The following is a 143,173-nucleotide window of genomic DNA, read 5'->3' as shown; positions in this document are numbered from 1 at the left end:
TAGTATCTATAAAATCTATAAAGAACTTATCAAACTCAACATCCAAAGAACAAATAATCCAATCAAGAAATGGGCAGAAGACATGAACAGACATTTCTGCAAAGAAGACATTCAGATGGCCAATGGACACATGAAAAAGTGCTCCACATCACTCAGCAACAGGGAACTCCAAATCAAAACCACAGTGAGACACCACCTCATATCAATCAGATGGCTAAAATTAACAACTCAGGAAATGACAGATGTTGGCAAGGATGTGGAGAAAGGAGAACTCTCCTACACTGTTAGTGGGTATGCAAGCTAGTGCAGCCACTCTGGAAAACAGCATGGAGGTTCCTCAAAAAGTTGAAAATAGAGCTACCTTATGACCCAGCAATTGCACTACTGCGTATTTACCCTAAAGATACAAATGTAATGATCCAAAGGTGCATGTGTACCCAAATGTTTATAGCAGCAATGTCCACAATAGCCAAACTATGGAAAGAACCTAGGTGTCCATCAACAGATGAATGAATAAAGAAGATGTGATACACACACACACACACACAATGGAATACTATGCAGCCATCAAAGAAAATGAAATCTTGCCATTTGCAATGATGTGGATGGCGCTAGAGGATATTATGCTGAGCAAAATAAGTCAATCAGAGAAAGACAATTATCATATGATCTCCCTAATATGAGGAATTTGAGAGGCAGGGTGGGGGATTTGGAGGGTAGGGAAGGAAAAAATGAAACAAGATGGGATGAGGAGGGAGACAAAACATAAGAGACTCAATCTCACAAAACAAACTGAGGGTTGCTGGGGGGTGGGGGGTGGGGAGAAAGTGGTTGGGTTATGGACATTGGGGAAGGTATGTGAAATACTGAGCGCTGTGAAGTGTGTAAGTCTGATGATTCACAGAACTGTACTCCTGGGGCAAATAATACATTATATGTTAATAAAAATAATTAATTAAAAAAAAAAAGAAAAATGAGCCTCAGTATCTTTTGATTCTTCTACTATTTTGACAACTCCTCTAAATAGGTATCTCTGATTTATCTTGGCTTGCCACACTTCTCACCCACATGATCCTAATTGGGACTCAGTCCTTCATGCCCTCTGAAGACTCTGAGGCAGGCAAAGACTGTGACTGGGGAAGAATCTTGAACCTCTGTAGTGGGGCGTGTCCTCCACCATGACACACAACTTCCATCACGGGCCTCTGGCTCACCTACTAAAGCTCTCACTCGCCTGTCATCCGAAGGAGTGCACCAGGAAGGCAATGCTGGGAGGTAATATGTTTCTAATACCACCAGAGTCTTCTACACTCCTCCCCACTTCTCCTCCCTCCACTCCCCCCCACCCCCGCCCCAGGTTAAAATGGTGAAATGAACCCACACATCTACTTTTGCTCCTTCCTGAAAACTGCTAAGACATTCTAAGGGATTGTTTTTTAATTTTTTTAAAGATTTTATTTATTTATTTGACAGAGAGAGATCACAAGTAGGCAGAGAGGCAGGCAGAGAGAGACAGGAGGAAGCAGGCTCCCTGCTGAGCAGAAAGCCCGATGCGGGACTCGATCCCAGGACCCTGAGATCATGACCTGAGCCGAAGGCAGTGGCTTAACCCACTGAACTACCCAGGTGCCCTAAAAGGATTGTTTTTTTAAAAAGAAACAAACTCCCAAGGACAGAGAGAATAGAAAGGGAGACAATGGCAAAAATAATTTTGTAAGCTGGAAAAAAGATGGATGAATACTGATTGACTTAGCAGACTCAAGAAAGCGAAAAACCCAGGTAAAGCTAAGAACAGCCCTCTTTTATTGGCAAAATCCTAAAATCAAAACAAAAACAAAAACTCCAACAAACAAACAAAAAAGGAATCGGCAGTCCTAGCTCAACTCTGGAACTGAGCAAGCCACAATCAGGAGAACCAGAAGCAGTTAAAGTCTCCCTTCTATCACCCTCCATGCTGCAGAGCCCCATCTCCCGACAGGCATATGGCTGGAGAGGTAGCTTCTAGAAGGGGGTAAAACAGAAGGTGTCTCAATTGGGTGCACCAGGGATGGCTGTGAACAAAGGTTTCATGTGAAGAACAGGGGCATTAAGTGAATATTTACTCATTGCACATAGATCCTCAGCTCTCTTTTCTGCTTCTTTTTTTTTTTTTTTAAGATTTTATTTATTTATTTGAGAGAGAGACAGTGAGAGAGAGCATGAGCAAGGAGAAGGTCAGAGGGAGAAGCAGACTCCTCGTGGAGCTGGGAGCCCGATGCGGGACTCGATCCCGGGACTCCAGGATCATGACCTGAGCCGAAGGCAGTTGTCCAACCAACTGAGCCACTCAGGCGTCCCTCTTTTCTGCTTCTTTACCAGATCCCTGAAAGCCACACTCCACCCCTCCTCTCTGGAATTCTGACCAGCCCCAAAGGAAAGAACTAAAGATACTGACATTAGAATTTCCAATAAATGAGAGCCCTTGTCTTCCTACTGTGAATCTCTGAGTTGACAGGTCTGACTCCCACATTTTCAATTAGCTTTTCAGGCCTTTAGTCTTAATCAAGAGCAGACAGCCAAATATCATGTCTTCTGTTCCCTAAAAGCAAATGCTTTTAGGTGCACATGATTTATTGAGGGTAGGGTCTCAGGAGAAGCCTTCCCCACACCTCTCTCACCTCCCCCAAGAAGCAGCTGGGGGAAGAGCTGGGCAAGGGTGTGGTCTTGGCTGGAGTCTAGCCTCAGTCTGATCCCCCAGGGAGTCCTGGAGTGTGAATTACACCACAGGATTGATTTCACCTGGAAGTAAGCGGGCTGTTTTATGCCCACACATTAATCAGTCATTGATTGTGGGCTGCCAGAGAGGAGGCTGTACTCTCCCAGGCAAGGCAGCTCTTGACTGTGGTCAATTCTCTAGAGAAAGGGGTAGCTCTGATCCATTAATAACCAGCACCCACATCAGCTGGGGTATGGGTAGGACACCAATAACATCTGCTACAGGTTACCAGATAGCTGAGGAAAACTGCTATCGGCAAGAGAAGGAAGAAGTAATAACAAAAACAAATAAAGCAAACTAATAACCAAAATAAACATTTAGAAAAGCCACTTGGAAGAACCCAGGACTTACTCTGAAGAATAAGAGATGATATTGCTCCCATGAAACAAGAACAAGATTTTTTTTTTATTTTTTAAAAGATTGTATTTATTTATGTATGAAAGAGAGAGATAATAAGAAAATGAACACAAGCACAAGGGAGCTGGAGAGGGAGAAGCAGTCTTCCCGATATAGGGCTTGATCCCAAGACTGGGATCATGACCTGAGCCGAAGGCAGAGGCTTAACCACTGAGCCACCCAGGGTCCCTAAGATGTTATTTTAGAAGGCAGGAAACAAAAATAAGCTTTTAAAACAAACAAACGAACATGATAGGAGAAATGAAAAACTCAGTATTTCCCAGAAATAGACCCAAAATACAAAACAATGAAAAATAGGAAAGAAAAGAGGAATACAGGAGGAATAGCCCAGAAGGTTTAACATCGAATAACAGTCATTACAGAAAGAGAGGGGAGGAAATCATTAAGGAGGTAATTCAAGAAGAATTTCCCAAACTGAAAAAACAAATTTCCAGGTTGAAAGGGCCCATCATATGCCTAGATCAATGGGTAAAAGTGGTCCAACAAGTACACATACTTGTGAGATTTCAGAAACCTGGGGACAAAGAAGATTCCACATGCTTGAATAAGAGAAAAGAGTCATATACCAACCAAATCTCAAGAATCAGAATAGTTTCAGACTTCCTTTGCTGGAACTGTTCCAGAAACACTGAAAGGTAGAATACTAGGGTAATATCCTTATAATTCTAAAGGAAGTTTGTTTCCAATCTAGAATTCTATACCCAGCCAACCTATTAATCAAGAACTAAGTAGAATAGAGACTTTCAGATGTGTACAATCTTATGCATCCTTTACTTGGAAGTAACTGAAGGATGTTCTCTACCAAAATGAGGGAGTAAACCAAACAGAATGACACAGAATACAGAAAGAAGGAGACCTAACACAATGTGGGGTATGGGAATTCCTGTGAGGCTGATATAGTGTGAACCTAGAAGGATTAGAGCCAAGAGACTCAAGACACAAATATGTAAAGGATTGTTATGAGCAGGATGACCACTGACATTGTACCATTTCATAACCAGTTTTTCTTCAAGATACGGATGTCTGAGGTAAATTGGCTAGATGACAGAGACCCCACTTATTGTTGGAAAGAGCTCTCAGTAATACTCTTGAGATTTGGTATTCAGTCCTGGCTTTGTTTTGAGATAGCTGTGCTGAGAAAGTCTCTTTCCTTTCCTAGACTTCTAAATCATCCTCTGTTCAATGTCAAGAATGGGCATGTATCTTGAATTGACAAGAAGTCCATGTGTCTTTAAGGCTCTCTCTGCCTCTGTGAAATTCATTCTTCATGACACACAATTCTATGAGTTTTGAAAAATGCATAGTTATGTAACCACCTCCGCAGTCATCACCTAAAAAAAATGCTCTCATGCTACTCCTTTGTAGTCAACCCCTTTCTCCTCCCTCAACTCTTGGAAACCACCAATCTGTTCTCCATCCTTACGTTTCCTATAATATATACATGGAATCATACAATAAAAAGCATTTTGAATCGGGCTTCTTTCATCCAACACAATGCATTTTGTTTGACACCCTAGCCAGCAATTACCACTAATCTTGTTTTCAGTTCTCCCTCAAAGCAGATTCTGAGGCATGAATTCAAATGCAAGTAGTTGATGTGGGAGGTGATCTCAGGAAGTGCTAGTTAAGGGAATGAAGAAGTGAGATAGGGAAGGGAAGGAAGCCAATAGAAGGTATCTTCTTTTTCAAGTAGGATATCACTGTGGGTACAAGGCTCCACCCTCTGGGGACTCTGGGATCCACTGCAGAACCCCCACCTCAGAGCAGTCCAGCCTAATAGGTGAAGAAGCTGGGATATTTATCCACCAAATTCCTGTTCCTCATTGATTGAGGGCTGCAAGCACTTCTGGCTTTCCTGGTATGTGGACCAAACATGTTTCTGCCACCAAGGGGAAGAAAAAGCCCTCAGGCAGAAAGTTACAGGTGTTCACAGTAAGCAGCTTTTGGTGTGCAGTGGTGAGTGCCAAGAGAGACGTGTGAGGCCTTGACAGCATCAACTACACCCTGCCCCTCCAGGTGAGAGGATGAAATCCTCATATACCACCAAACAGCTGCAGAGAAGAACCTTGAGGGCATCTGTGGTTAGGGCCTGAGAAGAAAGCCAGTACAATGAACCCGGGGTCCCACTGGAAGAATTCTAAGGATGGGGACTTTTCACCTTGAGAATAGGAGGGGACCTCTGAGAGATAAGACTGCCTTACCTGAGGACTGATGGGGACCACCCCAAAACAAGTCTATGTCCCCACCACTGAATCCCACCCTTGCACCTTCCACCTTCCTCCGTGAGAATCAACCCCCTGATGTGAACAGTAGAGCTTTTTCTCTACACAGTTGGTAAAACAACCTTGTGTTACTTGTTTAGAACCCTCAGCTCTCTTAGCAAATTATTGGTTCAGTAGATGTGCCTCTCAGCAGAAAAAGGTTGGTGTGCAAGAAATACCTTTCAATTTTCACAACCTAAACTGAACTCAGTTTCTTTCTTTCTTTTTTTTTTTTTAAAGATTTTTTAATTTATTTGACAGAGAGAGAGAGGTCACAAGTAGGCAGAGAGGCAGGCAGAGAGAGAGAAGGAACCGGGCTCCCTGCTGAGCCGAGAGCTCGATGCGGGGCTCGATCCCAGGACCCTGGGATCATGACCTGAGCCGAAAGTAGAGGCTTTAACTCACTGGGCCACCCAGGTGCCCCTCTTTCTTCCTTTTTAAAAATATTTTTATTTATTTGTCAGAGAGAGAGAGAGAGAGAGAGAGAGACAGTACAAGCAGGGGGAGCAGCAGGTAGAGGGAGAAGCAGTCTCCCCACTGAGCAAGGAGCATGATGCGGGATTCAGGCCCAGGACGCTGAGATCATGACCTGAGCCAAAGGCAGATGCTTCATTAACTGAGCCACCCAGCCATCTCCTGAACTCCTTTTTTATTGTGAGCTTCCTTCTGTGTTGTGTCACCTTAATCTCAGTCAGTTGTTGCCTGTTTCTGGGAGGCTCTCAGAAATCCAAAGCACTGGCAGGTGGCATCTGGTCTATGTTATCGTCCACATCAGCATCACACGAGATGCCCTCTTTTGATGTTGTCTTTGGTGGTCAGTTCACCTAAGTCCTTGCTGGCCCCACCCCCATCGTTTCCTCCTTGATTCCTTGGAGGCCTGCTGTCTCTCAGCCAATTCCTGTGCCTTTCTTGATTCATGGGGTATTCTAAAGTTCTGAGATGGGCCAAGGGAACTTGGTGGGTTATTCAGGACTCTTTGGATTCTCTGGGTTATTCACAGATGTACACAACTCATTCTGTTATTTCTACACTTTCCTGACTCTCGGGAGTCCTGACTGTATGTAATGTAACACATTCACACAGTCATTTCTTTGGGAAAGTCTTATGGCTGCCCTGAGCTCTACCCAGGGTTCTCTCTGCACTTGGGTTTTCCAAACCGATATGGGTTTCATTGAGGAAAAAAAGGCGAGATGTAGAGCTTCCTTTTTCAGGTATCTACTATCTCTTTAGCACCCAGTTTGGGGATTTATTCTAATGGAGATGTGGATATGTAATTTCTTTCAAATCAAATGCATTTTCTCAAACATGTTATACAATTTGCATATACATTCCTCTAAGTTTCTAGTAAGATACCTTTTAAATTAACTTTAAATTAACTAATTGTAGATCCACATGAAATTGTGATTAATAACACAGAAAGATCCTTGCACCCCTCATTCAGTTTCCTCCAGTGGTAACATCTTGTATACCTGTAGCACAAGAGCAGAGCTTGGAAATTGACATTGACACAATATACCAATCTTACTCTGTTTTCTCCAGTTCTACAGACAGGAATATGTATGTATTTCATTTTATGAAATTTATCACAAATGTAGATTCATGTAATTATCATCACAGTTGAGATACAGAACAGTTTAACCACCACAAGGATCTCTTGTGCTGCTGCCCTTTTTAAATCATAGCCATATTCTTGCCACTGAACTCCACCCCATGCTGTCCCTAAATCCTGACAACTACTAATAATTATCCATCTATATAATTTTGTTTTCTCAAGAATGTTATATAAATGACATTATACAGCATGTAGCCTTTGGGGATTTTTTTTTAAAGATTTTATTTATTTATTTGACAACAGAGATCACAAGTAGGCAGAGAGGCAGGCAGAGAAAGAAGGGGAGCAGGCTCCCCGCTGAGCAGAAAGCCTGATGCGGGGTTCAATCTCGGGACCCTGGGATCATGACTTGAGCCTAAGGCAGAGGCTTTAACCCACTGAGCCACCCAGGCGCCCCATTGGGGATTGGTCTTATTTACACATCATAATTCCCTGGAGATTATCCAAATTGTTGTGTGTATCAGTAGCTCATTCCTTTTTATTGTTGAGCAGTATTCCACAGTTTCTTTAACCATTCCCTCATTGAAAGATATCTCGATTGTTTCTAATTTGGACTATTACGAACAGTCAAGACAATACAATAGTGATGAACATTCATGTACAGGCTTTTGTATGAACATAACTTCTCTGGGATAAATGCCCAGGAGTGCCATTGCTGAGTCATATGGAACTGTGTGTTTAATTTTGTAAGAAACTACCACATTGTTTTCTGGAGTGGCTGTACCCTTTGATATTCCCACCAGCACTGTATAAGTGATCCAAATTCTCTGCATTCTCACCAGCATTTTGTGTGTCACGGCCTTTTAATCTAGCCATTCTGATAGATGTGTAGTGATATCTCATTGTGGCTAATGAGATTTTTGAACTTTTTTCCCCCTCCATTTCCCCAGTGGCTAATGATATTGAACACATTTCCCTGGTGGCTAATGATGTTGAATATATATATTTTTTTCATGTGCTTATTAACCATCTGTAGAACTTCTTGGTAAAATGTTTGGTTAATCTTTTGCTCATTTTCTAACTGGATTGTTTGTGCAGTTTTGTTTGGTTTTGCTTTTTTACTGTTGACTTTTCAGAGTTCTTTACATATTCTAGGTACTAGTCTTTCGCTGGATATGTGATTTTAAAATATTTTCTCCCAGTCTGTGGCTTTTATTTTCATCCCCTTAAAGATCCTTCACAGAGCCAAAATTTTTAATTCTGATGAAACCCAATTTACCAAGTATTCCTTTCATGGATTTTGCTTTCCATGTCAAATTATGAACTCTTTAAAAATTTTTTTTAAAAATGATTTTATTTACTTATTTGAGAGAGAGAGAAAAGAGAAAGAGCACATGAGCAGGGATGGGGCAGAGGTACAAGCAGATTCCCTGCAGAGCAAGGAGCCTGATGCAGGACTGGATTCTAGGATGCTGGGATCATGATCTGAGCTGAAAGCAGATGCTTAACCAACTGAGCCACCCAGGTGCCCCAGGTTGTGAACTCTTTACCTGGCTTTGATTGTAAAGATTCTCTCCTAAGATTTTCCCAAAATTTTACATTTTACATTTAAGTCTCTGATTCATTTTGAGTTAATTTTTGTTTAAGGTGTGATGTTTACGTTGAAGTGTTTTTGTTACTGTTGTTATTGCTTGCTTTTGGATGTTGAATTGTTTTAGCACCACTTCTTGAAAGGCTATCCTTCTTCTGTTGAATTGTTTTTGTACCTTTGTAAAAAATCAGTTGGGCGTATTTGTGTGGATCTATTTCTGGTTTTGTATTCTGTTCCTTTGATCTATATATCTATCCCTCTCCCAGTACTACAAAGTTTTGATTACTGTAGCTATATAATAACTCTCTAATTTGGGTAGACTGATTCCTCTTTATTTTTCTTCTTTTCTGTACTTGTTTTATCTATTCTATTGCCTATCCCTTTCCATATACATTTTATTTTTGCTTAGGTTCGCTGAGATATAATTGACATATAACACTGTTATATGTAAGTTTAAGGTGTAAACATAGTGATTTCATATATGTATACAGTGCAAAATGATTACTTCAGGAAGATTAGTTAACACATCCATAGCCTCACATAGTTGTAATACTTTTTAAAAAAGATTTTATTGATTTACTTGAGAGAGAGAGAGAGAGTATGAGAGGGGGGAGGGTCAGAGGGAGAAGCAGACTCCCCTCCAAGCAGGGAGCCTGATTTGGGACTTGATCCTGAGAGTCCGGGATCATGACCTGAGCTGAAGGCAATTGCTTAGCCAACTGAGCCACCCAGCCTCCCAGTTATAATACTTTTCTTAAAGATTTTTAAAATTTATTTTAGAGTGAAAGAGAGTGCTTGCAGGGGCAGGGGTAGGGGAGGGGAGAGAGAGGGAGAGAGAATCTTGGGCAGAATCCGTGCTGATCTCAAGCATGACGCGCGGGGGTGGGGGGGCGCCTGCGTGGCTCAGTGGGTTAAAGCCTCTGCCTTCAGCTCAGGTCATGATCCCAGGGTCCTGGGATCGAGCTACGCATGGGGCTCTCTGCTCAGTGGGGAGCCTGCTTCCTCCTCTCTCTCTGCCTGCCTCTCTGCCTGCTTGTGATCTCTGTCTGTCAAGTTAAAAAAAATATATATCAAGCATGACGTGGGGCTCAATCTTAGAACACTGAGATCATGACCTGAGTAGAAATCTTGGGAGCTTAACTGACTGAGCCATCCAGGTGCTCCTATAATATTTTGTATGTGTGGTGAGAACTTTTAAAGTCCACTGTCTTAGAAGCTTCTAAGTATATAATACAGTATTGTTAACTATAGTCACCATACTATATATTACGTCTCCAGAACTTAGTCATCTCATAACTCTCATTTTCTATTCCTTCTCCTCCTTGCCCTCTCCTTCTTTTTCTTTTTCCAGTTTTTGTCTGGTTTGGGTATCAGAATAACACTGGCCTCATAAAAGTTGGAAAATGTTCCCATGTCTGTTTTCTGGAAGAGATTGTATAAATTGGTATTAATTCTTTAAATGTTAGAATTCCCATATGGACCTGGAGATTTCTTTTGCAGGAGTTTTTAGATTATGGATTCAATTTATCTAATGGTTATAGGATTACTCTGATTATCTACTTCATCTTTGTTGAAATTTGGTAGTTAGGTAGGTTGAAATTGGTCTATTTCTTTTTTTTAATAATATTTAAAAAAATACTTTTATTTATTTGACAAAGATCACAAGTAGGCAGAGAGGCAGGAAGAGAGAGAGGAAGACAGAGAGCAGACAGCCCAATGCAGGGCTCGATCCCAGGACCCTGGGGTCACGACCTGAGTCAAAGGCAGAGGCTTTAACCCACTGAGCCACCCAGGTGCCCCTGGTCTATTTCTTTTAAATTGTTGAATTCATGAACATAAATCTTTTACTAGCATTCCCCTCATTATCCTCTTAATGGATTCAAGAATGAAGTGATATCCTGGTTTGCTCCTGATATTGGTTATATTTATCTTCTCTCTTTTTATCTTCATCAGTTTTGCTTAAAGTTTTTAAACTTTATTAAAATTTTCAAAGAACTAGCTTTTTAAAGTAATTCTCTCTATTGTTTTCTTCTTTTCAGTTTCATTGATTTTAGCTGTTTATTATTTTATTTACTCAGCCTGGTTTGGGTTTATTCTTCTGTCCTCTTTTCCAATTTTTCCAAGTAGGAGCTTAGATTATTGATTTAAAGCTTCTTCTCTTTTTTAATATAAGACTTTAGTGCTTTAAATGTCCCATTTAGCACTGCTTTAGTTGGATCCCACAAATTTTGATACTTTGTGTTTTCATTTTAATTTAGTTCCACTTTTAAAACAATGTCCCTTGAGACTTTTGACCCATAGATTATTTAGATGAGGGTTTATCTTCTAAAGTTTGGAGCTCTTCATGTTGTCATTCCATTATTGACTTTTTTTTTTTTTCACTTTGATCGCATTATGGTCAGAGGTCCTACTTTGTACGGATGTTTTCAATTATTTTAAATTAGTTGAGGTTTGTTTTATGGTCCCGGATATGGTTTATCTTGGTGAATATCATATGAATTCTTGAAAAGAACATGTGTTCTGTTATCCCTGGATTCCTAAGATGTCAGCAATATCCTGCTACCTGGTAGTGTTGAGTTTTTCTCTATCTTTAGTGATTTCCTAACAGTTTTACCACTTGCTGAGAATGGGATTAAAGTCTCCGCTTGGCATTGTGGACTTGTCTATTTCTTCCTACAACACTACTAGTTTCTGCATCATATATTTTGAAGGTCTTTGTAGCGTGTACACATTTAGGATCCTTGTGCTTTCCTAGTGGATGGATGAATCTTTTAATTTTTATGTCACGTTGCTCTTTGTGTCTAGCAGGAAAACGTATAATCCCTATTTACAGATGAGGAAACTAAGGTGCAGAAGAATTTAAAACTAAGTCTAAAAATGCAGGAGATCAAAAATCTCCACAAGGAAAACCCTACAGTAAGAACAGTTTCAGGCAAGTTCCATTGATGGTTGCAAAATTTAGTAGGTGAAAATTTGATAGGTAACAAAATCTTGAAGTATCTCCTCAGCTTACCTATTAATTATGAAGGGAAAATACTGGAGTGCAGAAACCCTGCAGACACCTGTATAACCAAGGGATCAAGGTCAAGATTACTAGTAATAGCCATATTGACATTACATAACCTTGACATGATGAACTAGGAAGGACACAGTATTGCTTCTTGCCTCAATCTAATCGTGACAAACCCAAAGGGAAAAACAGTCTACAGAATCCCACAGAGGTGCCTGGATTAGAAACCGGAGCTCCTACTCTTTCCACTTTAGTCAAGAAAGATGTGGAAGCCAAGGATATGGGGGTGCCTCCTTTCTGAGGGAGGCTGTCCTGCTGGCTGGATGGTTGCCTACCTCACTGCTTGGGACTCAGTAGCTTAGTGTGTTCTGCGGCTAAAATCCACATCTCTCTGCTGGAGCACTTTCTTCAAAGCATGAAAGTAGTTCCGTGTGTGTCATCCAGAGATTAAAATACTCCCCCATCACTCCTGTTTAGCCTTCCACCAGCAACTGATGGGAGCATGTGCATAAGCACTCCAGCTCCCTTTCCCATCTGGAGCTTGGGGGGAGGTAACCCTGGGGCGTGTTTTCCATTGGCTCCCAGAATTCCTCCATGGCATTGAACTCTAGTTGTTTGTACTGGCAATTTATTGATAAGGTACCTTTACTGGCTGCCTCCACCCACCCACCCCACCCCCCACCATCCCGTCTCACTTCCCCACTCTGCTACAAATGTTTCTTAGCATCACCTCTCAAACTACTTGCATCCAGTTCCTTGTCTGAGAGTTGGCTTCTGGAGGAACCTAAATGAAGGCATCTGCTGATGGGTGCCATTATCTTAGTCACATACAGATTGCAGCCAGCAAAGGCATCATGCAGGGGCAGCACCGAACAATAGCTACTGTGAACAGCTACTCAGGCAGTGCAGGATACAACTACCCAGAGCTTTACAAATTGGTGCCTGTATTAGTTTCCTACTGCTGTGTAACAAAGTATCTTAAAATGACACACATTTGTTATCTTGTAGTAGGGGAGGTCAGAAGTCCAAAATGGGTTTCACTGCACTCCAATCAAGATTTGGGCAGCTCTGTGTTCGCTCTGGAGATTCTGTCTAGGAACATATCTGTTTCCTTGCCTTTTTCAACTTCTTGAGGCTTCCTGCTTTCCTTGACTGTGGCCCCCCCTCCTCCATTTTCAAAGTCAGCAGTGTAATAGCTTAAAGTTTCTCTTTCTTTCCTCTGTTTTTTTTTTTTTTCTTTTCTAAAGATTATTTATTTTGAGAGAGAGCTCATGGGAGTAGAGAGGGAGAGGGAGGGAGAGAATCTCAAGCAGACTGTGCTGAGCATGGAGCCCAATGTGGGGCTAGATTTCATGACCCTGAGATCACAACCTGAGCCGAAACCAAGAGTCTGACCCTCAGCTGATGGAGCCACCCAAGTGCCCCTCTTTCTTTTCTTTCTTTTTTTTCTCTTTTTCTATCATCACATCTCTGACTCACCTGTCTCCCTCTTTCCTTTATAAGGACCCTTGTGATTACATTGGACCAACCTGGGTAATCCAGAATAATCTCCCCATCTCCCCAGGATAATCTCTCCATCTTCAAGATCCTTTATTTAATCACCACAAAGACCCTTATGCCATAGACGGTAACACATTCACAGGTTCTGAGGAGTAGGACAGAAACATCTTGGAGGGCCATTATTCTGCCCACCACAGTGCCCATGATCAAGGGTCTAGATTAAAGGGACTGAGCTGGCAATACCTCCCCAGAGGAAGTCAGCACTGTAAGGGAGGGGAAGGTGGAAAAAGAGGCTCTTACATAAAATGGAGACAGAAAAGAAGACATTTCAATGGCTTTATATACAGTATATATTTTGCACACACACGCATATGCACATGTGATTATGGGGAGGAAGCAGAATGAACATAACAATGACAGGAGCCTGCTAGGAGCAGGAGGAACAGTAAGGATGAGACAGGCAGGGTGGATCTACTGAGGAAGTGGTCCTGTCTTAGGTGGGGCAGTAGACAGACCGAGGAGGGTGGAGCCCATGGACTTTACAGAGAGAAGTTTTCAAGGCTGCCAAGAATGCGCACATGAGTGAAAACAGAGGAAGGGAGTGTGGTCTGGAGTGCCAGGCTGAGTGGAGGGTGGGCAGAACCTTGTCACTGCAGAGAGGGAGGAGGCTGGGCTCTGGGACCAGAGAGGGGAAAAAGAAAGAGAAACCAGTTTTGTTATGGGAAATAGGACTGTGGTTTCATATTTGGAAGTGCCTGTGTGTGGTGAGTTTAAGTATAGAATTTAGTGACCGGTTGGGGAAGAATGATAAATTTGCAACTTTTATAAAGCATTTTGTCCCCTATTAAAAGTCCTTTGTGCATGTCGAATGAGATTCATCTGTGAATTCATGTAATAAACACTGACCGGCTGCCAGGCCCCCTGCAATGGGGGTACAGTGAGCAAATGAGGTGAGTGAGTGAGAGGGTCAGGAAATCAGGGTGAAAGAAAGAGAAAGACAGGGGTATGGAGGAGGGAATGGAAGTGGGTGACAGAGACCAAATAGGGGATGAGGTGTAGTTTCTAGGATCCTTGTCACCTGTGGAGGGAAGCTTGTCCAGCTTCTACCCTCCATCCCTCCTCATGTGGGAAGCAGCTTTGAGGAAGCAGCTTTCTTCTTCCTTGGAGACTTTCCCTTTTTTCTTCCTCCTCTCTCTGCGCCTTTCTTTGTCTAGAGCTTAGGAGGGACAGTGACCGTGGCTTCCTTCTCTTGCTTCCATTTTTAATTCCTACTCTTTGGACCCAATTCAAAAAACAAAAATGAATAGAGACTTACTCTGGGCCTGGAATATACAAGATGGGAGACTCCCATGGCCAAGGGCAATGCTCCAGCAAGGAGGCATCTGGGAGCCATTAGCAGCAACATGCACAGCAGCTGGGCCAGAGGTGTACCAGCCAGCAAAGGGGATCTGTGTGAGGCACCAACAGCATCCACAAACATGAGGGTGTGGAGTAACAGATGGTCTCACACCCTGCTCAAGGGAGTGCAAATTGCTATAGGACTTTGGAGAGCCATTTGGTAATGTAGAGTAGGAGACTCATGTGTCCTATGACCCAGCAATTCCACTCTCAGCCACATACCTGAAAGAAATGTTTGCATATGTAGGAGAAAATGAATACAAGAATGTTTGTTGCTGCATAGTCTGAAATAGCAAAAATTGGAAATAAATAAAATGTTCATCTCCTATGAAATTGGATACATTCACACAATGGAATGCAGCAGGTGAAATGAACAAGAGTTACAAGTATCATCAGTGAAAGAAGCACACTGCCTAACAATTTGCATAATGTCGCAGTTTATAGTTTAAAAGCATGCAAATATTTGTGTGTGTGTGTGTGTGTGTGTGTGTGTGATGTAAATGTGCTCAGGAATCCTAATACTCAATGTGAGAGTCAGAATAGAGTAACAGGACTTGCAGCCTGATTGCTTGGGTTTGCGTTCCAGTTCTATCTCTTACTAGTTCTGTAACTTGGAAAGCTTAATTAACCTCTCCAGGCTTTACTTTCCTTATATGTAAGATGGGAAATGATGATTGTGTTAGTCCACGGTTGCTGCACTAATGCTGTGTAACAAACAACCCTGAAGTTCCGTGGCTTACAACCAGAAGCATTTGTTTTTCATTCATGTCTGTGAGTTGTCTGTGGTTCTGCTGGGCTTGGCTCCAGACTGTGGGTTGGTAAGGGTTTGTTCCATGTGTCTTTATCAGCAACTATCCAGGGTGTGTTCTTTTCACCGCAGAGGTCACAAGTGTAAGAGAGGGAAGCGGAAACACATGATGCCTTCCTAAATCTTTGGCTCAGAACAGCATGTTGCTTCCATCCCCATTTCACTGGCCAAAGCAAGTCACCAGGGTGAAATCAGTGGAGTAGAGGAAGCACACCCCACTCAGAGAGAACCAGAGCAAGGACAGGGGAAGAAGTAACTACCAGCCAATAATAGCACAATAGTGCCTACCTCCTGCGGGTTATTTGGAAGGTTAAACAAGTTAATGTACGTACAGGCCTTAGGGCAGGGCCTGGCATATAGTAGGTCCTTTATTCTTATTAATCAGGAGAATGATGAACTCTGGGAGAAAAAGGGGCTTTAACTCTGTTGAATCCACCCCCCCCCCCCCGCCGATTTTATTTTATTTTTTAAGATCATAAACTAAAGGAGAATGAGGAAAAATATTTGTTTTCAGGAGGCAGAGGCTATGCGGTCTTGCTCATCTCAGTGTTCCGGCATCATGACTGGCATGTGCTATAAACACTCCCAAGGTACATAGGGAGGGAGAGGAAGAAGCTGTGAAGGACACAGAGGTCAGAGGGAATCAGAGAAAAATGAGGAGCCCTGTCCCTGAACGTTGGAGGAGTAGATGGTTGAAGGGGACGGGCAGCTCCCATTGGCCACTGTCCCGTTCTGGACCCAGCCTTGCTGTGTGGGTCTGCTGTTCTTCAGAGAGGGCAGAATTCTGTTTCATTTGGTAGGCTTTGTCTCAGCCCCAGCTTCTGAGCCACAAGAGCTGGAAGGCCCCATTCCCTTCTGTCTGTCTGTCCATCTCTTTTTTCCGCCACCCCCTTCTCTCCCTTTTCCCCTTTGCTTCCTTCAACCACCCCCAGCATGTCTCCTCTTCAGCTTCCTGACCCCTGGGGTCCCCACGGCAAAGAGGCCCAGACTGGAAGGAGGCTTGGGGCAGTTGAGGCTCTCTGGGATTGGGAGCTGAGCGAAAGGTGGAATGGAGCCCCTCTTTGCTGCTCCTTTTAGCTTGAAAAGCTCACGGAGCCTTCATAAAGGGCTGGCAGCCAAACGCCTTAGGAAAAGGTAGACTCATTTCCTTATAAATTATGTGGTTATGAGGGCGGGAGTCTCACATGTGGCTTTTTGCATAATCAAGTTATCAGGTAGTTAGCCCATTAGAGGGCTCATAAAGTCTCCAGCGGCTCTGACTCATGGCACGAAACACCTGTGAGATGAGCCAACAGGGATGGAGCTCCGAGGATGGGCCTGCCTAGACGGTGTCAGGTGGGGATACTCTCTGGGGCTCATGTCACCAAAACCTAGGCTTTAGTATCGGTCTGGATTAAAGTCTCAGCCTCACCCCTTGCCAGCTGTGTGACTTTGGGTAAATAGCTAACCCTCTCTGAGCCTCTATTTCCACATGAGGTCAATGATGGTTCCAAGTTAGAAAGTTGGCCTGGGCGAGTGCAGCTGGCTGCTCTGACAGATCCCTAAGGAGGGCAGTACCTGGATGCGGCCACCAATTTCTGGAATCTAATCCTCAGGCTTCCCTCAGAAATTTAGAGGTTGACACTTCAGCAATTAGACTCACTGTGTCAGGTTCCTAGGACCACCATAACACGGGGCCACAAACTGGGCAGCTTGAAAAAACAGAAATTTATACTCTCACAGTTCTGGAAGCTGTAAGTCCGAAATCAAGGTCATGCAAGGTCAGCAAGGTCATGCTCCAAGGCTCTATGATGTCCTCCTATTGGGGATGGGGGTCACCTTTGCTCCCTTGTCCAGGGTGCTAATGTCTCTGTGGCGGTCAGGGACAGGGCACCATGATGGATTTTGTCAATCCTAAGGATATATGGAAGGTTTGGAAGCCCTCACTGCTAGAAGAAAGGAAGGAATACTATAGAGCCCAAGTTAATTAAGGAGGATATTTGGGCATCCTCACACTCCCTCTTGTCCCCTTGAGATGACCTCAGTCCTCAGCATGCTGGAGAGAACACCAGGAGGGAGTGGGAGCAATGTACTCTGGCAAGTGCTGCCCCTTTTGGATCTCTTTCTCCCTGCTCTGGGGATTCAGCCCTCTGCTCAAGTCTCTACCACCTTAGGCTAAGGAGGGATGGGGCGCAGAGAAGCTGGAGGCAGGGCTGGTGGGGACTGGTGGGGACTGGTGGGAGGCGCCTCAGGACCGGAGTGCCTGCCTGAGGGGGCTGCTTGGGGAGCTGGTTCAGTGGACACCAGGCAGGTTGGGAGAGTGGAGCTCTGTCTTGATTCCCAAGAGTTAAACCTCAGAACAACTGGGGATTTGGAGCGTCGCAAGCTACCTACAAGCGTGGTTAGGTGGTATATAGGACCATGCCCTTGGACGATGCTGTTGAGCCATGAGCTGCCCACTTACTGCTCTCCTTTCTATGTGTAGTAATCCAGGTTCTCCAGAGAAATGGACCAATCCAATATGCATAGAGAGGGGGAATGGAACAGGGGCAGGGGAAGGGGAAGGGATTGGTTTATGTGATTATGGAAGCTGATAAGGCCAAAATCTGAAGGGTGGGCCGCCAGGCTGGAGACGCAGGGAAGAGATGTTACAGTGACAGTCCAAAGGCCATCTGCTGGCACAATTTCCTTTTGTTCAGGGTAGGTCAGACCTTTTCTCTATTTAGGTCTTCAACTGATTGAATGAGGCCCACCCACATTATGGAAGGCAATCTGCTTTACTCAAAGCCCACTGATTTGAATATTCATATCATTTAGATACGATAGACACTCTCACAGAAATACCCAGAATAATGTTTGGCCAAATATCTGGATGCCCCCTGGTAAGCCAAGTTAATACATAAAACTAATCTCCATACTAAAACGACTTCACCAAGCAATAGAATTGGTAGATTTAAGTCACTGAGGTGTTACCTTGTATTAGGGGCCTTGTTCTTACTTCCCAACACCTCACACACGTATGGTAAGTTTTATGTGCCTTTCACAGAGGAGTCAACTGAATCTTGCCCAGTGTTATAGCCAATGTTGATGACACGTTTTGATCTCTTTCCCCCACCAACAACCACTCTCCCAGTTGCTGTCAGGGAGGTGGTTAAAAGCTTACATCTGAGAATCCCTCTGGAGGATGGCCTGTGGCTGCTGGGCTTGCTTTTTTCTAGAACTTTCTGGGAGCTTACACCTTCCTCTCCCATTACCACTGCCCCCATCCTCCAGGGATGGACAATGACTGATTGACACAGGGGTACAAAAGTGTGGCCTGCTTACCTCAAGGGGGAGAGCGCTAGACCATTTACTCCCCAGAGCTCTCTGTGGGATCAGGCAGAGGTTAGGCACCAACTGAGACCCCATTCTTGCTGAGTATCTTCTCCTACTTTGTCCTGCTTCCCTCTCTCCCTCCTTTTCTCTTGAGATCACTTCCTCAGTAAATCATGTGCCCAAGAATTCCCATCTCAGGTTCTGACTCTGGAGAGTGGGATCGAAGGCCCCTGTTAATAAGGAATTTAAAGCTAGGTGTACTTGACTTCAAAGTTGGCCCACTGAACCCCTGTATTGTTTATAGCTGGGGATAGTAGGCTGGCAGGTGTGAATGCATCCTTGAGGGACCCTGGTCTCAGCTGCAAAGAGGAGAAGAGTCCTAGCCTTGAGGAAGGTCTTAGTGACTGTGTTACACCCTCTTCCTCACTTTCTTGTCTCTTATTCTGCAAAGTACAGCACCAGCAACAAGCTGGTCAATTAGGTACCGCCACAGGGTCAGGGAGGGGCAAGTTGAAAGCTGGGCTTGTGAGCAAAGAGACCAGGGGTCCATAAGTCTCATGCCTAAGGCTTCTCAGAGCAGAGAGTCACAGCTTTCAATAGCAGGAGATCAGATGCACAGTAATAGGAAGGTACTGGAAGTCCTGAGCTGTAACTTGGGAGAGGGTGCGAGCCAGACCCGGGTGGGCAGGCTGCCTAGTCAGCAGGCTCCAGGCCTCGGCTGTGGTCGGAGGACCCGTTTGCAGCCCCCTGCCTGTGGGAGTGCTGAGTCACCACCCTGGGAAGGTCTCTGCTGGATTTTTCCATAACTTAGAGGTTTGGACGTGCTCCAGTCATGCCTGTTCCAGTTAGAATGTTGCCTTCAGATTTCCCAGGAGGCTTCCAGCCCTGTCTGAGAGTCAGCTGCTCAAGGACAGCAAATAAGTGAGAACAAGCTGTCCCAGGTGGAGATGAGAGAGTCTGGACCCAGGAAGGTAGGGAGCCAGAGCCTGGCAGAGAAATTACTGAGGGGGGCTATCCAGTTGGGGAAGGGTTCCTCACTGCCCCCCAAAGAGCCTTCTCTCCGCCTGGCTGGAGAAGACAACAAAGGATGGGGTGCCCATTACTGGAAGACTTCTCTCTCTTTTTCTTTCTTAAGAGAGAGCGTGTGTGCACATGGAGAGTTGGGGAGAGGGAGAGATCCCAGGAAGACTCCACTGATTGCAGAGCCCGGTGCGGGGTTTGATCTCACCATCCAGAGACCCTAACCTGAGCCAAAATCAAGAGTTGGATACGTCACCGCTTCACCGCTTAACCGACTGAGCCACCCAGATGTCCCTGCTGGAAGGCTTCTCTTAATGAAAAGAGACATTGTTGGGCTGTTCTCTTTGGTTAAAGACCTTTATTACTGCCTCCTCTATGAAAGAATACAGCGTGCCTCCTCTATGAAAGAATACAGCGTGGGGGCTCTGGTATTAGGTAGACCCAAATTAAAAGCTCTGTTCTAGCCTTATAACTTCTGTGATGCTGGGAGGGTCACTTAATGTTTCAGAGCCTCAGTTTCCTCATCCAGTAAATGGGTGGCCATGGTCAGCAGACAGGTTCATTGTCTGGGATGGGGCAAGTCAGAGAAAGGAAGTAGACTGTTAAGAGGCACAGATAGCCTAGATGGACTAAGAATGCTAAGGAAAAATTCATCCAACTTTACTATGAAGGAGACAATTTGCTTCCCGAGCCAGGGTGGTAGACATAAGGCCCCCACTCACCCAGTCCAGTGCTCGAGGCAGACATCACTAGGTGTGTCTGTGAAGTGTAACTCTGGAGAGAGCCTCTGGGTAGCTTCTCTTGTTGGATCAGACATGGCACTTGGGATAGAACCTATGTGTCATCCTCGCTCTAGATTCAAGATAGCTTGATAGCCATCACTAGGAGTCTACGTGAGTATGTAAGAAGGAATTTAAAGGAGAGAAAATTGGTCTTTAAAGTATCTTCAGCTGGAATGCCTGGGTATGGAGATGGCTCTGACTGAGTGACCCAAAGGGTCTGTTATTTTCTGGCCGCTTGAGTTATGTGGCAGAGATCAGGCATGGTGTGGACCTTCCAGATGACCACTAGCTTGGCAGCCCTGGTCTCATCAAAAATGGACTCTTTTTTTTTTTTAAGATTTTATTTTTATTTACTTATTTGACAGACAGAGATTACAAGCAGGCAGAGAGGCTGGCAGAGAGAGGGGGGGGAAGCAGGCTCCCCGCTGAGCAGAGAGCCCAATGTGGGGCTCGATCCCAGGACCCTGAGTCATGACCTGAGCCAAAGGCAGAGGCTTTATCCCGCTGAGCCACCCAGGTGCTCCCAAAAATAGACTCTTAAGCCACACCACCCTCAGCAGCAGGCCCTGAGACAAGGATTACGCAAACAGTACAAGAATGCAAGTGGCTTATTTGCAATATGATCCTAGGACCACCCATGGGAGATTCAAGAAGTGAGATGGAGTGGAGGGAGCAGAGAAAGAAGCCAGTGCAAGTTGGATTTTGAAGTAGGTTGTCATTGTAGGTGTTTAGAGCTGAATCCTGCAGAGCAAAGGCTGGGAGATAGTGCAGAGCACACATTGGTGCTATGGTATCAAGGGGTGAAGGAGCTGGTGGGTATTTGTATATGCCAACTCCCACCAGTCATTAGTTGAGGGCTGCTGGAGTGGTAGACATAAGGCCCCCACTCACCGAGTCCAGTGCTCGAGGCAGACATCACTAGGTGTGTCTGTGAAGTGTGTGAAGTCCCTGGTTACAGATGAACAGGATGGGGTCAAGCAATCAGAGAAAGCTCTCAGGAAAAAAAAAAAAAAGAAAGAAAGAAAAAAAATATCACAGGTACCGGCAGCCAGAAGTGGTAAGAGTCAAAAGTAGTTATCTGTTATTCATATGGTCCCCAGATCCCGAGGAGCTCAAGCGAGTCTGCGCATTGAAAATCAGATCAGCCTAACCTTTTTCTAGCACATAGTTCTCTTTAAAATGCCAGCCTCACCCTGCCCCACTTTGTTCCACTTCTAGGGTATAGAATGCACTGTCCCTGGACTAAATGACCAGAACCCTAATGATTAAAATAGCAAATATTTATTTTGTGTTTACCATAGACCAGGTGTTCTGGTAATTGCTTTATAAGAATGACCTCATTCTTATTGAGGTTGTCATTTTCATGACAACCCTGTGAAACAGGTGCGATCACTTTTTAATTCAATTTTATTTTTTAGAGAAGGAGTAGGGAGAGGCAGAGGGAGAGGGAGAGAGAGACTCCCAAGCAGGCTCCATACTCAGTGCAGAGCTCAATGTGAAGCCCAACAAGGGGCTTGATCTCACAACCCTGAGGTCATGACCTGGGCCAGAATGAAGAGTCGGACGCTTAACTGACTTATAGACTGAATGTTTGTTTTCCTCCAAAATTCATCTGTTGAAATCCAACCCCCCCATTCGTATCTCCCCTAAGTGACACTATCCCAGAGAGCCCATGCTGTCCTCTCTGCCTGGCCAAACTTCACCCACCCACCAGCCTGCACCTCACCTCGCCATTTCCCAAAGCCTCGTCAAATCCCGGAGCCTGTGTTGGATTCCCACGGGCTGTGAGACTGGGGGCTTGGGCCAAAGTGAGCTAGATCTCTGGGGTGGGGAGCAGAGGGAGCCCAAACAATGCTCTTAGTAGTCTTTTCCAGACTCCAACACCCAAATAATGAGTTCAAGGGAGAAGACACCAGACTTGATTCTCATTTTCATGTACCCTATGCCCATAGCACCGTAGGCCCTTCCGTGTTTCCTGTTTGGTGCCTAGGACAAGGCTGATGCTGTGGGGCACTGGGAACGTGTGCAAATTACCAAAGCCCTACCCTTACAGAGCTGACATGTTGACTGATGACAGACAGACAGACAACAAACACATCAATCAGTAAACAGACTGTGTCAGACAGTGGGAAGTGCTCTAGAGAAAAACAGGTGGTAAAGTCTACAGGGCTGAAGGAAAGTAAAGGAAGGAGTGGGCACTAGAGGAAGAGCTTTGCTTTCAGGGGACCAGCCAGTGCTAAAGTCCAGAGGCAGGAGCATCCTTAGCCTATGAAAGGACCACGTACAGTGTGACGGAAGAGAAGGAAGGGAAGGGGGAATGATCGGAGAGTAGTAGCAAGGAGGGGATCACATAGGGCTTCACAGACATTATAAGGACTGTTTCTTTTGTTTAGAGTGGGGTGGGAGCCATGGGAGAGTTTCCAGCAAAGGCAGAACAGGGTCCTGCTTGGTCTCTGTGGGGTTACTCTGCGGTGAGAATCACCCAGGGCTGGGGAGTCCTGGAGGGAGAGAGAAACAAGGAGGAAGCCGAGGAGAGGGTTTCTGCAGAGAACCTGTTAACAGGTGATGGTGGTCCAGACCCCTGGTAGCCGTGGAGGTAAGCAGTTAGGTGTTTTAAAGGCACAATGATGGGACAGCTCATGGCTTGGTTGAAGGATGTATGATTCTTTTTTTGTTTGCTTAACTGACTGAGCCACCCAGGTGTCCCTGTATGATTCTTTCTATATGAAGTTCAAGAACAGGCTAAACTAAGCTAAAATCAGAACAGTCATTCCCCCTGGAGAGGATGTTGGGATTGATGAGGAGCGACACACGAGACCTTTCTGGGGTGATGGAAATGTTCTCTATTTTTATCTGGGCGGTGGTCTCACAATATATAGACAGGTTTTTTAAATCTACTGAGTGGAATCCTTAAGGTGTATGCATTTTACTGTGTGTAAATTAAACTTCAATTTTTAAAAATGGCACAATCAAAAAAGCAAATGACCTTTGCAATGAGGGTCTATTTGGAATACCCAGGTCCTTATTAACAGGGTGTAAAAGGATAGAGTGGTGTGAGGGAATTTATCACCTTCTTTCAGTTGCACAATATCAACCCCCCTACACTTGGGGCACCCAACACTGTGGACTTACTTTCTCCAGCCACGAGAGTGCAGGTCCAGAACCAAGCTCAGCCTCTCTGGAAGGCTTCCCAGAGCGCTGAGTCTGAGATGAGGCCACAGAAAGCAGACGGCGCCAAGAACACAGCCACGGTCAGAGGTGCCAATGCCCGGCCACATTCCTCCAGTGATCAGTTCTTCTGCTCAATCCTGTAAGTCACCCTGTAATCTTCTAATAAATCCCTCTTCTGCTTGGGCCACTCCAAGCCATTTTTGTGGTTTGAGACCAAGCGCCCTGCCTGGTCAGTGCTGTGTGGAAAGAGCCCAGGGCTGAGTCAGAGAGACCTGGACGGTGTCCTAAGTCACTCTGGTTCATCAGGTCCTGCCACACTGGTGATCAGACAGCCAGAGGGAGCTTATCCCATGACCAGCCCAATCCACAAGGGAAAGCCAGAGGGCAGGGAGAGCCCCCTGCGAGGGCAGGGAGAGCTGCAGAGGGCAGCTGCAGGGCAAGCCAGCCCAGCCAGGGAGCCTAGTTTCATCTCTGAAGGTGCAGACTGTGGCCTACCAGTCCTGCTGGACTTAGGGGCCGGACCTAACCCTTATAATCTAGCCTGAACATTAGACAGAAACAGCTTTCAAGGAAGGAGGGGCCCACATTCCTGCCTGTGGAATGTCTCCCAGCATGAAACAGAGCCTGGGCCTCAGCAAGAGAAGGAGATCAAGGGGTGCCTGGGTGGCTCAGTCATTAAGTGTCTGCCTTAGGCTCAGGTCATGAACCCAGGATTCTGGGATTGGGCCCCGCATCGGGCTCCCTGCTAGGTGGGAAACCTGCTTCTCCCTCTCCCACTCCCCCAGCTTGTGTTCCCTCTCTCGCTGTGTATCTCTCTGTCAAATAAATAAATAAATAAATAAATTTTTTAAAAAGAGAGAGAGAGAAGGAGACGAAACCCACGATGTGAAATGGGCCTTGGAGCCCACAGGCGTCTGAGTGTGTGTGCGCACACCCTAGCCTCCTCACACCCTAGCCTCCTCCAAGAGGGGTCTCCCTGCTCAGTTTCGCTCTGATTACAACCACAGCTGACATTGCTAATTTAGCACCAAACTTAGCATAGCCACTCATGGAGTTGGGGGTGCCAGCGGGTAACTGCTGGAGAAAGACCTGTGTGGCTTGGAGTCCTGCTCGGGGAAGGCCCTGGAGGCCTGGGAGACTGCAGTGTGCCTGTGGATTTGAGCCCTGGGGTCCCTGCTGGGCTCCAGGCCGGGAGACCTTGTCCAGTCCTCTGACATTTCCTGGGCTCGGTGCCACAAACCAAGGCCCCAGTGTGTGGAAGCATTTTGTAAACTCGTCTGGGCTGTTCACTTCTGAGTGGTTTTAAGGCTTGGTTTTTGTTTTTCATTTGAGAGACACTAGCCCCTTGGGGATGGTGGCCATGAGGGACCTAGGGAAGAATCTAGGGAGGCACATGAAGGGAGAAGATGAGGACTTAGGGTTCTGTTTGAGGGGAAGGGTTTGCCTAGGAGGTGGGAGGAGTAGAAGGATCCAGAAAGAGAGAGCACTTGGCCTTCTGGAGTAACCCCCCACCCCCAGCCTGGGGAGGGGAAGGCTTGGGACAGTTGCTGCAGAGGACTTCTGCTCACAGCAGTTCTGTATTCCCTCAGCTGCTGGGCTCAGAGAGTTGGAGTTGGGGGTGGTGGTGGGAGTGGGGTGGGAGAGGTTAGCCTCCCTGCCTTCCAATGGCAGACTCCTGGGTGGTCTGGACCTACGTCAACACAATTCCCCCCTCCTCTCTTCATCCTCCTCCCTGCTGCTCTGAAAGTCCAGTGGCGTCACTGCTTCCAGATGTGGTGTCCAGATGTGGCTTGGAGCGGGTCAGGCGGATCAGGGAGGCAGAGGCAGCCACCCAGCTCCTGGCTTTTCCTCCCCCCTCCTTCTCCAACGGGGCCTGCCCAGTGCACTCCCTCCCCTGCCTTCCTTTCACCACTGGGTCAGGGTACCAGGGACCTAGAGGCACGGGTGGATGGATAAATAAATACCAGTTAGGAATAAACCTGAGCCAGACAGATGCATCTTTATTCATGTTGGAAAGAGCTTATAACTGGGGGAGTGGAGAACTCTCAGATATTTCCGTTCTGAGCAGTCCCAGTGGCTCCAGGAGGAGGAAGTGAGCTGTCTCCTTGGCTGGGGACCTGCCAGGGCACTGGGCTCTGGGCCAGCCAAGGCCTGAGAGAAGCTGCTGAAAACCTCCCCCTTAATGGGAACAGCCTGGCCCCTTGTGTCTCACTGGGACGGAGCCCCAGTTAGGGGGGAAAGGCAGCTGTTTTATTAGTGACAGGCTGTGCAAACCAGGTGGTGCTGTGGGGAGCGAGTTCTCTTGTTGCCTGGACAAGCCTGTATCCAAGAGCACCATGCGCGAAATCCCCAGGGCTCACGTGCAAATGCAGGTTCTGACTCAGTCCATCTGGGATGGGGCTTGGAATCTCTTAGTTCTAACTCGCCCTCAGGTGATTCTGATGCTTGCTGGTCTGTGGGTCACATTTTGAGTAGCAAGGCACTGGACCAGACATCTAAAACGTGTCAATATTTTTTGACACTTCTCTATTTTTTCCTGCAGGCTCTCCTCGACTCTTCTTTTTATTTTATTTTATTTTCTCTTTTTTCTTTCTTCCTTCTGTGTTTCCTTCCTTCCTTTCACTTTCTTTCTCCTCTCCCTTCCTTCCCTCCCTCCTTTCCTTCCTTCCTTCTTTCCTTTAATTAAAAAAGTACCATAGACGGTGAAAAAATCTCCTAACCCCGCCCCCTGCAAGGCCATGATCCCTTCCCATGGCCAACGAGTGCTGTTGACGTTTGTGTACATCTCTCCTGGGATATTTGATGAATATACAATATCCTCCGTGTCCTGTCCGAGCACCTGCGGTGGTGCTGTTTTGTATTTTGCCTTTTTCACTTAACAACATGCCTTGGAAGTAGCTCCAGTTCTTTATTTCTCTTTTGAAGTTGCATACTTCTGTTAGATACCATAAATTAATGAGCAAATCTCTTTCCGATGGACACTTGGTTGTGTCCAGTCTTTCGTCCTTGCATACAGGAGTGCAATGGATACCTTGGAGTCCTGTCACTTCCTGCAGGTGCACGTCTATCAGGCAGACAGAGGCCTGCAAGTGGAAATGCAAGGTCAAAGTCTACATGCTTTTGTAATTTTGATAAATATTGTCAAATCGACCTCCCCAGGGAGGTTGTGCTGACAAGGGAGAGACGGCCTGTTGCCCTTATCCTCCCAATGCCAGGTGTGAACAAATTCCTCATCTCTGCCAACTGGAGATGGAAAACATGGTAACTGTACTTTTTGAAACTCTCCTCCTGGGATCACCTGTCTGGTTCAGTAGACTGAGTGTTTGACTCTTGATCTCAGGGTGGTGAGTTTGAGCCCCAGGCTGGGTGTAGAGATTACTTAAAAAATAAAATCAAATCAAAAGAAAGAAGAAAGAAAGAAAGAAAGAAACTCTCTCCTTCTTTAGCGTCCATGGCTCTCTTCAACTATTTATTTATCGGTGAGTCACTGCTTTGATCATTTCTGGGCCAATGACCCAGCAGGAAACTGGTAGAGGAAGACAAGCCAGTAGATGGTCAATAATTCCTGATGAGCACAGAGAGTGCTGTGAGAAGGGGGTGAATTCTCCAGACAGCGCTTCTCAAACTTCATCGGCGACAGTTGCCTCAACCAGAAGATCTGATTTAAAGGCAAATTATTACTCAGCAGGTCTGGCGTGGAGGCCAGGATTCTAGAGTTCTAACAAGCTCCTAGGCGAAGCTGGGCTGTTGGGCCCCAGGTGACATGTTAGTAGTAAGGGCCTACCTGAAACAAGGTTGGCAAACTGTTTCTGTAAAGGACGAGATAGTAAATCTTTTCAGCCTTGTGGGCCACATGGGGTCCATTGCAGCTCTTGAACTTCGTCTTTGAAAGCAGCCTTGGACAACACAGGCATGAGTGGGTGTGGCTGTGTCCCAGTAAAAATCTATTTACAAAATAAGCAGTGGGCTGGGTTTGGCCAGCAGGCTGGCATTGGTTGCCCCTTGCCCTAGAACATCAGAAACATCCCAGGCCTGCTTGTTGCCCTGATGAGTAAAGGGTGCTATTGGAGCAGTCGCAGGGGCCTGAGCTTGTCCAGGGGTCAGTGGTTCTGGAGGAATGGCTTATTAGTCAGAGTCCTACCAGGAAGACCGAAACCAGCGTTTAATAGAGGTAATTAAATGCTGGGAATTGGTTACATAGGTCATGGAAGAGCTGAGAAGTCATCCAGGGGCAGCCCAGAGATTAGCAACAGCAGGAAGCTGCTACCACCCTGGGGAGGAGGAGGAGGAGGGAGGAGGAGGTGTTGCTGAGCTCAGATTACCCAGTGGGAGTGGGAACCATGGTAGGTATACCCACTGGGAGCAGGAACCATAGACGAGGTCCAGCTGTGGTTGGAGACCCTGGAATATCCTGGCTTCTTTCTTTTTCTTGCCCTCCCTTCTCCCATCCATTGGCCAAACCTAGCTGTTATCCAGCCTACACAGGAGACTACAGGGGCCAGCCACCCTCCCACAGAGCTGAGCAGGGGAAGTCAAGGCATGGGCTGAGACCAATAGGACAATGCCTGGTCATAGAGATACTTAGAATGAGACTTGAAGTGTAGGTAATTGACCCAGCACAGGAGAGAGGAAGGATGGGTATTTCAGGCACAGAGAGCAGGCCTAGCTAGGGTGTGTAGGGGTGAGTGTGTGGGAGGAGGTCAGCAGGGAGGCCACTCCCTTAAGCAGGCTGAGATTTATGATTTAGAGCAGGGTTTGGCAAACATCTGTGTCACATAGTTTTCCTTGTTTTGTTTAAAAACAAAATGTAAATACATAAAAACCATTCTTAGCTCACAGGCCACAGACAGCTTTTGGCCCATGATTGTTTGCTAGCCCGTTTTAGAAAAATCTACTTTAGAAGGATGGATAGGGGTGGATAGGAGGCTGAGAGCAGACAGAGAGGTGAGAAAGGAGGTGGCTGAAGATGGCCAGGTAGGTGATGGTAGCCGTCCACCTGGGGGGCCATCATGCTGGAGAGAAGGGATGAGGTAGAGATTCAGAATGGATAGGATGTAGAATGAAATTCTGGGCCAGGCTTGGAGGGGTTTTCAAACTGACACATTGCTTAGCTCAGAACTCCTGGCTTCCTTGCTTCAAGGAGCTAGAGGGACACCTGTCATCCCAGCAGTGTGCTTCCCTACCCCACCCCCAACTCCTCCCCAGTCCTCTGTTTAAGAGGAATGAGTTGTACTGCCTCTAAGTAAGTCGGGATTCAGGGCTGCCCAACTGATGGTGACTCACTGACTGCTCATTCTAGAATACTGGTGCTGAGCATCTGTTGTCCTCAGTTTCAGGGCTTGGTGGCCATTCCAAGATGACTATGGGTAAGAACTGGGAGGCCCCTTGCCCAGTTGTGGGTCCAGACACCTGCTGGTAGCCCCTTCCAGGTGTGAACAAATATGCCGCAGGATAATTGTGGCATAGATAGGGCTGGAAGGATGTCTTAGTTTGGGGTCCCCAGAAGGGAGAGACAAAGATTTGAGCATAAGTAGTTCAATGCACCATGGGGGAGTGGGGAAGTGAGACAGGAGGGCAGTAGTCCATATGGGACATATTATGGAGGTAGCTCCACTGTGGGCAGCTGGCACTTAGTCCTCCTAGAGAACTCTGGACTCAGAGTAGAATATGGTCCTATCAGAGGGGCAAGGCAGCCAGGGTATTTCTCCATCATTTCCTGTGAGGGACAGATGAAGGGCTCTCCAAGGCATGCTTATTCCCTGGCATTTGAAGTCCACTTCTTGGCTTTCTGCAGCTCAGGAAAGAGAACCGTCAAGTGTAGACATGCAGTAGGAAGATAGCTGGAGCTTTCTGATACGGCAAAGCCCCAAGGAGATGAGCAGGAAGCCTGTAGAAATACACTACAGATAATTATCCTCTGATTTTGATGGTTGGGGAAACTGAGAAGCAAAGCGACAGCTCAAATCACACAGCAGCTTTATGACAGTTGAGGGGCCAGAGCTCAGAGCCTGTGAGTCCAGCCCCTGCTGTCATGGGTCTCTGGGGCATGAAAGGGCCTGCCCTTTGTGTCTTATAGGTTGACTCCAGTTATCCCATCCTCCTGCCTGCTATATTCTCTGCCCAGAGCCCAGAGCCATATCTAGGGGAAGGGTGAGTTGCAGGACATGTATATGTGGCAAGGCTTGGCTTCCTTACCAAGTATCTATATGGGGCATCCAGAGACTAGGAGGAGGGTAAGCAGAAGACATAATGGGGCCAGGAGTTGGGAGGTGGCCAACTGGTGAAGCTGTGGGGGCACGGTGTGCTGAGCAGAGGCAGAGATAGAATGGGATGGAGTTAGTGTGGAGGTCTCTCAAGGGGACTATGAAGTGGGCTGGGCAAGTCTGAACTCCTTACCCCTTGTCCTGGTTACTTGGGACTGGGACCCTTTGCAAAACAGGGAGCAGAGGACCCAGACCTCAACACTGAAGTCTGTGTGTGTTCAGAATTGAACACGAGCCAACCACTTGGTCATATGTTCATTCAAGGATCATTTATGGGGGCTCAGGGTATCCCAGTCATGTGCTAACCACTTGGGGAAAACTTGGAGGAATCAGGCTATTGGCTGTTCTCAGAACCTGTTCTATCCTGTAGGGGGAGTAGATCAGCTTTCTTTCACCTGAATTTTCCATTCCGTATTGAGTCCAGAGTTGAACGGTGGAAGACAGCACAGCCCTCAGGAAGTCCTTAGTCTGAGAGGGAGACAAACTTTCAAATCCAGGTGTGGAGTTGCTCCTTGCTCAGGGAGGCTTAGAAATAGTTTTGTTTCTGAAGTCTTTGATACCCAGCAGGGGATAGGAGTGACTGGAAGCTCCACCTGAGTGGCCCAGCAGAACCCGCAGGAAATCCCATCCTATTCCCAAACCTAGCCTGTGACCAATGATTATCAAAGATGGTGTACCCTTTCTCTCCTTATGCACTCACACTTTGCAGTGTGACTTTGCCACTTATCCCATCAGGAATCTCTTCTTTATCCCTTGAATTTGGACTGGTGTATTAGGGTTCTTTAGAGAAACAGAACCAACAGGATTTATCAATTTATTGATTAGTTAATCTAGATCTAGATAGAAGTATCTCAAATAAGATAATTAATCTAAAATTAACGACCAGGGTTGACCAGTCACTTGCTTTGGGTCATAGAATGTGGTAAAAGTGATGGTGTCTGAGTCCTGAGCCTAGTTCTTAAGAGGCCTTGCTCAGTTCCACTCACTGTCTTGGAATTCTGCCCAGTCACCATGTGAACAGTCAGGCTGACCCTTGGCAGATGAGAGACCATCTGGAACAGAGATGATTTGTGTCAATTGATGCCAGGTCTCACTCAACCTGGCAGCTGATAGTGTATGCATAAGAGAGTCCAACCAAGATAAAATTGCCCAGCAGAGCCCAGACCAAATTGTTGACCCACAGAACTATGAACTAAATAAAGACTTGTTTTCCCACTTAGTTTTTGGAGTGGTTTGTTACACAGCAAAACTAACTGATACACAGTCCAACTTCTGTGGTACCTTATCAGCCTGCCATCTTGGCTGATGGAGAAGACACAGGCAAACAAAGGGCCTGTTTCAGGTTATAATGAGGCTCTGTGGGTGTCTATATTCGTTGGGGGCATGCATGCAGACATTCTTCCACCCTGATATTTAAATATAGCTCGGCCCAAGCCCACTCTGGCCTGGCAGACCCCCACAATAATATGCCATAGCAGAGGGAAGGGTGGTAACTGACAGCTGGCAGCCAAAAAAGTTCATGTTGGGGGTTGAGGGAGACCAAGGGCTGGTCTTGGCCCTGTAGACTGTGAGAAGCTTCAAGGATGCATCATAGGATCAAGCACAGGAAAAGGCCTGGAGCCAAACCTGGGCCAAGTTCTCTTTTTGTTGCTTGGCAAGTGTGTGTCCTGGGACAAGCTGCCTTACCTTTCAGAGCCTCAGGTTCTCCAAGGGGAGAGTTAGGTTTTGGGGGGCCCAAAGCTGATGGCAGTTGGGAGCCTGCTTTAAGCAGAAGGATACAAGACTATGTTGATAAAGTTGAAGGAAGGTGCCCAGGCAAGCAATCTTAAGCTTCACGAGCTATGCAGTAAATTGCTTCTGGCTTCCTCACTACTAAAATAGGAAAGTTAATAATAGCCATTGAACAGGAATGTTTTGAAGGTTAAACAAATACACTATAGATTCATAGATCATCTATGCATATTATAGTGGGTATCCTAGTGGGTCTGGCAGGAAGACCAGCTGTGCATGGGGGAAAGGGCCCATGTGGCAGCTGGTGGGTGGGCTAGCAGGAGGAGCGCTGGGCAGGGAGGAGGAGGAGTGGAGTGAGAGGAATGGTGTGGAATTTCTACTACCACCTGGCCCACAGACTGCCCTGAGGTTTGTAGGAGGGAATTCAGGCAGATGCAGGTGCTCATTTCATGAGGGTCTTGGGGAGGTCCTGGGACCTAAGTAAGGTTATAGCAGGTTTCTGGATGCAAAAGTTTCTTCTCTGGCATAAGAGGTTGAAATGGGGATTCTTGAGCAAGTGATATATTGAGGGCCTGCTCTCGGAGAAGCATAAAAAAGAGGGAGGGCAGCAGGACAGTGCAGGGGAAGATGCTTAGTAAGGATGGGGTCTCAGATGGCATCTTGCCTCTCTCTGATCCCACAGGGAGCTCTGGGGTGTGAACAGACCGGAGAGTTGTCCCACCTTGAAGTAAGGAGGGCAGGCTTTTGTCAATCAGTTGTTGGGAGGATGGTGGGAAGTATCATTTTCCAGGTTATCTATCAGCCAAAGGCAATTCTCAGGAGAAGGGGGCAGCCTTGTAGCAGCTGGTGGATGAGTACAGTGGCCTGGGAAAGGGGATCTGCTCAGGGCACCAACAGAATGTACTACAAGGATCCTCCCCACATTTCTCTATGATATTCAAACTTATCATGGCATGGCATTGGCAACTTGGGGAGTGCAAAGGGATGAATGGATGGAATTTAGGAGGGACCAGAGTGCTGATCTTTAGGGCACTCTGGCAGGGCAAGTGGTGAGGTATTGCCCCTCCAGTGGCTTCTAAGGACTTGGTTTTCTAGGAGGGATCACTGTGCTAAGTTCATTGGAAATGGGTGGGACTTTCAGAAATAACTGGGCAAGTTGAGGGACTCCGAGGCCTCCATGGTCTGCAGATGGGGGGGGGGGCGGTAAAAGCCCACAAGATGTGTATTTTTCCTGTTAATGCAACCTAATTTGTGTCCATGTATTGATCAGACTTGTAGGAACTTGAGGCACATACAGGAAAGGGCTTTGGCAACTATAAAGTAGAGGATGATTTCCAAGGTCATGTATATCATGAGATGGTAGGTGGTTTCCAACCCTGTGGAAGGACCAAAGATTCACTCCAATTCTGACAGTGGTGCATTGGTTGATTCCTAAAGAAGAGGAGCTAGAGAGGAAGGTGTGGTGGTTTGGTGCAACTGTGGTCCTGCATCTTGCCATGTCCTGTGATCAAATGCAATGTTCTTTGTCTTTGGTGAGATGGGTCTTAGAGAAAAACAGCTGGATTGGTGTGTGGTGTAGGCTGGGATGTAAAATGGGAGAGCAACTTTGGAAGACTGGCAGCTTTTTGTGAAGTTAAACATATATCATAGGACCTAGCAATTCTACTTGTATCTACCCAGGAGAAATGAAAACGTACACTGTAGTTTATTTGCTGCTGTGTACTAAATTATGTCCCAACTTAGAAACTTAAAAGAACAAAAAAACACTTATCTTCCCAGTGTCTGTAGATTGGGAATCCAGGAGCAGCTTGGCTGGGTGGTTCTGGCTGGAGGTCTTTCATAAAATTATAGCTAGTTTGGTGGCCAGCCAACAGGAAGGTTTAATGGAGTTGGAAGATCTGTTCCTAAGATAGGGCTCACTCATACACTGGGCAAGTTAGTGCTGTCAGTGAGAGGCTTCAGTTCTTCTCCACGTGGACCTCCCTATATAGAGCTGCTTGAGTTTCCTTATGACGTGGTGGCTTGCTTCCCCCAGAACAAAGGATCCTAGAAAGTGAGGCCATGCTGCAAGCCTTTCATGACCTAGATTTGAAACATACATGCTGACACTTCTGTATATCCTATCATCTACTTGTCTGCTCTATTCAGTGTTGCAGGGATCTGCATGAGCTCATGAAGGGTAGGAAGGGAGGATCATTGGGGGCCATTTTGGAGGCTGGTGACCTCAGAGGTTCATGCAGTCACACCTCCTCTGTTCTGCTAGAGCAACACATGCACACCTGTGGCATCTTGAGATGAATGCATTGAGTCTTGAGTATCATTCATTCCCAGTGGAGCTGTAAGAGCAGAAGAAGGAGGAGGAAGTGAAGGAGGAGGAGAGAAGGCTGTGGTTCTTGGCAAGAGGCTGTGCAAAGGTCCCATGGCCTGGCTGGAGTGTGTGAGTTCTTGAGTGAACAAAACCTTGACCCATGAGCCAGCCACAGTGTGCAGTGTGGCTTGGTGTGGGTTAGGCAGGCCCAATGGGAGGGACTGGAGGAGTCAACCTGGTCTCTACTTTTATAGACCCTGAAACAAGGGTGCAGGACCCCTAAGATAACCTCTCAGCTGGTGTGTCAAGTTCAAGCAAAGTGGCTATAAAATCACTTCCATGAGGAGGGATTTCCAAGCCCAAGGGCTTAACTTTTCCTCATCCTGGAGTTTCCATGGCAGGGTAGGGAGTATGTGAGGGGTCTGCTCTGTGCCATGAAGCCAAGGAAGAGCAGTCTCCAGACTATGCTCCCATGATACCTCTCCTGCTTTCCAAGACAGAAAACAGGACTTACCCTTAAAGACCTTTATTACCTGGCCTTGTGCTTTATGAATAGGTCACTTCAACTGAATTGCAAGGAGTTCTGATTGGTGGGCTCTTCCCCAGGAGTTGAGTCCTTGACAGAATGTAAGATCCTCAGTGCCCAATCCTTCTCCACAAACCCTATCAGCTCAGTTTCCCATCTGGGAGCCTGGGGGTAAGGTGAGTTGGTGCCCATCATATGGGCTGTGTTAGAAGATGGAGGTAGGAGATCAAGACATGGCCTCTTTCTTGAGGGCAGCCTATGTTCCCATAATGGATTTTGGAGTCTCAATAATGGATTTTGAATGAATACAGAAACTTAGGGACCCCACAAACAGGTCGAATTCTTCTTTTTCATCACCAAAGCCCACATGACCTAGGAGTATGGGTGAAGAGATGAGAATGGAATGGGAAAGAGAGGCACTAGCCCTTTAAAGAGAAATCCAGGGTTTGCAGAGAAGTGCAAATTAACATGCAAATGGTCTGCAAAAGGACACTTGGGACACAGGGTAGTGGACTTGGATGAACCAAAGGGTACCCATGCCAGTTAGCCCAGCCCTGAATTGTGGTTCCCTGCTGGATGTGAAAAGAAGCACTACAGCTCCAGAATTTCTATAAAGGAGGCAGTGGGGTAGGGAGCGCAATTTGGCTGGGGAGGTGGGAGGCCAGAGAGTCATTGAATTGACCTGGGAGCCACTTACTTTAAAAAAAAAAAAAACTGATTATACATTTATTAGAGGGTGGCTCTAATTCTCAGTTTCTATCTCTAATCTGTCAATGTGACTGCAGGAATCAATGCCACTTAAATAACTCCCGTACCCAGTTCTTGGGCTACCTCTTTCCAACTCGATGGTCTATTTTGGAATTTTGTAAACCACTCCTCCATGTTCCTTTACCACCTGGATTCAGCCATTCTTTTCATGACTGATGGAATTCAACATTCTTTTCATGTACTTGCCTGGTGCTAAGGTTGTTCCATGGACCTATGCAGACTCCTTCCTGGAGCCCTGGACTCAAGCAGCACAGTGTTTCCTAAACAACTCTCTCTGGATGCTTGTATCCCAGGGACCCCAAGCTGTTCAGATTTGAGATAGCACTCAGAGTCCTCCAAAATCCAGTTCTTGGGAATATTTGACAGCTTACTCCATGTCCTGGTAAAATGGCAGCCCCATCCAACTAGTGTACAAGCCAGAAGGCTGAGGTCAGCTGGGGATACCTTTCTTACTCTCATGTCTTTCTCCTCCCCTCTGCCATGAAGTCTCTAAGTCCTGAGTCCTCTTGTCTGATACCTCTACCATTTCGATGGCTCTTAGCTGGTCTCTCCACACCCTCTCTTACTACCCTCCTACCTTACTACCAGACTCCTTCAATCTCAGATGTCAGAATTATTCTTGTCCCCACTCTGATGCAAGAATCTATCTGTGTGATACTTGGAAAGTTGCTACACTTCTCTGAGCCTTAGCTCCCCATTGGTCAAAGAAGCTTGCCAAGGACCAGAACAGACCAGTTTCTGAGGTGTCATGGCTCTGAGATGTGGGCTGCTTTCTGGATAGAGGGTACCCCATGGTGAGGTGAAAGACCCCCATGGGTCCAGGAACTGCCATGTAAGCAGTCCTCAGAGACTTTGCTTTCTAGGTCTTTACAGCCCACCTGCCACATTTTGCCACCAAGATGGAAGAAGTGTAACCACAGCTGAAACTCACGTGTCTCTTCTGTTCCTCTCCCCCTCTCCCACATGCCAAAAGTACGGGCTTGCTTCTCTACCATTCCACAACTTCAAAGCCAACACAATCCGAGCCAGGCTGTCATCCTGCAAACTATCATATAGTTTGACTATATGGAAAATTGACATCTATACAATGTATGCATAGTTCTGAGTTATTTTGTTACTTTTATAGGTTTGCATAACCACCACTCTTGTCGAGATGCAGAGCAATGGCATCACTGCAAAGATCTCCCTCCCACTACTCCTTTGTAGTCATGTTTGCTCCTCTCTCTACCATCCCTCATCCCTGGCAACCATGGATGTGTCCTCTATCTCTATATTTTTGTCATTTTAAAAATGTTACACAAGTGGAAGTACACAATATGTGATCTTTTGCATTCCCCCCTGCCAAGTCCCAGAGATCCACCCAGGTTGTTGAATATACCATTTGCTGTGACTGTACCAGTTTGTGTAACCATTCACTTGTAGGATGTTTTGTTTGTTTCCAGTTTTTGTTACTATAATTGAAACTGTGATGAACAGTTTTTGACAGGCTTTTGTGTGGGTTTAACTCTTTATTTCTCTGGGACAAATGTCCAGGGGAACCATTGCTGGGTTGTATGGTAAGAGTATCCTTCGTTTTTTAAAAGAACTTGCCAAACTATTTTCTGAGTGACTTTACAATTTTCCATTCCCACCAGCAATGTATGAGAGATCTTGATTCTCTGCATCCTCTCAATTATTTGGTATTGTGACTATTTGTTTTTTAATTTTAGCTGTTTTAACAGGTATGTGATGATATTGTATATAGTCTTAATTTGTACTTCCCTAAGGGCCAATGATGTTAAGCATCTTTCCATGGGCTTATTTACCGTAATGTACCTCTTCTTTGGTGAAACATCTCTTCATGTCTTTAGCTCATTTTTAAGAAGAGGTTTTACCTATTGACTTGAGAAAGAGAGAGAGCGAGAGAGCGAGAGAGCAAGTGTACGTGAATGGGGGGAGGGGCAGAAAGGGGGGGGAGAGAGCGAATCTTGAGCAGATTTCTACTGAGTGTGAGGCCCGATGGGAACTGGATCTCATGACCTGAGATCATGACCTGAGCCAAAACCAAAAGTTAGTTGTTTAACCAACTGAGTCACTCAGGTGCCCCCTTTGCCCATTTTCTAATTGGATTATTTTGTTTTTTTAAATGTTAAATTTTAGGAGTTCCTTATATATTCTGATATGCATTCTCTGTCACATACATGGTCTGCAAATATTCTTTTTATAGTGTAGCTTGTATTTTCTTCTTCTTTTTTAAAAGACTTTATTCATTTATTTGAGAGAGAGAGAGAGACAGAGAGCATAAGAAGAGAGAGGGTCAGAGGGAGAAGCAGACTCCCTACTGAGCAGGGAGCCTGATGTGGGCCTCGATAATGGGACTCTGGGATCATGACCTGAGCCGAAGGCAGTCACCAACAAACTGAGCCATCCAGGTTTTCTGTAGCTTGTATTGTCATCCTTTTAACAGTATCTTTTGCAGAGCAAAAGTTGTTAAATTTGACAATGTCCAGTTTATTGATTTTATGAATTATGATGTTGGTGTCATATCTAAGAACTCTTAGGTCATCTGCTCAGATGATTTTCTTCTCTAAAACTTTTATAGTTCCATGTCTAAATCTGTGACCCATTTTGAGGGACTCTTTTGTATAAGGTGTGAGGTTTAGGACTAGTTTCATGTTTTTGCCCATGGATATCCAATTGCTTTAATGCCATTTGCTAAAAATTTCTCTACTGTATCGCTTTTCTATCTTAATCAAATGTCAGTTGGCCAGGGGCACCTGGGTGGCTCAGTCAGTTAAGTGTCTAACTCTTGATTTCAGGTCAGATCATGATCTCATGGTAGGGAGATTGAGTCCCATGTAGGGCTCTGAGCTCAGCATGGAGTCTGCTTTGTCTCTCTTCCTCTGCTCCTCTGTTCAATCTCTATCTCTGAAATAAATAAATAAAACTAAAGTTTTAAAAGAAAAAATGGTCAGTTGACTGTGTCTGTGTAGGGCTATTTCTGCATTCTCTAGTCCATTACATCAATCTGTTTGTCTATCTCTCTGCTGATAACATACTGTCTTGATGATTATTGCTATATATTAGACCTTAACATTGAATAGAATGAACTCTTCCCACCTTATTATTCTTTCTCAAATTCTTAGTTCCTTTCTGTACAAATTGGAGAGTAATCTTGTCTATATAAAAATTTTCTGGGATTTTGATAGGAATTGTATTAAACTATGTCAGTTTGAGAAGAATTGACTTCTTTACTATAGTGAACACAATCCATGAACACATTATCTCTCTTCATTTAATTAGATTTTAAAAATTTCTGCAGCACCTGACTGGCTTAGTCAGGACAGCATGTGAGTGATCTGATCTTGATCTGGGGGCTGTAAGTTCAAGCCCCACATTGGGGATAGAGATCACTTAAAAATAAAATCTAAAAAAAAATGTCTTTATGTTTTGTAGTTTTCAGTATACAAGTTCTATACATGTTTTGTTAAATTTATATGTAAATATATCATTTATTTATAAATAAATAAATTATACCAACTATAAATGATATTGCATTTTTTCCAGTTTTATTGAGGTGTGTGCTTATGATTACCTATAAATTTGTATATGTTTAGATTGTACAATACCTTTTAAAGGTGTGCAACATGATGTTTTAATATGTTTACCTTGTGAAATAATGACCACAGTCAAGTTAATGAATACATCCATTATGTCACATGGTTAGTGTTTTTATGTGTGTTAGAACACTTATGATCTCCCTTGAATTTTAACAGATTTCAAGTGTGCAATATAGATTTCAAGTATTTCAAGTATACAGTATATATATATATAGTATTTCAAGTATACAATATAGTACTATCATCACCATGCTATAAATTAGATCTCCAGAACTTATTCATCTTATAATTGAAAGTTTGTAGCCTTTGGCCAATATCTCCCCATATTGTCTCTGTCCCCTTTCCCCAGTCCTTGGCAAACACTGTTCTATTTTCTGGTTCCATGAGTTAGATTTTTTTTAGACTCCACATGTAAGTTAAGATTGAACAGTATTTTGTCTTTCTGTGTATGGCTTTTTCCACTTATCATAAAGTCCTCTAGGTTTATCCAGGCTGCGAATGAATAAATACCACATTAAAAAAATATTTATTTGAGAGAGAGAGAAAAAAAGAAAGAGAGAGAGTGTGACCAGGGGAGGGGCAGAGGGAGAGGGAGAGCAAGAGAATCCTCAAGCAAACTCCCCACTCAGTGTGGAGCCAAATGCAGGGCTCGGTCCCAGGAGCCGGAGATCATGACCTCAGTTGAAATCAAGAGTCATAGACTTAAAGGTCTGAGCCTCCAGGTGTTCCTATACCACATTTTCTGTATCCATTCCTCTGTAGATTGATAGGTTGTTTCCATATCTTGACTATTGTAAACAATGCTACAATGAGCACAGTAGGGTACATATCTCCTTGAGATACTGATTTCACTTCCTTTGGATACATACACAGAAGTGATATTGGCATGTCCTACAGTGGTTTTATATTTAACTTTTTGAGGAAACTTCATACTATTTTCCATAGTGGCTGTCCTAATTTACATTTCTATTGACAGTGCATAAAGATTCCCTTTTCTTTACTCTGGCCAACACTAGTTATTTTCAGGTCTTTTGATAACCATCTTAATAGAAGTGAGGTGATCTCTCATTGTGATTTTGATATACATTTCCCTGATAATTAGTGAGGTTGAGCATCTTTTCATAGGTCATTTGCATGACTTCTTCGGAATAATGTCCCTTCATTCTTCAGGTCTTTTGTCTGTTTTTTAAATCAGGTCATTTGTTTTTGTTTTTTTGCCATTGGGTTGCATGCATTCCTTATATATTTTGGATATTAACCAATATTTGGATATATCAGATATATGATTTGTAATTACTTTCTCCCATTGGGTAGGTTGTTTTTTCATTCTGTTGATTGGTTCTTTTGGTGTGTAGTCCCACTGTTTATTTTTGCTTTTGTTGCCTGTGCTTTTGGTGTCATACCCATAAAATCCAGCTCTCTAGCTCCCTTGCTCTCTAAGGACATTTTCTTCCGTTCACGATAGGTTTCATGAATATCAGGTCATGGAATTACCTTCCTTAGGCCCTCCTGGTCTGCCCTAACCTTCATTCTTTTGCTTCTTCCACTATGCATGTTCTTTGCTAGCCTGTGCATATTCTCTCATGGGGACTCCAACCAGACTCCTGCTGGTGTGTTGTTTTCCAATACATTCTGAGTGCATGGAGACAGAAAAAAAATACAACTGATTTTTATATGTTGATCTTTTATGTTGTGGCTTTGCTGAGCTTATTACTTCCAGAAGGTTTTATTTTTTTGTTTGTTTTTTGTTTTGTAAATCACTAGGTATTTTCTAGATAGGCGATCATGTAATCTGCAAACAGAGGAGTTTTACTTTCTTTTTAATCTGTATGTTTACTTCCTTGTCTTGCCTTTTTGCATGGGTTAGAGCACTATGTCGAATGGCACTGTTGAGAGTGGACATCCTTGCTGTATTCTTCTTCATAGTGGAAAAGCATTCAGTATTTCACCATCAGATGTGATGTTAGTTGTAGCTTTCTGTAGATATGCTTTATCAAGTTGGGGAAATTTCTCTTTATTCTGAGTTTTCTGAGAGGTTTTTTCTTAAAAGATTAATTAATTAATTTTTTTTGAGAAGGAGAAAATGAGCACGAACAGGGGGAGGGGCAAGGGGAGAGGGAGATAGAGAATCTCAAGCAGACTCCCCATGGGGCTTGATTCCATGACCCTGAGATCATGACCTGAGCCAAAGAGTTGGATGTTTAACTGGCTGAACCATCCAGGCACCCCTGAGAGTTTTTATTATGAACAGACATTAGGTTTAGTCAAATGCCTTTCTGCATCAATTGATATCATTTTTAAAAAATGATTTTTAAGAAATATTTATTTCAGAGAGAGTGCGTGAGCATGAGTGGGAGAGGCAGAGGGAGAGATTCTCAAGCAGACTCCTTGCTGAGTGTAGAGCCTGATGTGGGGCCCAATCCCATGACCATGAGATTGCTACCTGAGCCAAAACCAAGAGTCTGATACTCAACCAGCTGTGTCACCATGGCATCTGATATAATTTTTCTTCTTCATAATGTGGTGGATTACATTGGTTTGCTGATACAGAAGCAGGCTTTCCTATCTGGATTAAGCCCCACTTGTTTTTGGTACACATATATATGTCTTTTAAAATATATTTTAAGGGGTGCCTGGATGGCTCAGTGGGTTAAGCTTCTGCCTTCAGCTCAGGTCATAATCCCAGGGTCCTGGGATAGAGCCCTGCATCGGGCTCTCTGCTCAGCAGGAAGCCTGTTTCTCCCTCTCTCTCTGCCTGCCTCTCTGCCTACTTGTGATCTCTCTATCTGTCAAATAAATAAAATCTTAAAAAAAAAAAGAAAACAAACAAGCAAAAAAAATCGTTACCTACATATCTTTATATATATATATATATATATAAAATCCTATTTGTTAATATTTAGTTAAGGACATTAGCATCTATATTCATGAGTGATATTGGTCTATAGTTTTCTTTTTTTGTCCTGTCTTTGCCTGTTTTTGATATTAGGGTACTACTAGATCCAGAAAATGAATTGGTTAATGTTCCTTCCTCTTCTATTTTCTGGAAGAGAGTGTATAGAATTGATGTTAATTCTTCTTTAAACATTGGATAGAATTCTCCAGTGAAATAATCTGGGTCTAGATTTTTTTTTTTTTTTGAGAGTCTTAAAATTATGAATTCAACGTCCTTGCTAGTTAAAGTTCTGCTTAAATTATCTGTTTCATATTGGGATGGGATTTGTGATAGCTTGTGGTTTTCGAGGATGTGGCTCATTTTGTTTCAGTTGTTAAATTTCTGTGTGTAGAGTTCATCGTGTTTCCTTATTATCATTTCAATGTCTGCAGAGTCTATAATGAGATCACCTTTTTCTTTCCTAATATTGATAATTTCTGTTTTCCCCTCTTTCTTCTTTTGTCTGTCTTGTTGGAGGTTTCTCTATCTTATCAATTTTTTTTTAAGGAAAACCTTTTTGTTTTATTGCTTAAAAGAAGATTTTGTTTATTTATTTGAAAGAGAGAAGGGGAGAGAGAAAGCACAAGCTGGGGGGAGGCAGAGGGAGAGGAAGAAGCAGACTCCATAGTGAGCAGGGAGTCCAACATGGGGCTCAATTCCAGGACCCCAAGATCATGACATGAGCCAAAGGCAGTCACTTAATTGACTGAGCCACCCAGGTGCCCCTGTCTATTGCTTTTATCTATAATTTTCTTGTTTTCAGTTTTATTGATATCTGCTCTTATCTTTATTATTTCCTTCTTTCTCCTGGATTTGTTTGTGTTTTTTTGCTCTTCTTTTTCTCATTTCTCTTTTCTAATGTAAGCATTTAGTACTACAAATTCCCTCCCAGCAGTATTGCTTGGTCAAAGAACACAACTGGTGTGATTTTATTTTTACTTATTTTTTTATGGTGAAAACAATTTATATGTAGATTTAGGCAGCTGGACTCAGTTTAGATGGTCCCAATTTTGTTGGCAAGATCCAAAGCACCATAGTCAGGAGCCAGTTGGACATATGCCTTCTTCTCCCTTTCAGGCCTGATCAGGGTGTTGACCTTGGACACATCAATGTCACAGAGCTTCTTCGCAGCCTGTTTGATCTGGTGCTTGCTGACCTTGACATCCACAGTGTACACAAATGTGTTGTTGTCTTCCACTTTCTTCATGGCTGACTCAGTGACTGGGGGAACTTGGTGATGGCATAGTGGTCAAGCTTGTTTCTCCTGGGGAGCTCTTTCTAGAATATTTAGGCCGACTTCAGAGACTATCTTAGGCTGTCAGAAGGTAGGTGATATGTGGATTTTTTTTCTGCCATGGCTGGGGAAGCTCTTCAGGGCTACTTTCTTGGCCTTCAAAGGCTTTGCTTTGGTTTTGGCTTTGGGAAGGGAGCTTTTGTCACCATCTTTGCAGAAGGGCTAGTGAATAAATGAAGTCTGAGGCCAAGGTTGGAAGTCCCACTGAGGCCAGGTTATTACAGCATTGGCTCCCATTTTTGGTCCTGAAACCTAGCTGGGTTAGTTAGGGGGTCTGCCTGTTGGGACGAAGGTTTCTTGAAGGGCATCTCACCCCTTCCCACCTGAGGATCCCTCATTGGGTCAGTAAGCAGCTACTGGCTGGGATTTTTTTTTTTTTAACATTATTTATTTTGAGGAAGAAAGCCAGAGAGGAAGCACAAATGTGGGGGAGAGGTAGAGGGAGAAGCAGACTCCCCACTGAGCAGGAAGCCAGGAAGCCCCATGAAGCCCCATGAAGCCCCATGCAGGACTCAATTCCAGGATGCTGGGATCATGACCTGAGCCAAAGGCAGACGCTTAACAGACTGAGTTACCTAATTACCATGTCCCACCCCCGCCGCAGGGATTTTTATTTTATATTTATTTATTTTGAAACAATTTTATTTATTTGACAGAGATCACAAGTAGGCAGAGAGGCAAGCAGAAAGGGGGGGGCAGGTTCTCCTCTGCGCAGAGAACCCAATGTGGGGCTCGATCCCAAGACCCTTAGATCATGACCTGAGTTGAAGGCAGAGGCTTAACCCACTGAGCCACCCAGGTGCCCCAGGGATTTTTAATGCAAAATCTCAGCCAGCCAGGGCCTGGCTTTCTGTCGGTGAGGAGCTCCGCGTGTTGGCAAGGCTGTGGGGCTGACAGCTGCCCCCTGGTGGCCAGCCTCGGCCTTATCCCTCTTCCCCCCATTCTACCTGGTGTCCTCCCAGTCTCAGGCAGCAACCACACATCCCAGGGATGGACCCTCTAGTTCCCAGATGTAAGGGAACAAGAATGAGGGCTCACCAGCCCTCCTCCTTTCCCCTCCTTTCTGCTGCATCTTCATCAGGGAAGACCTCAGGGAAAGACTTGGGCCATGTCTCCCTTCAGCATTCATGACAATACTGCCAGCGTCCCAGCCCTTGCTGCTCTCCAAGGCCACATTAGCATGATAAGGACAGATTCCAAGAATATCAAGTCATGGAAGGACCTCCCTCAGCTCTCTCTTCATCTGGGCTGACCCTCCCTCTCTTGCCTCCTCCTCTTGGCATGTTCTTTGCCAGATTGTAGATTCTATCAATGAGGGAGGCCCAGAAGACCCCTGCTACTGCAAGCCCTGGCCTGAGGGGCAGATGGGATGCCCAAGAAAGAGCATTAAAAAAATCAGAGCAAGTTCAAGTGTACCGAAGACAGACCTGGGAAAGGGAAGTCCAAACTGGTAGGTAGAGGAGATCACCAGCAAGTCCAAGTAACTGGGGTACTTGAAAGACCACACAGTGGTGAGCTCAGTCAGAATGGATCTATCTTGATCTTGATGTCAATTTCTATCTATCTCTATCCTCTCTCTCTTTCTATATATCAGTTAGCTCTTGTTGTGGAACAAACCATCCCAAAATAAAGTGGCTTAAAGCATTAACTATTATTTCTCATGCATCTATAGGTTGGCTGGGCTCAGCTAATCTTGGCTGGGCACACTCATGCTTTTGTGATCAGTTGCTGACTGGCTGGGAGTTGGCTGGTGTCAAATGGCCCTCCAGCAGACCAGTCCAGGCTTGTTCACAGAACAATTGCAGGGGTTCGGGAAAGCAAGTGAAAATATGCAAGGCCTCATGGAGTCATGACTTGGAACTAACACACTGTCACTTCCACCATCCTCTTTTGGCCAAACAAGTCTCAAGGCTAAGCCCTGCTTGAAGGGGTTTGGAAATAGGCTCTGCCCCTTCACGGGAGGCGCTACAAAGTCACATTAAAGGGAGGGAAGAGAAATGGGACCATTTTTGCCATCAGTCTACCACATTGCCCATTTACAAAAGAAAGAAACCTGTGTGACATTGTGATGGCTCCTTTTCTCCAACATCCACTGTATCACCCAGGCAAATTGATTTCGCCTCTAAAGCTCCGTTCAACTTCTCCCACCCCGTTCAACTTCTCCCACCGTCACCACCCCAGCCCGAGCAGCCCTAACTGTCGGTCTAACTGGTTTACTCACATTTCGTCCTCACTGTGGTTGGATTTCTTTAAAGTGCAAGTCAGATCCAATCAAGATCCTATCACCTCTCCTTGCCCCAGCCTTCCAAAGACCCTGCATCCATCCGAGTCTGAGTGGCAAGCAGCAGATACAGCCTATGACTAGAGCAGAAAAGAAACCTCATCAAAGGGTATTGATGAGCTCACAGGACCACTGGACAACTAGACCCAGAGATCACACAGGCACAAAGGGTGGGGGTTGGGTAGACAGCACCATGGTCAAAACCACACTGCTGGAGCATGGGCAGGGTGAAGGGGCACTCCACAGCCACCACCACTACCAGAGTTCCTCCTTCCTTGCATCATTTGCTGCAGAACTCAAAGACCTGAGTGGAAACACCTTATTGGCTAACGCCCCCAGTTTTGGAAATGAAAGTGAAAAACATCTCATGTAATTTCTGTGCTGACCGGTCAGTAGGGATATCCTCAGTCACAGGAAGGAGATTCAGATGCTGGGCTTTCCTTTTCTCTAACTTTATGGTGCTTAGTGGGCTCCAGAAGCCAGCAGAGGCTGGGTGGGTGGGTATCTTAGCTGGTATGGGGTATTCCTGCTGCAATAAGCATTCTTTTTGTTCAGAGTCACAAACCCCCTTTGGTTTAAGTGATAGAGTGCTGAGAATGGGGATGCCCCCCACCGCCCCCTCCTCCCAGGCATAAAGTGGAAAAAGTTAGCCTAGTCCTCTGGAGAAAAAGAAATAGGTCAAAAGCTAAAAGTATGACCTAATCCTTCTTAAGTCAGGCAGGAAATAGGAGACAGGCAAATGTTGTGCAAGAGAGATTCCCCTGGGCTTGGCAAGAGGATCCAGGGCGGGAGGCCGGGCCTCAGGACCCATTAGACTCACAGACTTTGTCCAGATGCTCTGAAAACTCTCTCCCAGGGTCGGGGTCCGGGGTCCGTCTTAGGATAGGCTCCCCTGTTCCCACCCTGGAAAGAGTGAGAGAGACTGGAAGGGGGCAGGAATAAACAGGAGAGGAGACTTAAACGGCTGCTTGTTGGTAACTCTCCGAGATCCCTTTACAGGCTAGGGCACCACCCCGCAGCTGGGGTGCTTAGTGCCTGCGGCTGGGTCACCTATAAGCTTTCTTCCCCTGAGAATTATCTCAAACCGTGCTCGGAGCTTGGTTAGGCTAGGTGTCCCCAACCCCAGCAGCCCGCAGCCAATGGCTGACTGAGATGTAAAAGCCCCGCCCCCTCCCCAGGTGAGTCTCCGGTCAAACCGCGCTGTGCCTAGCACCTTGGTTATGACGGCAAAGGGAGCCGTTGACGTGCTCCTGGGGTTTCCCTTTCCCTCGGCCCCTGCTTCCCCATCCCAGCCCAAACCTGGGCCTCCTCTTTCTCAATTCCACTTCCTCCCCGGGTTGGGAGCCAGAGAAAGGATGGCAGCCGGTCCGTTGGCTCTCTTTTGCCCCCTCGTGGATCTGGTGAGAACTATGGTGACTCCCAGATCTTTTGCCGCCACCACTCCCCACCCCGCCCCCAGCCCCCAGCCTACTTGTTTTTCCAGAAGTGGACCACTGGGACTGAGGAGAGCTGGGATTGGGGTCAGGTGAACACTTGTAGCTGGCAAAGTTGAGGGTAGTTTTCCCAGCAAAGGTCATGGTAGGCTTATTGTGGGGAAACGTATGGTAATTTGGCTCAGAAAACCTTGAGGTTCGTGAGGACCAGGCACGGAAGGTGGGGTAAGGAGCTGGTTGATTCCGTGAGTGATTTCTGTGGCCTTGAGCCAAATATCCCCTATTTGGATCACAAATTCTTCTTATGACAAGTGGAGAGAATAAGACCAAATCCTGTAATCTGCGGTCATTGGTGGATTTGGTGTACTTGCAGATAAAAACAAAACAACAGGGACGCCTGGGTGGCTCAGTTGGTTGAGCAGCTGCCTTCGGCTCAGGTCATGGTCCCAGCGTCCTGGGATCGAGTCCCACATCGGGCTCCTTGCTCAGCGAGGAGCCTGTTTCTCCCTCTGCCTCTGCCTGCCCTTCTGTCTGCCTGTGCTCTCTCTCTCTGATAAATAAATAAAATCTTTAAAACAAACAAACAAAACAACAACAACAAAAAAGATTTATTTTAGAGAGAAAGAATATGAATGAGTGGGGGGAAGGGGCAGGAGAGAATCCTCAGGCAGACTCCCCGCCGAGTGCGGAGCTCCTGAGGCTGGATCTCACCACCCTGAGATCATGACCTGAGCCAAAACCAAGAGTCTGAACTTCACAGACTGAGCCACTAAGGTGTCCCAATGTAATTACAGATCTGAGAGCTTTGGTGTCTCAAGCTCTACTGATCTTGTTGCTGTGAATTTCCATCATATGTTCCATCTTAGCTATGCAACTTTATGTGTGATTATCTATTTTATTTCTACCGCGTAATGCAACCTCTTCCTGCTGGTCTTCCAGTGTCCACATTGCACACGGCAACTAGAAGTCTCTTACTTAACACCATGTGGGTATGACACAAAACCCTTCAAGACTTCCCTGTTGCACCTAAACACCCAGTTACGTCCTGTGGCCCCCTCAAACCCTTCATGATCTGGAGCTTGCCTCTTTCCTCAGCTTCACCCTTACACTCTCTTCATGCTTCCTCTGGTTCCACGCCTTTCTTCAGTCCTGTCACCAGCTCTTTTCCATCCCAGAATGTTTTCACTTGCTATTCCCTCTGCCTGGAAAATCCTTTTCTTGTGTGTGTGTGTGTGTGTCCAGCTCCTTTTCAATTCTTTACAGCTTAGTTTAACTATCATATCACAAAGCAGCTGTACCCAGTTCCCTCTATTTATTTTTCTTCATAGTAATTACCACAGTCTTACATTATCTTGTTTACATGTTATACCATCATCCCTTACCCCTTTAAAATGAGTCTTCCCGGGCTGCCTGGGTGGCTCAGTTGGTTTAGTGTCTGCCTTTGGCTCAAGTCATGATCTCAGGGTCCTGGGATCAGCAGGGAGTCTGCTTTTCCCTTTGCCCCTCCCCCTGCTCACACTCTCCTCTTGCTCTCGCTCTCTCTTTGTCTCTCAAAGAAATAAAATCTTTAAAAATAAACAAATAAAATGAGTCTTCCCATCCCAAGGTCATTGTAATCCCTAATGCCTAAAATAGTGCCCCCTATTCTTCTAATACCAATTAGGGATATGTTTGGCTGCAAGTAACAACAACAACATGTGACAGTGAACTTAATGAGGGTTTATTTTAACCACCTAGGAAGAAATCCAAAGGCAAGCCGATTGCCGTTATTGTTTTAGTGACCCAAAATACCACTGGCCCCACAGGCTCTTTCCATATTTCTCCTTCATTGTCCTTAGCATGTTGATGTTTCTCCCCTCATTTGTTATAAGATGGCTACTCCAGATATAGGCGTCACATCCACATGTAAGCTGGGGAGACACGAAGAAGGTGCTAATCATGTCCCCTTCTATGAGGGCAAAAGTTTTCCTAGGACTCCCTGAGTAGATTTTCCTTCACATCTCATTACCCATAACTGGGTCGCTGGTTCTGGCTTTGAGGGAGGCTGGAAAATGGATCATATGATGCTTAATTTTATGTGTCAACTTGACTGGGCCACAGGGTGCCCAGATATTTTGGTCAAGTATTATTCCAGGTGCTTCTGTGAGGGTATTTTTGGATGAGATTGACATTAAATTGGTTGACCCAGTGGAGCATACTGCCCTCCCTAATGTAGGTTTCACTCTGTTGCAGATATGAATAGAATAGAAAGGCTGACTCTCTCCCAAGTAAGACAGCATTCTTCCTAGCTGACTTCTTTCAAACTGGGATATTGACTTTTCCCCTGCTTTCAGGTTTGAACCAGGACATCAGCTCTTCTTGGGTCTGGAGCCTGCCAGCCTTTGGATGGGAACCACACCAACACAATCCTGGTTATCAGGCCTTTGGACTTAGACTGGAACAAAACCACCAGCTCTTTTGGGTCTCTACCTTGCTGACTCACCCTGTAGCAGTTGCAACTTGCCTTCTTCCATAATCACATAAGCCAATTCCTTAAAATCAATCAATCGATCAATCAATCAATTCTATTTATTTATTTCCACAGAGAACCCTAATATAGAATATTGTTATGATTGGTTCAAAGTGCTGTACAACAGAAATATTTTTTTATATATAATTTTTTATTTTTTATAAACATATATTTTTATCCCCAGGGGTACAGGTCTGTGAATCACCAGGTTTACACACTTCACAGCACTCACCAAAGCACATACCCTCCCCAATGTCCATAATACCACCCCCTTCTCCCAAACCCCCTCCCCCCAGCAACCCTCAGTTTGTTTTGTGAGATTAAGAGTCACTTATGGTTTGTCTCCCTCCCAATCCCATCTTCTTTCATTTATTCTTCTTGTACCCACTTAAGCCCCCATGTTGCAACACCACTTCCTCATATTAGGGAGATCATATGATAGTTGTCTTTCTCCGCTTGACTTATTTCGCTAAGTATGATACGCTCTAGTTCCATCCATGTTGTCGCAAATGGCAAGATTTCATTTCTTTTGATGGCTGCATAGTATTCCATTGTGTATATATACCACATCTTCTTGATCCATTCATCTGTTGATGGACATCTAGGTTCTTTCCATAGTTTGGCTATTGTGGACATTGCTGCTATAAACATTCGGGTGCACGTGCCCCTTTGGATCACTACGTTTGTATCTTTAGGGTAAATACCCAATAGTGCAATTGCTGGGTCATAGGGCAGTTCTATTTTCAACATTTTGAGGAACCTCCATGCTGTTTTCCAGAGAGGTTGCACCAGCTTGCATTCCCACCAACAGTGTAGGAGGGTTCCCCTTTCTCCGCATCCTCGCCAGCATCTGTCATTTCCTGACTTGTTGATTTTAGCCATTCTGACTGGTGTGAGGTGATATCGCATTGTGGTTTTGATTTGTATTTCCCTGATGCCGAGTGATATGGGGCACTTTTTCATGTGTCTGTTGGCCATCTGGATGTCTTCTTTGCAGAAATGTCTGTTCATGTCCTCTGCCCATTTCTTGATTGGATTATTTGTTCTTTGGGTGTTGAGTTTGCTAAGTTCTTTATAGATTCTGGACACTAGTCCTTTATCTGATATGTCGTTTGCAAATATCTTCTCCCATTCTGTCAGTTGTCTTTTGATTTTGTTAACTGTTTCCTTTGCTGTGCAAAAGCTTTTGATCTTGATGAAATCCCAATAGTTCATTTTTGCCCTTGCTTCCCTTGCCTTTTGCGTTGTTCCTAGGAAGATGTTGCTGCGGCAGAGGTCGAAGAGGTTGCTGCCCGTGTTCTCAAGGATTTTGATGGATTCCTTTCGTACATTGAGGTCCTTCATCCATTTTGAGTCTATTTTTGTGTGTGGTGTAAGGAAATGGTCCAATTTCATTTTTCTGCATGTGGCTGTCCAATTTTCCCAGCACCATTTATTGAAAAGGCTGTCTTTTTTCCATTGGACATTCTTTCCTGCTTTGTCGAAGATTAGTTGACCATAGATTTGAGGGTCTATTTCTGGGCTCTCTATTCTGTTCCATTGATCTATGTGTCTGTTTTTGTGCCAGTACCATGCTGTCTTGATGATGACAGCTTTGTAATAGAGCTTGAAGTCCGGAATTGTGATGCCACCAACGTTGGCTTTCTTTTTCAATATCCCTTTGGCTATTCGAGGTCTTTTCTGGTTCCATATAAATTTTAGCATTATTTGTTCCATTTCTTTGAAAAAGATGGATGGTACTTTGATAGGAATTGCATTAAATGTGTAGATTGCTTTAGGTAGCATAGACATTTTCACAATATTTATTCTTCCAATCCAGGAGCATGGAACATTTTTCCATTTCTTTGTGTCTTCCTCAATTTCTTTCATGAGTACTTTATAGTTTTCTGAGTATAGATTCTGTGTCTCTTTGGTTAGGTTTATTCCTAGGTATCTTATGGTTTTGGATGCAATTGTAAATGGGATTGACTCCTTAATATCTCTTTCTTCTGTCTTGCTGTTGGTGTAGAGAAATGCAACTGATTTCTGTGCATTGATTTTATATCCTGACACTTTACTGAATTCCTGTATAAGTTCTAGCAGTTTTGGAGTGGAGTCTTTTGGGTTTTCCACATATAGTATCATATCATCTGTGAAGAGTGATAATTTGACTTCTTCTTTGCCGATTTGGATGCCTTTAATTTCCTTTTGTTGTCTGATTGCTGAGGCTAGGACCTCTAGTACTATGTTGAATAGCAGTGGTGATAATGGACATCCCTGCCGTGTTCCTGACCTTAGTAGAAAAGCTTTCAGTTTTTCTCCATTGAGAATGATATTTGCGGTGGGTTTTTCATAGATAGCTTTGATGATATTGAGGTATGTGCCCTCTATCCCTACACTTTGAAGAGTTTTGATCAGGAAGGGATGCTGTACTTTGTCAAATGCTTTTTCAGCATCTATTGAGAGTATCATATGGTTCTTGTTCTTACTTTTATTGATGTGTTGTATCACATTGACTGATTTGCGGATGTTGAACCAACCTTGCAGCCCTGGAATAAATCCCACTTGGTCGTGGTGAATAATCCTTTTAATGTACTGTTGAATCCTATTGGCTAGTATTTTGTTGAGTATTTTCGCATCTGTGTTCATCAAGGATATTAGTCTATAGCTCTCTTTTTTGGTGGGATCCTTGTCTGGTTTTGGGATCAAGGTGATGCTGGCCTCATAAAATGAGTTTGGAAGTTTTCCTTCCATTTCTATTTTTTGGAACAGTTTTAGGAGAATAGGAATTAGTTCTTCTTTAAATGTTTGGTAGAATTCCCCCGGGAAGCCGTCTGGCCCTGGGCTTTTGTTTGTTTGGAGATTTTTAATGACTGTTTCAATCTCCTTACTGGTTATGGGTCTGTTCAGGCTTTCTATTTCTTCCTGGTTCAGTTGTGGTAGTTTATATGTTTCTAGGAATGCATCCATTTCTTCCAGATTGTCAAATTTATTGCCGTAGAGTTGCTCATAGTATGTTCTTATAATAGTTTGTATTTCTTTGGTGTTAGTTGTGATCTCTCCTCTTTCATTCATGATTTTATTTATTTGGGTCCTTTCTCTTTTCTTTTTGATAAGTCGGGCCAGGGGTTTATCAATTTTATTAATTCTTTCAAAGAACCAGCTCCTACTTTCGTTGATTTGTTCTATTGTTTTTTTGGTTTCTATTTCATTGATTTCTGCTCTGATCTTTATGATTTCTCTTCTCCTGCTGGGCTTAGGGTTTCTTTCTTGTTCTTTTTCCAGCTCCTTTAGGTGTAGGGTTAGGTTGTGTACCTGAGACCTTTCTTGTTTCTTGAGAAAGGCTTGTACCGCTATATATTTTCCTCTCAGGACTGCCTTTGTTGTGTCCCACAGATTTTGAACCGTTGTATTTTCATTATCATTTGTTTCCATGATTTTTTTCAATTCTTCTTTAATTTCCCGGTTGACCCATTCATTCTTTAGAAGGATGCTGTTTAGTCTCCATGTATTTTGGTTCTTTTCAAACTTCCTTTTGTGGTTGAGTTCTAGCTTTAGAGCATTGTGGTCTGAAAATATGCATGGAATGATCCCAATCTTTTGATACCAGTTGAGTCCTGATTTAGGACCGAGGATGTGATCTATTCTGGAGAATGTTCCATGTGCACTAGAGAAGAATGTGTATTCTTGTACAACAGAAATATAATGTGAGTCATTTGTGTAATTCCAAGTCTTCTAGTAGCCACGTTAAATCAAAGATGAAATAACTTGTGGTAATGTATTTTATTTAACCCAAGCTATTCAAAACTTTTACTGTGACCCAAGATCAATGTACAAATTAATAAGGAGATATTTTATAAATTGGAGAATTTTATAATTCAAAATCTGCCATGCATTTTATACTTACAACAAATCTCAATTCAGACCAGCCACATTTCAAGCGTCCAATAGCTGCCTATGGCTAAGGTCTACCATATTGGCCAAAGTAGGTGTAGACCATCAAGATATATTATTTGTATTCAGAATATATAGAGAACTCTTAAAACTCAACAGTAAGAAAACCAACAACTCAACAAGATATGGGGAAAGATTTGAACTGATACTTCACCAAAGAAGAGATACAGATAGCAAATAAATGCACAAAAAGATGTTCAGCACTCAACCTAGCTAGTCATTAGGGAGATGTAAATTAAACCACAATAAAAATCTTACTACACACCTATGAGAATAACTGAAATAAAGAGAAAGACCACAACAAGTGTCATTGAGGGTGAAGGTCAACTGGAACTCTCACTCAGGGCTGTTGGGAATGAAAGTGGTACAACCACTTTGAAAAAGAGCTTGGTATTCCTTAAAAAGTTAGACATACACCTATGATACAACCAAGCCATTTCCTTCCTGTGTATTTACCCAAGAGAAAGAAAATGTTCATACAAAGACCTGTACGTGAATGTTCATAGCAGCTTTGTTTGTTTGTGAACAACCCAAATGTTCATCAACAGATGATTGGGTGAACAAATCATGGCATATAAGGGAACACTGCCCAGGAATAAAAGTAAACTATTGATACCTGCAACAACATAGATGAAACTCAAATAATTATGAAAGAAGTCATATTAAGAAGGGCATGGTAACTGGGCTCCAAGGTGGCAGGGCTACATTAGGTGAAGAAGGAGGTGAAGCATGTGTTTTGAAGGAATAGCCTTGGGTCTGTGCCATTTTGGGACCATGGCGTCTTTTTCTTTTAAGGCTCATAGGCTTCAGTGGAGCCATCTGCTTTTTAGAAGTGTGAACCTCAGCAGGCCACAGGATGACTGCTCTCTGCCATATGAGGGCATCAGTCACATACCCAGTGGTCACACAGTAAGGGTCATTCCTCTGAGCCTGGCATCGGTCATGGCTTATGCTGAAATTGACATACGGTGCAATGAGACATACAGGTAGGTCCAGGCCAAGATACATGACCCAAGGCCACATTAAGGAGGGCCTCAATCCCATACTCCTGTTCCTAAATGCCAACTATTGAAAATTCCAGTGTTGGCTGGAAAAATCTATTATTGATGATCTATTACTGATGCTTCAGTAGAACTCAGCATAGGCAGCATAAACCAGCACAGCTCATAACACAAGCACGAGCAGAACCAGTTAATAAGCCAAAGCAAGAGAAGAGAGACCTCCAGTGGTTGTGGTCATCACCTAAATACCCTCTTGGCACGCCCGTTGTTGGGGTCCATCCTGCCTCTCTGGGGAGACAACATGTGTCGAACTGTTGCGGGGTGGTATGTCATGATGGCCACAACTGGCTTTGAAAAGCTGTATCCTTTTCAGTGGGGAGCCACTGAGGGCTTTAGACAGAATAGGGACAACATTGATTTGGGTCAGAGAAAAATCCCTGGGGTGAAGAGGGATGGTATGCTGCAGTGGGGAAGAAGGGTTGGAAGTGGGAGGAGTGTGGCAAGATGTGTTTTAGGTGACCATATTAGCAGTCCAATGAGAGTTGCAAAAATGTTCACTCTGTAGTTGGGGGAGGGCATGAGGGCAGGTAAGCAGAGTGCCTAGTGGCTTGGAAAGAAAAGGACATGGCTAGGAGGGCTCAGGTAGCTGTTGGCACATTCATTAACCTTGGCGTGCCTCAGTTTCTCTATCTGTACATTAAAAATGCATTAGTCTGCAAGGACCGCCATAACTCACTATCACAAGCTGGTTGGCTTGGACAACAGAAATTTGTTTTCTCACAGTTCTGGGTCCAAGATCAAGGTTTTGGCAGGTCTGATTTCTTCCCAGGCCTCTGCTTCTAGATGATCCTCCCTCCCTCCACCTGGGACTATTCTAATTTCCTCCTCTTATAAAGACAGTGGTTATATTGGCTTCAGGCCCACCCAAATGACCTCGTTTGAACTTAGTTACATCTTTAAAGACATATCTCCAAATGCAGCCACACTCAGGTTTTGGCAGTTAGGACATCAAATATCAATTCTGGAGGGGAGGTAGGCTACAACTCTGCTCATACAGGAGGCTAATGAGAGAATTTACTTCACAGATTTGTGAGGATTAATTGAATTAGGATGTGTAAAATGCTTAGAACAGTGATAAAAAATATTTTTCTGTCATTAAAAAGGACATAGGAAAACGAGGCAGCCATTTCACAGATGTCTCCAAACTCCTGCCTCCTCCAGGAGGGGGATCCTTTGAATCCTAGCTGTTCTCTGAGCCCAGTACTCTCAGAAGCCCTCTTCACCTGCTTCTGGTGTCTCCCGTCTGAGACATCTGAGGTCACAGTTTTTCTTTCTTCTTTTTAAAAATTTTATTTATTTATTAAACACACACACACACACACACACACACACACACACACACCCCACAAGCATGGAGGAGGGTCAGAGGGAAAGGAAGAAGCAAACTCCCCACTGAGCAGGGAGCCCTAGGCAGTGCTCTATCCCAGGACCCTGAGATCATGACCCGAGCGGAAGGCAAACCCTCAACTAGTTGAGCCACCCAGGTGCCCCCAAGGTCAACAGTTCTTTTTTTTTTTTTTTTTTTTAGGATTTTATTTATCCATTGACAGAGAAAGAAGGCATAAGCAGAGGGAGTGGCAGGCAGAGAGAGAAGCAGGCTCCCCGGAGCAGGGAGCCTGATGCGGGACTTGATCCTAGGGCCCGAGGATCATGACCTGAGCCAAAGGCAGACACTTAACGACTGAGCCACCCAGACGTCCCAAGGTCACGGTTCTTAAAGTCAGGATCCTCTTTAATCCCCTTCTCCTCACAGGACAGCTTGACCAGAGGGTGCCTTGAAAATAGCGAAGCCTGTGGTTCTCAAAGTGTGGTCTCTAGATCGTGAGCATCACCGGGGAACTTGCTGGAAGGCAAAGGAAGCAATTCTGTGGGACTATCACCTGGGGGCAGCACAGGACCACTGGTAAGCATGGGCTAGGCCAAGTGCCCACAAATGCAAAAACCTTTCATGGCCTTTTCTGCCTCCAGTCTGGCCCCAAATCTCTCTGCTCTCCCCATAGTGCTGGAAGAACCTCTTGAGAGCCCCTAACCCGACTGTGTTACTGGTTCAGAAATCTTCAGCGGCTCCCTAGGGCAAGAAAGTCTGTCTCCTCCCTCTTGCATCTTCCATGTTGCCCCATGCTCTTTGTACGTTCCCTGGCCTCAAACTGACCTGGGTTTGAATTTCAGCTCTGCCATTTTGGGTGTGACCCGGGCAACACAACATCATTCTGAGCTTTGGTTTCCTTGTCCCTGAAGTGGGGGCAATTAATAAGAGCTTTTCTCATGGGTTATTAGAAGAGAGAGCTGGTTGATAAAGGGCTTTTAGCCCAGGGTCTCGCAGACTGTGTACTCCGTGCCCAGCAACGCCGCTTCCCTTTCTGCACTGCAGTCAGGGCGCCGAGGCCCACACCCTTGCCAGGACCAGAGGGTGTTGTTGAGCTCCACCCATCTCCCCAAGGTCATGACTTCCAGCAGTCGGCTCCTCCCTCTCTTTGCCAGGGGCTTCCTCTGGCTGCTGGTACCCTGTGTGCGTCAAACTCTGTGCGATGAGGATAATACTTGTGTCTATTTCATGGCACTTCTGGAAGGGCCTGGTTATTGCCCCATGGAGAAGGGGGTCCTCAGATTTCTGCCGTCAGGGTGTAGACCTAGCGCTCGCCCTTCTTTAGCCCATCTCTGTGACTCCCCGTACCTACAGGAATGGCCTTGTCAGAATATCCGAGGATGAGGGATAGAGGAGACTCAAAGAGGCTTGGAGCTCTGGTGGCTTCCTGCCCCACCACTCCTGACCTCCTGCCCTTGGGCCACATGGGCTGGCTCAGGCTCCTCTTCCCAATCCACCCCCGCCCCGCCCCGCCCCAGACATCTAAGATGCCCCTGTTGATGTCATAGGGTGTAAGAGGACACCAGGCACCAGGGACTGCCAGATGACCCTGGCACCTTGGCCAGGGCAGCTGGTGCTCTCAGAACCTGGACTGTCTTGGGCTGAGGACCTGGAAGTGATGTGGCCCTTCCGCCTGCAGCCTGCCAGGGCTGGGGGCACAGGCCTTGTCCGATAGTCAGTGTCAGCAGAATTCCACAGTCCTCTATGGCTGTCTCCTGGGGATGGTTTGCCCTTGATCTCCCCGTTCTGTGGGGGGCTGCTCCTGCCCCCGGAAGCAGTAGACTTTCCTCTGCATGGCTGGATGTAAGGGACCCCAAAGTCACGCTCCTCACCCCACAGCTGAACTCTCTCCCCCAACCCTGGCAATCCGTGCTGTCTCTGCAGGAGGTCTGTGGCTGGGCACATCGCCCTCTTCCAGGTAGGCTTTGCAAAAGTTAGCAAACTGTAGCCAGGATCAGCTACGCAATCTGGGGCACTCTGCGCAACACGAAAATGCAGGTTATGAGGGTTAGGAAATGCAGGTTATGAAATTATACAGAATTGCCAGACAATGACAAGGCAGAAGTAAGCCACGTGTAGGGCCCTGCGTGGAGGCCCCGGTGGCACTTGCCTACAGCCCGTCTCTGATGTGATCCTTCTTTCAGCACGCTCAAGTTAGTCAGAACTTCTCTTGCACTAAGGTGTGGCCCTGGAGCTGCTCAGAGAGGATACAAGAACATGGGGTCAAAATGTACCCCTTCCCCAGCTCAGAACATCTGTTGTCCCAATATGCAAGTATCCAAGAGATACTTGGAGCCAGTGTTCTCTGGGCAGGTGGCCTTTCTCACTGGTCCCCTGCCCCTGCTTCAGGGTCCTAGAGTTCTGACAGCCTGAGGGGCAGTTTCTGCCTCCCACCCAGTGGGTCCCAGCCCCGCCTACAGGGGCTGCTGTGTAGGTTGTGTCTGCTCTGGGGTATGGGGAGGATCCGTTGAGGCCCCTTTCCTTTTCCGTGGGCAATCATCAGACCCTTGGGTTTAGGTTTCAGCAGCCCCTGGAGAGCCTCCAGATGTATTCCTTGCACTCAGGGGTGCTCCCAGCTCTCTCTGGGCCCACCCTCCCAGCTTCTCCTCCTAGCTCTGTGCCCTAGGACCCTGGGCTGCATGATTGCCCCAGTGGACTACAGGCATTCTGGCTTCCCCTTGGAGTGGAACCAATGGGAGCAGTAGCAGGAAATTGAAGGGAAGGGGGAATGAAAGGGGTGGGGCACTTATTCCACTAGCTCCCTTCCAGAACCTCCTATCCTGGCTGGCTCCCTGTCCCAGGTTCCAGCTTCTAGTGAGGCAGCTTCCTCCACAGAGCCATCCCTGCCTTTAGGGTCTGACTCTCCTAGCTGATAGCCCTCTGCCCTTGGCTGACCAGGCCCTGGGCTCATCATAGAGTCCAGTTGTCACTACTGTTACCTCCCACATTCTGCCTCCCCCACCCCCAGATGTCCTGATACTCCACCCAAGGCTCTTTGTAAATACTCCCTTTATCAAACTCTCCCAGGATTTTCCTGAATTGAATTTGCATCTATTTCCTTCTGGGATCCTGACTGGTATAAGAATCTTTGTTCTCTGTTGTACTCCCAAATCTGACTTTGTAGCTCCCAGTCCCTTGGGACAGCTAGGTCAGGAGGTTAGTATCCAGGAACTCCAGTCAGGGCCCACTCTCTGGCTTCTTGCAGAAGTCGGACCCTCCCTCATGTTTTCCCAAAGATGTCCACTGGAGCCTCTGTTTACAGCTAACTGGGAAACAGGGACCTAGATGTTGTATCTTTTCCTTTCAGCTTCAGGGCCTGATGGAGGCAAGCTGGTTTCCTCAGTCAGCACCTCAGCGCCAGAGAGATCCCCTTTGATCAGGTGACTAGGTAATCAGATAAGCAGAGAATCAGATAACTAGGCAACCAGGTGAGTAGACAGTAAGGCAGATAGACCTGTGGACAGCACTTGCTGAAGAGCTCTTCCTTTTCTAGTATTCTCATCCTATCTGCTCCTCTTCCTGTTAGTCCCCTAGCTTACCATTGACCTAAACCAATCAGCCAATCAGTCTTAATCAAAGCTGATCTCAGGACCTTTCTTACCAAGAAGAGATTCTTTCTTGCTGGACCTGCTGAGGGATAATGAGGTCTGGACCTCCTGACCTTAAATCCAGGACAGAGGCCAACCAGGAAGACAGCAGGGCTGAAAAGTAGATATTGAGCCCCATTCCTGAAGCTGGTTACTCTAGAAACTTTCAATTATATGAACAAAGAGGATTCCCTTTTTGCTTAAAGTCAGTTTATGTGGAGTGTAATAATAAGAAATACACGTATTTCGTGTTTGTCTCCATTCTTGGCACAGAGTATCTCGAAACCCTTCGAATTTCTTAGGTGATAGGAGTGTCTTTTGTTATTTGTAATGAGTCCTACTGATCATACTTGCGTGTATGCTAATGAGGTGATTTGGGGGGCTGGTCCCTATATAGTCTCTGGATGGGCTTCCCAAACTCCTAGGAGTTTCTTCATCTGGTTGCTAATCTGTATCTCTTCTATTAACCTGGTAATGAAAGTATAAATAAATATTTCCCTGAATCTGTGAGGCACCCTAGCAAATTACTGGAGCTGAGGAGGGGGTGTGGAGAGCCCTGATTTATAGCTGGTCAGTCTGAAGTAGGGGTGGCCTGGACTTGTGATTGGTCCTTGAGGTGAGGAGCAGTCTATTTGCCCCTAGCTTTATTGGGATGTAATTGACATATAACATTGTTTAAGTGGTATACATTGTGTTCATTTGATACACTTATATACAGCAAAATGATTATCACCCTAGTTGGTTTCTACTGCCATCTTGCTACAGAATTACCTTTTTTTTTTTTTTGGTGATCAGGACTTTTAAGGTTTACTTTCTTAGCTCCATAAGTGAGATCATACAGTATTTGCTTTTGTAGGGCTTATTTCACTTAGCGTGATGTCCTCAAGTTTCAACCAAGTTGTTGCAAATGGCAGGATTTCCTTCTTTCTCATGAGCTGAGCAGTATTCCATTTTACACACACACACACACACACACACACACACACACATCCCACATCTTCCTTATCCATTCATCTGTTAACAGACACTCCTGTTCTTTCCATATCTTGGCTATTGTGAATCATAGTGAAGTCAGAGGTGCAGATAATCTCTTGGAGATCCTATTTGCATTTTGTTTGGATACTTCCCCAGAAGTGGCCTTACTGGATCAGGTGATAGTTCCCTTTTAATATTTTTATTAATTAAATATGTTTTATTAATTTAATTTGCATATTAAAATTATTTATAAATAATTAACGATAATTATTATGAATATTTATATATATCATGTATAAATATAAATGATTTAGAAATAAAAGTTATTTATACATAATTAAGTAGAATTATGTATAAATAATTAAATATAAATAAAATAAGATTTAATTTATAAATTAAAATTATAAATATAAAATGATAAAATAATAAATTAATAAATTATTAATTTTGTGTTGATAAAAATGAAATTTTAATAATTAACATTGTGAATTGGGTACTAGTTTTTACCTGTGGGGTCTGAGGCTACCCCCAGGTAGAGAGGATCAGAATGGAGTTAAATTTTAGGACAACCCAGTTGGAGGCCACTGGAGAAATTAATTGCATTGCCCTGGGGGCAACCCCATGCATCTGGTTTGTGAAGTGTTTTGTGTGAGAGTGTCCAGAGGGCTTCCCAGACCCTGCAAAGGCTAAGAGCACTGGCTGGGGTGGGGGATCCACAGATGCTTTGTGTCACTGGCCTGCCATTGAGTGTGAGAGGGATCAGGAGAGAACGGCCCACACAACAGGCCTCTCTTTGCTTGTGAGAGTCACTTGGGAGGCCTGGGATCAAACCTGAGTTTCCTTCTTGCGAGCTGGGTCCATGGATATGTCCCTTCTGCTCTCAGGTCCTGGCTTCTCATGGGTAGCTGTGGGAAGAACTTCTTGGCCTGCTTTGCCGCTGAAGGAGAGCACCATTCCCTGGGGGCCATTGGTGGGATGTGAAGGCCTGGAAGCTGCTCTCAGAGCCCAAGTCCTCGTGGCCTTCAGGAGAGAAGCCAGGGCTCCCTGTCCCTATTCTTCATTCAGAAAGCTCAGGCTCCCAGCGAGGGTAAGAGCCTCCTGCCGTGGCAGCTAAGCCTTCTCCACTGGGGACCTCTCCCGCTTTCTCTTTGTGCTTCCCTCAAACCCTGCCCGGAACTGGTGTAGCACAGGGAGCTGAACACATGTTAATGCCATTTTATCAGGAAAGCCCATCTGTTCTCACAACTCAGCCTTTAAGGGCTTGGGATCGCTTGTCCTGAATGCTTAGAGCTGTGCTTCTCAAAGAATGGACTTCAGACCGGAAGGGAACTTGTTAAAATGCACATTCTCAGGCCCCACACCATACTTGGGTGGGGGGCAGCAATGTGTGTTTGCAGGAGACCCCCCCCCAGCCCCGCCCTCTCCCCTGCCCCCAGAATGCTTGCTCAAGTGTGAGAAGCTCTTGGAGCTGCAGTGAAAACAGCATGCAGCCATTGCTGGTCCCCAAGGGGTAGGAGGGGAGGATCTGGTACCTGCTTAGATCTCTTGGATGTGCAGGTAACCCATCGCCTCCCCTGCCCCCCACCAGTGGGCCGCAGCCAAGGACTGATGGTTGAGATGTTACAGCCTGACCCTTTATCTCAAGGTGGGACATACTGGTGGGAATTACTCTCCAGATCCCCTCTGTGAATTGGGTCAAGGCTTTAATGGTTAGACTTTAATCGCACCAAGTTGCTACTTATCCCAAATGCCTAGAGCTGTCATTGGTGCAACAGGTATGAGTGACCCCGTGACACTCTGATGTAGAAAGAAAATGTCTGTTGACTTGCTTTGGAAAAATAAAAATAAACTTGGCTCCAAGGCCTTGCCTACCAAGATGACTATGCTGGGTTCCTGTCCCCTGCAAGCTGGTTCCAAGTCAGTCAGGAGGGCCTTCTGCAGTCCTAGGAGCTGCCCTTCCCCACCCCCCTACCCACATCTCAAGTGCTGCTGAGCACCACTGCGGGGAGGGGGCCATTTTCCTCCTGGTCTCAAAGACTCAGCTTGATTGCAAAGAATCTGTCCTCAGTCAAGACATCACAGGGACATGTTTCCCAGGGAAATTAAAAACAACGACAACAACAACAACAACAAAAATGGCGATTATTCTCTTCCCCCACTGCCCTTCCTGAGAGGAGGGAGAAGAAAATGTTTACTTGCTGTCTTCAATGAGGGAAAACTAAACCAAACCAAACCAAACCAAACCAAAGGCAGGGCATGAATTAGCTTCCCCAGTGGGTATCAGAGCAGAAGGCGTGCGTGCATGTGTGCGAGTGTGCATGCAGAGGTGCGTGTGTATGTGTGTGTGTGCAGGGATGTGTTTTCAGGTGTGTACTTAGAGGTGCATTTACATGCTTGAGCCTGGGACTCGGGTTCCATTACAGAAAGATAGTAACCAAGGCCAGAAGTCCCATCACGGCCCATCACCCACTCTACTAAACCCCCAGAAGGTGTCAGTCATGCCCTCCGTGTCGTGTTGTTTCTTCCCAGGGCCTCCTGACTGCTGACTGCTACCGCTCTCACCTGCTACCCTGTAGGAGCCCCCTGGGAGCATGGCAGCTGTTGCTGGACAGGACAGTGCGATGACCTGTCTGGGCTCCAGCACCTCTCTGCTTTGGGACGGCAGGGGTCTAACATCCTGAGTTGGGAGTAAAACCAGCAAAACCTGGGTTATTTTCACCCTAAACATATCCAGAGGCCTGGGGGTGACAGAGAAAAGGAATTTAGTTGAACAAAAATAAAAAAGATCAGACAGAAATATAGGAAAACATTTAGAGTCTCTTTTTCCCTGGGATCGGGGCTTCTGGGTGCTGTCTAGTCATGGCTTTGCTTTTATTTGCATTTAGACTTTCTAAAACCAGGATGAATTATGTGTACAATTAAAAATGAAACCACAAAATAATGACAAACACCCCCACCTCCCTTCCTTGAGTGCCAGCTTCCTTTCCTACCCCCCCATTATCAGAGGAAAGCTTTTACTTCCTCAACTTGGTCTTACGCAAACCTCTCCGTACACAGAAAGAAATGGGAAGACTAGTATAGCAAACACCCATCCAGTGTGCAATATACCCCTCCACCTAAGTTCAAAAGTGCTAATTTTTTAAATCTTTTCTTTATTTGTACGTAGATACGTTTTTCTGAAACATTTGTAAGTAAATTGTGATGTGTTTCAACTCTGAACACATCTGAATACATCATCTACATTTCAAGATTCCAAAGACTCTAGGCACCAGTTTCATGTGGAATGTCCCACAATCTGGTTCAGCGACTGTCACCCTCCATCCTCAGCCTATTTGGCTCCACAGGATGTTTCTCTGGACTGCTTCCCCTGTCCAGATTGGCTGCAGATTCAGGGTCTATTGGAAGCCCCACCTCCTCCACAAAGCCTTCCCTGGAGTTACCAAATAGACCCTGTTCTGTTATTGAGCTCTTCGTCCAACATTTCACGAGTAGAACAGTTCAGCCCGAGACCCAGTCCTGTTCTCTGGGAGCCTGCGGTCCCAAGCAAAGGGCAGGTAACAGGCAATTAGGCAGTGGGTGCTGTGGGACGCTCTAGGACTTGGTGCTGGGGGAGGAGTCCAGGGAGGGGAGCCTCCCAGAGGCTGGGAGTGGTCAGAGAGGGTATTTCAGAGAGATGGAGGGCATCCAAGCTGAGCCCTGAAAGATCCATGGGGAGGATGGGGAGCCAGGCACAGGTCAGGATAGGCAGAAGTCGTCTTGGTTAGATGCTCACATTAGAAAAATTTCTCTGCCCACCTAGTCAAAAATACTGTTTGAATACATGAGCCACAGAAGAGAGAATGGGTTAGAGAAGGACAGAACTGGAAGTATTACAGTCATCCAGGGGTTAGTCGAAGAGTGGACCTGAGTAGATGGATATGAGGGTGTTGGAGAGGTCCACGCGGCAGGGGCTGGGTTTGAGTAGATGTGGGAGGGTGAGCAGGGAGATAAGTCAAACTGGATAAAGCATACACACTTCTGGCTTGAGCAGCTGCACCGATATTATGCCTTTGATGAGTCAGGTAATTTAAAAAAAGAAATAAGATTTTATGGGTGGGTGGGTGGGGAAATGAGCTTCCTTTCGCGTGTGTTTTGTTTGAAGTTCCTGAGGCTCATCCAAGCGGAGACATCTGATAGTCGGGAGTTTATATGAAAGGTCAGGGGACTCATCTAGACGGCGGGTACAGATTTGTGGGGCTCCAGCAAATGCATGGCTAGTGAAGCATGCTTAGGAAGAAAGGGCGTCTGCAGAGAAGTGGGCTGAGCCCTGCACTCAGAGGAACTGCCACATTTAAGAGTTAGAAGGAAGGGACTGAAAAGGAGTGGCCAGAAAGGTAAAGAAGAAAGCCAGACCCTGGTGCCAAGGAACCCAAGAGGCTGCCAAGGAAGGAGGAAGTGGCTAGTGGGTCGGATGATCCTGAGGGTAAGTCAGACGAGGATGTGCAAAGGTCCTCTGAGGATGTTATCAATGAAGAACAGTTTCCACCAAGCAATAGGGGCAGAAGTAAGAGCTCTAGGGGCTGGAGTGCTAAGGACAATTAAGGCAGGGAGATGCCTTAATTAAGGCAGGGAAATGTAGGGTTTGCTCCTTGAGTGATAGGGAGGAGTTGAGAGTGGGGCTGGATGGGTAGAGAGGAAGGGCTAGAGATCCCTTGAAAGGGGTCTTCTGTTCTCCACTGTCCCTTAGTAAGTGGCTGGGGAGAAGGGAAGCTCTGATGGGACATGGAGGGGGGAGGATGTGGCAATTGCCAAATAAACACACCATCCAGGGAAGCCAGCCAAGGCTGGGCCCAGAATATCTGGAACGGAACCCATCTTCCTTCTGAAGCAGGAAGTGGTGCTGGGAGCCGAGTTGACCGTGGAATTTCCGAGCTGTGAGGATATTACCGGTGAATGCTTTTTATTTATTTATTTTTTCATTCATGAAAAAGAGTTGGAATTAAGTGACACCACCCCCCCCAACATTCCCTCCCACAGAGGAAGCGCTTAATTTAGCCTAATGTTCCCAGTTGAAAAATATCCTTGAGGTCTGGAGACGTTTGCTGGCTTGTTTGTCACCCTTGAATATGGCAGGATGTTAATGCCTATGGTAGGATCGGTCTCTTTGTGTCTCGATTTTAGCGGAGAGAATAGGTGGCACCATCCCAACGTCAGTGCCAAGGGGAAGTCCTGTGAGACCACCTACACAGGATGTGGGGAGAGGTGTCAAACACCAGCTTTGGGAACCTTAGATGACCCTCCCCATGCTGGCCCATCGAAAAGGGTTGGTGAGGCGAGAGAGAGAGAGTAGAAGATTAGAATTTCTTTGCAGGCGCTCGTGCTAGGGGTTCTATCTCCCTTGGGATGAGGGAGAGTGGCGTTTCCCTTTATCTAGGGTCAGATGACAGGGGCCTGAATGATACTACTCAGAGAGCTTAATATATGCTCTTGGAACTTGTAGAGCACGGTAGACTGGCCTTCGCACCACCCAAGAGATTTGATTTGTAAAAGGACTGTGCCTAGAACTGATTATCTGTGATCTAAATGGGAATGTGCTTGTATGGGGAGTAGCTGTAGCCCCAGGGGTGGTGGGTTAAAGGAGCTAGGTGGGTTAAAGGAAGCAAAGAGGATTGTTTGGATCCCTCCCCAAGGGGTCACCTGGCATGAGGGGTGACACCAGCATGAGGACCCTGGAGGTGGGCCATCCCAGATACCTATTAAAAGGGTTTATAAGAGATGTATCCTTGAGAGGCGGTTTTTAAAAGGCATCCTAAGGAAGAGATAGGCCAGGATCCAAGGCTTTCTCAAGCATATATGGGAAGGGTGTTGGCTGTCCAATGGGCATCTGTCCAACAGTGAAGATCAGAATACAGCTATTGCTCTCCTATCTGTGATACTGTAATTTATCTTAGGAAATATATATTTAGTCTTTGTTCCTGGTTTCTGGCACAAAGCTCCTGAAATCCTTGGGATTTCTTAAGTGATAAGAGTAATACAGGCATCTTGATATTCTTAATAAAGCCATTTCAATCTCACCTGAGTTTATGTTAAGTGAGGTTTGGAAAGGCCCAAGGGTGGGAGCTGGTTGCCAGGGAACCTACCGTGAGATTAGAGGACAGGAACTTTCAGTTCCTGCTCCCCACCACACCCCACCCACCAAGTATTTCCAGGGAGGGGAGAGGGACTGCAGATGGAGTTCAATCACCAATGGCCAATGATTTATTCAATCAGGTCTACGTAACAAAGCCTCCATAAACCCCCAAAAGGACAGGGGTGGGAGGATTTCTGGGTTGATTAACACACGGAGGTGTTGGGAGAATTCGTGCTTGAAGAGGGCTTGGAAGCTTCACACTCTTTCCTCCATACCTTATCTATGCATGCCTCTCTTCCATCTGATTGTTCCTGAGTATATCCTTTTTTAATAAGCTGGTAATATAGTGAGTAAAATGTTTCTGAGTTCTGTGAGTTGTCCTAGCAGACTAATCAAACCCAAGGAGGGGGCCATAGAACCTCCAACCTATATATTTCCACAGAAGGGGCACTTGGGTGACTCAGTTAAGTGTCCCAACTCTTGATTTTTGGCTCAGGTCATGATCTCAGGGCGTTGGACTCCATGCTAAGTGTAGAGCCTGCTTAGGATTCTTTCTCTCCCTCCTCTCTGCCCCTCTCCCAAGACATTCTCGCTCTTTCTTTTCAAAAAAAAAAAAAAAAAAAAAGACACACAGAGGACAACCTGGAAGAGAGAGCAAGAGAGCACAAGCAGGGGGAGCAGTAGAGGGAAAGGGAGAAGCAGGCTCCTCGCTGAGCAGGGAGCCCGACATGGGGCTCCATCCCAGGACACTGGGATTATGACCTGAGCTGAAGGCAGACACTTACCGGACTGAGCCACCAGGTGCCCCATAGAGAGGACAACCTGGACTCTTAGTTGGCATTGGTATCTGAAGTGGCCAGTGGGATGGGGTGGGGAGGTCAGTCTTGTGGGGGTTGAGCCTTTAACATGTGGGATCTGATGCTATTTCCAGGTAGATAGTGTCAGAATTGAGTTGAATTGTGGGACACCTGGTCAGCGTCCTCTAAGAATTGGAGAATTCATTGGTAGTGTTGGGAAAAAACACACATTGGAACATCGAAGTCTATTATTTCATTTGCCCTTAAGGCAGTTACCATCAAATTGAATAAAAAGTTACGAGTTTTCAAATGTAAAAACAAAACAAGAACAAAAACAAAAACAAAACATAACAAAAAAAGATGGGGGCACCTGGGTGGCTCAGTTGATTAAGCATCTGCCTTTGGCTCAGGTCATGATCTCAGGGTCCTAGGATGGAGCCTCATGTTGGGCTCCTGGCTCACTGGGAAGCCTAGTTCTCCCTTTCCCTCTGCTGCTCCCCCTGTTTGTGCTCTCTCTCAAATAAATAAAATCTTTAAAAAATATATGTTCTTTAGGTAAGGTTACTTGAGCATCAAAATGGATGTGGATAAATACAGCTGAAGCCTTCTCGGGGTTTGAAGAGGCTGGACTACGAAAGAAACTCCAAGCCTGTTCTAAAACCCTTAAAACAACCTGAACCAGGTTTGTGACAAAACAAACAAACAAACCTGAAGCCAGCTTTGAAAGCTCTGTAGAGCCCTGGTCTTCGTGCAAATGCTTGAAAGTCCACTTTTTAACTGAAAAGAACTGATCTCCAAGGGGGCAATGTCAGGACCAAGGAGGAAATAGACCAGAACCAAATAAGCCAACCAAAAATCTCATGTCATTGTCAGGGCAGCGAGTCTCATGACTCTTCCCCTTGAGCTCCCCACTCTGTGAGGCTTGATCATAGCTTGAATCATTGACTACTGGGCAGGTTCCCTACTCTCCCATTTTTCAAAGGAGAGCTTTTGTCATCATTACCCCGTTTCCACTCCAGCATTGTCTATAGCCCCATGTGTGTTGGGGAACAGATAACATTTGTTTTATCAGCCACTGAACACAGAGAAGTGTATCAAGGCCTGATGGAGAAAGCAGGACGTCTTGTAGGGTTCCTGACTTTTGAGCTGGAGTCATTCATTGGATAGGGTTTGGGGGTCATCTCCCTTGGGGTAGGGCAAGAGATTTTCTATGTGTGGATACAAGGGTTTGCATGGCAGAAGTGGTGGACTGTTAAAAAGATTACTAGATATATCCCATCTTCTCTATTTTCCTTTTATTTTATGGCAGTGGAAGGTTTTTCTAGGTACTTGGTTACTGGCCAGGACCCCATTTCCCAGATTCCTCTGTAGCTGGATGTAGCTATGTAGCCGAGCCTATGAAATACAAATGGAAGTGATGTATACAATTCCCTGGTTGTACTCTTAAAAGGACATCTGCTTAGTCTTCATTTCTGAAATGACTTTTTATTTTTACTCAAAATTCTCTAAGTGCTGCACCTTATTTCTAATTTTTTCTATTGTGATTTATGTAGCTATTTCATATCTTATAAAATCTCATTATCTTTTAGCTCATTTTGGTATAGAAGATTACATTTTATTTTATTTTATTTTTAAATTTATTTATTTGACAGACAGAGATCACAGAGAAGCAGGCAGAGAGAGAGGAGGAAGCAGGCTCCCTGCTGAGCAGAGAGCCCTATGCGGGGCTTGATCCCAGGATCATGACCTGAGCCGAAGGCAAAGGCTTTAGCCCACTGAGCCACCCAGGCACCCCTAGAAGATTACATTTTAAAATTTGTTTTGTGGGCACAGCTTTCTGGCTCATGTTCATTGTCTATGAAGACGTTATTTTGCTCCTTATCTCCTTCTTTCTTATAATAACATCATATGGGATTTGGCCTTGATATTTTTCTATTGGTTATTTCTATGTCGAGTTAGTTTTCCTGAACTTTTAGAAGAAGGTTAGCCAGGACTTCCAGTACAAATAAGAGCAAATGACAGTGGGTTTCCTTGTCTTACTATAGCATTTTTAGAGTAAAAATGTAACACTTCTCTCTTTAGTATTTTTTCTTTTTTTAAATTTAAATGCAATTAGTCAACATATAGTACATCATTAGTTTTTGATGCAGTGTTCAATGATTCATGAGTTGTGTATAAGTATGTTCTTTATTCTATTTTTTAATTTAATTTAATTTTTAAAAATATTTTATTTATTTATTTGTGTGAGAGAGAGAGAGAGAGAATGCATGAGCATGAGCAGAGGGAGGGGCAGAGGGAGAGGCAGGCTCTCGCTGAGCAAGGAGCCCAATGCAGGACTCAATCCCAGGACCCTGGGATCATGATCTGAACCGAAGGCAGATGCTTAACTGACTGAGCCACCCAGGTGTCCCTAAGTATGTTTTTTAAAAAGGATGTTGGTGGATATCATTTAGCAGGTTTAGGAAGTTCCATTCTGTTTCTAGACATTTAAGAATTTTAATTTTTAATGGACATGATTTAAAAAATTACTTTTCCATTTGAGATCATCTTGTGTATTTTTGAAATTTAATATTGAGGTGAGCAATATATATTAATGTTGAACTGTTTCTGAATTCTGGAGGTAAATCTAATGAGGGTACAATGTGTTGTTGTCTTAAATACATTCTTGTACATGGTTTGTAGAATTTTGTTTTGAACTCTTATATCTATGCTTATAAGTGATACTGGTCTGTGATACTTCTTTCTCATTTTATTCTTGTTTGGTTTGGGTATCAAACCCAAAAAGGTTTTTCTGACTTCATAAAATGACTTGGGACATGTTCTTTTTTATTTTCTGGAAGAGTTTGCTTGTGATTGGAATGATATATTCCTTGAATGCTTTGAAGAAACTGCCTATAAAACCATCAGAGCTCCTTTTTAAGGGGATAGGTTTTCAAACATTTGATTATATTTTTCAAGTGTTTATGGAATTATTTATCTTTTTTATTTCTCCTTGAGTCAGTTTTGGATACATATATTTTCTAGGGAGTTATGCATTTCATCTAAGTTTTTAAGTTTAGTAGCAAAAAACTTCACAGTTTATAGCTGTTTACAGTTTAAATATTTGTATTTTCTATTATTAGGCATCTTTTAAAATTTTTAATATTTTTAGGTTGTACCTTCTTATATGTTAAAAATATTCTTGTGATATATAATATATTCTTATAATATAGATGATATATATCATAAAAGACTATCATATATATATTTTATACATATAAAATATATTTTATTTACATATCATATATATATGTGTACTTAATTCCCAAATTTTATTATTTCATTCCTTCTGTTTTTCCAGATTTATTCTATTATTTTCCCCTCATGTTTACTGTTGACTGATAAGCTCAATAATTTTCAGCCTTTCTTCTTTTCTAATATTATCCTTTATTGTTATATGCCAATCAAATGTCATGTTTCCTAGAAGTAGAGCCTGAGAAGGGAATTCTTGCATGTATGATTTATTGAGAGAGGAGAGGGCTTTCAGAATAAGGGAGCTGAGGGAAGCTGGCTATGGTAGAGGGAGGAGCTAAGCAAGAATATGATCTCAGCTGGAGCCCATCCAGGTCTGATCCATGGGGAGCTCTGAAGCATGAATGGACACAGAATTGGTCCCACTCTGAGGCAAGTGGGCTGAACTTTTATACTCTTACCCAATCAGTAATTGACTAAGACTGCTGTTAGGAGTGGGAGGGAGGGCAAATCTTCCACGTGGAGATGGCTCCCATCAACTGAGGGCAATTCTCTATAGAAGGGGCAGCCATGAGCTGCTGACAGGCACATTTACCATTAAGTGTGAAAAAGCATTATGTCTAAAAAACATACATATCTTAATTAAAAAGCAGTTTATTGCTAAAAATGCTAACCATCATCTGAGCTTTCAGTGAGTTATAATCTTTGCTGGTAGAGGGTTTTGCCTCAGTAAATGGCTACTGACTGATGAGGATGGTGGTTGCTGACGTTTGGGGTGGGTGTGGCAATTTCTTTCTGTTTTTATTGAAGTACAGTTGACATACAATGTTGTATTTGTTTCAGGTGTACGACATAGTGATTTGACATTTTATACTCACCGTAATAAGTGTAGGCAATTTCTTAAAATAAGACAACATTGAAGTTTGCTACTTGATTGACTCTTCCTTTCATGAACGTCATGAGCCATGTTTTTTGATACAATTCACACACAGTAGAACTTCTTTCAAAATTGGAGTCAATCTTCTCAAACCCAGATGCTGCTTTATCAACTAAGTTTATGTAATATTGTAAACTCTTTGCTGTCATTTCAACAATCTTCACAGCATCTTCACCAGGAGTAGCTTCCTTCTCGTGAAACCACTTTCTTTGCTCATCCATAAGAAGCAACTCTTCATCCATTAAAGTTTTATCATGATATGGCAGCAATTCAGTCACATCTCCAGGTTTCACTCTAATTCTAGTTCGCTAGCTAATTTTACTATCTCTGCAGCTACTTTCTCCACTGAAGTCTTGAGTCCCTCAAAGTTGTCCATAACGGTTGGAATCAACTTCTTCCTAACTTCCATTAACATTGATATTTTGACCTCTTTCTATGAATCATGAATGTTCTTAATGGTACCTTGAATGGTAAATCCTTCCCAGAATGTTTTCAATTTACTTTGTCTGGATCCATCAGATTGATCATTATCTATGGTGGTTATGGTCTTACAAAATGTATTTCTTTTTTTCTTTTTTTAGAGAAAGAGAGAGAGAAAGTGGCAGGGGGCAGGGGGAGAGAAAGAATCTTTTTTTTTTTTTTTTTTTTAAAGAGCTGAGAGGGAGAAGAGGGCAGAGGGACTATTTATTTATTTATTTTAAAGGTTTTATTATTTATTTGACAGACAGAGATCACAAGGAGGCAGAGAGGCAGGCAGAGAGAGAGGAGGAAGCAGGCTCCCTGCCGAGCAGAGAGCCTGATGCGGGGCTCGATCCCAGGACCCTGAGATCATGACCTGAACTGAAGGCAGAGGCTTTAAACCACTGAGCCATCTGGGCACCCTGAGAGTGAGAGAATCTTAAGAAGACTCCACGCTGAGCTCAGAGACCAATGTGGGGCTTGATCTCACAATCCTAAGATTATGACCTTAGCCAAAATCAAGAGTCAGATGCTTATTGAACTGAGCTACCCAGGCGCCCCCAAAATGTATTTCTTAAATCTAAGACTTAGAAGTCAAAATTACTCCCCAATCTATGGGCTGCAGAAGGATGCTGTGTTAGCAGGCATGAAAACAACATAAATCTTGAGTATCTCCATCAGAATTCTTGGGTGACCAGGTGCATTTTCAATGAGCAGTAATATTTTGAAAGATATATATCTTTCAAAAAAGAAAAAAAATATATATTTTCTTTTTTCCCCTTAACAGTGGTTCTCAACAGTTGATGTAAAATATCCAGTATACCATGTTGTAAACAGATTTGCTGTCATCTAGGCTTTGATATTCCATTTATAGAGCACAGGCAGAGTAGATTTAGTGTAATTCTTAGGGGCCCTAGGATTTTGGGGATGTTCATGACTATTGGCTTTAACTTCAAGCCACCTGATGCATCAGCCTGTAACAAGAGAGTCAGCCTGTCCTTTGAAACTTGGAAGCCAGGCATCGCCTTCTCTTCTTCAGCTATGAAAGTCCTAGATGGCATCTTCTTCCAGTAGAAAGCTGTTTCATCTACATCGAAAGTCTGGTGTTTAGTGCAACCACCTTCATTCTTAGCAAGGTCTTCTGGATAACTTGCTACAGCTTCTACATCTGCACTTGACACATCACCTTGCACTTTGATGTTGTCGGGTGCTTTTTTCTTAAACCTCATGAACCAACCTCTGATAGTTTCATTCTTTTCTTCTGCAGCTTTCTTACCTCTCTCAGCCTTCACAGAATTGAAGAGAGTCAGGACCTTGCCCTAGAGTAGGCTTCGGCTTCAGGGAATGTTGCGGCTGTTTTGATTTTCCATATGGACCACTCAAATGTTCTTAATAACAGCATCAAAGCTGTTTCCCTTTCTGATCATTTGTGTGTCACTGGAGGTAGCACTTTTAATTTCCTTTGGGAACTTTTCTTTTGTGCTCATGACTTGGCTAACTCTTTGGCACAAGTGACCCAGCTTCCAGCCTATCTTGGCTCTTGACCTACCTTCCTCACTGAGCTTAATCATTTCTGGGTTTTGATTTAAAATGAGACATGTGCTATTCTTCCTTTCATTTGAGCACTTGGAGGCCATTTCGGAGTTAGTAATTGGCCTACTTTCAATATTGTTGTGTTTCAGGGAATAGGGAGGCCTGAGGAGAGGAAGAGAGATAGGGGAATGACTGGTGGGTGGAGCAGTCAGAACTCACAACATTTATTAAGCTTGTTGTCTTATGTGGGGCATGGTTTGTGGTGTTCCTAAACAGTTACAGTAGTTAACATCAAAGAGAACTGATCATATCATATCATATCATATTGTATTACATTATACATATGATAATTAAAAAGTGAGATATTGCAGGAATTACCAAAATGTGACACAGAGACATGAAGTAAGCAAATGTTGGGAAAATGGTGCTGATAGACCTGTCCAGTGGAGGGTTGTCACAAACCTTCAATTTTTAAAAGACACAATATCTATGAAGTGTAATTAAATGAAATCTGTCTGTACATGATGTTGGAGGAATTTCTGTAATTTTATTTTTTCTCACAAATCAACAAGGAGGGACTTTATGACATAAAATAAAGATACCCATAAGTAGGTAAAGCCGTGTCATGGCCCAAAAGCTTGCCTGTCACTCACCATGCAATGCAACTCAAAGCAGGAGAAAATCCCAAACCCCTCAAATTGAACAAAAGACATTTCAAAAACAAGAGGCTGGTGTGATGGGTGGATCATGTGGGAGCTATTGCTGAAGCTCTGAAAATCAGTTTCCCCAAAGCTTTTTGCTGATTTTGAACAGAAGCAGTTTAATTTCTAGTGATGTGATTCAATCAGGGAAAAATGAAACAGTGATTTTAGGCAAGTAGGGAATGATGACAATATCACACATTCTTTAAAAACCTCAAAATCATACTGTCCATTCTAAAAGCACTAAAGAAATTAATATCATATGCGCAGGTTTCCAAAATAATGTAATCACTTTGATGATATATGTGGCTGCCACTAACCCCAAAGAGGCCATAATATTTAATGGGAATAAGGTGTTCATATTTTAATTTTCAAACCAGAATACTTATGAGAGTAAAAGAGGGGGTGTGGATATGGATAACAGAGACTGTCCCAAGTAAATTGGGTCACCCTGATTTTAAATTATAAAGCAATTTCTAAGAGTGGTATTTTCCCCAGAGATGTTATTGTGGCTGCATACTATAATGGGTAGATTCTGGCTGAACCAATGGAGGATTACCTAGTAGGCATTTAGAATAGACCTCAGGAGCCATTGGCAACCAGTCTACCCAGTGCAATACCCTTTTTTTTTAAAGTAATTTTTAAAAAAGATTTTATTTATTTATTTGACAGAGAGAGACACAGTGTGAGTGGGAACACAAACAGAGAGAGAAGGAGAAGGAGGCTTCCCACTGAGCAGAGAGCCTGATGTGAGACTCAACCCCAGGACACTGGGATCATGACCCGAGCTGAAGGCAGACGCTTAATGACTGAGCCACCTGGGCGCCCCAATACATTACTCTTGATACATGTTTTGGGCATTTATTTGAATGGTGAGATAATAAGTCAAGAGACAAAAAGAGGGAAAATACAAAGAGAGGTCCAGAAAGTGAGAGTACACAGTGAGAAGTTCTAATATATATTTAATCAAAGTTTCAGAAGTTGAAGAGCAAGAGAGACAAGGACAGAGGCAATGCTTGAAGAGATAATAGCTGAAAAATTTCTGAAACAATTGAAAGATACCAACCCACAGATTCAAGAAGATAAATTCTAGACTTGACATAAAAAGAAATCTACACTTAGCTACAGAGGGCCAAAGATACAGAGAAAAATCTAAAAAGCAGCCAAAGAGGGCAGAAAAGGACATAAATTTTAGTTAGCTGGTAATGGAAATGAGAAGAAAGTGAAACGGTATTTTCACTGTGTTGGGGAAAAAAAATCCATGTAATTCTATACCCAGATAAAACATCTTTTAAGAAAGGTGAAATAAAGGCATTTCCATTAAATGTAAAGTCTAAATTCTGAGTTTATCCCCAGCCAAGCTTATTAACAATTGTTCAGTAAGTGCTTTAGGTAGAAGGAAAATGAACTCAGATGAAAGGGCTGAGAAGCAAAAATAGGCAAAGAGCAAAAGAAAGAAAATAAATAAATAAATAAAGAAAGAAAGAAAGAAAAAGAAAAGTAAACAAGTTTATGTATTTTTCCACTATATTCACTTTCTAACACCAGACACATTCCCTTTTCCTGGCTCCGCCATTTGCCCAATTCTCAAGAGCTTCTGAGTGGAAAACAAAACCCTGCTACCAAATGCTTTAGGAGGTTGAGAAAAAGTAATTTCAATGCCAGTGTATTTGGTACCATTAGAAAGACCATGACAACCTTTATTTTGAAATATGTGATGGAAGCCATGAGAGAAAAATACAGCTTAAAGGAAACACATGAATGGATCATTTCAAGGCTCTTCTCCTGATCAAAAAGTGGAATATAAAGAGAAGTCTCAATTCAATGATAAAACAAACAACTCAATAAAAAACGGGCAAGGATTTGAACAGATGCTTCACAAAAGAAGATATACAGGTGATAAAAAAGCACATGACAAGATGCTCAACATCATTAGCCATTGTGGAAGAGTAGATTAAAACTACTATTGAGATGTTATGACGCTATAGTCATATGATCCAGTGATCCAACTTCTAAGTATTTATGCAAATGAAATAAAAACTTATGTCCACATATAAATCTATATGCAAATGTTTATAACAGTTTTATTCATAGTCTCCCAATAAGTAATAACCCATATGTCCTTCAACTAGTGAACAATAAAATCTGGTATATCCATATAATGGAATACTACTCAGCAATGAAAAGGAATGAAGTACTAATATACACAACATAGATGAATTTCAGATGCATTAGGCTAAATGAAAGAAGCCAGACTCAAAAAGCTACATACTGTGTGATTCCATTTATTCCAGAAGAGGCAAAATTGTGGGGACAGAAAACAAACAAATGGTTTTCAGAGGCTGGAGAAGGGGGAGGGATTAACTATCAAGGGACATGAGGGAATATTTTGGGGTAATAGAACTGTTTTATATATCAACTGTGGTGCCAATAACATAACTTACATGTGTCTCAAAACTTGCAGAACTGTATCTAACAAGGGTAAGCATTCCTGGATGTATTTTATACCTTACAAAAAACCAAAAGAAAAAATTGAGACATCCTCAGGGTATTTGATAATCTCATTTACTTTGACATGGAAGTAGATACGCTCATTACACACTTGTGTGCAATCCCCCACCCCCAACACACACCAAAAACATTCGTTGTTGTTATGTCAAATTTCCAGAACCATTTCCCCAGCCTTCTCTCTCCTTTTTGGCAGATGACTTTTTCACCTACTTTACCAAGAAGGACTGGATTAGGTGAATACATCTAACCTTTCTCTCCTCCTCTTCAAATGTTCTCTCCTTATTCATATGATGAAACAGACAGCCTCTAAACATCTCAGGGCATTTGCATTTTAGTATGGAAAGTAATTTTCAAATTGTTAAAAAGTACAGGGGCACCAATGTGTCTCAGTTAGTTAAGCATCAGACTTTTGATCTCAGCTCCGGTCATGATCTCAGGGTCATGAGTTCAAGCCCTGCACTAGGCTCCATGTTGGGTATGGAGCCTACTTAGAAAGAAAGAAAGAAAGAAAGAAAGAAAGAAAGAAAGAAAGAAAGAAAGAATAAACTTACCAAAAAATAGAATAAGCTCACCAAAGAGTATAATGATTTGGTGGTATGATGAGACACTGACACCCCTTTTTGTTTTGAGATGGTTTGAAGACCAATTAACCATTTAGGTTGAGTGAAAGAAGCCAATCTTAATACTATACTATTGTATACTAATATGATCTATATGCTGTATGATTCCCACTATATGACATTCTAAAAAAGGCAAAACTATAGAGACAGTAAAAAGATCAGTGGTTTCCAGGAGCTTGTGGGGAAAGAGAGGGGAAGAAGTTGGAGCATAGGGAATTTTTAGGACAGTGAGACTGTTATTCTGTATGATACCACAATGGTGGATACGTGTCATTATACATTTGTCAAACCATAAAATGTACAACACCAGGAGTGAATCTTAATGTAAACTATAGATTTAGTTAATAGTAATGCATCAATATTGGCTCATCAATGAAAACAAATGTACCACATTGAAGACAATGAAAACAAATGTACCACAATAATGCAAAATGTTCAAAATTGGGACAATTTTGGGAAAAATTGGGAGGAAGGGTGAAAGGGTATATGGAAACTGTATGTTTTGCTCAATTTTCCCTTTAAATCTAAAACTGTTAAAAAGTCCACTAATTTTTTATTTTTATTTTTTTAAACTTATTTACTCATTTATTTGACAGACTGAGATCACAAGTAGGCAGAGAGGCAGGCAGATAGAGAGGAGGAAGCAGGCTCCCTGCTGAGCAGAGAGCCCGATGTGAGGCTCGATCCCAGGACCCTGGGATAATGACCTGAGCTGAAGGCAGAGGCTTTAACCCCCTGAGCCACCCAGGCGCCCCTCCACTAATTTTTTAAGAAGTGATGCAGGAGAGTGAACTTTAGATGTGAAAATTTAGGAATACCTAACCAATTTTATGTTCCTTGATATGTCCTTCTTATTTATGCACAAGAATCATAAGCCATAATCCTTTGACCCCAAGATAGTTTTGAAAAGTCTCTGAATCAGGTTGTATCTTAAAATTGATGATATTTTAAATTCCAGGAAATATGGTATGACAAAATAGACATCTAAAGAGGTCTCAAGGAGGCCTTTTAATAAGTATTAAATAAAAATCTAATGCTCAACGTCTCGGGAAATACAAATCAAAACCACCATAAGATACCACCTCATACCTGTCAGAATGGCAAAAATAAACACAGGAAACAACAGATGTTGGTGAGGATGTGGAGAAAGAGGAACTCTCTTACACCATTGGTGAGAATGCAAACTGGTGCAGCCACTCTGGAGAATAGTATAGAGGTTCCTCAAAAAGTTAAAAATAGAGCTGTCCTACTATCTAGCAATTGCACTACTAGGTATTCACCCAAAGGATACAAAAATACAGATTGGAAGTCGTATATGTACCCTGAAATTTATAGCAGCCTTATCAATAATAGCCATGTTATGGAAAGATCCCCAGTGTCTATTGACTGATGAATGGATAAAGAAGATGTGATCTCTATCTCTATCTCTATCTATATCTACGTTACTCAGCCATCCAAAAGATGAAATCTTGCCATTTGCAATGATATGGATGAGCTAGAGTGTATGATGCTAAGTGAAATAAGTCAGTTGGAGAAAGATAAATATTATATGATTTCACTTGTATATGGAATTTAGGAAACAAAACAGATGAATATAGAGGAAGGGAAAAAAAAAAGAGGGAAACAAGCCATTAGAGAGAGAGAGAGAGCGCGTGCGGGCGCGGGCGTGGGGGAGGGGCAGAGGGAGAGGGAGAGGGAGAGAGAGAATCTTAGCAGACTCCACTTTCAGCTCGGGGTCTGACATGGGGCTGAATCCCACGACCCTGAGATCACAACTGAGCCAAACTCAAGAGTCCAATGCTTAATGAACTGAGCCACCCTGGTGCCCCTATAAGAGACTCTTAAGGTCAGAGAGCAAACTGAGGGTTGATGGAGGGAGGTGGGTGGGTGATGGGCTATATCGGCAATGGGTATTAAGGAGGGTACTTGTTATGAGCAATGGGTGTTATATGTAAGTGACGAATAATTAAAAAATAAAAATAGATTAGGAGAAATAAAAATCCAAGATTAGAAAGTGTTGCATCGTAGTCTAATTGTCAGTGTTTTTCTTTTTAAGTGGGGCTTAAAATAATAGTGCATCTTACAACGGATGGTGTCTCAGGCTAGACGAGATATAGATTAAGTGAGCACTGTAAAAATTGGCTAGATGATGTATATTTAATTTATCTATTGTTGCCTCTGAAGGTGGGCGTTAAAAGGAGATTACAATTTGAATTCTAGTGCTTTATTTCTTGTATTTGAAAATGACAAAGCAACTGACATGAAATGTTAACAAAGATAAATCTGAGAACTAAGAGCATAGCCTTACGTCTTTTTCAGCTATTTTATTTTATATATTTAAAAATTTTATACAGCAAAACAAATCGCTGAAAAAAAAATCAAAGAACACCTCAGAAACCTTCTCAGAGCTGGCCAACTGCCAATTTATTTGTTGGGGAGTTTTCTCGGGGCATTGGGGGATGGTAGAAACAGAGGGAAGAAATTGTCAGCAGGCAGACACCAAAAGACAAATATTCCATTTACATGAGGTACATTCCATAGTCAAATTCATAGAGACAGAAAGAATAGTGGTTACCACTGGCTGAGTGTGGTGGGGGAATAATGTTAAATAATATTATTTAATGGGTACAGAGTTGCAGTTTGGAATGATGGAAAAGTTCTGGAAATGAATAGTGGTGATGGTTGCACAACACTGGGAACATACTTAAAACCACCAAATGGTACACTTAAAGATGATGAATTTTCTGCTATATACCCTCTCCTCCAACCAGGGTAGGGGAAAACAAGAGTTTTGTTTGGGCATGTTGGGTTTGAGATGCTAAAGGTAGTTGGATAAAATCCAAGCTCAAGGGAGGGACTGATCATGAGCTGTAGACACAGACTCAGCAGACAGCATGTTGACACCACGAGGCTAGAGAAAGGGGGGGGGGAGACCAGGGCCCTCCAACCCTCCAAGAAGTGGGGCCAAAGAAGCCATGAGCAAAAGGTTTTCCCAGTAAGAGGCAGCAGTCAGTGGTCTCAAAGGTTTCTGAGAGACCGACTGAGGTGAGGCCTGGGATCTGGTAATGTGGGAGTGCTGGGTTCCAGTGGAGTACTAAGTACTAAGTATTAAGTACTAAGTAAGGGGGAGAGACTCAAGTGGGTCAGGAAGGAGAAAGTGGCTATGGGAACTATCCCCAATATTTTGAAGAAATTTTGCTGTGAATATTAGGGAGATGGGGGATAGTTAGAGGCAGATGAGGTGGCCTAGGGTAGCTCACTCCCTGTTTAAAAAAAAAAAATTGTATTTATTTTAGAGAGAGAGAGAGTGAGATTAGGGGAAGGAGCAGAAGGAGAGGGAGAGAACCTCAAGCTGACTCTGCTAAGTATGGAGCCTGACACAGGGCTTGATCTCATGACATCCAGATCATGACCAGACCCGAAACCAAGAGCTAGACGTTCAGCCCACTGAGCCACCCAGGTGCCCCTCACCCACCACCCCGAGCCCCCATTTTTAATAGATGAGAGATTCTAGAAAATGTTTGTATGCTTATGGGAATGATCCACTCTTCCCATTAGAGGGGGTAAGGAAAGGCATAGGAGAGGATAGAGAACTGAAGGAGGAGGGACATGGGTGGCATGAATGGCCTGAGGTGGGAGCAGACACTCCATTCTTGAGGAGCATGGGTGAGAGAGTGGGCGGTGGGGCTGAAGTTTGGTGGTGGGAAGGCGATGGGGTCAGCTTTCTGAGCTGAGCTGGGCCCACGCGGGGCTGCTAGAAGTCTGGGCACAGAGAACTTGTGAACAAGTCGTGGCAGAGGTGGGAAAGGCAACACCCTCCCTCAGGAAGTGCCATGGATCTACCCGGCAAGGCAGAGTGCCCTGTGGAGCCCTGAGGTCCAGACATCAGTGGAAACCAGTGACAAGGAGGTGTGGAGTGACTTTCCCTGGCAGGGAGCTCAGGCAGGTGGGCCTCACACACTCCTGGACCAGCAGCAGGAGCATCACCTGGGAACCTGTTAAAATGCAAATGACCTGACCCACCCCCAAATGCAAATAACCACCCCAACCCCACTGAGTCAAACACACGGGGGTGGGGCCCTACCCACCTTTGTACCCACCTGTGTTTGTCACAAGCTCTCCAGGTGATTCTGAGAGTTTGAGAAGCTCAGAACTAGCGTAAAGGAGCCAAGGGGACCTGGGGATGACCTGCCACTCGGAGGTGATGGCGGGCAAACATTTCTAGTGCTGTGAGCTCCCTGATGGATCTGGAAGCAAGCCCTGGAGACTGACAGGACTGGAAGGCCCTTTAAAGGAACTCTGGGCTTTCTAATGGGTGATTATTTCACAAGACAAACATCTTTCAAGTGTACTTTTTTTGGAGTCTATATTTGAATATTGAGTTTCCTGTCCACGGTGGTTTGAAAGGACCCCGGACTCTCTCTCTCTCTCTCCAGAACCTTCTTGGGGCCTGCTCCATCTTTCCACATGGCTCCATTGCAGTTTTCAGTTCCGTGGGGAAAACAACAGCCATTCCCCCATATGTGAGGCCTCTTCCTTTCCTGACGAAATAGAGACAAGGATGAGTCAGCCTCTCCCAACCTCCAGGATCTCCAGTCGTCCCAGTGACTCAGAGGATGGTCTGTTTCGTGGGTAAGTGCTCCTCCCAGGAAGTTGGCAGCCCTAGCCACCCCCTACCTCAGTCACCCCCCCTCCCCCCCAGGGCTTCCATCAAGACACATTACTAGCGAGACCCGGTGGCGGTTGGGGCAGGCCAAGAAAGGTCAGCCATAAGTGGACCAGGAAAGAGGGTGGGAGCTGAAAGGCTACGATGCAGGAGGCTAAATTTGTTTCTCATTTGGGGGTGACCTTGGATGGATCCATAAAGGGCTCAGTGTTTCTTTTCTTTTCTTTTTTTTAAAAGATTTTATTTGTTATTTGACAGAGACAGAGATCACAAGTAGGCAGAGCAGCAGGCAGAGAGAGAGAGGGGGAAGCAGGCTCCCTGCTGAGCAGAGAGCCTGATGCGGGGCTTGATTCCAGGACCTTGAGATCATGACCTGAGCCGAAGGCAGAGGCTTAACCCACTGAGCCACCCAAGCGCTCCAAGGGCTCAGTGTTTCTATTTGAAAATGGGAAAAATCGTACATCCTACGATGTGGGACTTGGTAGTGGCCCAAAAAGAGAGAAGATGAGCCTCTTGGAATATATCTGACTGGAGACATACTTTGGAACTTTTCTGTGCAAAAGAGAGGGAGCCCTGGGGATGGTTTATCCTTGAGGATGTCTTAGGACAAGCTACCATCTGAGCAGGGCCTGTAGGAGGGTGCGGAGGCCTCCATGGGAGGAGGACGGGAGGTCAGAGTTGGGGTGACTAGTCCAAGGCAGGGGAACTTGGCAAGTAGGGGCACCTTGGGGGGCACAAAGCAGCTGATAGAAACAGCAATCCCCAAACTGTGGGTTTGGTGGTGCCCGTGTTGCTGGGTCTGTGACTCTTCTCCTTCACCCCTGTGTCCATCAGTGTCTCTCTCTCTCTGTCTCCTTCCCCTTCTCTCCTATGTCACAGAGAATAGTGAAGCCTCCTCTTCCCACGGGTTCTGTGTTTTCTTTCCTGTTTAGATGGTGACTGGCATCTATCTGTTTATGGAGTCAGCAATCAATCCATCCTGTTTACTTGTCGCTGACACAGTGCGTTGTGGTCAGTGAGGCTGTCCACAGCCCCCCAGGGTGGGGTGGGGACCAGGATGTTGACACATACACACACACACACACACACACAGGCACACACATTCAACCATGACCAGGTCAATTGGCTTCACCAGAACCAGGAGGTCCTGGTCTGTTCTGCTCCGATGTCTGGGATGCTGTGGGCAGTCAGCTGGGCCAAGGTCATCTCCCCCTGCTGCTGAGCTCCATGGCCAGCATGCTTGGCCCAAACTCAGGGCTCAGGAACAATCTCCTGACTGCAACTGAGTGCCCAAAGCACAGTTCCTCAAGGGTTTTGTGGGGTGTAGGGGTCTTAGAAGCGAGAAGGACAGTGCCGAGAGAAATAATGTCAGAAGGCAGCTTACTTATCATGCCCATTTCTACATGAAGGAATTAGGAGCAGAGAAGGTAAAGGAATTGTGGATTGGGTCACCATTTACCGCATTCCTTCTGCTCCCCTCTCCTGCTTGGGCCCCTCCTTCCTAATTCATGTGACTTGAGACCCACACTTAAGTTTGTTTTTCTTGGTTTCCCCAAATCCAGTGCAGTGGCACTGGTCAGGGTTAGACTGGAGATTGACGAGGTTTCCTGGGGTTTGTGGTGTGAGTGGGGAGAGCAGCAGGGGTCAGGCCAGACCTGTGGGGAGACAGAGGGGGGTGGTGATGGGCATTTAAATCGAGGTCTGGAGGACCCAAGCCTAAGAAAATGATGCCCCCTGTTTTCAAGGTGCTGGCCCAGGACCTGACTTCTAAACTCTGAGCATAGGGCCCAAGCACGCAAAGATTGTCAAACAAAAAACCAAGGAACAAACAAAATCCACATAAGCCAAGAGTCTAGGCGGATGCCCTTTGATGCTTCCAGAGGATTCTCGGAATTCCTGAGGTCATCTGGAGCTCACCAGGGTCTGCCTCATGGCCTGACTGTACACTGTACACCTACTAGACAGACCTGGGCTTAGGGGAGGGCGGGGGGCTCAGCAGTGCCACTCACTCTCAGGGCGTGTGACTGGGGCCCATGCTTCTGGGAACAAATGATTCCTTGTTTGTCTGAGATTCAGACTGAACTGAGTGCCCTGTATTTTTCTTTGCTAAATCTGCCAACCCTTTTAAGCCCTCCAAACGTTGGTCCCCACCCTCAACTCCTACCTAGAGGCCATCAGTAGCAAACTCTGCAATATTCTGAAGTCTGGGATTTCACCTCAAAAATTCACGTAAAGTTTAAGCCCACCTGTCTGTTTCTACCCTTGTTTTGCTCTAAAACGGCTATTAAATTATCCTAGTTAAAAAGCAAACCTCTCCCATGTACTCACGCTGGATTTTGGGTTAGTTAAGGTCCTGCTCAGCCTGTCAGTCGGCTTTCCAGTGGATGGAAGGAACACTGGGGACCGTCTGCCCTTGGCAATGGTGAGTAAGGAAAAGAAGGGCAGGAGAGTGAGATTTTCAAAAGGGGATTTGTCCAATTTAAAGAACTCCATTTTTTGCCTCCCTATGCTGCCTTTTCAAGATGTCTTTCACAACATGGGAATCACTTTTTAAAAACATTTGATTCCCTTACATGGTAGGATAAAGAGTGGGCAAGCAGAAAGCCGGAGCCTCTAGAAATGTGGAGAGGAGGCAAGACAGTACATGCCCCCTGAGAACAGTGAGGGGTGCTTTTAGAGCAGTGGCTACACAGTGGGATGGCTAGGGTGCCCAGGTTTTCCCCAGACCCCTTACTTCAGAGCCTTTCAGTTCAGGGGTAGGGGGTGGGGGTGGGGGAGGACCTGGGCATCAGTGCTTTCAAAAGCTTCCCAAGATATCCTAGTGTGTGTTGAGACTCCTACCATTTCTCTGGAGATCTGACACTCAAAGTGAGGTCTGAGGACCGGGGGCAGCAGTTCCAGCTAAATCTCAAGCCCCACCCCAGACCTGCTGAATCAGAACCTGCATTTTCACGAGGTCTCCAGGGGCTTGGCGTGCCATCTGAGAAGACCTGCTAGAGCACACCTGTTGGGAACCTCAGCTTGATGGGGGTGGTCACAGCAGCAGCTGGCTTTCTTCAGGGGGACCTGAGGGCCACTCCTGCTAGTCTGTCTATCAGAGCCCACTGCACGGTCTCCTGCTCCTGGGTGTCTACAGTTGTAGGCTTACCCACACCGATGGAACTTGTATTCTGTGCCTGGGTCTGTTCATGTCTTTTCATCGATACATCCTTGTTCCATTGGGACAACTGTATGGTAGCCAAAGTTTTTGGCTGAAGAACAGGGACTCCTATCCTGGCGGAGAAACCTAAAGACGCCGGTCAGGATCTGTGGAGAGGACAGGCAGAAGCATACAGTGTGGCCTTGACTTCAGACGCAGTATTCACGTACTGCAAGGTTATGTAGGTCTGGTTTTAAGCCATGTAGTCTCTTGTTGTTTAATTCATTCTTCAGTCAGTTGGAATTGATGTAACTTTCAAAAAGCCTGGGTAGGCGAGATTCTTCTTTGTCTCTATCAGTTGGCTATTGTCGCAACGGTGCTGTGTAACAACCACGAGACCTCAGTGGCATACAACAATTAGTATTCATTTCTCATGGGTATGTGTGTTGCCTGGGATGACTCTGCTGAGGTCCTGTGTCTACAAGTTGGCTGGGGCATTTGCTGATCTAGGCTTGGATCAGATAGGTGCTTCGAGATATGGTCTAGGAGAGTCTGAGTGCTGGTCTGCTGCTTGAGTGTTCATTCTGCAGTCCTGGGCTGAAGGGCAGTGGCTATGCAGGGGAATGTTTCTAATGAAGGTGGAGGTGGAACCATGCAGGAACTCTTCAAGTGGAGGCTCCAAACAGACCTATTACCACTTCTACTTGATTTTACTCAAGCCTGACATTGGTGGGTGGGAAAATATACTCCACCTGAGTTGTGACAAGAATATGGAGGCAAAATACTACATAAGGAAGTGAATTGTGGCCAGTAGGTCAACCCACTGTATCTTCCAACCTGGAATGATATTTCCTTGGGGATATATGACCCATCCATTCCAGAACTTTAAAAAGCTCCCTCATTGTGGGGACTGCTGGCTGTTCACCAAAAATCACTTTCCTACCCTTCCTGGATTCCCATCTTGAGTGTAATTCCCAGGCTCCCATGTAGTTAGGTATGACCATGAGACTGGTTTTGGCCAATGGTGTGTGAGTAGAAGTGATCTCAGTTTTCAAGCGAAGGCTCTCTTCTGCTGCTGGCTTTGTGCAGGTGACTGCAAGACCCTAATGGTTGCTGGAGGCACGTGTTGGAATGAGCCTAGATCCCTGAATCACAACGTGGAGGAAAGCCATTAAGAAATGGGAATACCTCTTTATTGCATAGGTAAGATATTATGTTTGAACTGCTGTATTCTTGGATCTATTTCTTATAGAAGCCAGCATTACTTACAACTGATACATTTCTTAAAGCTCTTTTTCATTACTCTGGTATCTCCCTGTGGTGGTGGGTGTGGAAGTACTTGGTAAACTAGAAAGTGCTCCACACATGTGAAGTCTGACTGTGATCAATGCTTTACTAATGTTTCAACACAAAGCTGAGTCTAGATCAGCTGTATGGAGGTGACAGAGACTGATGCTAATAACCAGTGATATCTGGAGGGGAACTGATGGCTTGGACATCAATTTTTATATCCTTTATTCTTTTTAATCCTCACCACAACCCTGAGTGACAGGGGCCTAACATTACCCCCATTTTAAGGATGACAAAAGGGAGATTGTCAAACTTGCACAAGGCCTCACGGTTCGTCAGATCCCTACACCTGACCTCCTTCCCCTCATTGTTCTGGGAGGAAACAATGAGGAAACTTCTTAGCTCCAGTCCACTTTGCACCAATCAGGCTCCAAAGACCCCTTGGTGTGTGGGGGGATAGAGAAATAGGTTGCACTCAAGGCTGCTGGTGGTGGTGGAATGATTTGTAAGGAGCATTTAAAATTCCAGGCCCTAATCGAAACCATGTACTCAAGAAATCCATTCTTAAAGGTAAGGTATGGGGTTTCTGCTTCATGGTAGATTATCTTTATGATGGCTACCAAGGAATCCTCCCATTCGTGTATGCTCTTTTGTTATGGGTTGAATTATGTTTCCCCCATAGATACATCAGGTGTATTGGAGTTCTAATTCCCAGTACCCCAAAACATAACCTTATTTGGAGATCTTGTCTTTACAGAGGTAATCTGGTAAAAATGAAGCTATTAGGATGAGTCCTGATTCACTGGTGCCCTTGTAAGGAGGTGAAATTTGGACACAGAATAGGGACAGGCACAGAGGGGAACTTGTGTGAAGATGAGGGGGTGAGGACAGAGCTCAGGGTGATGATCTATAAGCTAATGACCACCAGATTGCCAGCTAAAATCGGAAACCAGAAGACATCGGGAAACAACCCTGCTGACACCTTGATCTTGAACTTCCATCCTCCAGAACCATGAGCATGAATTTCTGTTGATTAAGCCATCAACTTTGTGGGACTTTGTGGGACTTTGTTGCAGCAGTTCTAGTAAACTAATACAACACTGCACTCTTCCTATCAAGAGGTGGAGTCCATTTATCACCCCCTTGAATCTGGGCTGGCTTTGTGACTTTCTTTAGCCAATAGAATGAGGTAGAAATAATGAAATGGTACTTCTGGGTCGAGGTCTATAAGAGGCCTGGCTTCTTTCATCTCCCCCAGGAGAGAAACCAGCCTACCATGTCTTAAGGCCATTCTACAGGAGAGGTCCCATTGAGAGGGAAACCATTTGGATTGTTCCAGACCCAGCCAGGCTTCCAGCTGATGTCCCTAACCAACAGCGCATGCAGCAGAAGAACTGTCTAACTGAGCCCAGTGAACCCAAAGAGTTGAGAAATCAGAAATTATTGTTTTAACCCACTAAGTTTTGAGGGTGGTTGGTTATGCAGCGAAAGGCAACTGAAACGAACTTTGGCAAGTCTTCTAGCATCCCTGCCACAGTAGTCCCTACAGTGAGAAGCCTCGGGTGCCATCCTTGCTACTGTCCTCCCCAGTGGATTCTGGGTGCCGCCTGTTTCCTCACATTGCTCACTTCCTCAGAAAACTCTTCAGTGGTGCGTCTGGTTGCAGGGTCCCGGTGAAGCCAGCACCCCTGCTGCACAGGAGAGTAGGAAAGAGCAATTTGGCTTTGGAGGAGGAGGTACAGGATTCGTGACATGGAAAATTCCCCAAACTCAGAAGGATGTTCAAAAGCTACTGGGCACCCCTGAAATGACGAGGGCTCTCCACAAGGGCCAAGTATATATATATTTTTGTGAACTCTCTGTGTGCTTGGCACACAGCTCTGGACCCATTCACCTTCTAATTGTAAACAGTGCCCTGACATCACCCTTCCTCACTCCGCATCCCTGTGGTTTGGAATGGACCGACTCCAGGGCTGGGCATGTGATTCAGGCCCAAACAATGATATGTGATCCAGGTGGAGCCAACTTGGTGTAACTTTGGCTTTTTGGTAGGACAGTTGAAAGAAATGAGGACTTGAGCTGTGAAGGTGGACTTAGAAGCCCTGGTAGCCATCTTGCCACAGCAAGAAACAGAGAAGAGAGATGGGGAAGGGAAGACTAAGTCTTGACGGTATTTTTAAAGCCTCTTGGTACCCAGATCAGGCAGACCATGGGCATCTTCTCTCATGCGAGCGTACGTATGTCCTACTTGCTTACACCAAACCAATCTGAGTAGTTTTTCATCATTCGTCAAATCCGCATTAATGTTTTTATTTAATACAATGACTCTTTGGAGTAGGTATTATTTATTAATTCCATCTCACAGATGAGGAAACCGAAGCACAGGGAGGCCACATAGAGGCCAAATTTAAACCCAGGAAGTTAATTTTGAGAGCCACTCAGAAACCTTCCTCTTCCACAGTAACAGGGAAGGATTCACAGAGGAAGGTGTGACATTTAACCTGATCTTTAACTCTAAGGGGACACAGGAATTGGTAGGGAGGGAGCGGAAAGGTTTTCTAGGTGAAGGGACTAGCCTGGGCACTGACCAGGACTTTTCTGCTGAGAAGAAACTTCACCTAAAATTCACCATCTCCCTGCCTTGAAGCCTATCCTCACATGGGTTCCTCCTGCCCAGGAACATCAAACCCCACTTCTGTAGAGACACCTCTGTTCTCCAGGCCTCCACCCGTGTGGACTTATGCTCTGCACTGGGGCCTGGCAGGTCCCCTGTAGGGTCTAGGTTAGATGAGGCACCCTCCTCAGCCTGAAAGACAGTTCAGGACAAGGGCCTGGCTTCCCCCCAACACTTCCACCCCTTGGACTTGGTCTCTATGGGCTCCAGGAGGCCCTGGAGATGCTCACAGGGTTAAACAGAATGAAATGGTACTAGACCAAGTGACCTTGCCCCTTAAAAGAGCACAGAGAGGGGCGCCTGGGTGGCTCAGTGGGTTAAGGCCTCTGCCTTCAGCTCAGGTCATGGTCCCAGGGTCCTGGGATCGAGCCCTGCATTGGGCTCCCTGCTCAGAGGGGAGCCTGTTTCCTCCTCTCTCTCTCTCTCTCTTTCTCCCTGCCTGCCTCTCTGCCCACTTGTGATCTCTGTCAAATAAATAAAAATCTTAAAAAAAAAAAAAAAGAGCACAGAGGAAAAACTGCACAAGGGATCAGAACAGTGCTTGCAGGATCTCAAATAGGGAATAAGTAATTTCCAAATAACTACGATTTTTTAAAAAGATTTTATTTATTTATTTGACAGAGAGAAATCACAAGTAGATGGAGAGGCAGGCAGAGAGAGAGAGAGAGAGAGAGGGAAGCAGGCTCTCTGCTGAGCAGAGAGCCCGATGCGGGACTCGATCCCAGGACTCTGAGATCATGACCTGAGCCGAAGGCAGCGGCTTAACCCACTGAGCCACCCAGGCGCCCCAAATAACTACGATTTTTAAAAGAAAATAAAAAGTGACCTTCACACCTATTTGCTTCGGTTTTTATTAAATCGACCTATTTGCTTCGGTTTTTATTAAATCGACGATGAGGCAGTGGGTACTACTGAAGGCTGTTTTCTGAAAGGCCAGCTCTGCTCCGCGGGCTGCAAAGGGATGGGCCGTGGCGGTGTGAGCGCCCCCTGCCACCTGCCCCACACCCCTCAAACGCCCGCTGTCTAGAGTTGGCGACTGAGGCACGGAGGTCTCAGAGGCGTGGTGGCAGGCGGCTGGAGCGGTGGAGGCACCGGTGTGGGGGAGAAAATGAGATTGGTGGCAGCCCCTGGGGACGAGCCCTCTGTTTCCAACCGAGATCCAGTGTCGGGTCTGCGCGAGTGAAGGCAGCTCCAGCAGGAGAGATGGACGCCTCTTCCCTCCAAAAGCAGGGTTCTGAACTCCGCGGGTAAACCGAGGCCCGAGCTCTGGCTCTGCGGGTCGTCTCGCAGGCAGCCTCGGCCCGAGTTACGCCCAGGACAGGGCGGGCCGGGCTGGGCTGGCTGCTGTTCTTTTGGGCCTGAGTGGGGACGTTTGGCGCCCGGCTAGAGAAGGGGGTGTCGGGCCCAGGTGCGGAGCGCGGGGTTGGACGCTTCGGAGGCGGGGGCCGGCGGGTCTTTGCCTCCCGCTGCCCCAGCTTCCCCGCCCCCGGCGAGCCCGGCCGGGGAGGAGCTCGGCGCGTCCCCGCCCCGAGGCGGAGCGCAGGGGGAGGGGGGGGGGCCGGGCGCGGGCGGACCCGGCGGGGTGGGCCGGGGACGCGAGGCGGAGCGGGGCTCCACACAGGCCGCAGCGGCTGGCTCGGGCCCCTACGGTCCCGGCGGCGGCTGGAGGAGGAAGCCAGGCGGCTGGAGGAGGAGGGGAGGCGGAGGAGGCCGAGGCTGGAGCGCCGCTTACCGCAGACTCACTTCCCCGGCTCAGCAGGGAAAGGTACCGCGCGCCGGCTCCCGGCCCCTGGCCCCTCGGCCCCGAGCCCCCCAGCTTTCGTTCGCGCCGGCAGGGGCTGCGGCAGCCACGGGAAGGCGAGGGGCCCCGAGCGGCCCCGAGGGCTCCGGCGGCCGGGGGCTGCGGCGGCCAGCGCGGCGCTCGGGCGGGAGGGCTGGGGTGTGCGGCAGCCGGCAGGAGTCTCGCGGAGAGCGGTGGGCGCCGCGCCCCCCTCGCTCGCGTCCGGGGAAGCGGTGGTCCGGCCGGGTGCGGTGATCCCCGGGCGGGGGGCTGCGCTGGCCAGGCCAGCGCACGGCGGTGGAGGGCAGGCCGGACCTCCGGAGCTGCGTGCGGCAGGGGAGCGTCCCGGGCGCCCCGCGGGCGCGCTCGGTGGGCGCAGACAAAGCCGGGCGCCGGCGCCCCGCGACGACTCGGGCGGTCCAGGGGGTGGGCGCTGGGGAGAGAAGAGAAGATGCCGGGGCGACGGCCGGGACACGGGGAGAGGCCGGGGCGCCCTCCCTCCGGCTGTCCGGGTGGTCTAAGGGGGGGGAGCGGCGGGTAGGGTGGGGAGCAGCTCTCTCCGAAGGGCCAACTAGGGAGCCAGCTTGGAAAAGGGGTAGGCTGTACTGAGCGCTCACTTTGGGGGGAGGGGCTGAGAGAGGCGGCTGCCTTGGGGCTGGGGGCTGGGGCTCTGGTAGGGGAGGTGAGGGGCGCGTGTACCCCCTCAGAGCTAGCACTAGGAAGAGGCACAGCCCCGATGAGGTAAGTGCAGTGGCAGGCACCAATGGTGAGATGTACCCACAGGTAGTTTGTCGAACCTGCTGGTGGTGACACATGCCCTGCCGTCTGTGGGACGCGCAGCCTGATGTTCAGCAGGTGCTCCAGGGGTCGTTGGAGTGGACATGAATAGAAGGTTAGGTAGGCATGCGACTGAAAGTGTGTGCGGGGAAGGCCCTGTGTTTGTAATCTGGCACTTCTGCCCCCCTTCCTTCTTGTGAGGTGGGGAGGAAGCATCTCAGTTCCTTCCACAGACCCAGTCTGCCACTTGGGCTCCAAGGTGGTCTGCTCCTTGTCCCTCACTCCTGGATTACTTCCCCTCTCTCCAGTGTTAGAAGTGTCTTCTTTTTTCCTGGGTAAGAACACTTCTTGACACCCTCCTTCCCACAGTTATAGCCCCTCCCTTTTTTTCCCCCCTTCATCCTTCATTTTTCCTCCCTTACACACCTACTTCTCCACTTCTCTTCACAGCAGAACTTCTCCGAAGAGCTGTCTGCACCTGCTGGAGCACATTCCTTTGCTTCTGTCCTAGCACTTCACTGAAACTGCCCCAGTCAAGGTTTCCAGGGATTTCCACACCCCCACAAGCAGGTCTTCCTTGACCCCCGCTTGGTTTTATTGATCTTTTCTCCTTTAGAATCAATATCCTCTCTTGACTTCTGGTTTTCCTTCTCCTTCCCTGGCTATGCCATCTTTAGGGATCTTTGGGGACAACTCCTTCACTCAGCTCTAAATGTTGTAAGATCCCAGGGCTTTGTCCTCAGTCCCTCCTCTGTCCTGACTCCCTACTATTTACCTAACTTCCCAGCTCTCATTCTTTCTTAGGATTTTTAAAATCAAGCAGTAGTTTACAAACACACTGATCTTAAGTGTACATCAGTTTCCTTCTCAGGATTTTAAGTAGCAAATTTTGTCACTGGCTCCAGCTTCTCTATCTCGCTGCCCATCTGTTGATTTGGGGTGTCCTGGATGTCTCATAGGTATGAAAACTTCATATGGATGACACAAAACCCTGACTGCACTCTCCAAAGGTGACCCTCTGTGGGCCTTCCCATTTCTCTAAACAGCCCATAACCCACCCACCTTTAAAGACAGGAACAGGTGGCACCAGCTCCTCCCTTTGCCTCCATTCCCACATCTAGCAAGATCTATCTCAGGGCTGTTCTTCATGCTCTGACTCCACTGCTGTGGCCCCAGGCTACTGCCCCAGGACAAACCACCTTTTATGTCTTGCCCCCCGTGCTGTAGTAGCTGCTCTCTGCTTTCTCCAAATTCCCATTTGCCCACCTCTAATCTATTGTAATTGAGCAGCAAGAATGATTTAGAAAAATAGTGATTAGATAATCACATTCCTCTAAAACCCTTGATAGTTCCCTATTGCACTAGGAATAAAATTTTAAAGCTTACTGATCAGACCCTCCATGATCTGGACACTATTGATTTCCTCCCGCCTTATCCTGACCACGTCCCCTTTGTATTCTTCCTGATAACCAGGTCTGAATCACTTCTGCCCCCTGAACACCAGCTCTTTCCTGCCCTGGGCCTTTGCTTGTGCCATTTTCTCTGCCTGGAATGTTCTTCTGGGGTTTTCTACTGGGCTGGCTCTCAACTTAAAGGTGCCTTCCCTGGGGCGCCTGGGTGGCTTAGTGGGTTAAGCCTCTGCCTTCAGCTCAGGTCATGATCTCAGGGTTCTGAGATCAAGTCCTGCATTGGGCTCTCTGCTTGGCAGGGAGCCTGCTTCCTCCTCTCTCTCTCTCCCTCTCTGCCTACTTGTGATCTCTCTGTCAAATAAATAAATAAAATCTTTAAAAAAAAAAAAAGAAAGGTGCCTTCCCAGTCTTCATAGAGGTCCCCTCCCCACTCCCCTGTAATGCATCATAGCACCTTATTTCCTTTCTTTACTTTGTCCAGCTTCTCAAGGGCTGGACCTTGACTGAATGGCCTACGACTGTACCTGGAGCATCTAGCAGAGTTCCTGGCATGTAGCTGACTCTCGGGAAGTCTTTTTTTTTTTTAATATATATTTTTAAAGATTTTATTTATTTATTTGACAGAGAGAAATCACAAGTAGATGGAGAGGCAGGCAGAGAGAGAGAGAGAGAGGGAAGCAGGCTCCCTGCTGAGCAGAGAGCCCGATGCGGGACTCGATCCCAGGACCCTGAGATCATGACCTGAGCCGAAAGCAGCGGCCTAACCCACTGAGCCACCCAGGCGCCCCACTCTCGGGAAGTCTTGAGCCAGGTGGGAAGGTCAGGGCTGGGTTAGGCAGAAAGACATGGGTATTGCAGTCAGTGGACGAGCCCCCTCTTTAAACCTTAAGTGCCCCTGAGGATTTTTATTTTCTGTCCACAAAAGAAGTTGTACAAATTGCTATAAAATCGGACTGCTAGTAGGATGTGAAACAGGAAGTGGGAAAGGTTCAGGCAAGCTCAAAAGCCAGGCCTGTATGCCTAGAGGGGGATTGGGTAGGTTTGGGGCATATGGGGTTGATGTGGATTGTGGTGGGTGGGGCATCAATGATTTCAATTGCTCTCTTTGGTGGAAATCCAGGCTGGGTCAGCAGCGAGCTCTGTGTGTGTGTGATCTAACTCAGGAGATGGGGGCAGTCTGGGCAGACAGATTTATTTCAGGCCTATCCCTTGGGTACCTGCTGGGTGCCCAACCCTGGGGGCAGGGAGTTGAAGGGGAAGAGGCTGGGGCTTGGGGTCTTTCTGTAGGCCCTTGTCTCTGCACCTACAGCTCTCCTCTTTGTACAAAGGAGCCGGCTGAGAATCCAACTGTGTGACTGGTGCTCTCAGAATGGAGAGCTGAGAACCAGGGGACCTGAGCTCTGGGAGGGCCCTGGATAGAGGGACTGGTGATGGACCAGTGGGATGGTGTGAGGGGAGCGCTGGAACTAGGGACTGGGGGTTCAGACCTAGGGTCGGGCTGACATACCTAGGAAGAAACTGGAACAAGGGGAGTATCCTGTTGGGAGAAATCAAGCAGAGCACGGGAGGCTGGCCCAGGGCCCTGGTATACTCATTGGATGCCAGGCAGTTGTTTAAAGACTTTGCAAATATTAACCCCTTTCATCCTCTTAACAGCTCTATGAGGTGGGTCTTATTCCCATTTTATAGATGGGAAGACCGAGGCACAGTCATATAACTCAGTAGAGATAGAATGAGGATTTGAACTCAGGGAACCTGGCTCCAGAATCCATGCCTTAAGCCACTCCACTCTGCCACTTCTTTTATGCCTCTCAGATCCGCACCAGCTGAAGGCTTCTTAACAAACAAGGGCTTTTTCTGACTCCCAAAGGTTCCTGGCCTTGAGGGGGGGCAGGTAGGAAAGTAGTCATACATTCTAAGGTAGAAGTGGTCCTCACTCAGAGTGGGCAGCTGAGATTCTCTGCTTCATGCCCCATTTTTTCCAGGAGGGGCTCCAGGCCCAGGCCAAGTAGTTGGGTGTCACGGAGACTGTGATTTTGGGGTGCTGGGGAGGTCAAGTGCAAAAACAGCTCCCTAAAAAACAAAACAAAACAAAACAAAAATCAGCTCCCTGCTTGGGATGCCATTAGAATGTCACCTCTCACTCTTAATCTCACAAACTGAGGGTTGTTGGGGGTTGGGGGGGTAGGGAGAGGGTGGTTGGGTTATGGACACTGGGCACGGTATATGCTATGATGAGTGTTGTGAAATGTGTAAGCCTGATGATTCACAGACCTGTACCCCTGGGGCAAATAATACATTATGTGTTAATAAAAATAATTAAAAAAAAAAAAGAATGTCACATCTCTGGGTTTAGCATTGCCCATTGGCCTCATCATCTGCCTTTGGAGAACTCAGGAGGTCAGGTAGGGGCTCTGCAGATAACCTGCTTTGGATTACTTCTAGAATGTTGCCAGGTGGAGCTTCATACATGGCCTTGGCTTCGAGCAGAGCTGGGGGCACAGAGAAATGATACTTGAATAGAGCTTAATCCACATCACTACTCATCCTGTCCTTACCTCTTTTTGTCTGTCTGTCTGTAAAATGGAATGGGAGAAACTTTATCCTTGCCCTCCAGAGGTTGTGGAAGCTGGGAACTCCTCGAGGTTACATGCTTCAGTGCCTTCTTGTAGACCCAACATAAGGGAGTAAGGACTTCCCATGAGGTGCCAGCCCCAGGAACTGGGCCAGGAAGGAGGGAGGCGGGTAGAGGGTGTGGCAGCCCTGTCCTTCGAGGCTTTCCTGTTTGGTCATGAGGATGCCTCTGGGCAGGTGACTTGGCTTCCTCAGGGCCTGGCTGGCTAGCCGAACAAGGGATGCTGACCATATAGGTATGGAGTTTCTGCTCCAAATTCTGAGTCCCAGATTCAGAGATCTGCTCCTCTATCTTTGCAAATCCTGCCAGACCCCCAGGAAAAGAGGGAGGAAGGGTTGGTGGCATTCTTTTCACTTTGGGAAATTGAGGAAAAGAGGGAGGAAGGGTTGGTGGCATTCTTTTCACTTTGGGAAATTGAGGCACAGAGTAAACACACCACTGGCAGAAGCTCACCAGGCCCATGGTTCTTGGGAGTGCCCCTTCTTGGGCAGGGACACTTGTCCATACTGAGTCCTTGTCTGCTGGGTTGAGGTGAAGACGGTGGCAGAGCCTGAGGCTGGCAGGCTGGAGTTGAGGGTGGACGTCTCCTCAGCTGGACCTTGTTACCTGTGGTCAGCACCTATGCTCCTGTCTGGTGCTCAGAGCCATTGGGAACATGAGAGCTCCACTCTGCAGGAAATGAGTGAGCCATGCCAGATGTGATATAAGGAGTTGTAGTTCAGCCTGCTTCCTGGAGGAGGTGATGCCTTAGAGGGCCCTGAAGTTCTGAGCAGCATTAGCCAACAGAGGAGGAGATGGCATTCCCAAGGTGAAGGGAGAGTCAAGCTTGGAGAACTGGGTTGAAGCCAGGTCAGGGAAGGTCTTCACTGGGTGCTGAGTCTAGACTTGATTCCCGAGGCCCTGGGGGGCCATCGAAGGTTATAGGCCTCAGGTGCGATGACTTGATCAGACCAGTGATCTATAAAAGTGCTTCTCAAACTCTAACATGTAGATCACCTGGGCATCTTGTTAAAATGTAGGCTCTGATTCAGTGGGTCTAGGCTGGGGCCTGAGCCTCTGTATCTCGCACATGCTCCCAGATGGTGAAAACCTGCCGATCCAGGCCGTGTTTGTGTGGGGAGGGTTGAGACTGGGGACTCAGGGCTCAGGCAGGCAGGTACAGTGACAGGTGCAGCTCAGGTGGGACCAAGAACAGGTAAAGGGGCCCATCGTGGCTCCCATGGACTGTGTGGTAGGAGGCATAGGAGCTACGTGTGTGGGGGGCGCTGAGGGAGGGGAGTACATAGAGGGTGTGGGATGCGCGGACCACTCTGCTGGGAGGGGGTGCTTGGAGTCTGGGTCTCAGATGGTTAATATAGGCCTGATTTTCCCAGTTACCTGACTGTGAGGAACTCTCAAGATCACGAGAGGGTGTCTCAGGCGACTTCCCCAAGGCAGGGTGACACAGGGCCAGCGTAAAGGGGACCTTATCTTTGCTGACAGCTGAGCCTGGCCCTGTGGGTAGCCAATCTGGGGTGAGCACTCTTCCTCCAGCCAGGGTGGGGCCAAGAAGATTGGGGAAACAGCCCCAGACATGCCATCCTCTCCTAAAAGTCCCCAAAGTCATCCCAGCCTCTGAGCTGTCACCCCCAGGGTGTGCATTGTACCTCACTCTGGCCTGCGTGAGTCCTGGCAGCTGGTACTGATGGTTACCTGAGCTGCTTTTGGGGTTTTATCCCACCTGGTGACCTCCCCTCCACCTCTGTACCTGGAAGTGAGGAGGCCTGGATGCTTCTCTCTGCCCTGCCCCTGACCGGGCAGCCACAGGCAAGTGTCTGCTCCCCTCGGAGGCCCTAGTTTTCTGTAAATTGAAGGAGTCCATTCCCTCCCTGGGAAGTAGGGCAGGGTTGGGGGAGAGGGTTACAGGGTTTGCTGGGTGGGGCACGGCATCTCAGAACAGCAGCTTCATTTGTTTTAATTTTGGTTTAATATTAAAATTCAAGGCTAATGATGGAGTAGAAATAAGCAGTTTGTCCAAAAGCAGTGTCCAGCTTGCTCTGGAGATTTCCCAGGCCGCTTGCTGTTTGGGTCCTACATGGCCTGGTGCTATGGGAGGAGGGTGGTATCTGAGGGCCCCAGTCAGATGAGGTCCCTTCCAGACGCTGGCAGGAGGGGAGGCAGTCACTTCACCCAGAGGAAGGTGGAAAGGACAGAAACTGAGGGCAGCACTGAGAGGGACTCTCGGGCTGAGTTCATCAAATGTCCCATATATGTCGTAAAAGGATACCTGTGATCCCTGCCTATCTGACCTCTGCCATGCCAGGCTGTTCTGTAGGGGTTGGGGGGGGGGGGCAGCATTTCTTAAAGACTGTTCTGAGAAACTCCAGGGGTTCTGGGACAGGTAAGGGTAGAAGCTGGGAAATTCGTTCCTCCAGCCTGTGGGAGATTCAGAATGCATGTAAGAGAATTAAAGGTTCTGATAAGTCCTGCAGAAAAAGAAATCTTTTGTTATTTCCTAAACTGATTTGACCATGAAAATCTTTGTTGGAGAAGACTGCCTAATAATATGTCCCACTGACCAGGAAAGCACCCAGTGAGAAGGGCTGTTGTGGAAAGATGCTGCTCCACAAGAAACCACAAATAAGGGTGATGGGTGGGGCTGGAAGTACAAGGTAGGGAAAGAAGGATGACACTAGTTTCCTGGAGGAGGTGGGCTTGGTGGGGTGGGTACTATTTGGACCATAAGTGGAAGAAAAGGGCACTGCAGAGGGAGGGTTGGTCTGAAGGGGAATCTGGGCCCAGACCCAGCCCTCCCTTCTTGTGGCAACAGCTCTGCTCCACTGCACCGGGTGGCTGAGAAAGGCACCTGGGAGGGCCCTTGTGGTAGCTAGGCCTGGGTCTCTGTGATTCTGGGATGGCCTCTCACCACCCCTCCCCTGCCATCTCCTTGTTCTACAAGGTCTCCCAGCCTTTCATCTCAGAGGGTGGGGTTGTGATCTCTGGCCAAGAAGTGAAACTGCTGTGTGCCTCAGTTTCTTCATTTGGACTGTGTGGATGATGTGACTTCCCTTGTAGGGCCATTGTGACACTCAGATACTGGTTGGCTGCTCTCCGTGTGATTGACATGGCTGTAGGCTGTGTCTCTGGTGGGGACCCAGGGAAGGGGACAGTTGTCAGGGACATGAAGAGGTACAAAGGCCAGCAGAGAGCATGGTGAGGCTTAGACCCAAGGAGTCATCTTCTGTAGAGGGGAAGGAAGAGGGATGGTGAGGGTAGCCCGGACCTGCTGTTTAGAGGAGTGGCCCGCAGGGTGGGGACATTCTGACAGATTGAGATGTCACAGGCTTAGCCTGGGTGTAGGAGTCAGAAGGTTCCCTGAGTGCACTTAGGAGATGGGGTGCTAAGCGCAGGTGGAAGGTGGCAGGGGCCTGCCTTGGGGAGCCATCAGAGGTCTTTGAGCAAGGTAGTGGTTTGATCAGAACAATGCTTTAGTGCGAAGCATGGCACGGGTGTGCAGGGATGGTGGGATGGTGGACAGGCCCTTCAAGTACACACATTGGGCTTCCACACAGAAGAGCTGTGTCCCTGAGCACGGGGAGGGAGCAGGTTGCTTATATGACCCTTCTGCTCAGAGTCTCAGAGCTCTGAGTCATTTTCCCAAAAGGTTAAGAATCTCCCCTTGTCCCTTCCAGGAAAGGGTGTTGCCAGTGCGGGAGGGGGAGGGGGCGAGTCCCAGGGCTCCTGCTCCCTGCCTCTCCCTTTCTGCTGCCCGGTGGCTGGTTGGGACAGTCAGGGAGGCCACCCTGCTTCACCCCTTGCCACACCTCATTTCCTCTGAGGTGTGAGGGCTCTTTGTTTGGCAGCTCAGGTGGAGGAGGTGGGGTGTGGCGGCTCCAGCAGTGACCCAGGAGAAGTTGCTGGAATGGTGCGCGGGGGCGGACCTGTGGACAGTGACGAAGGCGCTCAGGAGGTCCTGGCAGAGGATGCCCGGTGAGCGTCTTCACCCAGCCCAGCGCCAGGCTCCTGTCCTCCTCTGCCCTGGCTCCTTCCTCCTCAAACAGGCGGGCACCAGGGTCCGTCCTGCTCTCTCTGCATCAGAGACTGAGAGGACGAAAGATGAAGAAAAGCATTTAGGTTTGGCCAGAGTGGCGTGGCCCGGCTCTGGGGGGAGTGGAGGACCCTGTCTGCTCTGTCCAGATTCCTTTATCCTCTAGCTGCTTCTTGGGGGGAGAATGGTAAGGAAGGTATGATTTAAGACCAGGGGGAGAAGCACTTGGAAATGATGTGTAATTTATTAGGAAAAAGAAGAAAGAACCTATCCACCCTCTGTCAACTTGATGCCAGGCCCTGGCAGACCCATAGTGCCTGTCCTGGCCACACCGCCCCACCTGGCATGAGCTGTTACCCCATTTCACAGTTGGAGACACAGGCAGTGCCAGCAAATGGCATGACTGGGTCTCACAGCCAGATTCTTGGACATCTGGTCTGATGCGCCTTCTTTCCTGCATAGTCCCCCCAGAGCCTGTCCCCAAACCTGCAACCATTCCTCCTTACCCACAACCAGACTTCCTGCCCAAGCCAGCCCAAAGTCTAGACCCCAGGGAGGAGGGGCTGGCAGGTCCTTCTTTTGGACTGGCCAAAAAAATGAGACCTTAAGTCCGCTAGATTTTAAGGTGATTCAAGCAGGAGACACTCAGGATCAACAATGCGCAGGCATCCTTAGGAAAGATTTTTAAATGAGGCTTTTAAATATTAAACACAGAGATCCCTTTTACTCTCTCTCTCTCTCTCACTTTTATTTTAGGAAATTAAAGAAATCATACACAATGTGTGCAGTTAACTTTTGAGTAAATCTGAAAAGGTAGCTCAAGAAAAGACAATGAACTTGACTCATTCCTTGGTCTTACAAAAGAGTAGAGCCTGAGTGTTAAGATCTTACTAAGTGAATTCTGGAGTGCATTATGCCAGATGGCAGATTATGGAAGCTCTCCGAGCCTCAGTTTTCCCCTTCTGTGGAATGGGGATATTGATGTGAGCATCAGCTGATATATTCCTCAGTAAATGCTCAGCACTGGGCTCCGTACCTCACATGCGCTCAGCAAAAGTAGTCCTAACGATAATAACAGAATTTATAAGAACAGACGTTTCTTGATTTCAAAAGCTGGTGAGTTATTAAGTCTGTCTTTGGACTCAACAAAAGGACTTAAAGAATATGTTTATTGTCCAAGCCCAGCGTCTTAACTCTGTAGGTGTTTTATGGATTAAATCATGGGCTCAGGGCCCACATATGCATTTTGAAATGAATACCATTGGCTTTCCAGACCTAGTTCCAGCTCTTCCTGGGGGTGGGGGTGGGGGTGGGGGGTTTCTGCTTCAGGGTTGAACTTTATGGAAAGCGTTTTATTGGGTGATCCAGTGTTGGGACTCGTTAGGACAGCACAGCTAAACTGCTCTGAAGTTACCAGGAGGGGGAATGTCTTGGGCCAGTGAGAAAGGAGGTGACTGTTTAGAGGCAAGTTAGAGTGAGTTGCTCTTAGAATTTTCTTTTGTGTCGGCAAAGTGATCAGACCTCCGTTTCTGTTCTTGGTTATAGAGGACAAAACTGAGGGCAAAGGGCTGTGGCCCAGCCCAGCGTCGTGCCTGGCAAACCCTAAGCCAGCCCTCATGGGGTAGGGTAGTTGGGGGGTGTGCAGCCCGCCCCACCAGGGCCTTGGCTGGGAGGCAGGTGGCCTCCCAGTGGCAGCCCCAGGTTTTGGCAGTGCAGCTGGGCTGAGCAGCCAGGCCCGGGGGATGCCTCCTACCAGCCCCCGAGTGCCTGGCACAATGTGTTCAGTGTCAGTCTGTGGGGAGGGTAAGACAGGAGATGTGCCAAGCAGAGGGCAGTCCTCAGGCCTGCTGCCTGGGAGGCTGAGTGGGAGCCTGAGAACCCAGCGAGCATGGGGGCAGAGAGAGAGGAGCTCAGGGTTGTCAAGCCCTGCTCTGCCCCTCACTCTATCCGGGTGGCCTCCCTCCCATCTGGGAACCTTTCTGAGCCTGTTTTGTTCATCTGTAAAATGGGCAGCAGGATGTTGTATTAAAAGATTCAGTGACCGGAGAGGCGAGCCCCCAGCATGGGACCTGGCACACAAAGGGCTCCCTATATACAAGTTTGCTATGGAGTGTATCTGGTGGCTGGGTGTTTTGAGGCTGTTTTCCTTTTCTTTTCTTCATTTTGGGACGCTGCATGCCACCATTGCCCAGTGATAAACTCTGGTGAGTGGGGGCATAGGAGAAGGAGCTTTGCCCAGAAAGAGTTTACTGCAGGAAGGGGGACAGAGTCCTGCTAAGCCTTTCAGGTCCCCACAAACACTGTGGGCAGCCCAGCTCTGCCCTTGGGGCAGGGTGCCTCTTTGGGGGCAGGGTGTCCCCAGCCAGGCAGCACGGGGACCCTGTGGCTCAGGAGAGAGGATGGGCTTGGAGGCCAAGCACAGACGGGCTTTGTGCAGTCACGAGGGGCCTGCTGGCGGCGGCGGGAGTGGGGGAGTAGGGGGGTGGAGGGGGGGGGAACTGTGCCCAGGCTGAATTTGTCTCCCAGCCTCGGTTCTTGTCAGTGGTTTTGAAAGAGTCAGTGGAAAGTGCTGACTGGGCTGTCCTCCTTCACCCCAGAACTGAGGCTGCTGCGGCTCCTGGCAGGGAGAGGGGAGAAGCCCCGCAGGGAAGCAGCCACCTCCTCCTCGTCCACCAGCTCCGCCTCCCAGGCTTGGAGGACGCCATCCACAGAATGGGTGGATCTCTGGGTGCTGGTGGCTCACCCGGGTCAGAGGCTGCAGGGAGCTGGGATAGCTCCCCCCCAGGGGGGCCCTCCTGCTCAAGGATCCTGCACCAAGTTCTCTGGCCTCAGTTCTCTTCCTCCTCCTCACACGCTTGTGGTGAAGGGTGAGGGGATGGCCTGTTCACGCAGAACTTGTCAGGGTTTGCCGGTGTCATGTCTGTCACCCAAGTCATCCTGATCCTGCCCTCACCCCCACCCCCACATCCTGTCATTCAGCCAGTCCCCAGAGGGTCACCACAGCACTCTCATCCTCTGCTTCCCTCCTGCCTGTCACGTCCTCTGTTCCAGTGTCACCGTGTGGGCCAGACTTCCCTGACCTCCCCATACAGAGCAGCAGCCTCTCCCCTCACCCTGCTTTTGTGTGGTGGCACTTGTCACCCCGGACCCGTTGGACCCTGTGGGGCGTTCGTGGGGGAGGCTTCTGGCTGTCGCTGGATCCTGGCTACCTGCCACAGAGTAGCACTCATGGAACATTTTTGTTTCTGTACTTGTTCTTACTGTTTCTATTGTGGTAAAAGATACATTACATTAAATTTACCATCTCGCCCATTTTTAAGTATACAGTTCAGTGGTATTAAGGACATTCACTTCTGCACTCCCTCCTCACCATCCATCTCTAGAACTTTCCTTCATCTTTCAAAACTGGAACTATTCCCATTAAACATGAGCTTCCCCATCTCCCCCTCGTCTCAGCCCCCCGCACTCACCACTCTACTTTCTGTGTCTATGGATTCCATCACTCTTGGTCCCTCATAGCAGTGGGATCACACAGTAATTGTCCTTTTGTGACTGGCTTATTTCACTTTGCGTGATGTCCTCAAGGTGCATGACGTTGTAGCGGTGCCAGAATGTCCATCCTTTTTAAGGCTGAATAATATTCCATTGGGTATGCCGACCACATCCTATTGCTCCATCTACCGATGGACACTTAGCTGGCTCCCAGCTTCTGGCTATTTTGGATAATGCTTCTACGGATGTGGCTGACTACCTATGTCTTTAAGACCCTGCTTTCAATTCTTTCACACACACCCCCAGGAGTGGAATTGCTGGATCATACGGGAACTTCAGATTTAGATCTTACATTTATTTATTTATTTATGGGGGTGGGGGCAGAGAGAGAGGGAGAGGATCCCAAGCAGACTCTGCGCACTGAGCTTGGAGCCTGATGCCAGGCTCCGTCTCAGGACCAACACCGACAGTCGGCCACTCAACTGGCGGAGCCATCCAGGCGCCCCTGTATTTAATTTTTAAAAAGCCCCTCCACCCTGCCTCCCACGACAACTCTGCCATTTTACATTTCTACCAACAGTGCGCAAGGGCTCCCCTTTCTTCGCATCCTCACCCAGCCTTGTAGTAGCCATCCTAATGGGTGTGAGGACAAAATATTTTTGCGTGAATGAGTGAAAATCTGCTCCTGCTTCCTCCCGCCCCCATTTTTGCCCCTCTCCCCTCAGGCCTCATTTTCTCTCTTATCTTGTTGGTGTTCATCTCTGTGGCTTCTCCACTGGCGACACCCTTGGCCTGGAACATACCGCCAGGCTTCAAGAGGCAGCTGACACATCCTGCCCTCCTCACTGCACCCCTCCCCGCCAGGTCTTGTGCTCACCCAGACTTCTCCCCACTCTTCACCCTGCTCTACTCAGAGTCTGCAGTGCCTGTGTTGTTGCTGAGGGACAGTGTGACCATCCTGCCCCTTTCTCTGGAGGGCTGGGGTGCTGAGAGAAGTTGCAGCCCTCTGGGGAGCCAGGGCCATCCTGCCCCTTCTCCTGGGGGCCCCTGGCGGGGGGGGGGGGGGGGGGGGGGGGAGCGACAAGCTTAGGTATGCGGCTCAGTCACCTGGGGAAGCTGAGGGGTGCCTTGCAGGCCTTCAGAGCAGCTCAGGTGGGGGCCGCTGCGGCAGCAGAGGAAGGTCATGTGAGGGCAGCCACGTGGGGCCGGGGGCTCCCTGGTCTGGAGCTGGGGCGGATGAGTCCTAGAGTGGGGGAAGAGTGCTGTTGAGAGTTATCTTGGAAGCGGTGCCACTAGAGCCTTTGCCCTTCCCCCACTGGAGCTCCTTTTTCAGGACTCTTCTGGAAATCTCTGACTCCTCTCCCTGCTCCCACGAGGTGCCTGTCCCATCTTCTCCCGCCGTCACCGGCACAGCTGTTATCACAGCCCTATCCTACCTTCTCTCTTTAACCCATTGCTGTGTCTCAGGAGAGGCAAAACATATAGATCTCTCTGAAGACATCTGAGGGGGAGCCTCGGACCTGTGAGAGATCAGAGCAGAGACGATGGCAATCACCACTGATAGGCGAGGAAATAGAGATCACTGAGGATCCCTGAGAGCTAAACCCTGTCTTGCACGGGGGATCTTCTTGAGGGGAGCAGTCCTCCTGGGCAGAGGTTGGACTTGTCTGGCGGGAGGTGCAGAAGAGCCCTGGGGCCCGCATAGCAGGGAAGCAGGGGAGGGGAGGGGAGGGAAAGGGAGACCCTCAGCCCAACTAGGGGAGGGAGAGGATCTCAGGTCTTGCTTGGCCTTGCTGTTCTTTCTGCCTCCTTGTCCTGCATGGGCGGATCCTGGATGTTCCGGGCTGGCCTGGAGTCTGCACTGGGAGTCTGCCCCAGAGCGGTGATTCTCAGTCTTGGCTCCAAGTGAACCTCATATAGAGCCCTTATAATGTTCAGTCCCAACCCAAAGAGTCTGATTTAAATGAGCAAGCATGTGGGGGGGGGGGTATCGGTAATTTCTAAAAACCTCCAGGTGAGCCTACTGACTGTTTGTGTCTCCTGGGCTTGTAGGTTGTAGGGCCTGGGTCAGACTGTCTTTCGTTCCAACACAGCCCTGAATTTCAGGGAGAAAAAAAAAGGAGCTGGGATCCTGAGGAGAATGGGGAGTCTGCCTGGGGGGGGCGGTCTTTACCTTCGGGGTGACTGGGGAGACAGAATTGCTGACTGTGTTAGTTGCCGATTGCTGTGTAACGAATGGCACCACACTACAGTAGCTTAAAGCAGCTGTGTATTATCCTCAGAGTTTTTGTGGGTCAGGCATTTGGGAGCAGTCTCGGTGGGTGTTCCTGGCTGGGGTCTCTGGGCAGGTTGAGTCAAGATGTCAGCTGGGGCTGCACACACCGGAAGGCTTGACCAGAGCTGGGGGATCTGCTTCCTGGTGGTTCACTCACAGCTTGGCAAGATGGGTTGACTATTGGTAGGACTCAGGCTGTTGCAACACGGGCCTCTCGAGGTGGTGATCGGCTTCTCCTCTGATAAGCAGCCCGAGAGAGTGAGGTTGAAGCCACAGTGTGTTTTCTGACCCAGTTTCAGAAGTCATGCTCTGTCATCTCTAGGACATCCTCTTAGTCACACACGTCAGCGTGGGAGGAGACTGCATTAAGGCCCAAGTACTAGGAGACAAAGGTCACTGAGGGCCATCTTGGAGGCTGGTGACCACATGGATTGCCCTTTTGTTGTGCTTTTGGCCTCCCAGCCTGGAAGGCTCAAGCCTCCCCAGTAAGTGGGGTGGCCCTTCTCTCCTAATGCTCTGTTCCTCCCCTGTTGTCGGCTGGGGTGGTATCTCTGTGGGGTGGGGTGGTCGGTCGTCTCTGGAGGTCTTGCTCTACAGTTATCTTGCAGGAAGGTCTGTGACTTCTCTACTGGTGTAGCCACCCCCCATCCCCACCACATGGTCTCCTGGCCCAGGCCATGCCCCTGCCCTGTCCCCCACCACCCGCAACCCTGACTAGCATGCACTTGGGCCCGTAGGAAAACAAACATAAGAACTATTGCTGTTCCATGCCTCACTCTGGGCTAAGTATTTTGCATTGTCGCACTCAGCCCTGTGAGGCAGGCATTCTTTCTGCCCCACTCTATTGAGGAGGTACTGAGGCTTAGGTCACTCATCTCATTCGTGGTGAAGATTCAAACCACTGCTGTTAAAAAACAAGTGATTTGATCCCGGGGAGGGCCTGTGTGAAAGCCATGGTGCTTTAGCATGTCCTCAAAGGAGGGGACTCTTTATCAAGCTAGATCATCAAGTGAACCATAAGGAAGTATATTTTTGTGATTGTATATGTGTGTGTGTGTGTGTGTGTGTGTGTGTGTGAGAGAGAGAGAGAGAGAGAGGTGGGGGAGAGGAGAGGAGGGAGGGATATAAGTGTCTCTTTCTGGGGTTTCCCAAGGGCCAGTGACTTGGCTGCCTCAAAACAGGGCTGGCAACTTGGGCTTGAGGCTAATTTTCTCTCAAGCTCACCCTTTCAGGAGAACTTCCTTCCAGAGGAGTGAGTCACCGCAAGCGCCATCTCCTTCAGCTCTCTGTGCCCACAGTCTGGTCTGCTGTCACCAAGGGCAGTCCCACAGCAGTGTGGTCACTAGGCCAGTGATTGGTTCTGTGGTCTCTTACACTTCTATGGTTGATGACTTCCTGGAGGAGGATTCAGAGTTTGCGTGTGGGGTCCTGCTCAGAGGGAGGAAATCCAGGCCATTGGATCTTATCCTAAGGGCTGCTGAGGGAGCCACAGTGAGACCTGTGCCCTTAGGACTTTGCTGGGGGACACTGGAGGCTGGCTCATAGGGATTATTGCCATTTTCTTATTCCATTTTACAGATGGGGAAACTGAGGCTCAAGGGCTCACAGTCTCTCCCAGGGCCACCCTGGTTGGGGCAGAGGTTGCTGTCTGGGGGAATTTCATCTTATCCAGGAGCATCCAGGAGTGGCAGTCATCATCTCAGCTCCCTGACCTGTCTTTGGGCCGAGGGGGCCTGGGGTTTGCCTTTATCTGGAAGCTCTGGGATCTGGGGGCAAGAACATGGGCCCTGCTTGCAGAAAGGTGGCAGCCTGCCGGGCCAGAGAGGCTGTGTGGTGCAGTCAGGCACAGAGATGGGAACCCAAGGCACAGGATCTGGGGAGCGTGGGTAGGAGATTGAAGCAGGCTGGCCTGGAGTTGGAAAGGCCCATCACTGATGGTTCAGAAGCCAGCCCTGACCAGCCCCTGATCTGCTCTCCGGTCAGAGTGTGACCCAATTACTTTTGCTTGGGGTAGGATGTCCAGGGTGGAGTGTGGACCAGAGCTGTTTGAGTGTGGCTGTGGGGGATGGAAGGCTGTCCTGGGTTCTGCCCTGGCCCATCTCTACCTCTGTTTCTCTCTGGCTGCACGGTCACTGAGGCTACCAGCTGAACTTCAGGCCCATCAGACGGACTCTCCCTGTTCTCTGGCTTCTTTCCAGCCTTGCTTCCCCTCCTCCACCTCCAACTAGGCTTTGAGCCTGGCCTGGGTCATCTCCATGGTCTGTCTCTATAAGCAGCTATAAGCTGGGGTCCTGGAATGATCCTCTTGGGTCTATCCTGTCTTGGAGAGCCTCCAGGGAAGTGGAGAACAGACCATAGTGCTTACCTTTCTAGGAATGCCTCCCCCTCCTGCCCACCATCACCTGTGTGGGCCACACTATTGGCTTTGTCCCCCTATACACCAGGTCTGCGGCTGCCTCTCTGCATGCAGTGTAGGCTCCCTGCTTCCCCTGAAAAGGATTACAAATACTTTTAAAGCTGTGCTTTCAGGGACTTTACACATCTGGCCGTGAGGAAGAGAGATGGGTAACAAAGGCATTGTGTTGGGAGAGAAGTCTAAGGGCCAGGAAGGAAGATAGGGCCTCCGGAGCTCTTGACTCATGTTGGCCTGTGAGAGCCAGAGGACACTGCTGGTGGGTGGGCTCTGTGGAATGAGGCTCCCACCCCTTGCCCCTTTTATGAACCTGGGGTTAGCTGGTGACCATTGTCTCTGATGCCCGACCCTCCAGAGTTGGGTAGAATGTAGGCTGACTCAGAGGTGGTGGGGGTCAGTGAAACATAGGCTGTGGTGTACTCTGATTGATATCAGGGTCAAGGTCTCGTCTGATACTAGGGCTGGGGCCAAGGCTGAGGTTTGGGTCTGAGCTCAGACACTAACTGGGGTTCTTCCATAAGTGAGATGAAGCCCTGGGCCCCAGGAGAAGCTCCCATTTCTGTCCTGGGCTCTTCAGGGGTCTTCCTCCCTCTGTGCTCTCTCAGAGATAGCCCTGGCAAGGGGCCACGTCTTTTGCCTGTGCTGTCTCATTTAATCCTCCCAGCTGTCCCACCACACAGAGGTACTGACGCCCATTTTACAGATGGGAAAGCTGGAAGACTAAATGAGGCAGTTGAGCAAGTGATGGGGCTTAAACCAATATGTCCAGGAGGTGGGGTACAGATGCTGTGTTCCTGGGGTAAGTTCAGAGGTATTGGCCAGGTGGGACCCGGAGAAGGGATGACTCTAGTCTAGGGTCACCTGATAAGGGAAAGACTGGGCTCCCAGGCTGCCTCTGCCCTGTCCCCATGCTTCCTCTGTCTCACTGCCCACCCTCATGCCCCTGTGGCTGGCCTGGCCTGACCCTGCCTCTTTCACTTCCTGGCTGCCTGGCCTGGGTGAGGAGGGCTGGGGAGGGTCTGGCTGGGAGGAGTTTGGGCCCAGCCCCTCCCTGGGGTTGAGGGGTGGGAGGGGCCTCGCTTGCAGACAGAGCCCCTTTGTCTGGGTCGCTGTGCAAAGCAGCTGGTCTGGGATTTCTGGGCGTTTTTTACATTTGAAGAATAATTGCATTGTCTGGGGGGCCCAGGAGAATCCAAATCCCTCCCAGACCTGTCAGGCAGTCTGAAGAGATTCCCCTGGACCAGCCCCCCAGCTTCCCTCCCCCTCCCTCCCTTCTGTTAGAAACCTGAAGCAGAGAGGGGTCGGGCCCTCCAGGGAAACTGAGGTAGGGCTGCCACCCCTGTTAGGAGGAGAGACTTGCAAGTCCCCAGGCTTGGTTAGGGGAGGGTCCTGGGGCCCCCTAGAGCCCTGCAGGAACAAACATGGGCCATATAGGAATGGAGAAGGCAACTGATTGGAAGCGGTGGGCCCACTTGGCAGTGCTTCCGCTGGTGGTGTCTGGACTCTTACCGGTGAGGTCAGGTGAGCCAGGTGCGCTAACTGCCTCGGCCATTCTCTTCTCCTCTGGGAAATGGGTCATTCATAATGAGGTGACCTTGAGAAAAGGAAAGTGAGGCAGACACATTTGGGAGTAGCCTGTGTTCAGAGGGGAGCCAAGGAGAGTAAGATTTTTTTTTTGTTTCTCATGAGGGGAGACTTTGGAAGGGCGTGGGGGCACCTGGGATGCTGGCCCTCGGTGGCAGTGGCCACTGTGGGGGGAGGGAAGTGACCTGCTGATTGCTAGGTGAGCAGAAGTGGACTCCAGTCCTGAGGAGGAAGGGGTGCCCTGCATGGAGCTGGGCCACTGACCCTCCTGGCGGTTCACTCCTGCATAGCCTGGGGCCACACCCTGCTCAGTGGTGGGGGGCTGCAGCCTCATTACCAAATCATAGCATAGTTTTTGCTGGGGTGAGATGTCCATGCTTTGGGAACAGAAGAATGATGGGGGTCGGGTGAGGGGGGTGATCACATAGCCCAACTAGTGCCAGGAACTCCCATTTCCAGGGTGTCTGTTGCTTCAGGAAACATCAGTAGAGCAGGCCTTGTGGGTGGGTTCAGCCAGGCACGGAACCCCCCAGCCCCAGTGCCCTGCACAAGGGTGTGCTTGTTAAGAGAAGACAGAGCCAGCTTCTCTGACATGTGTGTGGGCCGGGTGTCTCCTCTTGGCCTTCAGCAGGGCAGCACGGAGGATCCCAGGACCTCAGCGAAGCTGGGGTATATATGTATGTTTGGTGGTGTCTGAGTGAGAACTAAAGCTAGAAAGGTCAGCTGGGTTCAGCAGGTAAAGGGCTGACATGTCGAGGCCTTACCCATTCTTGGTACATGGTTAGTGCTCAGTGAATATTGTTATGTTATGTTTCAGGGTTATGTTCCTGGTCAGTGGGAGGCCTGGGCCTGCAACCCTTGAGGCAGGCCCAGCAGTTCTCTAAGGGTACAGTTCAGAGGGAGGAGGCAAGAAGTACCTCGGGAAACAGAGGGTAGAGGCCACAGTGATTCTGACTGCGGGCTGGACATGGCTTGACCTGATGGAGAAGGGCAGTCTTCCCTTAGGGACACATTCAGCGTTGAGCCTGGGGACGGGGGAGCGGTCCAGCGGTGTTAACCATGATGCAGAAGCACAGGGAGATACGGAGCTGCCCCCAGCTCAGTCCTGGACATTTGCAAGAGGGGCTCTGGAGGAGCCCAGGACTAAAGCATGTTTCTGGTATTTGGAGATTAGGAGGCACTTCTTGGAGGGTAAATTGGAGGGGGATGCAATGAAACTGGCGGGCATGCTGAGAGAAGGTATGGTGGGGAGGGAAAGTGGACACACACTGGCCTCCTCGTCTTTATCCTTCTTTCTTGGGGAGCCTGCCACAGGAACAGGGCCTTTCTTCCCTCTGTTCCTCTCTTCTTCCCCTGCTGCTGCCTTCTTTCCAGACTGGCTTCTTGGGCGGGTTCAGTCAGGACAGTGTTGGCTTTGGGCCGCAGGGGGAGGCGTTGGCTGGCAGGCCAGAGCAGGGGTCAGGCAGTGGGGCATTCAGAATGAGATGGGATGCTCACACCATGCCTGGACCTGATTTCTCAAAGCTACCAGGCTTGGCCTGTCTGGGGACATGGGAGCTCCAGGCTCCCACCCTCATTTTGCCATGGAAGTAGGATCAAGAAGACAAGTGTCTGTTGCCCTGGGCCTCCCTCCTCCCCCACCCCTCCTCCTCCTCCCTGCCTGGCTGAGCCAGCACTTTTTCTTCTCTCCTTTATCTGCATGAGAAGTACAGGGTGTTCTGTTTCTCCTGTGCATACAGATCAAGGAGCGGATGTTATTTATTTATTTATTTCCCAAAGGCAAGAGAAGAACAGGCAGGCAATGGGGTGTGTGTGTGTGTGTGTGTGTGTGTGTGTGTGTGGAAATTAAGTGTGAGTCTTCTTCCTCAATAAGCCATTTTCTCATAAAATTTTAAAAAAACAAAAACAAACAAAAAACATCTGAAAGGAAAAGATGCCACAAGCCAACAGAAAATAAGCGGCTTCTCACCCCTGCCTCTACCCTGGCCGGAGATCACAGAGCACTGGAAGGTCCAGTTCAGGGTTTAGCTGAGGGCCTGGCACACAGTAGGTGTTCCTGCCTGAGGTTTTCTCTGTCCCTTTCTGTTTGGACCCTGTGGTGTACTGGCTCCATGGGCTGATGTGCAGGGCCACAGGGGGACTCCTCCCCTCTCTGTGTATAGGGCTTCTCTGGCTCTTTCCCGAAGGAATTGGACTGTGGGATTCCTTGTGAAGATCAGAGGTGCAGGTGGCCCTTGCTTGCCTATTTCCACCCCTGTGTTGCTTGAATTTAAGGTCCCTGATACATTGGGAACTCGGGGTTCTTTCTGTGTTCCTCTTAAAGGCAAACTGCCCACCTGCCACTTCCCGCTGTGCATTTCTGAACCCTCCCCCAAAGGCCCTCTGCTTATAATTTAGTTACAGAAACTTACAGGTGATTGTCACACTTGAGGGTCTTACGAGTATTGTCAATCTGTGACATCCACACAGGGCCTTATTTGACTATAGCAATGTAGTGAGGACAAGACGGCCCTGTCTGAGGCTAGCCAGGAAGTTCATGTAGCTGGCTGGGCAGGCGCTGTGTCCCAAGTATGCTTTCCCTGTATCAGCTTCCAGCCTAACTAGACGCCGGGTTTTCAGACGCGGTGGCCCACAGAGATTGGGGTTCTGTGAAGAGATTTCAGAGGGGAGTGGGGACCTCCTCACCACCACCATTTCATCCCAGTCACACACGGGGCCCCACAGGAACTTTTCAAAAAGGGGTCGTCACCAGTCAAGTGTGAGACCCCTGCGGCAATCCCCTCCTTTATTATAGGAGCGGGGCGGTTTTGGAGGGTGCCCGCCGGAGGCAGATGGGGGGGGGGTGGGCTGCAGATGGAGCCTGGAGAGCAAAATGGAGGCCTCCCCGCCCCCACCCCCACCCCCCAGTTCTGGGGACTGAGGCATGCGGGCGGGGCGGCGGCAGCTCCAGGTCGCATCGAGGGGTTGGAGGCAGGTGGCATCCGCGGGCCGCTCTGAGCATCCTGTGTGTTTACCAACCTGACGCCAGCCCGCGTCGCCTCGCCGACCCTTCCTACCCCGGCCGCCCGGGCCCCGCGTGCAGGCAGCTGCACCCTCGCCTCTAAATTGAGTCCACCGGAAGGAGAACCTGGGCGAGGGCAGGGTGGGAGGGGAGGACGTGGCCCACCGGACCCCGTGCTCCCAGAGGCCAACAGCACCTCGCTGCAGGGAGCCGGCGGGGACCGGAGGAGGAAGGAAAGGTTGTGCCAGACCCGGCTCCGCTGGAAGGGGGCGGGGAGCCCCGGCCTCCGGCCGAGACTTCGCCTCGGAGGGGCCCGCGGGCACCACCTTCCGGCCGGCAAGCGAACTGCGGGTCGCCGAGGCGGTCGGCCTGGGTCTGGGGGGCTTGAGGGGAGTTTGTGGGTGGGAGTCCGAGGATGCGGCCGTCCTAGGCCGGGTGCCCAGGAATGGCCTCGGCAGGCGGAATGATGGAGGCGCGAGGAACAGCTTCGCAGCCTCAGCGTATTTAGAAAAAGACCCCTTTGCTAATCCTATCATAAAGAGATGTTGGAGGGCGCGGTGCAAGCTGGGACGGAAGCCTCAGTGGTCAGACCAGGAGATGCGAGAAGGAAGCAAGTGCGAAGTTTCCCCCCGCCCCCCAAACCACCCCATCCCAGCCATCCCCCACCTTCCCGGGCAGGGATGGATATGCGAATAGTTACTGAGGCGCATGCATATACATACAACAAATGGCACAAATCCTGAATTCCCCAAGTTAGTGGATCTTTATATATACACTGTGTAGCCACCATTCAGATCAAGGTACATATCCCTTCCGCCCCAGAGAGTTCCCTCCTGAGGCTTTTCAGTTATTCCCTTCCTCCCAGTCTCTCTTCTCTCCTCACAGGTTCATTTTACCTCCTCACGAGCTTCACGTAAGTGGAGTCATACAGCACGTACTCTTTGGTCTCTAGCTTCTTTTGTTCAGTGTAATGTTTGAGGGTATCAGTACTTTGATTCTGTTTATTGCTGAAGAATATTCCCTCGTAGGAAAATGCTACGATTTATTTACCCATTTTCCCATGGCTGAGCCTTGGGCTGCTTCTGTTTTTTGGCTTTTGTAAATAAAGCTGTTATGAGCATTGTTTGGCATGTCTATTTGGTGGAATGTGCCCTGCTTCTCTTGGGCTTATTCTTGGGGGGTGCGGCTGCTTCGTCACTGGAAGGGTTATGCTGAGCTCTATTAGGTGTGGGAGACAGTTTTTTTACTTTTTGTGTCCCCTGCCCACTTCACTGCCCAGTAGCCACCTTCCGCCCACCCTTCCTCTTCTGTTGTTAGGTCCCGGGTACTATTAGAGTCTGGAGCTTCTGCCGCTGAAACTTCAGCAAAGATAATTGAAATAGAAGTTGCTTGGGTCAGGGAGGGAACAGGGACGGGATTAGAGAGGAGTGGCCCCCAGACAATTTCAAACCCTCGTGGTCACTATAGGAATAGAAGGGTAGCTTCTCCCAGCACTGGGGTGATTCAGGGACCACCCCCCCCCCCCCCCACCCGCCCCGCCATCAGCTCCCTAGCCTGGCGTCTCTGAACAAGCTGGCTTACTGTAACTGTCAATTTGATGTCTGGCCTCTGGTGCCATGGGTCCTCACAGTCCACCGTTTCCTGGGCTCCTTGCTCCTTTGCGGTGACTGAGGGGCTGAGTGGCTGAGGAAAACAACCAGAGACCTACCCGGAATAGCAGAGGCTTGTCTGATACCAGCCTCGTGGCACTTTCTGGGGGGGGGGCGGGCGGGACTATGTCCTGCCCACCAAATTGCCACTTCATTCAGCCTGTGAAAGACTAACAGAAAGCAAGAGGACAAGAGAAGGGGTAAAGGAGAAAGAGTGCCAGGGGAGAACCACACAAGGGAGGGAAAGTAGAGGCTCCAGCACTGTGTGTGCAAGAGTCCTGAGGTCTGTGTGAGCATCTTGGGGGTCCTTGTGAGCATCCCGGAGTCCATGTGAGCATCCTAAGGTCTGTATGAGCATCCGGTTTTGGTGTGAGCTGGATCACAGCAGCTGGGCTGGGGCAAGCTGGTTCAGGGTCAGCAGGGTCAACAGCTTCTCCTGACTTTGGCCTTTTTGCTCATCCCCTTCCTGGCTGGTTCTTGTCTCAGGTTTGCTGAGCAGGTTTGGGATGGGATTGATGGGTTTCAGGGGCTTGGGGCAGGCTCCCGGCAGCCCTGCTTCTTTGCAGGGCCCAAAGGTTCCTCTGCTCCACCTTTCTCCTTCTCTCTGTCTGTCCTTCTCCCTCCCACGTCCTTAGGAGATGGTTCCTTTCGTCCATGGCTCAGGAGGAGCACAAGGACTTGAGGTTACCCCCCTGAGAACAGAGCTCAAAAGTGTCCCTTAGGGCAGGTAGGAAGTGAAGGCAGAGCAGGTAAGCCATGACACCCCTGCCCCCCTCTCCCCGCAGGTTCCTAGGAGGCCAGTGCGGACGGTATGCAAAGTTGTGAATCCAGTGGCGACAGTGCGGATGACCCTCTCAGTCGTGGCCTACGGAGAAGGGGACAGCCTCGTGTGGTGGTGATCGGCGCTGGCCTGGCTGGCCTGGCTGCAGCCAAAGCACTTTTGGAGCAAGGCTTCACGGATGTCACTGTGCTTGAGGCTTCCAGCTGCATCGGAGGCCGTGTGCAGAGCGTGAAACTCGGTGAGTGGGCCCCCTCCCCCTGACTCCTAGGCCAAGGTCATCTTTTGTCCTTCAGTGCTCTGGCCCTGCCTGGAATCTCATTATTTTGGTTTTCCCGCCCATGGTAAACGTTCCATCATGCATGCTGCCTGGGCATCTGGCAGAAGCTTCCTTTGCCCTTTGAGCAACCTGAAGGGCCCTGGCTTTCGCTTTTGACATATGACCTGGAGTGCACAGTGTTTAGGAAGGAGAGGACACGCAGACCAAACTGTCTTGGCAGTGGGTGGACCAGTTTCTACTTCTCAAGAAGAGGAATTCTGTAAGTCTTTATGAGTCATTAACTCTTGAGTGTGAATTAATATATCACGACTGAGAGCCAGTCTTGGGGCTAGGGAAGTAGAAGGAAGTACTCAGTAGGAAGGAGCTCAGGGAAGTAGAGGTAGATGGGATTTGTGGGTGATGGGCAGATCTTAGGATCATCTGGGAAGAGGATCTGTCTGGGTCGCAGAGTAATGAAGACCCTAGAGAAAGGAGCCAGGAAAGAGACTTACCCCAGGGGTGGGCAGATTTTTCCAGGGGTCCTAATGGGTGGGGAACTTGCCTGAAATGGCAGCTGGAAGTCAGCGCTTCCCAGCCAGGGCATCTATCAGTGAGAGGCCAAGTGGGCAGGGACCACGCCTGAAATCCTAAGGCATGTGCTACGTTGACCCTCCAGAGGATTTTGTATCTGGGTCAATTCCTACACGGGGCAACAGGGCCACGCAGTTAGGATGCCCACATTTGATGGACACGGAGCCTGGCTCAGAGACGGAGGTGGTCAGGCTTAGAATGAGCAGAGGCTGAGGATGCACATGGGGCCCTTTCCTCTTTCAGAAACTTTGATGTATTGAGAGTCTTCTAGAGCATTTCCTGGAAGGCGTATATAAGGTTGCGTCCGTCTCCGGCTGGCACACACAGGAGTGTATGTTGGCAGTGAGGATGGAAGTGCCGTCCAAGGTGCTCGTAAACCTGGGGACGGCCAGCAAGGAAGCCCTGGGACTCTTTGGAAAGGGGCAGCTCCTGTCAGGATTCTTGAGTCTTGATAAAACATTCAGTGTGCCACACAGAAGCAGAAGATGAGAGGACCCGTGGCCCCGTCTCATGGGTTGCTGACCACGGAGACACACCATGCATGGTACAGGCAGCGAGGCGGAAGCCTGGGGCTGCAGGAAGCTGAGGGGAGCTACCATCTGTTGGTGGCAGAAGTCTTTTTGAGCTGGGGGAGCTTGGTGCTGGGCGGAGATGAGGGGAAGGAGAAGTAGGAGGGAGCCATATGCCTGGAGTGATATATGCGAAGAAGATCGAGGCAGACCCTGCCAGGAGAGTGGACAGCACACCTAGGGAAGGGCAAACTTGCCCCTGTCATGTGTGCAGACTTGCAGGGTGGAACACCCAGGCTGCAGTTGGACCTCCTTCAGTGTGAGACGCTAGCTGTGAGTCTCAGTGACGTTGAGAAGGTGTTGAGGGCCAGAGGCTCGGGGACACCATGGGACAGATGAGGAGATGGGGTTGGTGCCCTTGGATGCAGGGGTGTCAAGGATCACGGCGGCCGAGGAGCAGATGGGAGAGGGTGGGAGATATCTTCACACTGGGGCCTGCTCACCCCACCTCCTTGCAGAGCCTGACCAGTAGGGGTGGGATGCCAACCTTGCGGCTGACCTCAGGCTGATCTCAAACCCGCTTTTGCCATGTGTTGAGCCAGGAAGGGTGGCCCGTGCCTGGATGTCCCTACCCTGTGGCAGTGGGATTTGGAGTTCCCTGGCATGCCCAGAGGAGGGCCCAGGCCCCTCCCCGAGGTGCTGGTCCCCTTCTTCTCTTGGGAGCTCAAACTAGGCAAGACACCTTGGGGAACCCCAAGCCTGGAGGCAGGCACTGTTTTTTGTTTTTTTAGTTTTTTTGTACCTCTCTGTCTGTCCATTTTTCCTGGACAAAAGGACGTACACATTCCTGCCTCCTCCTCTGCAGACACAAGGAAATTCTGTCTCACTGGCTGTGGCATGAGGTTGTGGCACAAGGCCATGGGCTGTGGGATGCTTTTTCTCTTGCTCTGTGTTTGGTACATAGTATATACAGGGCTATTGTTAGTAACTGGTGGTTTAATTAGAAACAACCCAAGAGAAGGAAGGTATGCAAAACAAGAATGTCCAGTTTGAGGGGTGATACTGTTGTCTGTTACGATGTATTCAGAGAGCGATTGCTACCTAACAAATCACCCCCAAATGTAGCAGCTGAAGGCAGCACCGTTTTATTTGCTTAAATTCTGTGGGTCGGGAATTTGGGCTGGACTCAGCTAGGTGGTTCTTTTGCTGGTCTTGCCTGGGATCTCCCACTCAGCTGCAGTCATCTGGTAGCTTGACGGGGGCTGGTTTGTCTAAGACAGCCTTACCCATTTGTCTGTCTGCTGGTTGGCACTGGCTTTTTGGCTGGGCCACATATCTCTGGCAAGATAGGCCTCTTCAGGGTGGTCAGATTCGAAGAGGGTGATTGTGGAAGCCATGAGATCTCTTGAGGCCTCGGCTCCGAAGCCACGGATATCACTTTCACTGCATTCCCTTAATCAAAGCAAGTCACGAGGTCAGCCCAGATTCAAGGAGGTGGGGAGACAGACCCCACCTCTTGATGGGAGGATTGGCAAGGTCATATAACAGGCCATGTGTACAAGGATAGGAGGAATTATTGTGATCATCTTGGCAAAAAACTTAGCTGCACATGATATCTTGAATCAGTCCTCCAAAACAAAACACAACACACAAAAAATGTTCCTCTGTCTTCTTCCATTGTTTCAACATCCTTGGGAGCTAGGCAAAGAAGGAGACAATGTGCCACAGTCCCTGCAGCATCCGAAGAGGAAACTTAGGCCCAGGCACAGATGCCTCAGAGTATCTGGTACCGGGGCTGTGGGTGGGGTGGTGGAGCCAGCCCCGGGCCTGGTCCTGCCTCAGCTTGGGTCCGGGAGTTTCCCCTTCCCTAGTCAGACTCCCAGGGTTCTGCCCTCCTTCTGTTCTTCTGCCTTAGGATGAGAGAACTTAGTTTTCTCTGGAAGTCTATTTTAGACTGCCTTGGGGAGGAGTCTTCCAGACTGTAATGTTTGTTCTCCTCTGCTCCGGACTGAGTTGGGAGGGGGGCCACTTTCTCATCTGGGACAAGGGTTTAGACCATGAGATGTGGAGGAACTGGAGTCAGGTGAGGACCTTGAGTCAGAGGCCCTCTTCCTGGGTCTCCTTATCGGATATTATGGATGACCTCCCTTCCCTCACTGGGACCACCGTACCCTCAGGTGCCCACAGAATGTCTCCTGAGGGAGAGTCACCAGTGAGGATGGAGAGGCCAGTATCTGGTGTTGTGTTAGACAAAGGTGGAATGCAAAAGGAGAGCCTTCCAACTATCCAGTGAAGTGACTCTGGGACAAATCACAGAGTCATTTAGGGTGGCCATTATCTCAGCTGAATGGTGGAATCCATTTCATGCCACATGTAGTTTCCACTGGGAACTTTTCACTGAAGACTTTGGTTGCCACATGGGACCCAACTCCCTTTCTGCCCTGTTGTGGGCATGGAAGGAGGCTCTTGAAGGAAGAAGGGTGAGGCAGTGTTCTGGCCCTCTCCGAAGAAGCCCCTGCCCTTCTAAGGGCCTGTTGTTGTCACCATCAGGACACGCCACCTTTGAGTTGGGAGCCACGTGGATCCATGGCTCCCATGGGAATCCCATCTATCATCTAGCAGAAGCCAATGGCCTCCTGGAAGAGACAACTGATGGGGAACGCAGTGTGGGCCGTATCAGTCTCTACTCCAAGAATGGCGTGGCCTGCTACCTCACCAACCGTGGCCGCAGGATCCCCAAGGACGTGGTTGAGGAATTCAGCGATTTATACAACGAGGTGAGGTGTTAGCAGGGCAGTTGGGCACATGGGTGTGGGAGGCAGGGAGCAGCCTGGTAATATGGGGGGAGGAGTTGGGTGACCTGTGGGGTCTTCTGTGATTCTGGTCATGTTTTTGCATCCTCTCTGGGCCCTGTATTTGGAAAATCAGGACAATTTGAGGACAGAATGAAGATGATGAGTGGGGAAGTACTAGGTAAGAGACCATCGATACAGATGATTAAATATTTCTTCAGAAAGACCTTAAACATCTTTTATTAGGGGGGCATCTGGATAGCTCATTTGGTTTAGTGTCTGACTCTTAATTTTGGCTCAGGTCATGATCTCAGGGTCCTGGGATCGGCTGCATGGGGCCCTGCACTCAGCAGGAAGACTGCTTGAAGATTTCTCTCCCTCTCCCTCTGCCCCAACCCCTGCTCTCTTTCTCTCTCTCAAATAAATAAATAAATCTTAAAAAAATCTTCTATTAGACTTTTTTAATAGGTGCTTGGGTGGTGATTGTTGTTACTGCTTTTGGATACTCTTGTAAGTGGTAATTTTTTAAAAGTTTACTTTCTACTTTTTTCCAGTGTGTAGAACTATAACTGATTATTACATATTGATTTAGCTACTTTGGTAAAGTATTATTTTAATGCTAATATTATATCTGTTAACCTTAATTTATATTCTAATAATGCTTTGGAATTTTATGTACATACTATACCAAAAAATGGCAACTTTTTTCCTTCTTTCTAATCCTCAGACCTGCATTATGCAGTAGAACTTTCTACAACAATGGAGATGTTTTAGACCTGCATTATCCAGTAGGGTAATCACTAGCTACATGTGGCTGTAGAGCTCTTGAAGTGTATCTAGTAACACTGAGGAACTAAATATTTAATTTAATTAATTTTAAATTGCCACAGTAATAGTTAATTACTATTACATTATTATTTATTATTAAATTTATTATTATTACATAATAATAATATAATATATATACTATAATATTATAATTATAGTTTATTATTATTACATTATTATTATTATTACATAGTTTGGTGGCTATTGTATTAGACAGCACAGCCTGAGACAACTTACTTCTTTTCTTGCCATATTGCACTGGCTAGTGTCTCCAGTATAGTGTTGGGTAGAAGTGGCAATGGCACACATCCTTGTCTAATTCAGGTTTTTAAAAAAGTGTTCATGTTTTTAGTATCTTTCAGTGTTGCTGTGAATTGCACTTAACAACCAAGGTAGCATGGGGGCCTTGCCTTCTGATAGCTTCTCGTTTATAGTGTAATGAACCTTCACCGCAGGTCAGCAAGTTGGCTAACAAGCACCTATTGCACATTTTCTGTCTCTTGGGTGTGGGGGAGGAGAAACAACTCTCGCTTTGGGGATAGTCCTTGCTGAATGGAAGGTAGGCACACTGTGACTTCTCTGTGTGCACCCACAGGTATATTGTGTGTTTTCACTCACGTACAAAGAGATTGAATTGTTAATGAGCAGATAAGAACCAGTATTCTCCAAAGTAGACCTTTCTGGTCTACTGGGAATTAGTCACATCCTGATTTCCAGGTTGTAGTGAGTGCTTTAAACATGGCTGCCTCTTGAGAAGGACTTTCAGGGTCTATGACCTGCTTGTTCTTTTAAATGTGCTTAAATGTAGATCATCGTCAGCTTCTGCTTGTGGTTTTGATTTTCTAAAGCTACGAGTGTGAGCTATGGAGAGCAGGATGTTGAAGGTGGGTTATCAGTTGGAGTCAAAATTTGGGTCAGAGGGAAGAGATGTTAACCATGAGGAAAGAGAGATTTCCTTGTGTGGCTCTTAACCAGAGCTAGAGGCCATTCTGAAGAGACTTGCTCTAAGCTTGGGAAGCCCTGCCTGAGAGTGGTTTCATAAGAAATATGTAACCTTCCTCCAAAGGTGATGACGACTTTGAAGGGCCGCTCATTTGAATCTATTCTGCTTGTTAACAAATAAATGAGTTCATGCTCTAGTATCGTATAGAACTTAGTCCCTGGAGAAAGACTACCTTGATTCAAATATTACTTCTGCCACTTATGAGCTATATGATCTTGAGCAAGCTGTTGAGGCTCTCTGACTCTTACTTTCCTCATCTATAAAACGGACAGTTAAAACTACTTCAGAGGGTCATGAGGATTAAATGAGATCCTGATGAAAAGTACTTACTGAGAATCAGGGTGAGGGTTATCAGCTGGTATAGTGCCATTTCCCTAGGTCACATTGGGAAGACGTCATTTAATTCAGGACAGGCGACTGTACCCCTATGCCAAGCCCATGTTCAGTGAAGGCTGTCCAGTTGGTGGCTGACAGAAAGAATCATGTAGATGTACTAAATTTATCACTCCCAGCTGCACATTTCAGCCTTTAGTCAACATAAGCTAAGGACTGGCTACCATGTTGCTTATTGCCTCAAGGGGGAAAAAAAAAAAAAAAAAGCCAGGGAGGAAGAGGCCAGCCGAAAGCCTGACTCCTTGGCAGTGGTGCTGGGTGAGGAATTTGCTGAGGATTCCAGTTAAGGTCAAATGTCCAGCATCTTGTGACTGGAGGGAAGAAAAGCAAACAATTTAGCTCACTTTCTTTTTCATACTGTATACTTCGGAGATATGTTTAATTCATATTTCTAGCTCATGGGGAGGCTTTTCCCTGGAGTGGGATGATGAACAATGGTCAATGTCACCTTCCTTCTGCTAGGGTTCAGCCACAGGGCCCTGTCCCGGGGCTGGGTTACAGGGCAAACACCCATTCCCATGAACGCGTGATGACCAAATTCAAACTCACTTTAGGACGGGGAACACACGACTAATTGACACCAGCCCCAGATGTTTGACCAAGGAGCCCACAGTTGCCGGTGTCCTGGGAGGGAGAGTGTGCCACCCTTCAGTGACACCAGGGTCCAGAGACCTTGACGTGACTCTTAGTCCCTCGTGCCCTGCCCCTGCCTGCCTTTTCACAGTCATCTCTTGTAACCTTCTCTTTCCTCGCTGCCTACTTGGGCAAGACTGAGCTACTTACGTTCTCTCAGGGCCTCTTACCTTCCTCATCCTTTCCTCTCTTTCTCACTGCCAGCTGTCCCAGGTCATCGGGGTCGATCCCACAGCCCCTGGGTTCTAGAAACAGCCCAGTTATGATATCTCCCCACTCCGAGCTAGGGCAGGGGAACGTTCTTGCTCATGATTATGTTCTGTGTTTGGCACAGCCCAGTAACTGTTCATTGAGTGAATGCTGGGTCTCAGACCTTGCCTGCTGGGGATGCCATGCCTGACCCAGGGCTAGCTTCCTTTTTGCCAGGGAGACGAGTCCAGTGTTTGGTGGGAATTATGTGCCAGGCAGGGAGGGGAGGCAATAGGACCATGCTCCAAGGGACGGTTTGTTGCTTTCTGTTGATAAGGTGTGGGTAGGAGTTCTTGCCAAAATATGCCTGTGAAATGTATTTTCATTCCTCGGCACCCTGGGGCCTCCCTCCCCACCACATGTCTTGCCCCAACATAGCCATCTTGCTTAAATAAATCTGGGTTCCACAGTAAAAACACTTCGTGTGGACCCGGGAAGCGCTAGGGAGCATCTCCTGGGAGGTCAGATTTCAGGGCTCCTTCTGCTCCCTCTCCCCCGAGAACACCAGACAGGCCAGTTCAGACTGCCCTCCTGGGAGAGGGGGAAGCAGATACACTTGGCCAGGAGTCGTGGGGAAAGGGTTTGGGCATTTGGTTCTGGGAAAAAAGGAAATGCGTGCAGACCTGGGTTGTCCAGTGGTTGGTCGGCTTTGCCACAGATCATCCTTTGTGGGAGGGGGCGGTTCCTTTCCCACAAGCCAGCAAACATTTTGCTTTATTTTCAGCAAGGGCCCAGCAAGAGGGCCTCCAGGGCTCCCTCCTGCTCCCAACAGACCCAGCGGGTCTTAGAGGGCAGTCTGGAAGCAAGGAGGCGGGCTGCCCAGGGCAACTTGTCAGCCTGAACCTTGGCCCTATTGGTGCAGCCCAAGTGCGGCACCCAGGGCTACACAGATTCACCAAGGAAGAGGCGCTGTGGGCTCAGCATGTCCAGAAATACCTAGAAGGTGGGGACTTCTGAGTTGGGGTTCTTTGGTCTGAGACGGAGGTTGGAAGGAGGGAGTGTGTTTTCAGCATCCTGGGGGTCTCTCTGGCAGGTCTATAACTTGACCCAGGAGTTCTTCCGGCACGGTAAACCAGTCAATGCTGAGAGTCAGAACAGCGTAGGGGTGTTCACCCGGGAGGAGGTACGCAACCGCATCAGGGATGACCCTGAGGACCCGGAGGCCACCAAGCGCCTGAAGCTTGCCATGATCCAGCAGTACCTGAAGGTATCCTTGTCTGCCCAGAGCTTTATTGAATACAGGGTGGTTGGTGGGAGGAAGACCCATTCTGAGGAGTCTGGGTCCAAGGAGGGTGGCGCTGCTTTGAGGTCCTCTTTCCACCTCTGCCCTGCCCTGGTGGTCACCTGGCTCCTCTCTGGCTCTTCCCACAGGTGGAGAGCTGTGAGAGTGGCTCCCACAGCATGGATGAGGTGTCTCTGAGCGCCTTCGGGGAGTGGACGGAGATCCCCGGGGCCCACCACATCATCCCCTCGGGCTTCATGCGGGTTGTGGAGCTGCTGGCCAAGGGCATCCCCGCCCACGTCATCCAACTGGGGAAACCTGTCCGTTGTGTGCACTGGGACCAGGCCTCGGCCCGCCCCCGGGGCCCGGAGATTGAGCCTCGGGGCGAAGGTGACCACAACCATGACGCCGGGGAGGGCGGCCAGGGGGGAGAGCAGCCCCGGGGGGACGGGCGGGATGAGGACAAGCAGTGGCCGGTGCTGGTGGAGTGTGAGGACTGTGAGGTGATCCCAGCGGACCACGTGATCGTGACCGTGTCGCTGGGCGTGCTCAAGAGGCAGTACACCAGCTTCTTCCGGCCAGGCCTGCCGGCCGAGAAGGTGGCAGCCATCCACCGCCTGGGCATCGGCACCACCGACAAGATCTTTCTGGAATTCGAGGAGCCTTTCTGGGGCCCCGAGTGCAATAGCCTACAGTTTGTGTGGGAGGACGAGGCGGAGAGCCGCACCCTTACCTACCTGCCTGAGCTCTGGTACCGCAAGATCTGCGGCTTCGACGTCCTCTACCCGCCTGAGCGCTACGGCCATGTGCTGAGCGGCTGGATCTGCGGAGAGGAGGCCCTTGTCATGGAGAAGTGTGACGACGAGGCGGTGGCCGAGATCTGCACGGAGATGCTGCGGCAGTTCACAGGTATGTACCCTCTCCTCCAACTCCCTGTCCACCCCCGCCCCCAACCCCCTGCAACCCTCTACTCGGCCCTCTGCCTCTCCTGCACCTGCTGTAGCTCTCCGCAGCCCTGGATTGCTGTGTCCAACGGGAGAGCTGCCGCAGGGCGCCTGGGCTCCCAGACGGCGGGCTCCTCCCCGCATCCCCCCCTTTGGAACTTGAAACACTCAGAACCTTGGGCGCTGTGTTTCTTCTAAGGGCTGATGGTAAAAAACTCAGGTATCACCCGCAAACCTCAGATTGTCCATTTCCTACCCATACTGTCCTGCTCAGAGATGGATTTGCGTTTCAATGTCTGATTCTTTTAGTTGAACATTTTTTCGTCCACTACCCCTGAAGTGGGAAGGGGATACGTGACGATCTGGAATATTTTTTCGTACAGGAAAATTAGCCCCCCTCCCCCATGAGCTGTTTTGCTGGGAGTGGCCACAAGGAGGCGCTGCGGGGTGGGGGTGGGGAGGGTAACTGGCTGGAGCCCCCAGCCCGGCTACCTCCTCCTGGGTCTTCCATACCTCCCTGCGGGGGTCTGGCCTTCTTGCAGCCCTGCCGGAGGACTGTCAGTTGCTTGTTCAGGGGCGTCTTCCGTGTACAGCCATTTCTTATCTTCCTTCCCCTTGGCTCTTCCAACTCCCCAACAGGGAACCCCAACATTCCAAAACCTCGGCGAATCCTGCGCTCGGCCTGGGGCAGCAACCCCTACTTCCGAGGCTCCTATTCTTACACGCAGGTGGGCTCTAGTGGCGCAGACGTGGAGAAGCTGGCCAAGCCCCTGCCTTACACGGAGAGCTCCAAGACAGCGGTGAGCGTGGGTGCAGGGGAGGAGGGCCGGAGTGGGGCTGGGGGCTGTGGGGCTGGGGGTAGGCACTTTGGATGCAGGTTTGGTTGGCGGGGAGAGGGTGGGCCGTGCTCACTGAGGGGTGCCAGGGGGAGACACAGGAGTAGCTCTGGTGTTGAAGGAGGAAACAAGGACACGTGCACTTAACATCTGGAAGAAAAGATGGAATCAACAGTGAGATGTTAAACACTTTATTGAGGTGGTAGAAGCTGAGCCATTTCACGCTCTGCCATCCCATTGGCCACATTTCATTGAAATTATTTAAAATTGAAATTTATGTATTAAATATTTAGTTCCTTGGTTGCACTGGCCACTTTTGAAGTTTGATAATTATGCGTGCCTAGTGGCCACGGTGTCGGATTGTGTAGCTAATGGGGCATTTCTATTGCCACGGAAAGTTCTCTCGGACAACACTGATTGCATAGAAGTAAGTTTCCCCAATATGTTTTATTTACGTCTTTTCCCTAATATTTTTCAGAAAAGAAATTTGAGAATACTGACCCTCCCCCAAATTATATCAACTATATAATAAATCATAGAGAAAAAGAATAAATCTGAGAGAACCAATTATTATATATTTGTATATATAATTATTTTTGTTTATATATATAATTATTTTTATATTATATTTGTATATACAATTGTATATATTTCTGGTCTTATAAAGGGGATTTCGAGTTTCTCCCAACAAGTATACACTTGTTAAATACATGTTACAACCCCAGCAGAATTACACTGGGAACAATTCTTTGATGTGAAGGACGAAAAAGACTCCCAGCGTGTATTGTGCATGCCCTGGTTGGGTTCAGCGGGAGAGAGGAGCAGCAGGCCCTTGCTGCTGCCACAGCCTCCCTCCCGAAAACCAGACCTTCTCTTGTCACCTGCATCAGTTAGGACTAGTGCCTACAGCACAAAGCAACATGAAAATAACTGGGGCTTACCCCAGACAGAGTCTCTCGTTCTGTCATATAAGGGGAAACCCAGAGGTAGGTATCAGGACCCAGTGTCACTGTCACCCGGCACCATCTTCAAGGCCACTTTGTGGTTCTAGAGGGCTGCGAGGCTGCCACTCAGATCTGGGACAGGCAGAGTCCCCTTGGGGCTTAGTCAGTTCCCCTAAGAAGACAGTGCACTTGAAGCTGATTGGCCAGAACTAAGTCATCTGCCTAGAGCAACTGCAAAAGGGGTTGGGATTGATCATTTTTTATTCTGGATGGCAATGCACCCAGTTAAAGATCAGGGCTTTGTGATGGAGGAGAAGGAGGACCTCCAGCCTAACTGCCTCTGCAGGCTCCTCCTTGTTGGTGGGTTAAAGCTTCCCTACTCAAAGTGAGTGGTCCGTGGACCAGCAGCACCAGCATCATGGGGGAGAGTCTTAGAAATGCAGGCTCTCAACCCCCTGGACTTGCTAAATAAGCAACAACAGGGTACCAGGGTCCCCTGTGGGTGCCTTTGCACATTCAGGTTGAGACACAGTGGGAAAAAGTCCCAACTCAAGCTTGGAAGGCAAGCACTCGTTCTTTACCTGGACCCCACCTAGACAGCTTCTGCTTTCTCAAGGTTGAGCCCCAGCCCTACCAAAGTTCTCACTGTCCCTTGCTGTAGTGCATTTTTGCCCCCATTTCCCCCTTCTTCCTGAAATGTCCTTTGCCTGTTTGTTTACCTAGCATCTTCTGAGATCCTGTCCTCTGGGAAGGTTTATGTGGTCCCCCTTACAGTGGGCCTCTTTTCTGGGCTCTCAGCACCTTGTCCAAACACCCATCATGTCACACGTGACGCCGTTTAGTAATTGGGTTTCGTGTCTGGCTTCCCCACCAGCAAGGAAACTCCTCAAAGCAGCAGCCCGGTCACCTTTTATCTTCCAAGTGCTCAGAACAGTCCCTGGACCCTAATAGGGGCTCCATAAAGGTTTGTTAAATTACCGCCTAACTTTATCAAGTGCTTATGTTCTTCTAGGTTCTAAGTGCTTTAGATACATTATTTCCATTAATCCTTACACCCACCCTCAGAAGCAGGTGGTCTGAACCCAAGTGGCAGGTGACCAAAACCAAGGCATAGGGAGGTTAAACCCCTTGCCCTGAGTTCACGAGCAAGGGGCACAGTGAGCCTTTGAGCCTGCAGAACCAGGACTCCTAATAGGGCCCAAGTGGAAAGAATTGAGGCCTGGATGTCTGGGGAAGAAGCAGGGGAAGGTGGCCAGGTGGGATGGGCAATTCCTCATCCCGTGGAAACAGCAGTACCTGCATCTCAGGTGCGGCTGTCTGACCTGTGGTGTGGATGGGGGGTTCCCGGGGCAGACAGGTAGCCTGCCGGCCTTTCTCGCTCCTCCACGCTCACTTCCCCGTCCCCCGGCCCAGCCCATGCAGGTGCTGTTCTCGGGTGAGGCCACTCACCGCAAGTACTACTCCACTACCCATGGTGCTCTGCTCTCTGGCCAGCGCGAGGCCGCCCGTCTCATCGAGATGTACCGGGACCTCTTCCAGCAGGGGACCTGAGGGCCCTCTTCACTGCCCAGCGTGTTCCTTACAGAGCCACTAACTCGTGACTGCCAGCCCTGCCCCTCGCTGCTGTGTGCTCCTCATTTTCTAATCCGCTGTAGACTGGATTTGTATCTTTGGTAGAGGTAGACACCCTGACTGGCTTCAGGTCTGGTCCTGTAGCTCTTCCTTTTCTCCATGCCAGTTGGGGACCAGGGTGGGGCCCGTTGACTTACCTCTGTGCTCTGACCTCCCCTCCCCTCCCCCCTGCCTTGTTATTGTAAGTGCCTTCAACACTTTGCATTTTGGGATAATAAAAGAGGCTTGCCCTTCCCGTGCTCCTCAGCTTCTCTCTTCTTTCATTTACCTTAGCCTCTTCATGTGTATGTGTGTCTCTAGTTGGTTTTTGTTGTTGTTGTTGTTTTGTTTTTTAGCCCATCCTTTTTGAGTGAGGGGATGGTGGGAGGGCTGTGACCTGGCTATGCCCCCAGAAGGTAAAGTATCTGCCTTTACTGGAAGGAGTATCCCCTTACCTCAGTCTGTTTGTGGTTGTTTGCCTTCCTGCTGGTGAGACCCCTCAGGGCTCAGGGCTCCTCACTACTCAGCTCAGCTCCTTCGGGATGGGCCTGTGTCTGCCCACTGGCCCTTTGCTGGACCTCTCAGAGCCCTACTGGGTGGCATGGCCACATGGAGTGAAGGTGAGTTCATGGGAGGGGACATCTGCTGTGGCTCCATGCCAGCTCAGGGGTATTAATTAGTAGTGAGTGTCACCTGGCCTTGGGGCCCTAGGTCTGGCCTTTGGGGTGGCTGCTGTTGACTTCTGGGAAGGAGGAGAGTCTGGCCATTTTTGGGGGGAATATTCTGAATTGTGGCCCACCTGCTGTATTCCAAGGGCCTATCACTTATTGGGGGTGTTGGTCTTTTCGGCTTTTTTTGCTGAATGAACCCCCCCCCGATGCACACACTCAAACACACACACACACAACCCCCTCCCACTGGCACGCATGCGCACACATACAGACACACTCACCTGTGTGTGTGTGCACACATGCATGCACATATGTGTGCGAGCACAGATGCACATCTACACATACTCTCACATGATACACCAGCCTGCACCCTTTCACCAACACACAACCTCATGTACACGCACATGCAAAGAGCCTTAAAGAACATTTAGTCATGTTCTTCTTTCAGACTGCTAATGACAGAGTTCTAGAAGTAAGGGATTTGGGTGGGGGAGGACGTTGTGAACCTCCAGCTGGGCCTGCGTGGTTGAACTCTGTGAACTTAGGTTGGGTCCCCTTCTCAGAAGCAGAGGGCCCGGCTCCTGCTGTGACCCCACGTCCCCTCCCCCCTGTTGCCTCCAGTGATGATGGAGCTGTTCCTGCCGTGGGCACATCTATACCGTGGCCTGCCTGCGTTTGCGACACACACACCCCCGCACCCCCCCACCCCCCACCCCAGCACCTGCTCTCGCTCACAGGCACCCTTGCTTTGCCCAGGTGGGTCCTCCTGGAGCTCACGTCGGGGACTCGTCATCACCTGGCACGTAACTTAGAAAACTGTAAGCGTAGAAACATTTTTTGAGAAGAGGTTCCATTGATGTGGTGCAAGCTCAAAGGTCATAAAAGGGCGCCTAGGACCGTCCCCTCCCACATCGGTCCCCAGGGGTCTGGCTGCTCCCCACCGCCCATGTTCTTAGAGGCTCCATTTCCAGTGTCCATGTAAATAGGGGCCCTTCTTGCTCCCTTTTAACACAAAAGTGACCCAAGTATTCATCCCATCCTGCATTTTGCTTGTTTTCGTTAATGTAATATATCTTGGAGATCTTTCATAGCGGTGCTTTTATGGAGACAATATAAATTTGGACTTTGCTGTGGTCCAGGGGGAGGTGTCTCCTTCCCGGCCCACAGTCACTTTGTAGGAAGCGCTGTCTGTGGACTTCACCTCGGGAGGCCCTGACCCAATGTGCACCCTCCCGTGTCTTCGGTTTTCCCCACTGGCTAAGGTGGGGTGAATCGAAGTGGCCTGGAACATAAGGAAGGGGGAAGAAAGTAATAAGTAGATACCCCGGATCATCGGCAGAGGAACTTTAAAGGGCTCCGTGAGGTGAAAGTGTTCTAAGTGTTTATTCCGTGATTGCATGTTGGGCAGCTTCAGATGTGGGCAAGGGGGAGGGAGGGAACGTTCACTTAGAGCCATCCATCTGCCAGGTAGGGCGTCCGTTGTGAATGCTGGGCACACGGGCCTCTTAATTTGATATGGAGGCCAGCTCAGGCTGGGGAGGGGGACTTATCCCCATGGGGAGTTAAGTAATGGCCCCCAAGGTCACTGAGGTCTGACTCCCATTGCAGGCTCTTCCTATTTACTGCACTGAAAAGAAGAGGCTGGTGCCGGCAGGGGTGGGGGTCGGTGGGGGAGGAATCTGAGGCCATTGCTGGAGAGATTGGCTATGGGTTATGCCGTACTGGGAAACTGTGTGTCAGATTCCGTCAATAGAACCAGCTGTGGTACGTCCATACAATGAATACCATGTACCAATAGAAAAAAAAACAAGCCGTTATTTTCAACATCAGTTCATCTCTAAAACACGAGGTTGAGTGAATGAGGCCAGACACAAGCCTATATATACTGTATGATTTTTTAAATATGAGGTTCAAGAACCAACAAAACTAACTATAATGTAAGATATGAGAGGACGGGTAGTGCCTGGGAAGAAGTATGGGTAGGGGTGCTTTCTGGGTTGCAGAGATGTTCTGTATCTTGACCTGGATGGCGGTGGAGTGGGTACATACATTCGTAAAAATGCACTGGGTTATACGCTGAAGACTAGACATCTTTCTGTGTGTATGATATAACTCAATTTAAGAAGTTTAAAGAAGAGTCTGAGGACACCCATCCCCCCACCGTCCCATCCCAAAATACATGTTTGTGTTGACCCAGTGAATTTCGACCTTGCAGCGGAGAGGACACATGCCGAGAGCAGATAAAGGGAGGAAGGACCTACTTATGTCTCCCTGGCTGCCTGGTGATAAGGACTGGCCTTGTGCTTACTAGCATGTCTTGTGCTTACTAGCATGTCACCCTTTATCAGACCCCTGGCTTAGCTCCCCTCATCTGGGCATCAACAGCTGGGTGAGGGAGGCAGGGATTGTCTCACAGCAGAGGAGATCCGGGTTCTCAGAACAGTTTGGGACTGTGCAAGGCCACGCAGCTTGGAGCCCATGCCATCTGAGTGGGAGTGAGCCACCCTGGGAGGAAGGTGGGGACAGGTGCGGGAGGGGCGGCCCTGGAGAGTGGGCCACAGCCTTCCGGGATGCCACCTCTGCATCGAACAATCATGTAATGTGGGGAGCATTTATGGTTTGCAGCACCACACACAGATGTGAAGCAGATAAAAGCAAGGGCCATTCAGAAACAAGACAGACTAGACGCACCGGGAACAGAGGCTGAGTTCCTTGCTGTGACTAGGTCTCTGAGGCAGCCTTGGCACTGAGGGACACTCAGAGGCCTCTCTCAGGGGTGGCAAATGTGGCATGCACAGGCCACCACCCACGTCAATGCCTGCTCAACAATTCCTATCCCCCACAGAAAACACTTGAGAGGAGATGTCTCTGGCCCAAGATTCTAGTAGGATGGTTGCGGTGCTGTGGGCATCGGTGAGGCCGTGGGCCAGGTGTTCAGTTGTGGTCTTGTGGAAGCCTCAGAAATGTTCCTTTCAGGGGCCCAGGGGGTACTTGGCAGGTACTGTGTCTTCCCACCTTGGCTGGTATGGGACGGGTTAGCAGTTAGCTCCTGCTTTGTGGGAGCCACTGGAATGTCTGTGCTGCCCACAAACAAATGTGGGAGAGAAGCATTTCTGGTTTGAGTCACCCTACATTTACTTGGGCCTGTTGAGATGAGCCCGAGGGTAACCCCAAGGTACAGAGCGAGGTGGGCTGCTGGTTCAGTTCTAGAAAACCACCTGCTTAATTAATGGTCTGCCAAACATAATGGTAGAGTTATAGGAGGCCGTGCTGTCTTATAATGACTGGCTGGGCTGTTTGTTGGGGCTACTCCTGATTTGTGTAGGGTAATCAAATCTCAACGGATGGGAGGCACTGTGGCCCTACTAAGGTGGCCTCCAGGACATCTAAGCTCATGGAGGGCACGTGATAGAAGAAGGGAAGGGGCTGGTCACAAGCCCTGCTTCATACTAACTGGAGATGTGGATACAAAAGCTGATCTTGCCTTTCATGAGTCTGGAAGTGGTTGTTGAACACTGATTTTTTTTATAGGGACTGATTTTCAAAACCTGGCTTTCTGTTAGAAGATGCAAAATGCCAGACATATTTTATTTCAGTAAGCTCAGTATTTGAGCAATTTTAAGACAGCCCACCCCCACCCCGGGTGTCCCCTGTCAGCTCTCTCCCTTCATCCTCTGAAGCCCCTGTCTCCTCACTGTCAACCAACAACAATGTCTCCTGCTTCATAGTCTCAAGAGAAGCCACCGGAGGCAACTTCCTTGCCAAATCTACGAAGAGCTCATCTTCATGTCCATCCTGATAGGGACCACTCCCATTGCTCCCTACACAAGGAAATCCGTGACTCCTGTGCGTCTCCTGCCCAAACTCAGGGACCTTCCTGCATTCTTCCCTCTCCCCCTTCGCTCCACTCCATCTTTTCTGTCCACATTTCAAGACGCCCTTGTCTTTCCCAAAACCCCATCCTCTTTCTACCACCTTCCTTTGCCTTCCTTTCAGCCAAGCTTCAGATGCTAGCATTTTCTACACTTGGTCTCTCTGCATCTCACTATCCTTACTCTAGCGGTTGTCGGTGGGGGTCCTTAGATTGCAGAGAGAGGCACAGGAAGGGCCGTGCTGCCTCCCCTTCTCACCAAGGCTGGGAGAGGTGGGGAGAATGTGCGGCTGATTCCAGGATATCTGGAAATGAGGGCAAAGTCGTGGTCTGAAACGGTCCTCTGGCGCCATCTGGTGGTCATCTGGGAATACAGCCCTCTTGCGGCAGGGAGAACAGGTCTATGCTGGATTCTTCTCTGGGGGCTTTTCTGAATTCAACACCAAGACCACCACCCAACAAATAAGTATTTTCAATTTACATAGAATAAGTGAATAAAATAAGATTGTAATTGTAACTTATTCTAGAGTAGCATTTATTTTTCATTTTTTTTAAAAAAGATTTTATTTATTTATTTGACAGAGAGAGATCACAAGTAGGCAGAGAGGCAGGCAGAGAGAGAGGAGGAAGCAGGCTCCCTGCTGAGCAGAGAGCCGGATGAGGGACTCGATCCCAGGACCCTGAGATCATGACCCGAGCTGAAGGCAGCGGCTTAACCCACTGAGCCACCCAGGCACCCTATTTTTCATTCTTAACGGTAAAAAGAGACCTTGGTGGCCCCAAGGTAACATTTTCTCTCTTTACTTCTCTTTCTTTCCTTCCCTCCTCCCTCACTTCCTCCTTTCATTCTTCCTCTCTCTTTCCCTTTCTCCCTTCCCTTTCTTTACCAGACCTTCAGCGCTTTCCTTTTGCATGTCAGCCTCAAAAAGAATTAATTACGCTTTAATAAATACATTCACTAAAAAAATAAATAGATTAAACATTGAGCCTATTTGTCTTCCAAACAAACAAAAGTTGGGCTGTATGATTTGAATTCTTTTAAATTTGTTGAGTTTGCTTTATGGTCCAGGATATGGTCTATCTTGGTACATGATCTATAGGGCTTGCGAAGGATGTGTATTCTGCTATTGTTGGGTGGAAGTTCTATGGATGTTGATTAGATCCTGTTGGTGGATGGTATTATTGGTTTCTTCTATATCCTTGCAGATTTTCTGTCTAGTTCTAGCAATGGTTGAGAGAATAGTGTTGAAGTATCTAACTATGGTTATGGATTTATTTATCCTTTCAGTTCTAGCAGGTTTTTTTGTAGTGTCAATAGACTATTTTAGAACAGTTTTAGACTTAAGAAAATGTATATATATAGAGTCCCTTGCCTCCAACCATTTTCCCTATTATTAATATCTTACATCGTTATTGTATGTTTGTTACAACTAATAGAACCAACAATGGTGCATCATCGTTCACCAAAGTCTGTAGTTGATTCAGATTATTATTTTTTTTTTTTTAGTTTTTACCTAATGTCTTTTATCTGTCCCAGAATTCCACCCAGGATACCAAGTTCCATTTAGCTGTCGTGTTTCCTTAGGTTCCTCTTGGTTGTGACAGTTTCTCAGACTCTCCCTGTTTTCGACGGTGTTACCCATCTTGAGTGTGGTTAGGTAGGATGTCTTCTACTGGAATTTGTCTGATGTTTTTCTCATGGCCAGACGGGGGTTATATGCTTTGGGGAGGAAGACCACAGAAGTCAAGGGCTGTTGTATCTCATCATATCAAGGGTACCCACCACCAACATGATCTATGACTGTTGATATTGATCTTTCTCACTTGACCTTGCTCGCTTGACTATTGGTCAGGTTTCTGCACTGTGAAGTTATTCTTTCCCCCACTTCCCATGCTCCAGTCTTTGGAAAGAAGTCACTATGGGCAGCCACAGGTAAGGAGTTACGTTCCTCTCCTTTAGAGTGTCTACCTTAATCTGTTGGAGTTCTTCTGCACAGAAGAATTCTTTCCCCTCTCCCCCAGCCTCCTATTAATTTATTCAGTAAATCATGTCTATGTATCAGAGATTTATTTTATGCTTGGGATTATCCAATACTACTTAATTTTGTTATTAAGTTGTTCTAGCTTTGACCATCGGGACCTCTTTCAGTTGGCTCCTCTGTCTCTTTGACGTAACCCTATCAATGTGTGTGTGTGTTTCATCTTTTGAACACTTATTTACTTTTTAGCTCTACATGATATTCCAGGCTCAGCTGGCCTATGTCCCTGCCCCAGTCATAGAAACAGCCACTTCTCTAAGGAACCCTAGCTCCTTTTGATAGAGGATGGTGTTAGAAACCAAGGTTTGGGTATTCAGTGTGCTTGTTGCCATGGAGATGTCTCTGCTTCTAGGCTCTCTCAGCTGACAGCTATGTATACACTAACCATGTGCATATACATATCTATGGGCATTTTAATATGTAACTGTTTGTGTCTGTATTAAGTATGGATTCTTAGGGATCCCTTCCTCACTACAGGCATCATTCTATCTGCCTCCCATCCCCTTCATTCCCGAAGGGTATTTTCACTGGATGGAGGGTTCTGATGGACAGCTCTGTTCTTAGAGCCCTTAAATGCTGCGCTTTTTGTCTGGCTTATGTGATTCTGATGAGTAATCTGCTGTCTTTAGAACTGTGTTCCTCTAGAAGAAGGTGTCATTTCTCTCTTGCTTCTCTCAAGATTTTCTCCCAAGTTGCCAAAGCCTTCAGACTCAGTATCCAGGTAATTCCCTTTAATGGAGCTTTCTGGTGATGTTACTGTCTAATTTTGCAATTAATATGATCTTCTACCCACAACATCCAAGCAAAGTAACTGATCAATAATGGAAACGAATAAAAGAGTTTGCAGTGTAGCCAAGCATCAACCAATATTCAAAAACAAATAGCCCTCCTATTCCCCAACAATAATCATTTGATGACATTTCACATCAGTGGGGAAAGGGTAACTCATGCAACAACTCATGCCCCTTCTGGTCAATTTCTGTCTTCTGAATTCCCCCAGCACTGCAGTTTGCTTTTTTACTGTGCTTCTTCACTGTACTTGTCTTGTTTGCTAATAACATGACCATGTGTCTTAGGTGGTTCACAGAGATTATAACATCCTTGTATTCCTTAAGTATTTAAGTATTAGCATCCAAGTATTTAATAAGGGTGCAAAAAAAAGTTTATTGACTGGTGAAGGTAATAATAGAATTGGTGTAAAACCTTCTGGCTTTTAAAAATTAATTTTTAGTGATATAAATAGTTGTGAAGATATTCTCCTAAAAAATAAAGGAACTTTACAGAAAAAGCTAGAGTTGCCTGTGATCATTTCCTTAATTCTAAGCCCCCTGCCCCCTTAAGGATTTGGTGTTCGTCCTACCAAAAATACAAGAATCTGTTTCTACATCCATAATATGTGAATGTAAATTATATTATATTTTGTATATCCATGTATTTTTAGATAAATAGAGTTGCCCTGTACATACTCTCTTTCAATTTGCTCTTTTGTTCACACAACAAAAGAACTCTCTGCTTAAATTATGTATCTCATGTATTCCTTTTAGCTGATAGATAGCCTTTCCTTGTATGACCATACTCCATACTTCACTTTGTCAAGGATGGGCATTTTGTTGTTTCTAGTTGTTCGTTATTATAAACAATGTTGCAATAACAAGAGACAATGCCCCTGTGTGCACATGTGTAAAAGTCCCTGGGTCATAGGGCATAGTATTTTCAGTTTTGGAAGACACTGCCCAATTATCCTGAGAAGAGGTTTACCAAATTTACACTCCCACAAATAGAGTATGAGAACACTTGTATTTATGCCATTTTGCCATCATTTAGTGTACTGAAAAACCCATGTTTTTAATTTTTTTGTCATCAGCTAGGTAAAACCAGGTGTCTTATTTTTTTCCTTAATTGTATTTCCCAACTAGTGATATTTTTTCTTATGATTATTAGACATTTGGGGTTTTCTTCCCCCCAGGTGTTGTCTGTCTTGTCCTTTAGCCCACATTTCTGGTATTGTCTTTTTCTTAGCGATTTATAGGAGTTTATAAAAATATATTTAGGATAATAGTCTTTTTGTCCATGATATGGATTGCAAATATTTTCTTCTAGTCAGCTGTATTGTTTATGGGGTCTTTTCACATGCAGAAGCTTTACATTCACAAAAGAATGAACTTATCAATCTTTTTTTGTTTTGTTTTTAGAGAGACAGAAAGAGTGCGAGTGGGAGGGGGAGGGGCAGAGGGAGAGGAAGAGAGAGAGAATCTCAAGCAGGCTCCACAACTCCGCACAGAGCGCACAGAGCCTGACCCGGGGCTCTATCCCATGACTGTGACATCATGACCTGAGCGGAAACCAAGAGTCGGATGCTTAACTGACTGAGCCGCCCATGTGACCCATCGATTTTGTGCTTTTTATAACCTTTTCAAGAATATGCATTTCTTTCCCAAGCCATAAAGCTAGTATTCTGTGTTTTTATTTTTATTTTTTAAAGATTTTACTTATTTATTTTACAGAGAGAGATCACAAGTAGGCAGAGAGGCAGGCAGAGAGAGAGGAAGGGAAGCAGGCTCCCTGCTGAGCAGAGAGCCGGATGCGGGACTCGATCCCAGGACCCTGAGATCATGACCCGAGCCGAAGGCAGTGGCTTAACCCACTGAGCCACCCAGGCGCCCCTATTCTGTGTTTTTAAAAATAATTCTTAAGTTTTTATATCTTTAGATCTTCAATGGACTTGTGGTATGAGGCAGGGGTGGGGCTTCGTGCTGGTTTCTCATTGTTGGCTGCTTATCCCAAAATCACCTATTGCATGAGTTACCCTTTCCCCACTGATGTGAAATGTCATCAAATGATTATTGTTGGGGAATAGGAGGGCTATTTGTTTTTGAATATTGGTTGATGCATGGCTACACTGCAAACTCTTTTATTCGTTTCCATTATTGATCAGTTACTTTGCTTGGATGTTGTGGGTAGAAGATCATATTAATTGCAAAATTAGATAGTCCTGTTTCTTTACTGCCAATGTACTTGTTTCTTTTTCTCTTTTCTTACTGCATTAGTAGAGCTACCGATATAATGTTGAGTAAAGGAGTGATAGGAGGATCGTAGCCTTGTTTCTGACTTTAATGGGAATGCTTCTGAAGTTTCTAATAAGTATGCTATTTGCTTTTGTTTTCTGGTGGGTACCTTTCATCAGGTCAAAGAAATGCCCTTCTTTATCTAGTTCGTCATGGTCTTATTATAAATGAAAATTGAATTTTATCAAATGCTTTTTCTGTATCTATTGGAGAGTATCATAGGGTTTTTCTCCTTTTACCTGTTCATGTGTTAATAACATTAATATTCTGATATTTTCCTTGTATCATGGGGAACAGTCTTTACGTTGTTGTACCAGTCAGCTTAAGCTAAATTCTGCTCTGGTAACAAGCAATCCCTAAATCTTAGTGAATTACAACAGAGGTTTATTTATTGCTCATGTCATGTGGGCACTAAGGATTGATTTCATGTCTTCTTAATTCTAGGACCCACGTTGATGGAGCATCTCATGGTAGACGGAAAAGCAGATACTGGAGCATCTTAACATTTCTACTCAAGAGTGACATATATTACTTCTATTCACTTTTCCTTGGTCCAAGCCCATCAGTGACTAAGCTTGATGTCAGTGACTAGGTATATAATCCTGTGGAAAAGTGCCCAGCAAGTTGGGGCAGCGGATGTTTTCATAATTATAATATAATCTATCACACTGGTCATGATATAGTATTACTTTAATTTGTTGCTGGATTTCACGTGCAGATATTTATGTAGGCTTTTGTATCTATGTTCACAAGTGACCTAAGATGTTTTTGTCTTGGGCTTTCCCGGGTTTTTTTTTTCCTTCTTACTCTCTTGGGCTTTTAAAATAATTTGGGTAGCTTTGCATCTTTTTAGTATATCGATTGCAGAAGTCTGTATAGAATGTTAATTACCTGTTTCCTGGAGTTTTAAAGAGCTTACTTGCAAAACTGGTTGGACTTGTTTTTTTTTCTTTTTTTTTTTGAAGTAGATTTTTGACGGATGTTTTGATTTCTTTTATGGTCGACTTTCTGTGAACATTTTCTACTTTTTGAGGGGAGATGCAATTTTGACAATTTATAGTTTCCTAGAAAATTGGCCTTTTCGTGATGGTTTAAACATTTACTGCTTACAAACTGTTCACAGTGTTCTCTGTGACTTTAGTCATAGCCCCCCCAACCCCCACTTTGTTTCAGAGGTGTTCTTTTTCATTGTGTTTACGTTGACTGGGCTTTTTCAAAAGGTACTGTTTTAAAAGAAGCTAAAAGTATCTGCCTCTTGTGTATAGGCCTGAATGATACCCTATTTAGGTTAGAAAATCACGGTCTCTATTTATCACTCTCTCTCTCTGTTCTTCAAAGCCCGTGTACAACAGGGTATCATTTGCAGTTCACCAAAAACTGTGAGCTGGGCCCCAGTGAGAGGCCAGGAAACCCAGGGCTAGGGATGGTGAGGTGGGGTCCCTGTTCTAGGCCAGAGGAGGGGGTGTTCCAGTCTGGACCAGCCTTTGTTCTGGCTCAGGGCAAGAACCAGATTGGTGTTGCCACTTGCGGTAGATGATGACGAAAGTGACCTGACCTTGGTTCTTCCCTTCTCCCCGTGACCCGAGGCTTTTCTAGATGACCTTGCATCTCCTGCCACAGAATAGGTTACTGTGGGCTGGATTGGGTCCCCCACACATTCATAGGTTGATGTCCTAACCCAGCTACGTGTGATGGATTGGAAGATTAATCAGCAAATACTCGGTCACTCTCCTTTCCCTCAGGGAACAGTTTCGTTTCCTGCCCCAATCATGTGAGGCTTGGCCCTCTGACTTGTTTCAGCCAATGGAATGTGAACAGACACGATGTGATATGAACAGGAGTTTGAAATATTCTTGTAAAGCTGTGTTTTGCTTCTCGTGTACTTGTCTTTGTCATGAGAAGAACACGCCCCGGATAGCTGATGTTTCCTAGAGGTTATGGAGGAGCCCATGGAAGCCTGGAACCAAACCCAGGCCCTGTGGACAGACACACAAGCAAGAAAAACAAACACTTGCTCTCATAACCTGTGAATTTAGGGCTGGCTTGTTTTGCAACCTTATTGTGGCAATAGCTGACTGATACGTCTCTCTTTGGGGGAGTCACTCAGCCCCCAAGAGGGATATTTCTAGGCACCGGCGATAGGACGAGCAATAGGGCCATAGATGGGGAAGCCACCCAGGGTACAAGGGAGGCTCAGTCCTGCCAAGGGGCCTGGCAGGAATGGGCCAAGGATTTCAGTTTCCTGGAGGAGATAGTACATGGCATGATGACAGGAGCCGATGGGCATTCTTTTAGTTCTGTTTTACCAGTCTGAGGAAAGATCTACCCCCAACTCCCCAGTTCTCAGCTAAAGAGGAAGAACTTTGTTCTAAAAATTCAGAGCTACTGGCCACTCTTCTTCCATCAAAGGGAACATCTGAGAAACTATACCATCCTATTCTGCTCTCAGGTCTCTTCTGATCCCAGATCCATAAGCCCAGATAGTCCAGTGAGCAGGAAGTCTTTGCTGAGGGTAGAAAGTTCCTGCAGGAATCAGGAGGATGGGGCTGTGTCCTCAGCTTACTGTGTCCTCAGCTACTCAGAGAGCAGTCTTTGGGCCATGGAGCAGGGACTAATTGGGTGGGCTCTTCCAGGGGTTACGAGTGGGGAGCAGGGAGATACACAGTGAAGAAGGTAGAGCTTTTTCTTACCAGCCAGTGGTGCCTCTGTTGCAGAAGGGAAATCTCTGGCAAGGGCCCCGGAGTCTCTTTTCCTCCGCTGAATTTCCTCAGCCCTGGAATTCCCACTGTTTCAAAGTGGTTGGCTGATACCCTTACTTTTCAGACCTGTTTTGAATTTATGTCCTCTTTTTAGGTCTTTGGTGGTGTTTTAAGGGGGGAGGGGTCTTATAAAGGGCTTGAACAGGATGGCGTTTTAAGTCGGAAGTCTCTGTTCTTGATTTAAAAATTCTTTGTTACACCAACTGTGTGTATGAGTTTCAGTAGTAAAGTGAGGAGAAAATTTGTGTATGGATGACCACAGAATTTGTGTATGGAGGTAGTGCTGGGGTTGGAAATGTGGCTTTGGGATATGGGTATTCCCATGGATGGCAACAAGAAAAAGAAAAAAAAAAAACCCAAGAATAGAACTTTAGGACATGTCTGTGTATAAGGGGTGATGGAAGAGGGACAGGAAAAAGAAAAAGCTTTCCTGAGTTGTTCGGGGCTCCTAACAAGGCAGGCAGGTCTGGATGGTAGCCTGGGAATGCTGAGTGTGGGGACGGCATGTGGAAACGCCATCCGCAGAATCTCCTGGACTCTACCTCTTCTCACCATTCCTCTCCATCCCCGTGGCCAGTGGCCCAAATGCCACCATCTCTTGCCTGGACCGTTGCAGTCACCTCTCTTCTCTAACTAGCCTCCTGCTTCTGCTCTAGTCCCTCTTTCTCTTTATTAGCCCAACACACAGCCAGAGTGACCCTGTTCACCCTGAGTCTGATCCTGTCTCTTCTTTGCTCAAGCCTGCTGAAGCCCCACCTGACTCCCTTTGTCCCACCTGGAAAGCCGGGTTCCTGCTGTGATTTACACGGCCCCGTGTACTTGGGCCCCCATCACCTCCTGTGGCTGGCATCTTCAGTGCCTACTCCCCTCCTTTGCCTGACAGGCTCTGCCTACTCAGTCCCCCTTGCTAACCTTCAAACACACCAGGTCTCCTCCTCAGTTGGGACTTTGGCAGCTGCTCCTCCCTCTGCCTCCCAAAGATCTGCATGGCTCACCCCTTTACCATCTTCAGGCCTTTGTCCTACATCACCTTCTCCCTGAGGACCTCCCTGGGTACTTGGCCTCAAAGTGCATTCTCCTCCCCACCCCCAACACTTCTGTTCCCTTTCTCTGTTATGTTTCCTTGGCTTGCCACCATCTACTGTCTATTTTTTTCTTTTTTTTTTATGTCGTTTACCACCCATCACTCCTGTCTCTTCTGAAATGAGGACGCTGTGGAGGTAGAGATTTTATTCTTTTGTACACTGATGCCTCCCTATCTGCTGGGCACATAAGTAGATGCTGAGTAAATATTATCAAACACATGCACTGCTTAGCGACCATTATTTGTTATTGGCTGGTGGGGACTAGCTGGTTGAAAGGCATCAGAGGGTTCCGGGGCCCCACCTGTGCAGTTCACCTCTGGGGTTGGAGGAATACCAGCTGCATAATCTGCAAGAGGTCCAGGCATTTGATGCTTGTAGGCTTGCCTTAGGATGACTCTAAGTTGTTCCCTGAGAGCTGAGACATAAAAGCTCTCAAGATTGGATTCTAAGGGTTCCAGTCTGAAATGGGTCCATGACAGATGAGACTGGAGGCAGGTAAAGTGAACTTAAAGGTGTAGAGAATGACAGAAGACTGGGGCTGGAGTCTGAGTCATTTGGATGAGAGGACATATCATGGGAACAGAGGTAAGATGTGCAAGGAAGTGAAGATGTGGACTAGGGATGGAGCCCTATGCCAGAGGTCTCAATCAACACCTCTTCCTATTAATGTCTCTGCTCAGCATCTGAACTCACTAAGGGACTTTCAGACCACAGTTTGGCTTCCCATCAAGTTCATTTGTCATCATGAAGATATTGGCTTGTATATATAGTTAGGCTGTATTTCCATTAAAATTTAGTACATTGGGGTGCCTGGGTGGCTCAGTGGGTTAAAGCCTCTGCCTTCAGCTCAGGTCATCATCCCAGGGTCCTGGGATCGAGCCCCGCATCGGGCTTTCTGCTCAGCGAGGAGCCTGCTTCCCCCCCCACCCCCGTCTGCCTCTCTGCCTACTTGTGATCTCTGTCTGTCAAATAAATAAATAAAATAAAATAAATTAGTACATTGGTCATGGGCTTCTGCACCTGACATCCTAGTGAGTTAGGCTGACTTTGTCTGCTTATAGGAGTCTGGTCACTCTGGAATCCTGACCAGACCCATTTTCTAGACTTGTACTATCAAGGACTGCATACCTTGGCTGGGCGCAAGTTCATAGAGCAAATAATACCTCCTTGAGCTTTCTGAGACACAGGCGGTGGTGATATTTCCTGCTACCCCCATTTCCTTTTCACAGGACTCGTTCAAAATCTTATACATTTGGTCAGTCTGGGAAGATGTCCTCAGGGCTGAGGGCTTCCAGAAAAAGCCCTTTGTGTCAGGTTGCTAGTTAGAGGCGGAACTCTTCATTTCTGCTGTTGCAGATTAGGTAACAGGATACAGGCTGAAAATGTGTTGCCTGGCATAGGGAGTAGGCACTGCGAGCTGCCCGCTCCATAGCCATTCCTTCTTTCTTCCTCCTGCCAGAATCCTGATTTTGTTCAGGATAGCATTGTGCCCAATGCAAGGCAGTGATCCTTGTTGCCCTAAAGTAAGGATTGACAAAGTTTTCCTGTAGAGGGCAAGACAGTAAAATTTGGGCTTTGTGAACCAAGAGGAAACCTCCATGTAATTTTTCCATCGTGACATTCTTTGGATTTCCTCCCCACACCCCCCGAACCTACCCCAACCATTTAAAAATGTAAAATCCATTCTTAGTTTGTGGGTTGTACAAAATCAGGTGGTGGGTTGAACGCCCGGCCTTGGAGGTTAGCCGTGTCCCTGGTAGGTCTGGCCCACAAGACCCAGAGGAGGTGTGCTGAGGGAGGGGTTCTGGGAAAGCTTTTCTTACCTTGATGAAAGCAGACCTTTCTCCTTCACCCCTCCCCCTCGTCATTTTGAATAAGAATGTGGACTATGGAAACATTGATCATGCATTAGGCAACAAAGAGTATACAGGTCAACAAACCAGAGATTAGAATGCAAAGGCCTGGAAGGGAAAATGCTAGCAGCCTCCCGCCTTGTAACTTATCAAGTGAGAAAAGTAATGACCCGGGTTTAAGCAGCAGTCCATCAGCGTCCGTATTCCTTGTAGTTGCATTCTGAACCCGTCTAGCTTGCTGGAGTTGTCCATGGCTGTCTGCCCCTGCCCGATCTGGGAGCATCACTCCTAGCCGTGGACACTGGTCCCCAGGCTGGTGTGTTTTGTACCATGTGATCTGACCCACCTCCATCAGCTTGCCCAAGCTGATCGGGCTTGGCTTCCTAATTAGCCAGTCCATA

The 143,173-nt window shown here is 47.3% G+C and overlaps 1 protein-coding gene and 1 long non-coding RNA gene across 6 annotated transcripts; both read left to right on the top strand.

Annotated features, from left to right (window-relative positions):
* The first annotated feature begins 23,612 nt into the window (after positions 1-23,612).
* LOC132008112 (uncharacterized) lies at positions 23,613-87,150 on the top strand. Its single transcript, XR_009401546.1, has 5 exons — positions 23,613-23,698; positions 55,954-56,103; positions 81,463-81,658; positions 85,921-86,034; positions 86,879-87,150. It is a non-coding gene; the product is annotated as an uncharacterized LOC132008112 (long non-coding RNA).
* A 3,223-nt stretch (positions 87,151-90,373) lies between these two features.
* LOC132008111 (spermine oxidase) lies at positions 90,374-138,010 on the top strand. Of its 5 annotated transcripts, none has more exons than XM_059386495.1 (8): positions 90,374-90,560; positions 114,623-114,856; positions 118,597-118,751; positions 122,906-123,079; positions 123,244-124,003; positions 124,678-124,838; positions 126,693-126,782; positions 127,232-127,689. In XM_059386495.1, exons 2-8 carry the CDS (start codon positions 114,649-114,651, stop codon positions 127,367-127,369), a joined length of 1,686 nt encoding a protein of 561 aa, XP_059242478.1. In that variant the 5' UTR covers positions 90,374-90,560; positions 114,623-114,648; the 3' UTR covers positions 127,370-127,689. The 5 variants fall into 5 exon arrangements, with proteins under 5 accessions (XP_059242478.1, XP_059242476.1, XP_059242480.1 ...); XM_059386493.1 differs by having other exon boundaries at positions 118,525-118,751; XM_059386494.1 differs by lacking the exon at positions 90,374-90,560 and adding an exon at positions 97,009-97,202 and having other exon boundaries at positions 118,525-118,751.
* The last annotated feature ends 5,163 nt before the right edge of the window (positions 138,011-143,173 follow it).

This window comes from Mustela nigripes, unplaced genomic scaffold (genome assembly GCF_022355385.1).
Source record: "Mustela nigripes isolate SB6536 unplaced genomic scaffold, MUSNIG.SB6536 HiC_scaffold_75, whole genome shotgun sequence".
Classification (NCBI taxonomy): Eukaryota; Metazoa; Chordata; class Mammalia; order Carnivora; family Mustelidae; genus Mustela; species Mustela nigripes.
This window is presented reverse-complemented; position numbering and strand designations above follow the sequence as displayed.

Bases quoted from the DNA above. Each gene is read 5' to 3' on its own strand.
- LOC132008111 (XM_059386493.1), top strand. From the start codon at position 114,649: ATGCAAAGTTGTGAATCCAGTGGCGACAGTGCGGATGACCCTCTCAGT. The intron at 114,857-118,524 runs GTGAGTGGGCCC...TGTCACCATCAG, and splicing joins TGTGCAGAGCGTGAAACTCG to GACACGCCACCTTTGAGTTG. The intron at 124,004-124,677 runs GTATGTACCCTC...ACTCCCCAACAG, and splicing joins GATGCTGCGGCAGTTCACAG to GGAACCCCAACATTCCAAAA.